A 144,179-nucleotide genomic window follows, 5' to 3' on the forward strand; every position below is an offset into this window, starting at 1 on the left:
GGGTAGGATATATTGATTCACAAATGCAAAAGCTCAGGATATTCAGGCTTCAGGCAGGGCTGGGTCCAGGAGTTCTGCGGATGCCACAGGTGCTCAGCATCAGCGTGTCTGCTCTCTTTGGTGTAGCTTCAGCCTCAGGAAGCCTCCAGCCTTAAGAGCATCTCACTTTTGCATCACACCATTTAGAGCCGAAAGTGTAGCTGCATCCCAAGTACCTCCAGTGAAAATCCTGGAATTAATTTTCATGGGCTCCAATGGACTCATAAGCCTCCCTCTGAATCATCACCTAACCAGTAATACTCAGTTCACTTTTTAGCCAGGCCTGGGTCACATGGAGTCAGGAACCAGGAAGCAGGTCACATCCACTGAACCTCATAGACCAAGAATTTGGGAGAGGAAGTTCCCCAAAGGAAAATGAAGGGGAGGGGCAGCTACCAAAAGCAAGAAGACAGGGTCTTGGGAAGGAATAAACAACACATGGCCACTGCCTCCCCTGGGTCCAGTCTTCTTATGTTAAATATCTCACATCCTTGTTTTCCCTCTTTAGCGATACAGACTTCATCTCAATGCTGCCATACTCCAGCACCTGAAACAGTGTTCATTAAAGTTTTCCTGAATGAATGAATAAATGAATGAATGGCAGAAATCGATGCCATATCTTGGTGTTACCTAATCGTTGTTTAGTCGCTAAGTCGTGTCTGACTCTTTGCAACTCCATAAACTGTAGCCCACCAGGCTCCTCTGTCCATGAGATTTCCCAGGCAAGAATACTGGAGTGGGTTGCCATTTCCATTTTCAGGGGATCTTCCTGACTCAGGGATCAAACCTGCATCTCCTGCATTGGTAGGCAGATTCTTTACAGCTGAGCCACTAGGGAAGCCTGTCACCTAATTGAGACCTGTATAAATTTCCCAATGCTTCTGTAACAAAGTAGCATAAACTGAGTGGTTTAAAACTAAAACACCGGAAATTGGGACTTCTCTGGTGGCCAGTGGCTAAGACTCTGTGCTCCAGTGCAGGGGGCAGGGATCAAACGCTGGTCAGGGAACTAGATCCCACCTGCTGCAGCTCAGACCTGGCACAGCCAAATAAATTTAAAAAAAATTTTTTTTAATCAGAAATTTATTCTATCACAATTCTAGATAATAGAATTATCTATTCTATTAGAGGCTAGAAGTTCACAATCAAGGTGTTGTCAGAATCATGCCCTCTGCAAAGGCTCTAGAGAAAAATGTTTCCTCGCCTCTCACAACTTCTAGGGGCTCCTGTCAGTCCTTGGGATTCTTGGTCTTCCAGCTGTGTTATTTTAGATTGCACCTCCATGGTCACATGTGTGTTTCTGTGTGCAAATTTCTGCTAAGAGCACCAGTCATTGGATTACGGCCCACCTTAATCCAGTATGACCCCATCTAAACTTGGTGATTTTTACAAAGACTCTCTTTCCAAGTGAAGGTACATTTTCAGGTACTGGAGGTTAGGAGTAGAACACATCTTTTGGGGGGAACACAATTTTTTAAGGGCTTATTTATGTATTTGGCTGTGCCTCTTCTTTGCACACAGGATTTTCAATCTTCATTGCAGCTTGCATTCTCTTAGTTGCAGCATGGAAGATCTAGTTCCCTAACCAGGGATCAATCCCAGGACCCTTGCACTAGGAGTGTGGAGTCTTAGTCACTGGACCACCAGGGAAGTCCCAGGGGGCACACTATTTATACATATTACGATTGGCTAAAAGATGCTGCAGTAACAACCGTATCCCCAGATCTCAGTGGTTTTTTATGTCAAAGTTTGTTTTTCCACTTACCAAGTCTGCAGTGGTAAGTGGGACTGGTTGCTTTCATTTTGTGGTTCTGCCACATCACCATGGGGCTCTCGGGGTTACCACAGCTCCCAGGGTGATCACAGCAAGTCGCCAAGGCAGAGACAGCTAAACGGATGCACAGGGGTCCTGGAATGTATGGCATGTGCTCACCAACAAGTTCATTACCACTAGATATTTCCTATGCTCCCCTAGTCCCCTGGGCCTTAACCACTGCTGGGCACGGCCACAGCTCTGCTGGTCACCATGAACACCTGCTTCTGCAGCTTTCAATGTCTCTAAATGGTGTTAGGGAAATTAAAATGGAAGAAGTCTTGTTCAGACTTAAGAAGCAGGAGAGCAGTGCTCTGACCTTGCTTCTGACTGACCCGCCTGGACACTCCCGGGATCCTGTGCCTGCCCGCAAGCACAGGAAGTCAGGCAACACTTTAGATAAGGAAGGGAGTGAGTCTTGGAATCCTTGAGCCCCTGAGGGTCTGGCCAAACCTCTGGGGTCTAACGAAATCCTATGACTCACAAGGTGAAAGAAACAGCATTGTGAAAACGTGGAAGTCAAACCAGAGCTGCATGTGGGGGCACAAACTGATGATGATATCAGTTTGCGGTCTGATAGTATAAGTAGGAATCCCCCAAACAGCAATCTGAAGTCTCAGCCATGCAGTGGACACACTGCCCGGGAGCTTTTCCTGTTTGGGACTCCAGATTGCTGTTATTCAGGACTTCCCAGCATGCCATTCAAGTGTGAATGCTGGTTGGCCCGATTTGTTGATGTACATGCTGTTATTCTTCTCTGCTGTTTCTAGTTCTCTTTTCTTTTAATGACTACATATTGAAATTAAGTTAAAGAATCCTCTATTAAATATTGAAATTGTAATAAATGGTTTCTTTTGTTAACGAATCCTTTGAAACTGAAACAAAGAAAAACTCTTAGCAAAACATAAATTGGCGACATGCGCAGGATTCGTGAAACAAAATGCCACTCTTTAAGAAGAAAGAGGTTAAGATTAATGAAGATTTTATTCCTGGATGGGAAGATTTGCCTTACTGTTCGTTAGCTACTGAATGGGGCATATCCACTGGATTGTGTGAGAACGGAGACCCCAAGTTAAGGCAGACTGAAGCTTTAGAATTTATTGATTGTGGCTTGTGCCAACTGAGAAACGACAAGAATGTACAGTGCTGAGTCGGAGAGGCCAGATCCTCCTCTCTGCCTACCTATAAGGTACAGGAAGCCAAATTAAAATTGGTTGAAGAGGGGTGGGCGGCGGGCAAAAATAAAAAAAATAAAATAAAATAAAATAAAATTGGTTGAAGAGAAATTAAAATCGGATAAAGAGTTATGCAATTTACAAGGATAACTGTCCATGTTACAATGTCAAAGTTACATTTTAGCTGACCAAGTCTCCACTTTTCAGTCAGTAGGCAGAAAAGCTGCTGTAAAGGTTGCAGAAGTTAAATAGCAAAAGCAGTGCTTTCGATATCAGCAGATGAACAAAAAGAAAGTTCATCTGGCGACAGCTAAAGCAGGAAGAGATTGGGACCCCGATGCTTGGGATGGGAGATTAATCCCTCCAAAATTCAAGGACCTGCTTAGACTGTAAAGGTTTCAGAAATACAGTGGGCTAAAGGACATAGATTTTGTGTGAGTGTTAAGTCGCTTCAGTCGTGTTCAACTCTTTGCCACCCCATGGTCTGCAGCCCACCAGGCCCCTCTGTCCATGGGGATTCTCCAGGCAAAAATACTGGAGTGGGTTACCACGCCATTCTCCAGGGGATCTTCCCTACCCAGGGATTGAACCCACGTCTCTTACGGCTCCTGCATTGGCAGGTGGGTTCTTTACCACTAGCACCACCTGGGAAGCCCTAGAGAGGTTTTACCTAAAGCTAAACAACAGATAATGGAATTTTAAAACTCCCCAGGCAAAAAGGAGACTCAAAAATATATAAGGCTATTTGGTTTCTGGAGACAACATATTCCACATTTGAGTCAGGTATTGCGTTCACTTTACAAAGTAGCTCAATGTGATGGAAGTTTATTAAATAATTAGGCCATTTCCAAATAAAATAAGATGCTAAAACCTTAATTACTAAACACTGGCTTCCTCCTGCAGAGAAACTAACGCTATTTTGGACTATTAATTGTCAACTAAAAAAACTGCACAAAGCGAGAGTCCTGAGTTGAGTTTTATTGGGGGCAATATGAAGACTGCAGCCCGGGAGACCGAAGCCCAGGTAGCTCTGAGAAACTGTTTCAAAGAGGCGGGGGGAAGGGACAATGTATATGTGATTTTGGTAAAGGGGGGAGTGCAAACATGCAGGCACATATTTTTTGTAGAAAGTTTCTGCTGGTCTCATGAAGCTTCTGCTACTCATGAGAAACAGTCGTCAGCATGAACAATTTTAGTGCTTTTCTAGATGTGAGGAGATAGAAGAATTGAGCTCATAAAATTAGCTCCCAAGAATATCTAACTGACTAAAGACCTGTCCTACCAGTTTTCCCGGAGCACAGAGTGCCTCGTTTCTGCTCTCCACCCAACTCCTTCAGGGAGCGTTGAATGTCAGCAGCTGCAGTGGCACTTGATTTAATCCTTGTAGAGGTAGAAATCCTTGTAGAGGCAGATGGCAAACTGGCATGGCAAGTGCCAATTTGTGGCTGACATAATGAATATGTTAGGTACCATCCTGAGATCTTCTCTATAAGCAAGTAAATATTTTTTTTAGAAATTAGCACTGGTATTTATGGTCACTAACCTGACCTGCCTCTTGAGAAATCTGTATGCAGGTCAGGAAGCAACAGTTAGAACTGGACCTGGAACAACAGACTGGTTCCAAATAGGGAAAGGAGTACGTCAAGGCTGTATATTGTCACCCTGCATATTTAACTTATATGCAGAGTACATCATGAGAAACGCTGGACTGGAAGAAACACAAGCTGGAATCAAGATTGCCGGGAGAAATAGCAATAACCTCAGATACGCAGATGACACCACCCTTATGGCAGAAAGTGAAGTGGAACTCAAAAGCCTCTTGATGAAAGTGAAAGTGGAGAGTGAAAAAGTTGGCTTAAAGCTCAACATTCAGAAGATGAAGATCATGGCATCTGGTCCCATCACTTCATGGGAAATAGATGGGGAAACAGTGGAAACAGTGTCAGACTTTATTTTTCTGGGTTCCAAAATTACTGCAGATGGTGATTGCAGCCATGAAATTAAAAGACCCTTACTCCTTGGAAGGAAAGTTATGTCCAACCTAGATAGCATATTCAAAAGCAGAGACATTACTTTGCCAACAAAGGTCCATCTAGTCAAGGCTATGGTTTTTCCAGTGGTCATGCATGGATGTGAGAGTTGGACTGTGAAGAAGGCTGAGTGCTGAAGAATTGATGCTTTTGAACTGTGGTGTTGGAGAAGACTCTTGAGAGTCCCTTGGACTGCAAGGAGATCCAACCAGTCCATTCTGAAGATCAGCCCTGGGATTTCTTTGGAAGGAATGATGCTAAAGCTGAAACTCCAGTACTTTGGCCACCTCATGCGAAGAGCTGACTCATTGGAAAAGACTCTGATGCTGGGAGGGATTGGGGGCAGGAGGAGAAGGGGACAACAGAGGATGAGATGGCTGGATGGCATCACTGACTCGATGGACGTGAGTCTGAGTGACCTCTGGGAGTTGGTGATGGACAGGGAGGCCTGGCATGCTGCAATTCATGGGGTCGAAAAGAGTCGGACACGACTGAGCGACTGAACTGAACTGAACCTATAGAATGCTAATATAAAGGACAGTTCATGGTTGCTTAAGGAAAGTAGAATGTGTGTTTTTAGTAAAGAAGGTATGAAGAATGGAATTGCATTTTGTTAAGGGAAAAGGAAGTAGGTGAGACTTACCAGTGTCTGTTTTTGAATGGGAAAATACATTTAAGGATACAGACAGTGGTAAGAAAGGTTTGTGGAAAGCGGATCACGAGAAAAGAGTTCTAGGCATGGTACAAGTGTTCTTGGGATGTTGAACTGCCTTTGATAACAGATTTTAAGTTTCTTTTCCTCTTAAGTGATCTGTTCTATATTTGCCTTTGAAATCTTTTATTGCTACTTTGGCTGAATGAATAACTATTGTTTCATAGTGACCTATGATTTTATCTAACTGAGTAATCTAAACCCTTTGGTATTTTTGACACAACTTACTAAAATCTAATTCTAAAGAAACTCTTTTGTCTGTTTGCCTGCTTAGTCACTCAATCATGTTCAACTCTTGGCGACCCCATGGACTGCAGCCTGCCAGGCTCCTCTATTCATGGATTCTCCAGGCAAGAATACTGGAGTGGGTTGCCATTTCCTTCTCCAGGGAATCTTCCCAACTCAGGGATCGAATTAGCATCTCTTGCATTGCAGGCAGATTCTTTACTGTCTCAGCCACCAGGGAAGCCCTGAAGCCCTTTTGACCTCTAACTAATTTTGAGGGTGCTTCAGAGGGCCCTGAGGCATCCCAAAGAAAGATATTAAACTAATTAGGTTCATCTGGTATGTTAAAAGTACATGGAAAAGAAGTCAAAGTGTTAGTCTCTCAGTCCTGTCTGACTTTTTGCAACCCCATGGATTCTAGTTCCCCAGGTTCCTCTGTCCATGGAATTCTCCAGTCAAGAATATTGGTGTGAGTAGCCATTCCCTTCTCCAGGGGTTCTTCCTGACTCATGGGTTGAACCTGGATTTCCTGCTTCGCAGCAGATTCTTTGCCATCTGAACCAGCAGGGAAGTCAAAGGTACAAAGGAAATACTGTCAAATAAGTAATAAATCTTCGCAGGTTATATTGTATGGCAAATGTTACGAATACAGCTATTTTAGAAATTAAATAGAATTCATAAGGCTCTGACATGTCCTGATAAAATGTTATCAGTCATAATTCTAGTTACATGTATTGACTTAAAAAATACTCACAGCCTAAAAGATGAGATTTATGTTTTATTGGGTGGGAACTTTTAGGACTTCAAGCCCAAGAGACAGGATCTCAAGTACCCCTGAGAGAACTGCTCCCAGGAAGCAAGGGGAGGAGCCAGGTTATACAGAAGTTTTCAAACAAAGGGCATGTAGTCTGAACATCAAAAGGTTATTGTTAATTAAAGAAAACCAGATATCCCAACTTGAGGAATTTAGCTCTTTCCTATGTATGGGAAGATGCAAGAGTCTGGGCTCACTGAATTTATTCCTTTCATATGCATTTCCGCTATCGGAGCCAGTATCCTGTGTTTTCCCACCCTGAGCTTCTTTTCCTCGGGGCTCACCATAGGGAATGGCTGTAGTCTGATGGTTGCTGAAAACTGAAACTGTTAGTCACTCAGTCGTGTCCAACTCTTTGTGACCCCATGAACTGGGGCCTGTCAGGCCCCTCTGTCCATGAGATTTCCCAGGCAAGAATACTGGAGTGGGTTGCCATTTTCTTCTCCAGGGGATCTTCCCAACCCAGGGATCGAACCTAGGTCTCCTGCACTGCAGGCAGATTATTTCCCAGCTGAGCTACTAGGGAAGCCCCTGATGGTTGTTAGATAGCAGGTATTCTCCTTCCTGCGCTCCCTTAGGGCTCACAGACTCACATTCAGTTCAGTCGCTCAGTCGTGTCCGACTCTTTGCGACCCCATGGACTACAGCACTCCAGGCCTCCCTGTCCATCACCAACTCCCGGAGTTTACTCAAACTCATGTCCATTGAACTGGTGATGCCATGCAACTATCTCATCCTCTGTCATCCCCTTCTCCTCCTACCTTCAATCTTTCCCATTAGAGGGCTGCAATTGCTGATGACTGTGACATTCTAATTTACTGATATGGCAAGAAATACTCCATTTCTCAACACAATATTCCATTCACAACAAACTGTGGAACATTCTTAGACAGATGGGAATACCAGACCACCTTACCTGTCTCCTGAGAAACCTGTATGCAGGTCAAGGAACAACAGTTATAACCAGACATGGAACAATGGACTGGTTCAAAATTGGGAAAGGAGAATGACATGGCTGTACATTGCCACCCTGCTTATTTAATTTCTATGCAAAGTACATCATGGGAAATGCAGGGCTAGATGAATCAAGATTGCCAGGAGAAATATCAACAAACTCATATATGCAGGTGATACCACTGTAATGGCAAAAAGTGGGAGGGAACTAAAGGGCGTCTTGATGAAGGTGAAAGGAGAGTGAAAAAGCCGGCTTAAAACTCAACATTGAAAAAACTAAGATCATGGCATCCGGTCCCATCACTCATGACAAATACAAGGGGGAAAAGTGGAAGCAGCGACAGATTTTCTTTTGGGGGGCTCCAAAATCACTGCGGACAGTGACTGCAGCCATGAAATTAAAAGATGTGTGCTCCTTGGAAGAAAAGCTATGACAAATTACACTCCCTTTGAAAAACTGTTGTTGGCTTCTGACTGGGCTTTGATTGATACGAAACAATTGACTATAGATCATACTGTAATATTAAGACCTCAAGTGACAATCATTCAATGAGTACAAAGTTCACCCAAAACCCACAGGACTGGGCAAGCCCAGGAGTCCAGCATAATAAAATGGAAATGATACATTCAGGACCAAGCCAAACCTGGGCCACATGAGTTCACGGCATTACACAAAAGAATTTCTGAAAATCTTACAAAAGGGCTCAAGCAACAGGCTCTAATTAAGCCTAAGATAACTAAGTTACTTGTAAAATGGTGAATGCCCTTTGACTGTGCAAGAAAAACAGCATGCATGGTTTAGCGATGGATCAGCTAAATATATAGGATCCACTCGCTACTGGAAAGTGGTGACATATAATCTGGTCACTACTAAATCACTGACAACTATCAGGGAAGGTAAAAGTAGCCAATTTGCCAAGTTAGAGACATTACTTTGCCAACAAAAGTCCATCTAGTCAAGGCTATGGTTTTTCCAGTAGTCATGTATGGATGTGAGAGTTGGACTATAAAGAAAGCTGAGCACCGAAGAATTGATGCTTTTGAACTGTGGTGTTGGAGAAGACTCTTGAGAGTCCCTTGGACCGCAAGGAGATCCAACCAGTCCATCTTTAAGGAGATCAGTCCTGGGTGTTTATTGGAAGGACTGATGTTGAAGCTGAAACTCCAATACTTTGGCCACCTGATGTGAAGAGCCGACTCATTTGAAAAGACCCTGATTCTGGGAAAGATTGAGGGCAGGAGGAGAAGGGGACAACAGAGGATGAGATGGTTGAATGGCATCACTGACTCCATGGACATGGGTTTAGGTGGACTCCGGGAGTTGGTGATGGACAGGAAGGCCTGGTGTGCTGTGGTTCATGGGTTCACAAAGAGTGGGACATGCCTGACTGACTGAACTGAACTGATGCTGTTTATCAGGTATTAAAGCAAGAAAATCTAACTGAATGCCATATATACACAGATTCTTGGTCGGTAGCCAATGGATGGGCCACCCGGCTTCCACTGTAAGTAAAGAGTAACTGACTCCAAACAGCTATGGGGAAAATTACGGTCTAACATTTGGGAAATTGTTAAAATGACTAACGTTTCAGTCTTTCATGTAGATGGTCACAGGGTTCCAAATTCTATGGGACGATGGTATAACTCTATTATTCAAGCCTGAATCCAAGCAGTAGAAGTCTATCCAGATTCCAGCGACTTAAAAGGTTTGACTCTGTGGGCACACCAAAAATGTGGCCATCTGGGAGAAAAAGCAACATACAGACTATTCTTCAACTAAGCCTGTAATGAGGATTGTCATTCACACCCCAACCTTCAAGGATAGGCTACAATTAAAAGAAAAATATGAAGGAAGCTATTGGGGAATCTTCAGGCTGGAGAAACATGAGCCAGACCCAAACTCAGGATGACTTCTCCTGCCCTGCCAACAAGGTCTGTCCTTTCTTAACTTTGACTGTCTATGGACAAAATTTACCTGTTTTCTAGATTACACAGCACTGCTAAAGATACAGCTCAAGCGTTGAATACAAGTATTATGTGCCAATTTCCTGTGTTACTTTAATAACTGTGCCCACTTACTGATAGACTGTGACAAAGCTACCTAAGGACTGCTACATGGACCAACTTCTCACATTTGAGGAACCATGCTTACTGGAGTACTCCACCAACTATTGTGAATGGACTATCTTTCCTAAATCCTTTAATATGTTTTTTGAAATAGCCCCTCAGTTTATATGTATTGTAACCAATGATGTAGAAACTGCTTCTGTGTATCAGTTAGGAACCCCTTTTTCCAGAAGCCTAACACATGTTGATCATTTATATTGAAAAGGGACCACCTATTATTTTCCTCCTATGAGAACTTGTTATTAAGGACTCAGATGTTATTTCCTATTTTGTCTATTCCTAATATTAGATTTTCCTTAGAACCTTTATGTAAAATTTTGCAAGGAACCAAAGAGTTAGAAAATTTCACAGATAACTGCAATTGTGCCTTGATAGAACATTGTATCATTACCACTACTGCTGCCAATAAAATAATGGAAGTAAGAGTTGATGTATGAAAGCATACTTCTATGTTGAAACTTTTTCTTTACTAAATCCTCTACTGCTCAAAAATTGTTCTCTGCAATGTTTAACCCATTACTTGTGTCTTTGGTCACTTTATTTCTGTTGACTATCTGCAATTGTTACTTGACTTATAGAATTAAGAAGACTGCTTGTATTATTTTGCCTTATTCCTATGCTCTCCAACCTAAATAATCCCAAGGTTGACTTTTAGGGAAATTAAAATGGAAGAAGTCTTGTTCAGGCTTCAGAAGCAGGAGAACAAGCCTCTGACCTTGTTTCTGACCTGCCTGGACACTGCCCAGATTCTGTACCTTCCTTCAAGCACAGGAAGTCACGCAGCACTTCAGATAAGAAAGAGAGTAGATCTCGGAATCCTTGAGCCCCTGAGAGTATGGCCAAACCTCTGGGGTCTAAAGAAATCCTATGACTCACAAGGTGAGACAAACAGCATTGTGAAAAGGTAAAAGTCAAACCAGAGCTGCATTTGGGGACACAAAGTGATGATGACATCAGTTTGCGGCCTGGGATTATAAGCAGGAACCCCCAAAAGAACAATTTGAAGTCTCACCTGTGGCATGGACACGCTGCCTGAGACCTTTTCCCATTCGGGACCCCAGACTGCAGTTGCTCAGGACTTCCCAGCACACTGTTTAAGTCTGTTGATGTATGTGTATTGTTCTTATTTGTCTTTTCTTTTAATGATTGCATATTGGAATTAAGTTAAAGAATCCTCTAATAAATATTGAAATGGTTGTGTGTGACAAGTGGTTTCTTTTGTTAATGAATCCTTCAAGCCTGAAACAAAAGGAAAACTTTCCATAAAACAAATGGGTGCCAAGCACCTACATTGGGCACCAACGCCCTCGAAATGCCAAAACTGCACAGGTTGTGAAGAGGTATAGTCAAAGATGCCCTGTTCCAGAAGTACCCAATGTCTTACAAAGGTTTGGGGGGAAAACACTAAACCTCAAAAGGGGCAAGTGATGTAAATGAGCAAGACTGAGCTGAGTCACATGTGAGGCAATAGAGAATAGTGGGGACTGTGGCAAACCAAAGCCCACACCTCATCTAACGAAGGCAGCCGCTGTTTGGCTTCAGCTATCATCCCCTGTGGAAACTGGCACCCAGTATTGCCAGGTTTGGGGGAATTTCTAAAGAAAACCAGAAAGTCAGATTTTTACAAGTTTCAAAATGCTGTTCAGGCGGGATTCAGCCCACAGGCCACGAGTTTGTAAGCCCTGCTTTAGTGAGACAACTTTTTCCATTTTCACTCCCAGCTCTCTGCTCTCCAACTTGGCTCTCTGGTAATCCAGAGGATGTGGACCTGAGCCAAACGGGGCTAAGCCAGGAGGCAATCCCCCTCCCCCACTGACCTCAGACTCACCCTCCCCAAAACAGGCAAGGCTTCTCTCTGGGTCAGGACGAAGGGCCAGGCTCCCTCCTGTGGGGTGAAGTCCCTCCCAAGGGGTTTCTTACAGACTGACTTCTGACCAGCCAGCAGGGCATGCCTGTCAGACAAGCCTGTACTTGTCTGAAACCCACTGAGACCCGAGCTGCAGAGGCTTTTCTGGATCTTACAATAAAGACCAGATTCATCACCCTGACTTCCGACACCCTCACAGGCAGATTCTCACTGACCGTTTCAGCCCATGATGTTGCTCCTCACATTGGTCCCTGCTGCCCCTCAGTCCCATCTCTTCCCCTCCCCCACTTCACCCCCAATTTTCAGACAGAGGGAACTTGCTGTCCTTCCTCTCTGGACCTTTGTAAATGATGCTCCCTAGACCATGAAGATCTCCTGGAGGAGGGCATGGCAACCCACTCCAGTTTTCTTACCTGGAGACTTCCCATGGACAGATGAGCCTAGCAGGTTACAGTCCATGGGGTGGAAAAGGGTGGGACACGACTGAGCGACTAAGCACCGCACAGACCATCCCGAACCATCCTTCCCACCCCCAACCCCCACCTAACACTTCCGTGTCATCAGATCCCAGCCCAGAAGTTACTTCTTCCAGGAAGCCTCCCCTGACCACCCATACTAGTTTAGGGACTGAGATCAGGTATTCCCACACCTGCTGGAGAGTCCTATCACAGCAGTGAATTCTTTTTCCTGAGAAAGGAAGGGGACGTTCCTCAGGGACAGGGACCAGGACTGCTGGGTTTCCGAGTGGATATCTAGCACCTAGCATTAAGCCTGAGGCCAAGTAAATGCTTAAACATTCACAGAAGGAAAGGAGGGGAAGAGAGAAGGAAGCGGGGCGGGGGAGGCGAGAAGGAAGGAAAGGAGGGAAGGAGGGGAGGACGGAAGGACCCTTCCTTTTGTTTCCATCTCTGTACCTCTTTCCATCTCTCTCATCTCTCTCCTTCCATCTCTCTCATCTCTCTCCTTACATCTCTAATGATCTAAATGCTCTCTCTCTGATGATCTGTAGGTGCGGCTGATCATCTCTTTTTGACCATTCCTCCCCATCTCTGACCCACGACCCTGGAGTGCAGGCCGTGCTGAGTCTAGAGTGGTCGCGCCGGATGTTTCTCCGCGGGGGTCCTTAGGTTTTGCGCCCCCGTGGGGAGTATAGAGGTTGGGAGGTCGCGCACTCATGGTGCTCACAGAGGCCCAAAGCAGCTAGCTGAGGGGAGAGGAGGCGGAGAAAGGAAAAGAAAGGAGAGAAGAGGCGGAGGGCAAGAGGGGGAATGGGGCGGAGAGGGGCGGGCCCGAGCGCCCCTCCAACCCCACCCGCCGCAGCCCTGCCAGCGTCCTCCCAGCCCAGCCGGCCACATCTGGCGGCGGCCCTCCCTTGTTTCCGCTGCATCCAGACTTCCTCCGGCGGTGGCTGGAGGCTACGCATCTGGAGCTTTAAACATAAAAAGGCTCTGCCAGGACTGGGCGAGAGCAGGCGGCGGCGGAGCGGGCTGGGGGCCGGGCCATGCTCTGCTGAGCCGGGCAAAGCCGAGGAGACCGAATAGAATAGCCCCTCGGAGCGCAGCGCCGCGCGGGGGAGCAGGCGCCAGCCAGGCGGCGACGCGGCCACACGCACCGAGCCTGCCACCCCCGGGCGACGCGCGGGGCCCGGGAGCGCAATGACCGAGGCGCGAGTGTCCCGGGGCGCGCTGGCCGCCCTTCTGCGGGCGCTCTGCGTCCTGGGCTGCCTGTTGGGCCGTGCCGCCGCCGCGCCGTCGCCCATCATCAAATTTCCCGGCGATATCGCCCCCAAAACGGACAAAGAGTTGGCTGTGGTGAGTTGCGACGCTAGCCTCATCCAACCAAGTTTAGAGAAACTTTGGAGCGGGGGGAAGGGCCACCCCTCCCCCCACCCCATGGTGGGCTTACAGTGTGGGGGAGGGGCTTCAGTAAACCGCGCGGGGTGGTCTTTGGACCGCCGAAGGTGGGATGGTGGAGCTGCTGTAAGAGGAGAAGGCCTTTGATAAACAGCTTGGCAACTTTCAGGACCCAGAGGGGGGGCGCACCACCAGCAGGGTCGGGAACCGAGGTGCTATGGCAAACCTCTGGAATGGGCCCCTTTTGCAAATAACAAGGACATTGTCCAGGATCTGGGATTTGGCAACAGGGGGGCGGCTTTGTAAACAACTCTTGGACACATCTGGGGGGCTGGCTGACAAAGCCAGTTGGCCAGCGTCCTTGGAGGACTTTGGCAAAAAGCCTGAAGGGGTCTCTTTTGCGAACAGTGGAGGATCCTTGAAACCCCTGTTTAGGGGTTCCATTTTAAGGAAGAGGGAGCCTTTGACACACAATTTGGATAAAGCTTTGCACACGTGAGGGTGGGAGCTCTGGGCAAAGCAGAACTTTGGCCAACGTCTAGGAACCTTCTGCACACATCTGGAGAGGGGCCCTTGGACCAACCTCTCAGGAGTCCTTTTGGCAAGTATTTGGGGCCGATGGGAAACGACCAGCGCATCTTTTCTCAGTGGCTGAATGAACAAGTTGGTCAACGAAGGTCAAGGGTTGGACCTCAGAAAGTTTCCTCGAACTTCTCCAAAGGAGTCGGACGACGGAGGGAGAGAACTGGCCAGCAGGGCGGAGGGAGGGGCAGCACGAGGGCCCCGGCGCGTGGGGCGGGGGCGGACTGAGCCCGGCTCCGACGGGAGAGCAGCCAGGGAGCCCTCCCTCCTGGCGGGGTTCCGAGCTGCGGCTCAGACGTTTTGAGAGCGCGCGAGTGCGCGCGCCTGGCGCCAGGGGCATCCCCGCCAAGAGGTTGCACAAGCAGGGATGGGGGCAGCGGAAGGGCACTCCCCCTTCCCCCGTAAGCACCTCGGGCTGGGTCTGGACCCCTCAACACGTTCCTTCCAGCGCACATCTGCCAATTAGTTGCTTCAACCACCCTTTGTTGTTGTTTAGTCGCTGAGTCAACCGCCTTAGAAAGCCCTTATCCTCCCCACACTGTCCAGGACAGGATCGTCAAGCCCTTGGTCACCTGGTCACCCGGGGAACTCCTTCTCAAGCTATGACACCAGCCCTGCCCCTTTTCCAGCATCCAGGTCTCTGCCTTTTTTGGACAAATGGAGCTGGTCTGCATAATGATGGGGCTGTGGTTGAGGGCGAAGGTGGAGCTTTGGAGTATCAGTCACGAAGCTACCTGGGCCCCCACACTTTATACAATCTATGGAGGTCCATGTTGCCCAGAGACATACAGTGGGGGGCTTGAGAAACCAAACTTTGAACTTAGACCACCTGACTTCAAATCAGGGGGGTGCACTAACCAACTGGCCTAGTAAATCTTGGGCAAGTGACTTCTCTCTGAGCTTCTCCTGCAAACTGAGGGTAATAAGGGTTCCTGTCTTGGGGTTAAAGGAGCGATAATCTTAGGAAATTCCCTAGTGGTCCAGTGATTAGGACTTTATGCTTACACTACAGAGGGCACCGTTGGATCCCAGGTGGAGGAACTAAGATCCTGTGTGCCTCGTGGCATGACAACAAAAAATAAATAAAGGAAAATAAAGGAGAGGTAATCTTAGACACTTTGAAGGGTACTTGGGACATGGAAAGCACTCAATAAGTGTTAGTCATCATATGTTATTATCGTTTATTATTAATATTATTATTATACCCTTTCTTTCCTCTTTCCAAACTACCCTCCTAAACAAGGTTGCTACTGCTAACTGCTAAGTCACTTCAGTCATGTCCGACTCTGTGCGACCCCATAGACGGCAGCCCACTAGGCTCCTCTGTCCCCGGGATTCTCCAGGCAAGAATACTGGAGTGGGTTGCCATTTCCTTCTCCAATGCATGAAAGTGAAGTCGCTCAGGCGTGCCCGACTCTTAGCGACCCCATGGACTGCAGCCTACCAGGCTCCTCCATCCATGGGATTTTCCAGGCAAAAGTACTGGAGTGGGTTGCCATTGCCTTCTCTGCCTAAACAAGGTTAGGGCCCCATTAATAAGGCTCTCCCCACCATTCCTATCACATATTTTATTTTTCACTTATTTGTGATCCGTCAGCCTCCCTATACTGGGCTTTGAACCCTAGAGACTGAGACTAGAAACATCTGTCATGCTCACCACTTGACCCTCAGCCCTAAGACTGGGCTTGGCACCTGATAGGTGTCAGAAAGTATTTGTTAAATAAATAGATGAACTGATTGGTCTCTGACCCCCTGCAAGGGACTGTTTGGTTTTGGCCTGCATTTGGGCTGAGCCAGCTGCACAGTCACAGAGGGACGGGATTGTTTTCTTTGGGAAAATGGCAGATTCAGATTTGGAACCCAGGTCTGTCTCTTGCTGGAGCCCAGGGCACACAACCCTTATAAGAAAAGTGAGGGAAATAATCCCTATGTCATCAGCATTTTGGTGGATTAAAAGAGACAATGGAGGTAAAGAGAGGTGGTAGAGAGATAACAGTTCTAAGCCTGGGCTCTGGAGCCAGTTACTTGGGTCCCAGTTCAGTTCTGCCATTTAAGAGCTGGTGATCTTAGGTAAGTTTCTTAACCTCTCTGTGCTTTAGTATCTTCTTCTGTATGATGGAGATAGTTATACTGTCTACATGATAGAAGCTATGAGAAGTTTTGTTTTGTTTTGCCACACTGCGCAGCGTTGGGGGGATCTTAGTTCCTGGACCAGGGATCAAACCCGTGCCCCCTGCAGTGGAAGCAGAGTCTTATCCATTGGGCCACCAGGGAAGTCCCTGCAGTGAGCATCAAATGAGTTAACACATGCTGACATCAGTACCTGGGCATATAGTGGGCACCCAACATGTACTCCCAAACCACAGTATCTACAGTTTGTATGTCACTCGGCTAATGGGAGTGTGAGGCCATCTGGGAGTGTGTATGTCACTTAACCAGTGGTTTGGGAACCTGGGACTCTACCCAGTGCCCTGGGGTTGCTGATTCCTTTGGCCAATACTATACCATCCTAACATGGCTGTTTGTGCCTGGGTCCTTATTTCTTCCAGCAATACCTAAACACCTTCTACGGCTGCCCCAAGGAGAGCTGTAACTTGTTTGTGCTGAAGGACACCCTGAAGAAGATGCAGAAGTTCTTCGGGTTACCCCAGACAGGTGAACTGGACCAGAGCACCATTGAGACCATGCGGAAGCCGCGCTGTGGCAACCCCGACGTGGCCAACTACAACTTCTTCCCCCGAAAGCCCAAGTGGGACAAGAACCAGATCACATACAGGTGCCAAGGCAGGGCGGGCCCTGGTCCAAGGGATACTGTGTCTCATTGGGCGTTGTCTTCTCCCCTCTCCGGGGACCCAGGAGGGATCTTGGGAGGACTTGGCATCCTAAGGAGTTTGCGTACAAAGTTCTTAGGAATGGAGTCAAACGGACCAGGACTTGAATCTCACCCTTCCTGGGTGTGGGGCATTGAACTACTTCCTTTTCAGTGCTCTGACCCTTGACTTTCCACTCTACAAAACAGAATTAAAACAAAACCTTATTTATGGGTAGGTTGGGAAGTCGACCGCGTACATAAAAGGGTTTCACAGTGTCCAGCACATAGTGAGAGGGGGTAGCCATTCCCTTCTTTAGAGGATCTTCCCACACTAGGGATCAAACTTGGGTCTTTTGCATTGCAGGCAGATTCTTTACCATCTGAGCCACCACAGAAGCCCATAATCAATGCTAGTCATTGTCATTATTAGATGAGGTTATTGAGTGGGTAATGAGAACTTGATGATTGGTTGCTATTGATAATTGGGTTTTATGGTATAGAGTTGTTGTAATTGGTTGTTAATTGGGCTGAGAGAGCTCTGTTCTGTAGGGCTCATGCTGCACTCCAAGGATGACATCTCTGCGGGGTCCCGGAATGCACTGTTTACATTCCTATCCGTATGGGTTGATCTAAGGCTCCGCAGGACTTCAAGGCGCTCTAGTGGGCTCTTCTCCCAGGAAGCTCTACTTAACATGTACACACATGCCTGCGTGTGCATCCACACTCATGCACACACTCATGCAGACACATACCTGTCACATGTATGCACACATTCACACACCTGTGCACACGCACCCACCATTGCACTCACACACAATCACATATACACACCCTTGCACACATACATACACATTTGTAGGCCTAGGCATACGCACATGCCTTTGCACACCTGCACACACTCACATGCACTTTTGTTACCTCCAGGATCATTGGCTACACACCTGATCTGGACCCCCAGACAGTGGATGATGCCTTCGCTCGTGCCTTCCAAGTCTGGAGCGATGTGACTCCGCTACGGTTTTCTCGGATCCATGATGGAGAGGCTGACATCATGATCAACTTTGGCCGCTGGGGTAGGCGGAGGAGGGGCGCAGGGGGTCAGTGTAGAGATAAAGGGGCAATCTGGATATTAGAGAGGCATGGGGGGAGTCTCCTTTCCAGCTTAGCTAGGAGGGTAGAAGATGCAGACACTAGAGTGGTGTAGACTGGAGCAGACATGGGAAAGCCACATTGACGCGAAGTGGATGATCTGACTCCCTGGAGGTGGTGTGACACTGAAAGCAAATGGTCTCCCCACACTGTCCAGTATAGTAGCCCCTGGATCCTCAAGGCTACTTACTCTTAAATTAGTTACAATTAATAAAATTTTAAATTCAGTTTCTTAGTCACACTAGTCAAATTTCAAGGGCCCTGTAGTCACATGAGGCTAATAAGTTGGACAAAGAACATTCCCATCACGGCAAGAAGTTCTGTTGGATGACACTCGTAGACGCTGAGGAACTCTAGATATGAAAGTGGGTCGGATACAATGGACCAGTGTAGACTTGAGAGTAAGCAGAATGGATGCCGGGGTCTAGGGCACCATGTGGGTTGGGGTGGGAACACAGTAGTGTAGACATGAAGGTAAGCAGTGTAGACATTGTGAGTGGAAAGTAATGAGGGTAAGTAGCACAGGAGACACTGCAGGTATGTGGGTAGATGGTATGGCCCTGGGTGGCAAAGTGGTTATGAGGGTTAGCGTTGTGGCCATTGGGAATAATATGACTTGAAGGGAGGTGATATGGCTAAGAGAGGATGTGAAGGTAGTTGCTATAGACACTGGGGACAGCGAGGGTGGTGGCGAGGAGACTGGTGTGGCAGTGTAGCTATGTGGGTAAGTGTAGCGTCATCAGCAGTAGTGTAGACAATGAAGGCTGGTGGTAGAGATTCTGAGGGCTGTGTAGACCATAGGATGCTGACAGTCAAGTCAGCAACACTCTACTGGCCTGCTGTGTCCTCAGTCCTGGATAATCCAACAGGGCGAGGGAAGGGGTCAGAGGGTAGATGGGCTGAAGGGCCCCAACCATGGATGAGATGTGGCTGGGGTTCAGCCCCCAATGGGGTAACTAGAAGCTGAGATCCAGTGTGTTTCAGAGCATGGAGATGGGTACCCTTTTGATGGCAAAGACGGGCTCCTGGCTCATGCCTTCGCCCCGGGCCCTGGAGTTGGGGGAGATTCCCACTTTGATGACGATGAGCTGTGGACCCTGGGAGAAGGACAAGGTAAGAGTATGACCATCTACATGCCTGAGCCTCCTCGCCGATTTTCTGCATGCCTCCCTGTCACCTAGCAACGAAGACTGTGGCTTCCCTGGCAACTGTAGACCCCTCCATCTGCTCAGGTGGGAGGGGGAGGGAGGTCACACACCCCGATGAGTCACAATCCTGGTCTCCAAAGAAAGGCCTAGAGAGATTCACCCTCCACCCTGTGTGGCTCCTCAGTGGTCCGTGTGAAGTACGGGAATGCTGACGGGGAATATTGCAAGTTCCCCTTCCGGTTCAACGGCAAGGAGTACACCAGCTGCACAGACACAGGCCGCAGCGATGGCTTCCTCTGGTGTTCCACCACATACAACTTTGACAAGGACGGCAAGTATGGCTTCTGCCCCCATGAAGGTGAGTGTCCTCCTGGCTTCAGGCCTTGACCTTCCCAGCCTCTATACTCCTCAGGCTTGGCACGGCCAATTAGCCAGTGTCCCCTCCACTTCCTTCAGCCCCCACATCCCAATTTGAGCCATCACTGTGCCCTTCTCATCTGTTCCATTATTCACTTAATACTTTCATTTATTCACTTCCTTTTTTAAGCTTCACCATTAGCAATATTTTTGAACTCATTAGTTTGATGTGCTAATTATTTTTTCCAACATACATTAAACTGAACTTAGAATGATTAAAATGCCCAATGGGTCTCTTAAGAACTACTTTCTACCCTCTAGCAGAATTGGAGGTTCAAGGGTTGAGGAGAGCCTTGGGATGAATCAGAAGCCTAACAATGGGATTGGTACTGAGGCCAGTATCCAACCTGGCTTGGGGACACCGACCTGGGGGATTTCAGCCATTGCTTCTGGTTCTGATGCTGACTCTGTGTGTCTGGGGGCTGTTCCATCTGCCTTTCTTGGTCTCCATCTATCGTGGCTTGTGGCTGCATCTCTGGGTCTTGGCAAAGGCATCAGGTTTAACCTAGTATTTATATGTGTGCTTTTGTCAGTGCTTGAGACATAAGCTCTAGATATTTTGAAACAATGTAGAGGGAATTTTTTTTAAAGGGTGAGGGTATTGACATATACACTCAGTTCTTTTTAATTTATCCTTGACGTACTTCATAATCAGAAATCATGAAAGGACAGCATATATAACCTTATACTCTTATCAAGTCATCATGTTTAATGATTCAGGAGGTGGAAAGCTGAGAAGATGTGGAGAAAATGTGAAAAAGTCCAAAACCTTTTAAAATACCTTTTTTCTTTGCTAGTCCATAAAGACTCCTTGATCTATATATACCTCTGTCTTCTTAGCTGTAATTTTACACGTTTGTGAATCTTTCTGACGTTATTGCAACTGAACCCTAAGTACCAGCCCTGTTGACAGAAGGAAAGAAACAAAGAGCTAGTTAAATGTGTCCCTGTTTACGCTTTTAGTACCCAAAACTCATGCAATACTTTTTTATTAAGTAAAGTTCAAGCCATTGGCCATTAATAAGTCAGAAATACTTAAAACCAAAAATATTTAATGTATCTTGCATTTCCCAGTAGGGATTTGGATGGCGTTAACCTTCCATGTGTCAACCCCTGTGTTTAGAACAGAATGTCTTGATAATAGAAGGGAAACAGCTGTAATTCATAAGTTGAGGAAGGGTTTTTCCCTGTTTGGGACATTAACCATTGGCTTGGTCCTTAGCCAGATGTAAGTACGCACGGCATGCACGTGTTTGGGTCTTGGGGCAGAAGTTCTGGTTACTCAGCCCCTCCTGACTGCTGAGTCAGTGTCTGCTTGTCTCCATCCCTTTGGGGGCAGGATTTGGGAAGAGATGGGGGCTTCCTGGGTGGTAGAAATGCTGCTGATGGGAGGCCAAAGGTGGAGACTGGTCTCCATTGAAGTTAACACTTCGCCTTTCCCATTTCAAGGCCACCAAGGCAGCTTGTCTTCTTCATCAGCCGCCTTGTTTCTGGCGTTCCAGGAGAAGGTCTCTGGGTTGGGGAGAAGGGAGCAGTGAGGGTAAGGGGCCCTGAGACTTGTGGGGGTGGCCAGGGACTGGGCTTGATTCTGGCCATGGTGGAGTTAATGGGGGCTGGTGAGGTCACCTCTGGCGCCGTTGTTCACAGATGGTCCTTGTTACGCACTTGTGGTTTTGCTAGTTGGCAAATCCAAAGACACACCATTCTGTAGCTTCGGGTGGATGAGGGTGCGGGGCAGCAGGGGGAGAACCCAAGATAGACAAGCCCAGACTCTTAATCCCACTGTCTCCCCTGAACCCTCCAGTCATGGCCCATGTCTTGGGGTGGTCAGAGTGGGAGCCTGGGGTGTGTATTAAAAGGTTCGCAAAGATACCACCTCCCCCTCCCGCCCTCCCTCTCCTCTCCCTCCTGCAGGGACCACAGCATCTGGGAAAACGCCTGGGGTTGAAGGGAGGTGAAGTTTTCTCTGTGTGCGCAAGCGTGAATGACAGAGTGAGGAAGGCAGAGATGGAGATCAGTGTGTTTTGTAGTTCTCAGTTACAACCCTCATCCATCTAGGTGATCATGAGTAGTTCTGGAGCCAGCTTTCTTCAAACCTCAGTTTCCCTCTCTGTCAAATGGAGAGATATTGCCATCCTGCCCACCTTGGATGATATATTTAGCAATCTGCAGGGATGCAAGCATCAATCAGGCAGAGTGGACTGTGACCCTGGGGCTGGAGTAGGGCTCTGGAGGCGCCTACCATGTGCCAGGGGTTAACTATTTTATTGCTGAGACAGAGGGGGGCGATCCATAAGGTCCAAGGAAAAGGCTGGGGCTGGCAAGGGAGGAAGGAGTATTTACCCCCAGGAGTTCAGAGAAGCAACAGTTTACCAACCAGTATAGATTTTTTAAAAATATTTTATCAATGCTATGACTTCCCTGGTGTGAGTGGGCAGGTGGGCAGCCAGCTCTGCATTCACACAGGTGCCCAGCGGATGCTCACATTCGCACCCTCCCCCTCTCTCCTGCACCCCAGCCCTGTTCACCATGGGCGGCAATGCCGACGGACAGCCCTGCAAGTTCCCGTTCCGCTTCCAGGGCACGTCTTACGACAGCTGCACCACGGAGGGCCGCACGGACGGCTACCGCTGGTGTGGCACCACCGAGGACTACGACCGCGACAAGAAGTACGGCTTCTGCCCGGAGACCGGTGGGTGTCGCGCCTCTCCCCACCCTCTGATAGCAGACCCACGAGAGCCCTCCCCACCCCGCTTCCCCAGGACAGGGGTGCTAATCAGGACGCTCAGCGGCTGGCCCAGCATGGACACCAAAGTCAGAACAGATGTTGGGCACCCACAGCCAGTTCAGCTGAATTGGCTGGTGATGCTTAGGCATCACCAGCCTAAGCTGGTTCAGGCCCGCCCAGGACTCCCTCAGAATGACCTGCACTCCCAGCCTCCCTGGTCTTTGTCTCTTCCTCCCCCTCATCCCAGAGTCTCTCTTCCCTGCCTCTCTTTGTCTTAGTCTGTATCTCTTTTGATCTTTGTTTTTCAATAAGAACTCCTTCCCTCCCTTCCTTCCTCCCTTCCTTCAACAGATATTTGCCGAGTCCCTGCTCTCTGCAGAGGACACAGGTAAGTCTCCCACTGGCCCATGTGTGATGGAGCTCCCAGTCTTGGAAGGGGTGTTGGCATCCTCAGCTCTGCCCAGCTTCCTCTGGCCCCACCATGGCCCCACCCATGGAAAGCTAATTTTAAAAGCTCTGGAGTCTGGCTGCCTAGGTCTGCATCCCAGCCCTGCCACTTCTCAGCAGCACTGCCTAGGCAAGTTACTTAATCTCTCTGAGCTCCAGTCTTCCCATCTGTGCAATAGGAGATAATCTAGGGTCCCTACCACACAGGGTTGTTTAAGAGGGGCCAAGATGTGAGATGTGTATAAAGCCCCTGACCCAGTGGCCCGGACAGAGCAAGCACTCAGTAAGTCTGGTTTGTTAATATCCACGTCCTGTCGTTGCTCCTGGTGGAGGCCTCAGACCCCCTGCCTTCCGCTGACCCATGTGCCTTATCCCACAGCCATGTCCACTGTGGGCGGGAACTCGGAAGGTGCCCCATGTGTCCTCCCCTTCACCTTCCTGGGCAACAAGCACGAGAGCTGCACCAGCGCTGGCCGCAGTGATGGGAAGTTGTGGTGTGCGACCACCTCCAACTACGATGATGACCGCAAGTGGGGCTTCTGCCCCGACCAAGGTATGAGGAGCCCTGGCTTTAGGTCAGAGAAGCCGCACATCCGGCCCCGCCCATATGTGGGCGGGGAAACCGTCCAGAGTCCCCACCCACCTCAGCCATAGGCACCGCCCCCTAGACACCCACCTACGGGCATCTCTACTGCGGACCCTCCCACTCACCAGAGACGCTGCCGTTCCTAGTGGGGACCGCTTGCCTGCTTAGCCCCGCTTCTCTGGGCAAAGAGGTGGCCTCCAAAATAAGACCTGATCCATCCCAGTTCCCAGTTCCTGAGTGGGAGTCAGTTTTCCCCAGCAGATGCTGCTTTCCTTTCCCACCTCTTTACCGCTCCAGGTGGTTCTGTCACACTCCCAAACATTTCAGTGCTCGATACAGGGAACCCTGCTCCAGAGAGATGATTCTCCTGCGAGACATTCCCACTCCAGCAGAGAGCTGCCTTCAGGGAGCTGGGTGGGCAGAAGAGAGGAATACAGTAGGCACCTCATCCTTGCTCTCCCCACCCTCCACGCAGAATGGGGAAGCCCTCACGGCCCTCCCTGCCCCATGGGCACCATCCTTTGCCAGGTTGTGAATGGAGGAGTCCTTGTCAGTAATGGGTGCTGAAAACACAGCTGCCAGGGACAGCTCTCTGCCTTCCAGGGCTCACAGGCTTGAGGGAGAGAGTAACCAGGAGACAGGCTGTGACCTTACTGTGTGGTCACTGCAATGAACAGGATCCTTGAGGGCACCGGGGAGTCACTCTAGGCTGCAGGGCCCCGTGTCACTGGGTTCAAGGACCCAGATGACCAGGTGAGAATGCTGGGCTGGGGCCAGCCAGTATTAGGGCAGCCTCTTTTTAATGACAGAGGCTGGCCAAGGGAATTTTTTTTATCCTCCCCCAAGTGCCACGCTAAGACTTACCCTGATTTTACCTGCTCTGCTCCAGCCTCTATTTAAAGGTGGGGTTCTCCACCTGCCGGAGTGGTTTAAGACTCCAGAGCAGGTATAGTGTACTTGGTTGGGGGAGGGGGCAGTGTATTAGTGTCCTCTTGCTGTTGTGTAGTCGCTAAGTCATGTCTGACTCTTTTGTTATCCCATGAACTGTAGCCTGCCAGGCTCCTCTGTCCATGGGATTTCCCAGGCAAGGATACTGGGGTGGGTTGCCATTTCCTTCTCCAGGGGATCTTCCCTACCCAGGATCAAACCTGCATCTCCTGATTGACAGGTGGATTCTTTACCACTGAGCCACCAGGGAAGCCCGTTTTAGTGTCCTAGGGCCGCCATAACCAGATGGCTTAAAACAACAGAAATTTATTCCCTTCTGAGTCATCCAGAAGTCTAAAATCAAGGTGTGGGTAAGGCCACGTTTTCACTAGAGACTGTATCACTCCAATCTCTGCCTCTGTTCTTTGGCCATGTACCTTCTAAGGACGTGGGTCACACTGCATTAAGGGGCCACCCTCCTGCAGTATGGCTTCATTTTAACTTGTAGCTTAATTTATTTGCAAAGACAATATTTCCAAATAAAGTCACAGCCACAGGTATATGAGGTTAGGACCTGAACATGTCTTTGCAGGGACACAGTTCAACACACAATCGAGTGCAATGATAGGATTTGCCCACTGTCTGGCTTGAGCCTGGGCAACCACTCCAAGTGAGCATCATTTTACTGCTTCCCCTGGGTTTCCTTTTTGGAGACTCTGCAGAGCAGGTTTTGCTCTTGTTCTTTATAGAGAAAACGAAGAGCCAGGTAATGGGATTTTTAAACAAACGGGCCTTTAAGTACAGGATTTGCCAATGCTGCGTGCTCCCCTCTATAGCACATGTGCAGTCCACATGGAAAGGGATGAGGGGACCTGGGTTGACTCTAATTGAAAGTAAAAGGTGTGGTCTGTTAACCCCAGAATTGTCCGAAGAAGAAAACATCAATATGTGCCACCTCCATGCTCTGAACCCTACCATGGAGATGTCCTCATATGTCCCCATTGTCAGAGCCAGGCCTGACTACTACTACTTTTTTTTTGGCTGCACCGAGTCACATGTAGTATTTTAGTTCCCCAATCAGGGATCAAACTCGTGCCCCCTATTTGGAAGCCCAGAGTCTTAACTATTGGACCACCAGGGAAATCCCCTGATCTGACTTTGTCCCTTATCTCTCTCCCTGTCCTTCTGCCTGCCTCCCCTCCCTATGGCCCTCAGGGTACAGCCTGTTCCTGGTGGCAGCCCATGAGTTTGGCCATGCAATGGGGCTGGAGCACTCACAGGACCCTGGAGCCCTGATGGCGCCCATTTATACCTATACTAAGAACTTCCGCCTGTCCCATGATGACATCCAGGGCATCCAAGAACTCTATGGTAAGCCTCAGCTTGGGGTCCCTGGGGCAGGGATTTGGGGAGGTCGTGTCACTGGGGGTAGGGTGCCAGTGGGGGGAACCAGCCAGATCTGGGACTGCAGGAGACAAGGGCAGCAGTATTAACCTGGTCTGGGGATATTGGAGCATTACTCTAAGGCCTTTGGACAGCCCTTTCCTTTCCAAATAACACCAGTGTCTGAGCCTCACTTGGCTCCCCAGAGCCACGCCGCAAGGCAGGTGGGGCAGAAATGGGCTCTCCATTTTCTAGGTGAGTCAGCTGAGAAAGGTAACTTTCTGGCCTCAAGGTCAATGAGGTTTACGCATCCAAGTGAGGTTTAGAATCCAGGAGAAGTATTAATAGCTAAATACAGGGTAGAAATTCCCAGCACCTGGAATGACCTTAATGATACAGGAGTGCAAAACTTCTAGTTCTCCAAACAATTCTTTTATTTTAACGTGTAGTAGGATCAGTACAGCTAGTACCTGGAACCACTGATTTATGTATATTAATGCTTGCAATGAGGCTAGAGTTTACAAAGTGACTCCATTTTTTAAAATAAATCAACGTGTAATAGTACTGGCAGCACTTAGACAAGGCTGAAATCATGAAAATGGTTCTGGAGCGAAGAGGTGTGGGGAGCACAGGACTTGGGAAAGAACTGCAGTAGAGTGAGTGAGTGGCTCTGGGTTCGAGCGTCGCCTCTGCCACTCACCAGCTTCAAGGGATGGAGCCGGCCTTTACCTCTCTGGACTCAGTTTCCTCACCTCTAAACGGTGGCTGGTTACCCTCAGGAGTGAAGGAGGTGTCTGCCACACCCCCAGTGCTGGCCACACGGTCTCGCCTCTGACACTGACTCTCTTGTGGGCTCAGAAACCTGGGCTTTGAGTTTAAATCCTTGGGCAGGTCATATACAAAACTTGTCTGGGTCTCAGTTTCCTCATCTGTAAAATGGGAGTAAAGATGATGCCTACCTCTTAGGCATATAGAGAGGAATAATTAAGGGGATGTCGGGGAAGAACGTTCATACAAGGTGAAGGACCACAGGATTCTGGTTTCTGTTCAGTCTCCTTTCCAAGTCCAGGCCTCTTCCCTTGTCTTCCCTGGGCTGACACCGAGGCCAGAATGCTATTCTGATGGTCTTTAGCAGATTGGGTAGGCCGGTCTTGGGGCTCAGCCTGTGGGGGAGAACCCCTGGGGCTGGGGAGAGTCTGAGGTCGGGTGTCTTCCCCCAGGGGCCTCCCCTGACATTGATACTGGCACCGGCCCCACCCCAACCCTGGGCCCCGTCACTCCTGAGCTCTGCAAACAGGACATCGTCTTCGACGGCATCTCTCAGATCCGTGGGGAGATCTTCTTCTTCAAGGACCGGTGAGTGTAGGAGCTGGCTTCCTTGCCCTCTGCCCTGTCTCCATTATTCTCATGCCCCCATCTCTTGCTCAAGGACCCCACTGGGGGCTTCACAGAATGACCAGTATGAGACCCATTTTTGCTGCATGTCCGACAGATTTTGGTGCTACCACAACAGGCACTTCCTGTGCTGTTTGCTAACCTGTGGGTCTCCTCGGTGTCTCAGCTTCGGGCTGCAGTATGCATTCAGGGATGGTCTGCATGTCACTCCCTCTCCTGGGGTTAGCGGTTACTCGTGACAGATGGCAGGAGCACAGGAGGCCAGATCAGACCACACAAATACATTTAAGGCCTCCAGTCTGAGCATATTTGAGAATACTTCACTGGCTGAAGCTCACATGGCCAAGCCCACTACCTACTCTAGGGGGTGGTACTGCACAGTCATGTGAAATCAAACATGGATGTAGATTTCTAAAACAGGGATGGAGGGAAGACTTAGGAACAATGCATCTACCATAGACCTTCTCCTGGAATGGCCTTGACCTCAAATGTTCTATGTTTGGGGAACAAGTCACCACAGGGCAGAGAGGTGGTGTCCTTCAGGCTATAAATAAAGGCCCCCACTCAATCCACCAGGGCTGTGATTCACCCAGCTGTCCTAGAGGCAGGCAACAAATCTACAACTACATTAAAGCATCCATCCATCCATCCTTCCATTCTCCTACCTATCCATCACGCATCTATCATCCAGTATCCACCCATCCATCCATTATCTGTCCATCCATCATCGTTATGTATTCATGCGCATCATCAAGTCATTCATCATCTGTCCATCCATAGCGCATAATAGTTGGGAAAATGGTTCTGGAGCCAGATTGCTTAGGTTAGAATCCTGGACCTGCTACTAACCTGTTGCATGATTACAGGCAAGTTAATTGTGTATCTTCTTTTTACCTCAAATTACTCTTTTGGCTCAGACGGTAAAGTGTCTGACTGCAATGAGGGAGACCCGGGTTCAATCCCTGGGTCAGGAATATCCACTGGAGGAAGAAATGGCAACCCACTTTAGTATTCTTGCCTGGAGAATTCTATGGAGAGAGGAGCCTGGTGGGCTACAGTCCATGGGGTTGCAAAGACTCAGACACAACTGAGCGACTTCACTTCACTTCACTTCACTTCACTCCACTGCACTTCACTTCACTCATCTCTAAAATGGGATTAATAGTCCAACCTATCTCATAGGGCTGTTTTGAAGATTAGATGAGCTTAGTGCTTAGAACAATGCCTGACACAGACTAAGTGTGTTCAATCATACTAGCTGTCCTTATTGACAAATAATTACTTGGCTTTTACTGTGCCAAATCCTTTGCTAAGTTTTGGGATCTGGGAGTGAGGTGTTTTGTGCTGTGGGCAGAGGGGCTGCTTAATGCCTGGATTGTTGTTTTAGTCACTAAGTCGTGTCTGACTCTTGCTACCCCATGGACCATAATTCACCATGTTCCTCTGTCCATGCATGTCCAAGGCAAGAATACTAAAGTGGGTTGCCATTTCCTTCTCCAGGAGATCTGCCCCACCCAGGGACTGAACCCACGTCTCCTGCATTGGCAGGAGGGTTTTTACCGCTGAGCCACCAGGAAAGCCCAATGCCTAGATTAGTGTTCTCAAAAAAAGGTCAATGAATCTCCCCAACAAAAATCACTTAGAGTGTGAGGGTTAAAAGTTTCTGCCCCCACCCTCGGGCCCTCTGACTGGAATCTCTGGGAATGGGTCCCAGGCATGTACGTTTAAAAAAATTTCCCCATGAGAATTCCCTGGTGGTCCAATGGTTAGAACTCTGTGCTTTCACTGCCAAGGGTGAAGTTCACCCCCTTGCCAGGGAACTAAGATCCCACAAGCTGCAAGGCACAGCCAAAAAGAGAAAAAAAAATTTCCCCAATGATTCTGATCCACATTAAAGTTTGAGCGCCACTCGTCTGGTTTAGGGAACAGAGGCAGAGAGGACCGTCATGGCAGAATGAAAGAGATGTGACGGCAGAGATAGTAGCACAACACTTTGTGGACACGTCTGAGTCCAGGCAGGCTCCGCAGGTGAAGTGATACCCACGCGGGAACATTAGAGGAGAAGCAGGTGCAGGTGGACGTGATGGGGCTGGCAGGGTGGGAGTGAGGTTGAGACAAGGGAATTGCAAGAGCGAAGCTGGAGAGATGCAAAGTTACTGGCTTATCCCAGGAGAGCCTGGTGAGGCTGAAGATGTTCCAAAAACTCTTGTGAAGGGGGTCCTCTGCTCCAGGCATTAGGCTAGGTGCTGGGTGGGGGGTGGGAGGAGTGGGGCAGATGCCAGAGAGAGATGAGACCCATAATGCACTGAGAAGTCAGGTCCATCGGTCCACGAATGCCCAAACCAGGACATGTAACAACAGATCTCAGTGTGTACTGCAGCCCTCATTTAAGGGATGGGAAAGAGGTGAGCCCAGGGAACCCATGCTCTAGCACCACCCTTGATCTGCTGCACTTCTCCTTAAGGAGACCTTGACCACTCTGGTGGGTCTGAGTACAGAGCTGGGAAAGGGTGTGGTGCCTAGGCCCAGGTCAGAGCCATCTCTGGTCTGACACATCCCACTTTCTTTCAAAAGGAAGTTGATGGGTGTTTAATGGGCTCCTTGAATTGATCAGTAAGGATTTAAACACTGACTACATGCAGAAACTGGTGCTGGACATTGTGGGGGACTAGAAAGGCAGTACTGAAGGATAATTCAACTCCAACTTTGGAGTCAGATCTGGATTTGAATCCTGGCAATTCCACCACCTCTCTGAGCGTCATTTGCCAAGTAAGGATCGTGGTACTTTCCCGTATCAGGATGTTTTGGTCGTAAGTAACAAAGAATCCCAACTCAAACCAGCTTAAACAATGGAAAGAAATTATTCCCACGTGGTACAAAGTCCAGGGGTAGGGCTGCCTCCAGGGGCGGAAAGAGGGTCACGGATTCAGTGATTTTTTTTTGTCTACTACCGTCCTTGGCATTGACTTCTTCCTAAGGCTGAGTCCCTTGGGGTCACACGATGACTACCAATGGCAATTGGGGCTGTAAACTTCCTTGCCCACATGCAGCAGAAGAGAGATTGAGAGAGAGAGATCTCCAGATGTGAAATACAAGTGTATGTCTTCAATATTATTGTGCCAACATAGGACATACGGCCACTGCTGAATCTATAACAGTTGCTGGGGAATGCTAAGCTCTGATAGGATTAGATCACTGGTCCTCAAACTTTGGCACGCATTAGAATCGGCTGGAAGGATTCTTAAGTCACAGATTACTGGGCCCCAAGCCCAGAGGGTATGATTCATGGGTCCTAAGTGGAGCCCAATAATTTGCATTTCAAATAAGTTCCACGTGTTGGTCTGGAGATCTCACTTTGAGAGCGGGTAGCTTAAACTTATCAAAATGGGGACTGGATCCATCTATAGGAAAGGAGGGACCGTAAGTATGGGTATGTTGTGAGGAAGGATTATAGGGAAATAAATAATAGGTGCTGGGTAGACCACCAAGACTGCATATTATTTTATAATATTGTAAGGCTGACATTTTACAAGCCACATGAAGTGCTTGGGACTTAGTAGGCCCTCAATAAATGAAGGCTCTTTAGTACTCCTGGAGGAGGAAATGGCAACCTGCTCCAGTATTCTTGCCTGGAAAATTCCATGGACAGAGGCGCCTGGCAGGCTACAGTCCATGGGATTGCAAAGAGTCAGATATGACTGAGCAACTGAGCATGCACACACACTTTATTACTCCTGCCAAAGTGCATGAATCCATTTCAATTCGGGAAATGCTTTTGCGTGCCATAAGCTCCTGCCTCAATTGACTTCTAATCTGGCAGGAAAGATAAAACACTTAAAAAAAAAAACCAAACAATCAAACTACTGTTACAGGCACTTGGTGTTGCCAGTTTTGAGAGACTCAGAGTGGGGAGAGCACAGTATGGAGAGAGAGGTAGTTAGGGAAGGCTTCCTGGAGGAGGGAGCAGGAGGGGGAGCAAAGTGGTTGCTTCTCTGCTCTGGCTTCTTGCTGAGGGGACTCTGCTCATTCTCCATTCCTTCTCCACCCTTCCTTTGATCTTGCCTCCCCTCTACCCAGCCAGGGAATTATCCTGGGATGTTTCTGAGTGGGCTTGGGGAGGCATGTGTGGTTACAGCTACAGAGGGACTGAAGGTGTGGTTTCCTGTGTCCCCTTCCCCCACCCAGATTCATCTGGCGAACAGTGACACCACGTGACAAGCCCACAGGGCCCCTGCTGGTAGCCACATTCTGGCCTGAGCTGCCGGAAAAGATCGATGCTGTGTACGAAGACCCACAGGAGGAGAAGGCTGTGTTCTTTGCAGGTCTGTGGGAGGGGACCTTCTTGGCCCTCAGCTCCAGGGGGCGCTGTACCGAGATTCCTGTACGCTGGTGGGTGCTCCCCTTAGTTACAGATCCACTCTTTCAACCATCATCTGGGAGATTGGTTAGACATCCAGCATCAACCAGCACTGGCTCACAGAATGAACATTTCAGTAACCTTTTACTCACTTTGCAATCTTTTTGATTCCTTTTCCAAAGGAAAATGACACTTCAGTGCTACTGCCTTTAATACCTTCCTAATGCTAGTGCCTTCGGCAGATGACAGTTTTAGTTAGAATTTTTTAAACACTGATTTGTTTTTATTTTTAATGTTTACACTTATTTCTATAGACTTCAAAGTGAATTCCTTGAAAGCAGAATGTTGAGTTAAGTAATAGTACAAGGAGACTCTTGTTGTTTAGTTGGTAAGTTCTATCTGACTCTTTCCAACCCCATGGACTGTAGCCTACCAGGCTTCTCTGTCTGTGGGATTTCCCAAGCAAGAGTGGAGTGCCGTTTCCTTCTCTGGGGGATCTTCCCAACCCAGGGATCAAATCTGCGTCTCCTGCATTGCATTGGCAGGCATATTCTTTACTACTGAGCTACCAGGAAGGCCCATGAGGAGTCTCTATAAGTGGTAAAAATCATTGAGGTAGGGTCATATGGGCTTCCCAGGTGGCTCAGTGGTAAAGAATCCACCTGCCAGTTCAGGAGACACAGGTTTAATCCCTGGGTCGAGAAGATCCCCTGGAGAAAAATGGCAACCCACTCCAGTATTTTTGCTGGGAAATCCCATGGACAGATCAGCTTGGCGGGCTGCAGTCCATGAGGTCACAAAAGAGTTGAATGTGACTTAGCAACTGAACAACAGCAGCAGGGCCACCTGGGTAACATCTGGGAAACCTTGCTCCTTTCCTCTTTATTCGAGCGCCTCCCATGTCCCCAGGGCTGCAACCCTTGCTCTCAGGGAGCTCATGAGCCAGGAGGGGAGACAGAAAAACAGGCTGTTAGGAGGGGATTCAGGAAGAGCTGTGGCGGTTAGGGGGGTGAAGGCTGAGATGGGGACACAGGGACAGCTTCCTTGACGCTGAAGGCTCAGACAGCGCTGTGGGTGCATGCTCACCGGTGGACCCCCCAGCTCCTCCATCCCAGAGTGACCAGGGCAGCTGCTGGCTCACAGGGGACCTGGGTGCAAATTAGAAAAAGGTGCCTCTTCACGGCAGTTGTGGCACTTAGAATCTCTGACTTGGTGAATGAAGCCAGGGTGGGAATCATTCCTGCTCACCTTCTTGGCCAGGGACCTTCCATAACCAATTTACGAAGCCTTACATGGAGGCCCCGATTCTGGGCACTGAATCCAGAAGTGAGCAGAACTCATGTACCCGTTGAGAAAGGCCACAGTGGGGTCGCTGGCAGATTGGTGGTGGGAGGAACAGCCTTGAGCACTTGCCACCAACGCACCCTCTGCTTCTACCCAAGGGAACGAATACTGGGTCTATTCAGCCAGTACCCTGGAGCGAGGGTACCCCAAGCCACTGACCAGCCTGGGGCTCCCCCCTGGTGTCCAGAAGGTGGATGCTGCCTTTAACTGGAGCAAGAACAAGAAGACGTACATCTTCGCCGGAGACAAATTCTGGAGGTAAGGGAGGGTGGTGTGAAGGAGAGCCGCACCGCCAGCCATGTCAACAGAGAGAAGACACTGGCCTTGAGCCTCTTGGGTTGAGTTCAGAGGCTGGTGGGCTGTGGATGCCCCCTCTCTGGTCTCTAATCCGCCAGGGCTACAGGCCCTCTGAGCAGTCACCAAAGGGCGAACTATTCTTGGGCACGTTACTGGTACAGTTCTGGTTAGGGCCTCCTTTCCCTGCTCAGAAGTCTTTGGATTGGGCTCATGACTGTCTGGTCTGGAGCCTTGTATTTTAGGGTGACTCACTGAAGAAGGGGGTAATAAAAATAATAGCTGCTACTTTGATCCTATGTATGAGGTGGGTGTTATTATTCTTCCCATTTTATAGGTGAGGATATAGGTTCAGAGAGTTTAAGTATCTGGCTTAACGTCACACAGCCAAGTAGTGGCAGGCTGAGATTTGAACCCCAGAATTCTGGCTCCCAGAGAACATGCTATTCTCCACTTTTCTACACTATACCTGAGGTAGTGGGGTCCCAAGAGATGGGAGTGGTGGAGGCAGGGATGGCAGAGGGCAAACACAGGATGAAAACTGAGACGGGTACCCACAGGAGCTAGCATCCAAATCTGGCCTCATTGGAAACAGCGGCACCCTCTGGCCCAGCTTCCACAGGTCCCCTGGCTATGGGGGCAAGCTGGCAGGAAGGCCAGTTTGGAAGCATGTAGCTCTCTGCCCCAGCTCATCTAAGGGAAGGGTCTAGGGACTTCCTTGGTGGGTCCAGTGGCTAAGACTCTGTGCTTCCAATGCAGGGGCCCCAGGTTCAATCCCTGGTCAGGGAACTAGATCCCACAGCCATGACTAAGAGTTTGCATGTTACAACTAAAGATCTAGCCTGCTGAGACTGAAAAAGATCCTGCAAGCTGCGACTAAGACCCAGTGCAGCCAAATAAATAAATATTTTTAAAAATAATTTTAAAAATAAAGGGAAGGATCTGATTCTAAGAGACCATGGTCAGGGCTGAGGGCCAGGGAGTCCAATACCCAGGAAAGGTTACTGAGAGGCAGCCTGGATCTCAGGAATTTTCATTACAAATCTTCCCATTTCCTAGATGAAGAAACTGAGGTCCAAAGAGATGAACTAACTTGTCTAAGTTATTTATAGGCAAGTGTTGTCTGCTGATTACGCAGATTGTAGAATTTTAACTGCTTCTTTTGCCGTCTAACCCCAGGCCCCTGGCACTGTACCCTCAGGGTTATTGGGTCGGTGGAGGAGTGGTCTTCCTCTTTGCCTCCTAAGCATTCTCGTTCCTCCTGTGCCTGCATCTGAACCTTTGCCACTCCTGGAACAATCCTGCTTCCCTCCAGAGTCCGCTGTCCTCCCCCCTCCTCCCCACCACCCGCCCCCAGTTGCCCTGCATTCAGAAGCTGTTTATGTCCCCAGCTGCCGTGTCAGGGTGGAATTCCAGACATATTGCTAAGATACTTAGCAACTTAAGCTGAATGATATCTCAAGCCTCAGGAAAGGAAACAGCCAGAAAACCACAGTGCTCTGCCCACAGGCTCCAGAACACTCCCAGGCACATGCCTGTGCTGTGTGGAAAGGCATCTCGGCACAGTAGTCACTCTGCATCTCCAAATCTTAGAATCAGAGAGCCCTAGTGTCTTTGAATCACAGTGTTGAAAGGACATTTATAATCATCCTGCAGCACACACTGTGAATGTAAACATATGGGAACAGACGTGTCCGTGTGTAATCATGAGTATTGCTTGCCTGCGTGCACGCACACACACACACACACACACACACACACTGATGCTCAGGCTATGCTGGCATCTTGCTGGGTTTTGGGCAGAGTTATCTACTTTCTAGTCCTTTTCAATAGCAAGCCTACCTGCCAAAGCCTAGATCTGGGATGGACAGCCTGTTCCACAGGGAAAGCTCTGTAAATCTTCCTTAAAAGCAGCAGAACTGAAACATCTATTGGAGGTTCTGGGTGGGGTTTCTAAAGGAGACAGATCTTTTTCCCAGGAGAGGTAGTTAATGAGCCTGAGACACTGGTCCTGGTAGAGTCTACAGAGGCCCAGGCTTCCTTGCTGGAAAAGGAGAAATCGCTCCAGAATGATACAGGACAAGGAGCTGCTTCCAGCTTGGGCAACCCCAGGGAGTGGTTAGCCCTTGCTTCTATAAGCTTTCACTAAGCCCAGAAAAATGCATTCAGTATCTCCTATGTGCCAGGCATTTACCTTGGTGCTGGAAGATAGTGGTCAAGCAATAGGCGCTCTCTGGGACTTCCCTGGTGGTCCACTGGTTAAGACTCTGTGCTTCTAATGCAGGGGGCATGGGTTCGATCCCTGGTTGGGGAACTAAGATCCCATATGGCAGAGAAATCAATATAGCACAGAACTTTTTTTAAAAAAGGAGAAAAAAGAAATAGTTGCTCTCTGCCTGGTGGAACTTACAATATCATGAAGGGAAGAGATATAAACACGTACAAATAAAATGGTGATGGTTCTCACGATGGCCCTGTACCACATCCCGGGCTATGCATTTCACCTGTATTTCTCACTTAGGGCAGCCACGATTATTAGGTGCGTTTTCCAGGTGGCCTCAAGGATATACCTTTGAAAAATCTCTGACACAAATGTCTGTATTCGTAACACCTACTCTACACTACAGTTCTACAGCCAGAGAGGAGAAGGTCAGAGGGTCACAGAGAAAGCTTTCAGAAAGTGTCCCAGTGAGCAGGAAACACCATAGGAGGAAGCTCTGGGGACAGAGAGTGAAGACACATGGTCCTGTTCAGAGCCGGCATCTTCCGATGGCTCCATGCTGTATTCTTCCTGGAGGAAAAGAACTTAGAAGCACATTCCTTCACTTCTCTGAGCCTCAGTTGATTCTTGCCCTCCCTGCGTTCTGTGGGTAGAGTGAGAAAGAAATGAGGGCAAGTTCAAGGGCACATAGCTCCGAGCCATTGTCACTCCAGAGAATGTAGTTACAGGGGATGTGGATAGGATCCTGGAATTTTCCCAAGCTGGGAAACTTGGTTTTGGTACCTCAGGTCACAAGGAAGCATGTTAGGTTTTGCAAGAAGTCTCATGACAGAGATGGGATTAAGAAAGGCATTTCTGGCAGTTCTGAGGGTGATGGGCAGAGGGGGAAGACTCCTGTAGAAGGGGGCTCATAGGGGAAGCTGTTTTTGGCGTCTGGGATTGGAGGCTGGCAAGCTGGCTGTGGAGAAGAAAAGAGTCAGCTATGAGGCTGGTACTGGGCTGTCACCAGAATGAGATTCAAACACAGATCTATCTAGAAAATTAGCACCATGAGGGTAAGATTTTATCTTGTTTATTACAATATCCACAGCGACATAGTGGGAGGTCATTAAATAGTTGCAGAATAATAAATAGATGGAGTGTAGGTAGAGAAGCAGTGGAATCAAAATGACCTCAGCCTTTTAAAAGTTCTCTCAAGATTAAAATGAAAAAGACAGATGTTGCTAGCCAGGAAAAGAATATGCCAACTAATACTCCAGGTATTTACACAAATTAAAGGCAGAGCCCTGGATAATGACTTGCCCTGGGAGCTGCCGGTGGGCCTGAGATGACAGGAAGTTGCTCTGTGACTCACAGGGCTTGGGCTCATGCACCACCTTGTACTGTAACCTCATGTCTCAGCCGAGATCATTGCCCCAGATGTGGACTGTCAGCTCACTTGACAGATGAAGCAGCAGCATTTTTTCAAGCCGAGCAGTGATGGGCAGGACCTTGTCTCTGGGCTTCCGGTCCAGTGCTCTTTGTACTGCAGCAGAGTTTCTAAGGGAACTAACATTTCTCAGATACTGTTAGGCATTTTGCATGTGTTATTATTCCATTCATATATATGATAATTAAATATCAATACATTAAATATAGCCCATCTAACAGATGGTAAAACTGAGGCTCAGAGAGGAGTTTGCCACCCTGGAGCCAGTCAGGCCTGAGTTGGACTCCCACTTAGAAACTGGGTCCCCTTTTTAAGCCTCTGGTATATTAAATGAGTATTATGTAGTAACTGTCATAGGATTGCCATAAGGATTGACTGAGAAAGTATATGGAAAGTTGGTAACACACTGTTTAAACGTCAGTAATAATTATAAGATTGTTTTTACGGGACTGTCCCAAGTCACCTAATGAGTGAGTCGTGTAATTAGGATTTACCCAGGTCTGACTCCCTGCCCCTCAGCTCCAGTCAGGGGCCTCCCTGAAGGGTTAGAGCTGGCCTCCCAGGCTCACCCAGGAGCCATCAGCCGGATCCTCTGGTCACGCTGGGGCAGGGCTGGCCTTGAGGGAGCCCCACTCGTTCACCATGGCCATTCTCCTTGCAGATACAATGAGGTGAAGAAGAAAATGGATCCTGGCTTCCCCAAGCTCATCGCCGATGCCTGGAACGCCATCCCTGATAACCTGGATGCTGTGGTGGACCTGCAGGGCGGGGGTGAGCTGCCCAGGCCTCTGGCCGCTTTCTAGGACTCCCTGCCCCCAGCCAGGGCCCTGTTCCTCACAAGCACACACTCCCTCATTGTGTGGGGAGGCAGGCGGCGCCCGGGGAAAACAAACCAGCCCCTTCAGCCCAGCGCTGGGAAGGCATCCAGACCCCTGACCTCTGTTCACTCAGCTGGCTCCAGGCAGTAAGACCCAGAAAGGCCCCTCACAGCTGCAGAGCTTGGAGCCAGAGAGCGGGGAGGAGGGGAGGCCTGCCGGGGGCGAGAAACCTGGGCTTGGTGCCCTGGATTCATTCTGGGGTTTGATCCAGGCCCTTTTGGGTTCCACAGGAGGCCTTGTGACCGCCTCCCATTAGCAGAAGGATGGCTCCATTTGAGACAGGACCAACTTTGTCAGGCCCTGATGCTGAGGTGGCAAAGATGGCCCATTTGTCTCTGTTCCTTTGCTGCATAAAACAACCAAACCAGCAAGGGCTAGAATTTGGAGTTTGGAAACCAGATTCCTGAGGAGTCTTCTGGGAGGTCTCTAGGGCCCTGGAAATGAGTCCAGTTTGGCTTTTTAGAGGAGATTTCAATGAAATTTCACAAAGATGCTTTTTGAGCTCCTATCACATGCTAAGCACATGGCCCTGACTAAACCTCTCACATGTCCAAGAAAAAGCAGGGTACAGCCAGGTGTCAGGTTAAGGATTTTCTTCAGAAAGAAACATCTGTTGAGTACCTCCTGTATGCCAGGGGTTTGAAAAGAAGTAAATGAGGTCATATGTGTCAGGAGTAAGAAATTCCAAAACCCTAAGGGGCCAAGCTGGTGCATTAATGAGTGAAGCAGGCAAGGCAGACAGCGGGGAGTGATGTGGTCTGTGGAGCATCAGAGAGTACATGGCTTGTTTTCTGGGGACACCTGCTTCTCTGCTTCTGATGATCTCTGCCCTGCAAGAAAAGGGGAGCAGGAACAGCAATCCAGTAGTTAAGAATCCATGCTTCCACTGCAAGGGGGTGTGCAGGTTCAATCCCTGGATGGGGAACTAAGATCCCACATGCCACCTGGTGCGGCCTCCCAAAAAAAGAGAGAAAAGGGGAATAGTGTTATTAGATAGTCTAGCTCTTTTAAAAAGAAGTGATAAATCTGTATTTTCATATGAAATTTCCAGATTATTCAAAACAAAACAGAAAACTTGTGTGGACTAAATAAAACCCATATGTGGGCCATCTGAGAGGGATAGCAGTCTCTTGGTTTGCCACTTCTAGGAAAGCAAAGTGGTGCTTGTGCTCAGCACAGTGCTATTATTTATATTAATCATAGCATATATCATCTCATTTTATCATCACCATAATCCCTAAGAGGTGGTATCTTTAGCCACATCTCAAAGATAAAGAAACAGGGACTCAGAGAGTTTAATTCCTTCCTCCAGCCTCCAGAGGGGTCTTCTGTGATTTAAAAGTTTCTTCCTGGGGACCTCCCTGGCAGTCCAGTGGTTAAAACTTTGCCTTTCAATGCAGGGGGTACAAGTTTAATCCCTGGTCGGGGAGCTAAGATCCTACATGCCTCCTGGCCAAAAAACCAAAACATAAACAGAAGCAGTTTTGTAACAAGTTCAAGAAAGACTTTTAGCAATGATCCACATAAAAAAAAAATCTTAAAAATTAGAAACATCTTCCCTATGACAGGCAGACTTGTAAAGTTCTCAGGAACCTTCTCTGTGCTATAACATCTGAGGATGGGTTGGTCACAGGCTCTTCTTTTTCTCATTCCAGGTCACAGCTACTTCTTCAAGGGCGCCTATTACCTGAAGTTGGAGAACCAAAGTCTGAAGAGCGTGAAGTTCGGAAGCATCAAATCCGATTGGCTGGGCTGCTGAGCTGGCTCCGCCTCCCCCAGGGCCTGCCCCTCCATCACCTGCTGCACACCAGGGCCTGAGCACCAGGGAAGGACCCGGGTGGGCGTGGCAGCCCTCAGTTCTGTAATTAATCAGCATTCTCACCCCCACCTGGTAATTTAAGAAACCCTAGAGTGGCTCTGCCCTGTGCTCAAGTAAAGGTGCTGACTGTACTCCTCCTGGGTGTCCCTCCCCCTCCATATCTCACCGGCCCTCCAGAGCCACCCCCAAAGAGATGCCTTGAGATTCTCAATGCAGCCATGCCTTGGGGCTGCCTTGGTGCTGCCACACTTCAGGCTCTCCTCCTTCCACAACTTTCTGTGGCTTTACAGCACCTTGGGAGCCAACAGAGACTACGTCGAGAGGGCACCGGTGGCCCGACAGCCTGGTCTGGCATGGGGCAGTGGGAGTGGGGCACCGTCAGGTGACCACCCCAGACATTTGGCCTTCTCCCTGCTGGCTGCCTTAGAACTGTCCCTACATTAGCAGTTTGCTTTGTATGCACTTTGTTCTTTTCTTTGGATCTTTTTGTTTTTTTACTTTTCCACTATGACATTGCATTTCCGGACGGAAGGACTCAGGTTGTCTGAAGTCACTGCACGATGCATCTCAGTCCACGTAGTGATGGTCCCCTTGGTCACTCTCTTTAGTTATGTCCCTCCTCTGTCACTTCCTTCACTGGATGGAGGAAAACCAAGCCATGGCTCCCCCTGCCCAGCCCTGCCCTCCTGTCCCTTCAACAGTTTCCCCGTGGGAAAAATCAGTGAGTACGAATAAAGACACTAATTGAGTGGATGTGTTTGCCGGCTGTTTTAGTGGAGCCTAGAGAGGACCCCTAGCCCCAGCCCCAGCCCCAGCTCAAAGAGGAAACAGAAAGTCTAAATCTCTGCTCCCTGCAGGGCATAGGTGACATCTGCTGGAAAGGTCACAGCTGCCAAAGTAATCACCAAGAGACTCTCTGGGTGGGTGAGCTGGAGTCCCTTGGTCCCATGGAAAGAGCCAAAGCAGAGTTTCTGTTATTTAATTGCAGGGTCTTGTTCAAGGTTTCCTTTCTTCTTGAGTCTCAGTTTCTGCCTTGACAATAACATAAATTCTAATACTAATAATAGTGAATTTAACAGTAACACCCCTTCCATTAATACGATGCTTACTATGTGCCAGACCCTTCGCATGCATCATTTCATTTAGATTACAGCAACCTAAAAAAGGGAGGCTATTATCAGTCAACTTTGATTGATAAGGAAACTAAAGCTTGGAGAAAAGTGATTTTCCAAGGGTACCATAGATACTGGATAACATCCTGAGTAAGGCCAAAGATGACCTAGAGAAGAAGCTTTAGTCGGAAACCGAGTATCTCCATCAGCAGCATTACCCTCCATCTCCCCTCCCCCAAACTCTCTAATAAACACAGCTAGGGGAGAACTGTGTGTGCATTCTAAACACAGCTTCTATTGATGGGTAAGCTCCTTACCCTTCCTTCCCAGCAGACTGCCCATCCTTAATCCCCTCCTATATGGAAATTCTAGAGCTGCTGAGCTGTGCTGTGCTTAGTTACTCGGTCATGTCCAACTCTTCACCATCCTATGGACTGTAGCCTGCCAGGCTCCTCTGTTCATGGGATTCTCCAGGCAAGAATACTGGAGTAGATTGCCATTCCCTCCTCCAGGGGATCTTCCCAACCCAGGGATCGAACCCAGGTCTCCTGCTTTGCAGGTAGATTCTTTACCAGCTGAGCCACCTGGGAAGCCCAAGAATACTGGAGTGGGTAACCCATCCCTTCTCCAGGAGAATTTCCCCACCCAGCAATAGAACCGGGGTCTCTTGCACTGCAGGCAAATTCTTTACCAGTTGAGCTACCAGAGCTGCTAACAGAACTTAAGGCCTGGGGTTATTTCAGAGACCTTCCCTGGTTCCAACAGTCTATTACTTCCTCTCATGGTAGGGCTGGTGGGGAGGGGATGAGGAATGGACAGGTCTCTGGAGGTGACCTCAGTGGAGTCCTCTTTTCTCCTGTGGCCTGTTCAATCACTCAGGTTCTTAAGGACTCGAGAGACTTCCTTCTGTGCTGAAGGGCCACACAGGTCTGCCAGCCATTCTCTTCTCCAGGGGATCTTCCTGACCCAGGGATCAAACCTAGATCTCTTGCATTGCAAGCAGATTCTTTACCACAGAGCTACCAGGGAAGCCCTAGGGACAGTTTATATCATGGCTGTAATACATTGTTTTAAGGTTCTTTTTTATACTGAGAAAATCCAGCTGCTCCACGTGTAATACCTGAAAGGTGCCATTTCTTGCATGTACGTCTATGAACGCTACCGCTGCTAAGTCGCTTCAGTCGTGTCCGACTCTGTGTGACCCCATAGACGGCAGCCCACCAGGCTCCGCTGTCCCTGGGATTCTCCAGGCAAGAACACTGGAGTGGGTTGCCATTTCCTTCTCCAATGCAGGAAAGTGAAAAGCAAAAGTGAAGTCGCTCAGTCATGTCTGACTCTTCGTGATCCCATGGACTGCAGCCTACCAGGCTCCTCCGTCCATGGGATTTTCCAGGCAAGAGTACTGGAGTGGGGTGCCATTGCCTTCTCTGCTATGAATGCTACACAGGCATTATTTTACTTATTATCACAATCTATTTGGGGTAGGAATGAATCTTCCCATTTTGAGATGAGTATGCAGGCTCAGAGAGGTCACATGAGTAGCTAAAGGCTACATCTATCTGGTAGGGTAGGAAGATTCTGAGATTTCTACAGTGAATACCTTGGAAGGAGCAGCCGTCCCAGGGCCCAGAGTCCGAGTTTCATCATGCCTTCAGGCTACTCTGAGCAGTTGATTGATAAGCATGTCATTCACCAACTCCATCTACCTCTCAGCCACTCAGGGCTTGACGAACTGGTCTCAGGTACTGGGAATATCCTTTCCCTAACCCCTACCAGCGAAAGGTCCAGCTAGGCCCTTGAACTTCTTCCGGGTAGTGAAAAAATGAAAGTTGCTCAGTTGTATCTGACTCTTTGCGACCCCATGGACTATACAGTCCATGGAATTCTCCAGGCCAGAATACTGGAGTGGGTAGCCTTTCCCTTTTCCAGGGGATCTTGCCAACCCAGGGATCGAACCCAGGTCACCCGTATTGCAGGCGGATTCTTTACCAGCTGAGCCACAAAGGCAGCCCAGGGTTCAAGGAGGCCTCCCTCACTTTCCTTCTTTCTTTCTTTTTAAAATAATTTTAATTTATTTTATTTTTGGCTGTCCTGTGTCTTGGTTGCTGCATGGGCTTTTCTCTAGTTGTGAGGGGGGGCCTACTCTCTAGTGGCAGTGCTCGGGCTCTAGGGCATGCGGGCTTCGGTTGTTGTAGTACATAGGCTCAGTAATTATGATTTGCAGGCTCAGTAGTTGTGCTTCCCAAGCTCTAGGTCACAGGCTCATTAGTTGTGGCTCATTAGTTGTAGCACATGGGCTCTGTTGCTCCATAGCATGTTCAATCCTCTGGGACCAGGGATTGAAGCTGTGTCTCCTGCATCAGCAGGTGGATTCTTTGAGCCACTGGGAAAGCTCCTCTGAGCCACTGGGGAAGCTCCTCTCTCTCTTGGTGTTGCCTGCTCACTGGGCCTCTCCCTCGCTATGAGCTCTTTGTCATTCAGCAGGTTGGCCTGAGCCTCCCTAAGTAGTGGCAAGAGTTTGAGAACAGAAATTATAAGGCCCCTTGTGGCCCAGGCTCTAAAACTCACATGGTACTACTGCCACATTTTATTGGTCAGAACAAGTTGTGAGGTCAGCCCAGATTCTAGGGATGGGGAAAGACTCTGCCTCTTGATGGGAAAACTGTGAAATTGTTTTGCTGTGTTTTTCAATTCTTCATAATATATTAAAGAAATTCAGCTACAGATACCAAGATAATGCATGTCCTTGCCCCATGGTAGTTCTTTCTTTTCCTGTTTTATTCATCACTTGTTTTTTTCTGTTTGTTTTGTTTGTATTCTGTTGGCTGTGCTGCGTGGCCTGTGGGACCCTAGTTCCCCGACCAGGGGCTGAACCTGGGCCTTCGACATTGAGAGCTTGGAGTCCCAGCCACTGGACCACCAGAGAATAATTCCCTGTTTTAATCATCACTTGGTTTATTATCCTAAAATAATTTTGTGAGATCTAAAAAGATTCATACGCAGACTTACAGGTATTGAACACAAACTTACAGTTACCAAAGGGGAAATGTGGGGAGAGAGAAATCAGGAGCTTGGGATTAACATATACATAGTTCTATATATAAGATAGATAACCAACAAGGATCTACTATATAGCACAGGGAAGTCTGCTCAATATTCTGTAATAACCTGTATGAGAAAAGAACCTGAAAAAGAATAAATATATGTATAACTGAATCATTTTGCTGTATACCTGAAACAAACACAACATTGTAAATCAGTTCAATTCAGTCGCTCAATCTGACTCTGTGGGATGCCATGGACTGCAGCATGCAAGGCTTCCCTGTCCATCACCAACTCCTGGAACTTGCTCAAACTCATGTCCATCGAGTTGGTGATACGACTGAACCATCTCATCCTCTGTCGTCCCCTTCTCCTCCTGCCTTCAATTTTTCCCAGCATCAGGGTCTTTTCCAAGAAGTCAGTTCTTTGCATCAGGTGGTCAAAGTATTGGAACTTCAGATTCAGCATCAGTCCTTCCAATGAATATTCAGGGTTGATTTCCTTTAGGATTGACTGGTTGGATCTCCTTGCAGTCCAAGTGACTCTCAAGAGTCTTTTCCAGCACCACAGTTCAAAAGCATCAATTCTTTGGCACTCATCTTAATCAACTATAGTCCAATAAAATTTAAAAATAAAAGCTCCTATGGAGACAATTCTAATACAGGGGAGCTAATTTGGAGCAGATTTTTGGCAATAGGTATGCTTTTTTTTCCCTTCATTTCACTTTTAATTTCAGTTTAGTTCAGTCGCTCAGTCATGTCTGACTCTTTTCAACCCCATGGACTGCAGCACTCCGAGCTTCCCTGTCCATCACCAACTCCTGGAGCCTACTCAAACTTGTGTCCATTAAGTCGGCAGTCCAAGGGACTCTCAAGAGTCTTCTCCAACACCACAGTTCAAAAGCATCAATTCTTCAGCACTCAGCTTTCTTTATAGTCCAACTCTCACATCGATACATGACTACTGGAAAAACCGAATAGCTTTGACTAGACAGACCTTTGTTGGTAATGTCTCTGCTTTTTAATTTGCTGTCTAGGTTGGTCATAGCTTTTCTTCCAAGGAGCAAGTGTCTTTTAATTTCAGGGCTGCAGTCACCATTTGCAGTGATTTTTGGAGCCCAAGAAATAGTCTGTCACCATCTGCAGTGATTTTTGGAGCCCAAGAAATAGTCTGTCACTGTTTCCATTGTTTCCCCCTCTATTTGCCATGAAATGATGGGACCAGATGCCATGATCTTAGTTTTCTGAATGTTGAATTTTAAGCCAACTTTTTCACTCTCATCAAGAGGCTTTTTAGTTCTTTGCTTTCTGCCATAAGGGTGATATCATCTGCATATCTGAGGTTATTGATATTTCTCCCGGCAATCCTGATTCCAGCTTGTGCTTCATCCAGCCCAGCATTTCTCATGATGTACTCTGTATATAAGTTAAATAAGCAGGGTGACAATATACAGCCTTGACGTACTCCTTTCCTGGTTTGGAACCAGTCTGTTGTTCCTTGTCCAGCTCTAACTGTTGCTTCTTGACCTGTATACAGAATTCTCAGGAGGCAGAATTTAGGGACTCCTGAACCCTGTTCTCTCCATTATATAAGTGAAAACAAAGGCTCAATAAGGGGAGTGATTTTTGTCATGGGTCTGTGGTAAGTTAACCCTGGACTTCAACCTTGCTTTGGGTTTTGGGATTTCCAAGGCTGTGCTCTTTTTTCACCAGACCACATGATCTCTCTGGTTCTGACAGTGAAGTGCTACAGGCAGAATGTTTGTTTCTAAGGTGCTACATATTTCAATTGATTCCTTGAAACCTGCCATAAGCCACTTCCAATTCTCAAGAGTCACTTTTCATACCTTGATCATGTCACCTGATTTCATTTTTGCCTGATGAGTGTTTGCTGAGGGACATCAAAACGCTTCCCTTCTTCCATGGATTTGCTGTCCCTATGTCCTGCCTTCTCCTGAAGCCAGCCTGGCAGCAGCTCCATTGGTGGATCTTCTGATCATGCTTTTTATTTCTTTTCAGACTCTGATGCGAGTAAAGTGGAGACAAACAGTCTCCAAGTTTCCAAGTCACTTCTCTTTTTTTTGAGACCAGGTTCCTCATCTAGTTCAGAGGGCCATGGTGGTTTTGTATTTTTCTAGTTATTGCAGCTCAATTTTCCTTGGGAAAACTATCTTCACGTTGTCAGTCCATATTTTGACTGGAAGACAGCCCACTCCTGGCTCCAGTTTCTATATTAGTCAGGACTCTTTCAGCTGTAACTGATAAACATGACACTCAAACTGGTTTAAGCAAAAGCAAAATATGCACCAGAAATCAGATCCACCCTGGATAATGAGCCCTCTTAATGGAACAGCCCACGAGTTGCTCCTACAATCGCTAGATTCAGGTTCGGTTTATCTTGGTATTACGAATGGGGCCACGGAGGTTCATGGAGACAATGATTTGGCCAAAGAGCCAGTAAAAGCGAAAGTTAAGCCAGGTTGGCCTGATGCTGGGGCAGAGAACAGTCTAAACTGTCTCTCTTGCGGGTGCGTCGCTTTGAAGGAAAAAACATTCACCTCCAAGGGGGCAGAGCTATGAATCCCAAAAGGAAGGGCCAGACACCTAAAAGGGTGGGACTGTGCTTGAGGTGGGGGTTGGGGGTGGGGCCAGAACCTGGGCGTGTTCGGAGCCAGAGGGGCGGGGCGGGGCGAGAGCAGAGGGCGGCTAGGTAACTTTGGCGCCTGCGCAGAAGCCCCGGACTCCTAAGCGGCTCCCACTGAGTCTTGGCGGCGGTGCCCACTGGCGCGCTCCGCGTGAGTCGCTTCGCTCTAGTCAGACGCCAGGGTCGGCCATGAACCGGTGCGCTGACGCGCGGGCCGTGGCGGCCACTGTGCCGGGAGCTGACGTCGGGAATGCGGGGCTGCGGCCGCCCATGGTGCCCCGCCAGGCGTCCTTCTTCCCACCACCTGTGCTCAATCCCTTCGTGCAGCAGACGCGGCTGGGCGTGGCGAGGCGCATCCAGGTGCGGGGCGAGGGTCTGACAGGAGAGGTGGATTCCAGTGAGTGTCATGGGTTAGAGGGAGGAGGGCAGATTCGGGTGAGGGACGTCTGACAGGGGAGGCAGACCCAGGTGAGGGATGTGAGTCTGACTAAAATTCAGGGGAGTGACTAGAGACTGACAGGCAAAGCAGATTCCGGTGAGCGACCGGAGTTTGAGAGCGGAGGCAGGTCCAAGTGAGGGGAGTGGGTCTGAGGGAGGAAGCAGTCCAGGTGAGGGACGCCTGACAGGGGAGACAGATGCAGGGCAGGGGTGTGGATCTGAGGGAGGAGGCAGTTTGAGGGGGGCCATGGGTCCGTCAGGGGAGGCTGTTTTAGACGGCAATGTGGGTGTAAAGGGGAAGTGACTGAGAGGAGTGAGTCTGGGAAGCCAGGCTCGAGGAAGAAAGGGATGTAGATCTGAGAGGGGAGGGCTTCTGAATGGGCCAGGAGTCTGCAGGGGGCAGAGATGCTGCGCTGAGAATTTAGGACCCTTGGAGGATGCTTGGAGGTCTGGGTGTGTGTGTGAGAAGAGAAGATACAAAGAGCATGTGGGTCTTGGGAGAAGGTGCTAAACAGGAGGAGGCTGAGCAGGCCCATGGCAGAGGAAACATTCCGTACTGAGAGGAGGGAAGGGCTCTGGGAGAAGAACTTCAACCTGAGTGTGTGGAGGTGTAGTAGGAGCTCATTGTACTGCAGGAGAGTGAGTTTGGGGAGCTTTTTGTTGTTGTTTTGCCTGAGGGAAGGAGAGGAGTCCTTTTGGGATGAGAAGAGTGAGGGAGAAGGCAGAGAACCCAGGTCTGAAATTAGAACCAAAAGAAAGGTGGGATGTTTTGGTGGAGCAGTTGCGTCAAGGGTGGGAAATCACAACCTAAGAAAAGGAATAATATGGGTCCGTTTAAGGTATTCAAGAGTTTTTGGTCCTGAATCAATTTTCACCCAAACACTTCTCATAGATTTAAGGACGTAGATTCAAGGACGAGAGACTTTCTCTGGTTGTTAAAAACAGCTCTATACAAAAAGGAAGTTCCTGTCCTTTCCTTTTTCTTGTAAAGCACTGCTTTTACCATTAGCAGTTACACTCACTCTTTGGACTTCCTCTTTGGTGAAGTTAGTGATCAGAGAACAAGATAGACTATGCAAGCTACATTTGTTCTATGTGTTCTGCATGGGAAAAAAAATAGTTTTAATGTTTCCTGTCCATCTTACATATTTATTTACTTTGGATTTGAAATAGTGTAATTTTTGCACAGCATGCTTATCTGCACTGAGACCATTGTCCTCTGTGGCAGAGATAGGTTAAGTGCTGGGCTAAGCAGTGTGGGTGGTGGTTACAGTAATGGTTGATGGGTGCGAAGGTATGAGAAAGGAAGAGGAAGATAATGAATGTAGCAATACCTCTTTGTAAAGAAACTAAATGTTTAAAAATGTGATCTTAAAATGTGTCTTAAAATGGATTGATATATCCGGCTCTTTGTGACCCCATGGACGGTAACCTACCAGGCTCCGTGGTCCATGGGATTTTCCAGGCAAGAATGCTGGAGTGGGCTGCCATTTCCTTCTCCAGGGCATCTTCCCAACCCAGGGATCGAACCCGGGTCTTCTGCATTGCAGACAGACGCTGTACCGTCTGAGCCACTAGGGAAGCCCACATTGATATTCCCATGATATCTTAAAATTTCTGAAGATGAAAGTCACTCAGAAACACTTAGCAAATTCATTGACTCTCATTCAGAATTCCTTTTGACCTGAGTTCATCAAATCAGTTATACTTAAATGAAAGTATGTCCATCTCTTCTGGTTCATGTATTGGAGAGAGGCTCAAAGTGGCATGTTTGTAAGTATGTACATTGTGCCTGGATTACTGAGTTTTTGGTTTTTAAATAGTATGCCTGCAACCATTTAGAGAGCACTTCCAAGTAACTCTATAAGAATTGTAATATAATGGAATGATCACTAGTCTTAGAAAACCTGCTCAGGCCCTGTCATTTATAAGTTGTATGACTGGCCAAGTCAGTTGACCTCTCTGAACTTCACTTTCCTTTCCTTATCTATTAAATTGGAATAATAATACATCAAAGGAGGGTTAAACTTAAGTGAAATAATACGTGAAAGAACCTGGTATTGCTTGCTGATCTTGATAGTTATCAATGTCATTTGTTATCTACAAATTGTATGCTGCTGCTGCTAAGTGGCTTCAGTCGTGTCTGACTCTGTGCAACCCCAGAGACGGCAGCCCACCAGGCTTCCCCGTCCCTGGGATTCTCCAGGCAAGAACACTGGAGTGGGTTGCCATTTCCTTCTCCATTGCAGGAAAGTGAAAAGTGAAATTGAAGTCACTCAGTCGTGTCCGACTCTTAGCGACCCCATGGACTGTAGCCCACCAGGCTCCTCCATCCATGAGATTTTCCAGGCAAGAGTACTGGAGTGGGGTGCCATTGCATTCTCCGACAAATTGTATACTGTACTTAAAACTTACCACTTGGATTGGATAGAAATGAATATAGTCGCAATATTTTTTAAAACGTTAAAATGCATGTAGACAGAGATTCCAAAGTAGTTTCAATGGCTTAAACAGTCTGGGTAAAGGAAAATTTCAATAGACATGATTGAAAAACAATGTTGTCTGTATTATCCAGTTTAAAAGATTGATATACTTGTGTTTAAGGATGACTCAATATGATGAATATAGGCTAAATTTAATCTTAAATGATGATCAACATCTTGTTTAAGGATTGTTGTCACTTCTGCATCTCATAGGGCTTACTTAGCTTTACTGCTCCTCCTCTCTTTTTGACTGTTTAAGGGTCTGTTCCATAGTGGCATGGAGAAAATTAGCCTAGCTTTTCTTTCCTCAATAGAATATGGAATTATAACTATGGGTCATTTACCATATCAAAAATATTTGTTGGATGCCTTCCATATGCCAGGCACAATGTTACTCTCTGGAGACAGAGATATAATAAACAAGAGAAAAAAGGACTCTGCCTATCTTAAGCCTGTATTTCACTGAAAAAGTTAAATAAGCAAGTATAGAAATATATATAATTCCATGTCTTAGTAAGTACTATGAAGAAAGAGAGGAAAATAATCACAATAGTGTCAAAAGAAGGCCTTCCTACAGAGATAACTTATTACCAAAAGAAAATATGATGCATAATCCTCTTAATCCAACAGAGTTACTCAAAATTGGTTTTGTCATCTTAATAATGTTTAAATATTAAAATTTTAAATCAACTTTGTATACCAGCAGCAACTGCAAAATGAAATTAAATAATCTCATGATAGCAATAAGTGAAAGTCGTTCAGTCGTGTCCGACTCTTTGCGACCCCATGGACTAGTCCATGGAATTCTCCAGGCCATAATACTGGAGTGGGTAGCTGTTCCCTTCTCCAGGGGATCTTCCCAACCCAGGGATCAAACCCAGGTCTCCCGCATTGCAGGCAGATTCTTTACCAGCTGAGCCATCAGGGAAGCCCAAGAATACTGAAGTGTGTAGCCTGTCTCCTCTCTAGCAGATCTTCCCAACCCAGGAATTGAACCAGGGTCTCCTGCTTTGCAGGCAGATTCAAGACCACTACAATGAAAACAACAGAACACTATTGTAAGAAATTAATGAAGATTTACATAAAATAAAGAGCTATACCATGTTTGTAAGTTGGAAGAATCAACATTATTAAGATGGTAATTCCTCCCAAATTGATCTATAAGTTCATAGAAAGCTCAACAAAAATTCCAACAGGCTTTTTGTGTGGAAACTGACAGATTAATTCTGAAATTTACGTGGAAATACTAAGGATCTAGATTATCCCAAAAGAAGTTTGAAAAATAGAAAGTTGGAGGACATACGCTACCAGATTTCAAGACTTACTACAAGACTACAGCAATTAAGAGAGTAGGGAATTGACAGACAGACAAACGGATCAACAAAACAGAATAGAGAGCCTACATGTATGTTCAATTGATTTTTTGACAAAGTGGCCAACAAAATTTATTGGGGAATGTGGAGTCTTTTCAAATTTGGTTCTGGGGATGGCACTTCACTGGTGGTCCAATGGTTAAGACTCTGCACTTCCCTGGAAGGGGCACGCTTTGATCCCTGGTCCAGGAACTCAGATCCCACAGGCCTCACAGGGGAGGCAGGTCGGCGGGTGGGGGGGACAGGGCAGGGGGCAGTGGGGGGGTTGGGGGTCGGGGGGGCGGGGGTGCGGAGCTGGTTTTGGAACAACTAGATAAATCTGTAGATAAAAATGAAACTTGATCTCTACTGTACACCACACAGAAAGTAATTTACGATGGATCATAGACTTGAACATAAAAGCAAAATCCATATATCATCTAGAAGAAGAAGATATAAAATATCTTCATGATCTTGAGATAGGTAAAGATTTCTTAGAAAGGATGCAGAAGAGAACTAAATTGATAAATTAGTCTTCATCAGAATTAAAACGCTTCTCATTGAAAGATAACCAATAAGAAAATGAAAAAGCAAACCATGGAATAGGTGAAAATATTTTCAATATATATATTGAAAAAGGGCTTGTAAACAATATATGAAGACCTCCTAAAAATTGATCGGAAAAGGACTAACAACCCAATGAAAATGGACTAAAGACTTGAACAGATAGGTTAAAGGCATGACCAATAAGCACGTGAAAAAATTTGCTCAGCATCATTGTTCATTAAGGAAACCACAATGAGATATCATTTTACACGCACCAGGATGGCTACAAAGACTGACAACACTGAAAATTGATGATGTGAAGCAACAGGAACTTTCACACTTCATTGGTGGAGGTATAAAACGACACAACCACTTTGGAAAACAATTCAGCATGTTCTTTAAGCACATTTCACCTGGCCTGACAATTTTACCACCATCTACCATGAATGAAAATGTATGTCTCAAATGAGTCTCAAAAATTGATGTTTACTCATATAGATAAGAACTTATAATAGGCTAAAGGTCCCTGAACAGATTAATAGGTAAATTAATTGCAGTATATTCATACAATGGAATATCACTCTGCAATGAAAAAGACTGTATTACTGATACATATGACAACATGGTTGAATCTCAAAAATATGAAGTGAAAGAAGCCAGACATAAAAGAGTACATACCATGTGGTTTCATTTATATGAAAATATGGAACAGGCAAAAACTATAGTGAAAGATTGTCAGTGGTTGCCATACACTGAGGATACATTGACTACAAAGAGACACAAGGGAGCTTTTTTGAGTGATGGAAATGATCTATATCTTGATTATGGTGGTGTCTGCATAGGGCTATGCATTTGAAAAGCTCATATTTAAAATAGGTGCATTGTATTTTATGTAAATTATGCCTTCATAAAATTGATTTTTTTGAAGTGATTTTAAACACCAAATGTCAGCAAGGATATACAGTGACTGAAATTCTCATACACTACCAGTGACATTTTAAAATGATACAACTGGACTTCCAGTGGTTAAGACCCTTGCAATGCCAGTGACAGGGCATTCAATTCCTGGTCTGGGAAGATTCCACGTGCCGCAGGGCGACTAAGCCTCTGTGTCACAACTACTAATCCCGCACTACCACTAAGCCCAACACACCTTTTCTTTGTTTCCCCAGCAACCCCTATTCACATTCACTGGTTTTCTCCCCTATTTCTTTTGCTGCCTAGCAGACTTTGTGAGGTCAGATATAATGTCTTATTTCCTTTGTGCTTAGATCGTTGCCTGGTGCAGGGTAATGCTCAATTCATCTTTGAGTGAAAGTTTGAATAGCCTAAGATTTTTCTTTTAAGTATGTCTGTTTGATAACTACAGCATTAAAATAATGTCATCTATTTTTTTTTTAATCAACTTTGACTTTCAGATTTTCTTCCTTGGAATTATCCTGCTTCCAATTCGTGCCCTATTGGTTGCAATAATTTTATTACTGTCGTGGTCACTGGCTGCAATTTCAACAGCATGCTGTCCTGAAAAGCTGACCCACCCAATAACTGGTTGGAAGAGGTAAGAAGTAACTATGTCTAAATATTAGGTGAATCAAGATTAGAAGAATTTATTGAAGTTTAGGCAGTGATCAACAATTGTGGCTCTGAATATAGGATATTTTTGGAATGCAGTCGTTAGAGACTGTGCTGTGTTGTGCTTAGTCGCTCAGTCGTGTCCGACTTTTTGCAACCCCATGGACTGTAGCCCTCCAAGCTCCTCTGTCCACGGGGATTCTCCAGGCAAGAATACTGGAGTGGGTTGCCATGCCCTCCTCCAGGGGATCTTTCCAACCCAGGGATTGGACCTTGTTAGAGGCTACATCACTATAAATCAAAAACAGGTCTGAAAGTTCTGTGACGGGGTGAGTTCTTTATCTCTAAATAAATAAAGATCTCAGCTCTTAAACTACAGAGCAAGGAGAGAGCAATCATTTCCCTGTGCCCTCCTGAAAAGTACTTGGGCTTTCTGTGTCTCACTTCTCACCATGAAATAAAAGTTAGAGAAACTTCCTTGGGAGTTAGTTGCTTAATAGCTCCTCACAATATTATTATGTGAATGTTGAGAGAATTCAATAGGAAGCTCATTTTTTAAAACTCCTGTTAGATGTCTTATGGGAGACACATATTTTTCATGAAAAGCTGTATGCTTATTCATATACTGAGATGTCCATCGTGTGTTTGCACTTCTAGGACTGTGTTTTTGTTTTTCTATGCAATTGAGTTTATCAAAGACAGAGACTGGATCTTACTTGTCTTATGTGTCCAACAGAATTCCTGGCACAATTTGATTTAATTAATTTTTAATGACAGATTCTTTTAAAATAGTAAACAAATCAATAACCAGAATTAAGTGCATCTTTGTTCCAGGAAGTGAGATAATAAATTTACTTCTTAAGATTCTTCATGATTTTTAAGGGCTATAATGATATAAGTAATAAAGCTTACTTTTAAAATTTTATTTTTAAAATAACTCTGAGGACTGTTTCAACATGCTAGTTCTAAGAGTGTTTTTGGGGGTAGCAGCATCTGTGTTACACAAATATAGATATCTAAGGTGATTCATATGAAGGACAAGACTGATTTGAATTTCTCAGTGGGGGATGCATGTTGAAAATTCATTCTTATTACTTTATAGTCACAGAATAATGGAGCCACTTAGCCACGTGGCCTTGGAAAAATTATTTCTCTGGGCCTTAGTTTTATCATCTGTAAAGTGGGAATAATGATAAATGCTCTATATTTCATAAAATTGGGCTAGGGATTAAAGAAATTAATATGCATAAAGTACTTAGAACAGTGCCTGGCAGAAAGAGCTCCGCTGAAGTGTTAGCCATTCTTCCTAGCTGATATTTTAAAATGAAGTGCTGACGTGTTTTGGTTTTTGCTTTGTGCTTTAGAGTAAAACCCTGCTGGTAGCTGCAATTGGTAAAGCTAATTATGTCCATTTTTATATTTATTTCCAAAGGAAAATTACTCATCCAGTCTTGAAGTTTCTAGGCCATGCCATGTTCTTCTCAATGGGGTTTGTAGTTACTGTGAAAGGAAAGATTGCAACTCCGTTGGAAGCACCAATTTTTGTCGTTGCCCCTCACTCAACATTCTTTGATGGAATTGCCTGTGTTGCAGCTGGATTACCTTCTATAGTGTCTCGAAATGAAAATGTGCAGGTGCCTCTGGTTGGCAGTAAGTACTCTGTAAGACAACAGTGATAAAATATTTTCATGTTCATGCTTTAAATTTAGAAAGTTCTGTATAGTTTACTGATAAATTTTTTGAAGACTTAAAAATAATAAAACACTTCAAACATATTTCATTGCTTTTAATGAGGTATAATATCAAAAGAATGAATTTATGAAAAAAGATTAAAGACCTCCCTACCTATATACCTCATCATTCTTTTTATTTTCTTTTTAATTTTTAAACCTTTCAGATATAACTCTTTTAAATATTTATTTATTTATTTCATTTATCTTTTTGGCCGTGCCGTGCAGCATGTGGGATCTTAGTTTCCCTACCAGGGATCAAACCGGCACCCCCTGCAGGGAATGCACAGAGTCTTAACCACCAGATCACCAGGGAAATCCCCTATCATTCTTTTTAAACCTTACCTCTGTTGCTGCACCATCACTTCTTCCTGCTCCTAAGCCCAAAAGAACAGTTTTTCAATACAAAATATGGTAAATTTTTTTAAGAGAGAATTTAATTGAAGAATTTGTGAAAGCACCAGTTACCTAGTATTTCAGTGAATTTCTCTTCAGGGTATTAGGCTGATAAATGCAATAAGTCTTTTCTCCTAACTCTGTTTTCTTCATTATTGCCCCCAAATCTCCATGAGGGAAAAATGTGTAACTTGTTGAAAATTATGACGTAGAACAATAAATGCTTCCTGACATAAAAATAATGAAACAAGTGGAATGTTTTTTCCCACCAGATGCTTTGCTCTCTCCCCTGGGGATTAGTCTCTAAGTAACTGCTTCCAGTTGTCCCAAGGCTATTGCCAAGCATCAGGTGGTGAGAGGGTAGGTTTGAAAATTGCCTGATGCTGTCTTGGTACTCTAGAGAAAATGATAGCAGTTCTTACAGCTTTGTCATTCAGCTAAGAAAGACACACACACTCTCTTCCTTTTTTTTTTTTAAAGATAACCACCTTGCTTTGTGTAACATGACATTTCCCCCCAAAGTTGTTTAGCAATAGATTTTTGGTGAAATGAGGTTTATTGTGCTGGGAAGCTACCTACTTAAAAGACTATTGCACTGAAAATTTTATTAAGATAAATAGCAATTGCCCCCTACCCACATGTACTATGGCTTCACATAATCAGTTTGCAATATTATTGCAGGAATATTCCCCAAATAAAACAAGACAATCTTATAGCGTATTGCGAATGTTTAATGTAAATTGAGAAGTCTTTTAGGGAGAAAATTGCATTTTTTTTTTCATATTCCTGTTGCTAACTTCTGTGAAATCAATGAAATATTTTTAGGTATAAATAGCCACCTGTCCTTTTGAAGCCAGAATCTATTAATAAGTTCTAACAAACTTTGAGTTAGAGGGTTTTTTAAGTTGTTCTCTTTGATTTGCTATCTTTTTAATTTTCCATGCAATTTGTTTTATGATTTGGTATCATTTCTATAGTAGCTGTAGCCCAAAAAATGACTTCTGACCTTTCATTTGTTTTAAAGGAATATTGCGGGCCTTGCAGCCAGTGTTGGTGTCCCGTGTAGATCCAGATTCTCGAAAAAACACAATAAATGAAATAATAAGGCGGGCCACATCAGGAGGGGAATGGCCCCAGGTAAAACACAATAGATGTTTATTTAAATATATTGAGAATTTATTTTTTGTACACTTGTATATATTCGTTTGGATCCACAGATAACAATATCAGGGTACACCGTATGCTAGTTGTCTTTAGCATAATAAAAGCAGGATAAATGAGTAGGGATTAAGAGGTCCTCTTCTGCATGAGATACTCCTAGAATTAAATGTATCGTTCTTTTTTATTCTCCAAACTCTTTGAACTGGTTTTCACTTTGTGTCATAAAACATAATTCTCTACCTCTGAATTTATCATTTTAAAGATGAGATACTAAAGCTCAGTTATACTCAAAAATATGGTGGGTGGGTATTTTTTGAAAGTGATTAATATCTTAAGATTATCTGAAGTATATTTAGATAGTGCTTTTCAGTTCAGGGGGCATTTCAGAATCACCTGTAGAACTTTTCTACATTTTACCATCCCATCTCCTCCTTCCCCTGGAATGCTTTTTTTTTTTTTTTTTTAGTTTATTTATTTTTGGCTGTGTCTGGTCTTAGTTACCCCACAGCATGTGGGATCTTAGTTCCCTGCCCAGGGATTGAACCCACCTCCCCCACACATTGGAAGACAGATTATTAACTACCGGGCCATAAGGAAGTCCCTGGAATGCTTTTGAAGGTGTGGAAGGAGCAACATTTATTGCATAAATAGAGCCTCATGGGTGATTCTGATAAGTACCCCCCTGCCTTTGCCCAGGTGAAAACAAGTGATTGCTAGCAGAACTCATGGTCCTGAGGTGATCTGGATACTTGTGGTAATGTTTAGATATTAAAGTACTAAGAGGCGTATGATCAGCCAGGAGGTTTTAGAAACCAAGGCATGTGAGGAATGATTTAAAGAGTGACTGGGAAGAAATGACATTTGGAATAAGGATTTGATTTTGCTCTTTGGCTCCAAGGAATTTATCTAGGACTGGTGGGTGAAAGTAAACAAGATTTCAGTTCACTTTGCTCATTTCAAGGAACTTCCTGTCCAAAATTAGAATGGTCTGATTTGGAACCTCTTTCTGGAATGTTCAGGCATTGGCTAGGCAACCACTTGAGGGGATATTATAAAAAGAATTCAAGTATTAGAGATGCTATATGATGTTTAATGCCCCTTCTAGTTCTTGCTGCTGCTAAGTCCCTTCAGTCGTGTCCGACTCTGTGCGACCCTGTAAACGGCAGCCCACCAGGCTCCCCCGTCCCTGGGATTCTTGAGAGTTTATGATTTACTCTATATTAATTTATTCTTCATGGTATAGCTATAGAATATCCACTACATGAATTATATTTGTTATTGTATCTAATTGGAATAGGAAACCTGTTTGTTTTTTAAGTTGGAGAATGGAATCACACCTATTCACAATTTTTATTTTACAAATAACTTGTTTTATGGCAGTTTAGCTTACTAATTACTTTAATTATTACAAAATACCCATTACTAAATGCTGTAAGTGCAGGGATTTTGTTTCTGTGCTTAGCAATTTATTCATTGCTAAATTCCAGAAGTTTCAGAAAAATCAACCTGCTGTTTTATTCAGTTAATGGGGAACTGTAGTGCATAGTTTTTGTGTGGAAATCATAATATATTAAAAACTAAAAACACCTCCTCAGAAAAGAGTATTAAATTGTATTCCGTATGTCAACAAATTCAAGTAAGCATAAAGCATATTGTTGGTATTTCCTCCTTTTTTCTCAGTACAACCTGAAACTGTATGTTGTAAGAGGGAATATCATTTAATGGGAAAATTGAAGCAGAAGTAGCAAATGATTTAGTTAAAGATGTATACCAGTAGAAGAAAGAATTTAATATTGCATAAAATGAATGCAACTTTGACCATGATTCAGGGTCTACAGCTTCTTTGAACCCTTTTCAGATCATTAGCATCATCATTAAGAAACATTTACTGGGTATATTCTCTCTTCAAAACTTTAATTCATTTTCAGGTTAATGGTCAGACTATACCTCTTTTAGAGCAAAACTGAACGATCTGATTCTAGGTTTCACTGAAATCAAGTGCTAGCCTTTTATTTTTGCTTTATAAAAGTTGGCAACTGTGAAGTCATAAGAAAGCAAGTATAGAGGTAATCTGTTAATTAGACTGAAATATTAAATCTATTCCTTTTCTCCCAAGATACTAGTTTTCCCAGAAGGTACTTGTACTAATCGGTCCTGTTTGATTACTTTTAAACCAGGTGAGATCAATTAAATTATGTATTGTGACAAAATAATGATTTCTCAAATGAGCTAATAATAAATATACAAACTAACTCATCAGTTTGCTTGGAGCATTTCTTATTTTCTGATAAAATGTTTTTAATACTGTGAATCCACAACTCACTCTTTTACTTTCTCTTTTGGTATCATAACACCTTCTTCTTTGGAATGTTGTGTGTGTGTGTGTGTGTGTGTGTGTGTGTGTGTTTGAGCAGAAACCACTAGCAATTTTTCTTTTCCTCCGAGAACAACCCCCACAGACACTTGGGGTCCGTGTTATCAAGTTAGAAAACCTATTTCAAAAAAAGAAAACCTATTTAAATTATCATTATAATGCTTTCAATTCCTTCTGAGGGTCATGCCTTTTTAAAATATTATGAAGTTGTGAATTTTATAGCAATTTATAATTTCATATGTCATTTAACAGTCATTACTAATATTTTAAAATGTTTTTGTACTGGCTGCTAGAATGCTCAGAACCAAAGTCAGAACTCACTCTAGCAAGTGTGGTAGTTAGTGGTTCAGCTTTTAGTTTCATCGACATTTTCTTCTCTTTATTTTATCTTTTCCTCTTAAAAAAAAAATTGTTGAATAAAAGGTATTTGGAAAATGAAAACAAATGGAGATAAAAATAATATTTTAAGTGACTTAGGCATAACATTTAATATTTTGCTTACATATTTCTAAATTTAAAAATCTCTCATTTTGGCTAACGTTAGGAATTTACCAACATTCAGCCAATAGTTTATGTGTACTCTTAAAACATTTAGTATATTTACATCATTTATTATTAATTTTTAATTCACTGTAAAACTTGTATTCATATAAAGAGCATGTTATAAAATTTCACTATGTGGTTATAGGAGCCTTCATTCCAGGAGTTCCAGTGCAGCCAATTCTCCTCAGATACCCAAACAAGCTGGTAAGCATCAAATTTTACTATGAGAAGAATCTCACCATTCCAAACAGCACAAATATCCTAGGACCCCTTTTGCTTGAATAAATTGATGAATGGGTAAATGGTGGGAACAGGTGGGCAGTCTCATTCTCCTTGCCACATTTAGTTTTTAAAAATTTGCAAGATTGGGGAGTTCCCTGGTGGTCCGGGGTTAGGACTTCACCTTCTGGTGTTGGGGGTGAAGGTTGGATCCCTGGTTGAGGAGCTAAGATCCTATGTGCCTCATGGCCAAAAAACCAGAACATAAATATCAGAAGTAATATTGTAACAAATTCAATAAAGTTTTCTTTTTAAAAGTCTGAAGCCTGGTTTATAACCTTAAAAAAAAGATACTTTCTTAAGAAAAACTTGCCAGGTAGGCACAAATTGGTTGATACCAATTTTTGATACTGCTTTTGCTATTACTAAGCTACAGGAAGATATCTCCTTAGCTTCTGCCCTGTTGTCCCTGTGATGGTATGAGTACGTCTCAGCTCCAGGGTCTCTTAGATTAGATTTGAAAAAGCTCTCACAAAGTTCTGATTTTTCATTAAGCTTGAAAGGAAAAACATCTCCTGATTCAATGGTTATTACTGGTGGAGAAGGATTGAAGTAGCAGGATAAATTTGGAAGAGGCTTGGTGTTCAATGACACTCAGTACTTAGTAGCTGAGACACTTGGCAAGTAGCTTAAATAAGAAAACAGCTGCAAAGAACTTCACATTCTACAGAAAGTCCATGTGGGCTCAGGAAATAGCCTTTGCTCCAGCAAGATGTATTGTCGTCTTCTGGATATTGGTTGTGTCACCATTTTCCTAAAGAAAGTTATTTTTTGGCAGGGAGATGGATATTTTGTTTCTGAGAGGAACTTTCTTTACTACAGAATTTACATAAAAAGGCAGGATGTAATTATTCATGCTCTATGTTATTTAAGATTGAGTTCTTGATCAACTTCCTATCAGTGGTTGATTTCTCAGCTTTGCACACTTTTAGTTAAAATTTATCAAATTTTTACTTAATATACTTCTGCCTATGGATTTGTATTTGTCATTTATCCAAATTTTTTCACTCTGTACTATTTCATTTCTATAGTCTCTTCTCCAATATAAACTTCTTTTTGAGAACTGACGTATTCTGGTTTTTGTAAGCCAATTAATTATCCAGATATGTTTTTATTAGGAAAATAGTTAAGCATACACAATCATTTAAAAAAAAAAATTCAGATCAACTTAATTCCAGAAAAAGATACGTGGTTACATATGGATGACAAGACAGCTCTTTGCCATGTAGATATATAATCCAAGAACTGATAGATCACTTCACTATTGTTTAGTGCTTGTTTTGCTTTTCAACATATTGCTTTTAATTCAAAAAGGAAGTATATGAATACCAATATCAAAATAAAATTTTTGGTTTTGTTTGATATTTTTTCTGTAATAGTTTAAATACTATTGTTATTCTAGGATACTGTGACTTGGACGTGGCAAGGATATACATTGTAAGTTGCTTATTATTCATTTATATAAATTTTATTTAAGTGAAGAAAGAAAGAATTTGTTTTTTTTTTTAAGCCTTGTTTTTATAGAAGTAAAGATTTCTCATCAGAGCCTTAAATAACTGATAAGTTTCTGTAGAGAACATAACTATCTTGCCCATTAAACCCTAACGTGCAGGATTTAATGTGCAGAATTCTCCCATGTGCAGAATTCTAGTTGTTTGTCAGTTCTAATGCATCTCAAGTATTTACCAATTCTTAAGAAACATTCCAGTGATCTCATTTGCATCCTCCTTAGCTTAAATTTTGTAGTTTCATTCTCAGTGCAAATTTAACGTTATCTGGTGTCTCCATCTGTTTTTTTACCTCATTGGTTTAAATAGTCCAGAGCAGTTTAGTCATATGGCCTGAAATAGTTGTGATGTGTCTGATTTGAGTTGAGGAAATAGCTAAGCAAGTTTTCACTTCCACTCTTTGGTTTTGAGAGGCTGGGAAATCAGCAGTTTCTGTAAACAGTTAAGAGAAGAGAGGAATACTGTTTCACTGTTAAGCAAGCTGAAGTGAAATAGACCTTTTAAAAAGAGCAGAACACATAGAATCTTACTTTCTCTCAAGAAGTTCTTTTGTTTAGTTCCCCTCCCTATTCAGGTGCCTCCTTTGGTACCTGCTCAGACAACATTGACATCCCTCAGTGTTCACCTCAAGGAACCTGGCTGGCCTTGGGCTGCAGAAGAGAAAAATAAAATGACAAACCTTCCCCCAAATTTAAAAAAAAAAAAAAAAAAAAAAGACAACATTTTGGATTTGAGGGCTTTCCCAGAGCTTATGCAGTAATGCCTTTTGATACTGTTACACACAGAGCTCAAATTATTGATGGATAGGTGACCATCACTAGGAAATATTTAAAAGAAATCATACTTTGCCTTCAAATACATTGTAGACAATCCAAACAACTTATGAAAATTAGATTTTTTTCACTACAAACTTATTTTCTCCATTTTTTGTGTATGTAAATTGCTTTGAAATAACACATTTAAATCAGAATAGATGGGCTGATTACATGTGTTAATAAACACTGATACTTGTGAGACGTTTATATTCCTGTTATGCTTTAGTCCTTGGTCGTCAGAGTTAAGTAAATAACACTAAAAATAGGGCACATAAACTGTAAAGGATATCTATTTATTCCCTTGGCTAGAATATCTTTCCTGTCATTACTAATTTCGAATTCCTGGTTTTCAGAAACAAATAGTATGAGAACATTTTAGGAAAAAAATACCTGAAAATTGAGGGATAACATATTTCTATTTCCTGAGGTATGTCATCCTCAGGGCCTTTACAAGTCTGCTTAGAGATAGTGACTTTGGGTTCATTGTGACTTTTTTTGGTTTTGCAGCTGGACCAGTGGAAATGAAGGTCAAATAGGAGATTGGGGGTAAATAGCGTGGTTAAGTATTTAATCTAGGCTTCTAACCTGAGAAGTATGTAACAGGAGGAAAAATGGGAGAGAGAATACAGCTAAGAAAGGAAAAAAATATTTTCAGAGTTAAAGATATCTTAGGATTTGTAAACAAACACAAGATCTTCTAAAGAAACAACTTTCATCTTAAGTCACGTCGCACTTGTGTGGTAACCTCCCGTTTTTACCTTATCTTCTCATCTCCATCATCTTATATTTAGCACTGTGTCTGTTATGTCCAAATCAGTTTCCCCAGTTGTCCTTGAGAATTCCATAAGAAATGCTGTTTGGTTTGTCTGTAGTGTGGACAAGTTGAGTTTCAAGAGATGTTGTGTGTGGTTTCATTTTCTTTTAATAGTGTTCAGAATTTTCAAATCAATATTTACATCATTGAATTCCAAAGCTCTCTGTTAATCATTAAAGAAAAACTTACTTAATGAGAGATAATGTGGATTGGCTTTTATTTTTATGGGCCCACATTTTTTTTTCACTATTAAAAATAATTTAGTAACATAATATTCTACTCAGGAGTTTTTCTGTAGACAAATTACTATATCTTAAAATGTGACTGTGAGTAGTTTTCTCTAGGTCTAGGAGTCTTAGTTGTCAAAGAGACTTCAAATTTGGGGTTCCTTCTGCTGACCTGTGGCTCTGACCCACAAATACATATTTGGTATTGTGTTTGGCAATTTAACTTTTGAATATCAAGAATAGTTCTCTATCCTCCAATTAAAAAAAAAAAATCCTATGATAAACCATGGGGGCTTCCCAGGTGGCACAGTGATAAAGAATTTGCCTGCCAATGTAGAAGATGCAAGACACAGGTTCAATCCCTGGGTCAGGAATATCCCCTGGAGAAGGAAATGACAATCCACTCCAGTATTTTTAGGAAATCCCAAGACAGAGGAGTCTGTTGGGCTACAATCCGTGGGATTGCAAAGAGTCAGACATGACAGAGCAACTGAGCACATGATAAACCATAAAGGAAAAGAATATTAAAAAGAATGTATAATAAAAAATTTTAAATATTTTAAAAAGAATAGGTCTCTAAGCCCAAAAAGTGGTAAAGCAGCAGAGTGGCATTTATAAATGCAGAATACGTACAAAGAGTGACAAACGTTGCTTGTTTGTCAGGAAAGGATGGTTGAGCAACTTTAGGTAGTACCACATAAAAATGGCCTTCTCTCTTTTCTCCTCAGCATTCAACTTTGTGTGCTTACTTGGTGCCAGCCCTTCACAAGGGTGGAAGTTGAGGTAAGTGGTTCAAAATGTAGCCTTGAAACTTGTGGTTTGGCCTTTCTTATCATAGTGAATTTTCAGTCTGGAGAGACCAGATGTAGAAAGATTGGAAGTTAAGTTTGCCACCTTGAAAATAAGCCCTGTTCTTTTGCAAATTGTGTATCTAAACCCAAGCTGTCAGAACTAGCCCTTAAACTTGTGTTAGGAAGCACAACTTCCTAGCTTCTGGGAATTTCCAACATGTCACCACCCTGATTGGCCATATTTTCATTACTCACTCCTATCTTTTTATTCCTTTTAATGCTGACAAATAGATTTAAGGGACTAGATCTGATAAACAGAGTGCCTGATGAACTGTGGACAGAGGTTCGTGACATTGTACAGGAGACAGGGATCAAGACCATCCACAAGAAAAAGAAATGCAAAAAAGCAAAATGGCTGTCTGAGGAGGCCTTACAAATAGCTGTGAAAAAAAGAGAAGCGAAAAGCAAAGGAGAAAAGGAAAGATTTACCCATTTGAATGCAGAGTTCCAAAGAATAGAAAGGAGAGATAAGAAAGCCTTCCTCAGTGATCAGTGCAAAGAAATAGAGGAAATAACAGAATGGAAAGACTAGAGATTTCTTCAAGAAAATTAGAGATACCAAGGGAACATTTCATGCAAAGATGGGATCAATAAAGCACAGAAATGGTATGGACCTAACAGAAGCAGAAGATATTAAGAAGAGGTGGCAAGAATACACAGAAGAACTTTACATAAAAGATCTTCATGACCCAGATAATCACGATGGTGTGATCACTCATCTAGAGCCAGATATCCTGGAATGTGAAGTCAAGTGGGCCTTAGAAAGCATCACTACAAAGAAAGTTTGTGGAGGTGATGGAATTCCAGTTGAGCTCTTTCAAATCCTGAAAGATGATGCTGTGAAAGTGCTGCACTCAATATGCCAGCAAATTTGGAAAACTCAGCAGTGGCCACAGGACTGGAAAAGGTTAGTTTTCATTCCAATCCCAAAGAAAGGCAATGCCAAAGAATGCTCAAACTACCACACAATTCCACTCATCGTACATGCTAGCAAAGTAATGCTCAAAATTCTCCAAGCCAGGCTTCAGCAATACGTGAACCATGAACTTCCAGATGTTCAAGCTGGTTTTAGAAAAGGCAGAGGAACCAGAGATCAAATTGCTAACATCCACTGGATCATCGAAAAAGCAAGAGAATTCCAGAAAAACATCTACTTCTGCTTTATTGACTATGCCAAAGCCTTTGACTGTGTGGATCACAATAAACTGTGGAAAATTCTGAAAGAGATGGGAATACCAGACCATCTGACCAGCCTTTTGAGAAACCTATATGCAGGTCAGGAAACAACAGTTAGAACTGGACATGGAACAACAGAATGGTTCCAAATAGGAAAAGGAGTATATCAAGGCTGCATATTGTCACCTTGCTTATTTAACTTATATGCAGAGTACGTCATAAGAAACGCTGGGCTGGAAGAAGCACAAGCTGGAATCAAGATTGCCGGGAGAAATATCAATAACCTCAGATATGCAGATGACACCACCCTTATGGCAGAAAGTGAAGAAGAACTAAAGAACCTCTTGATGAAGGTGAAAGAGGAGAGTGAAAAAGTTGGCTTAAAGCTCAACATTCAGAAAACGAAGATCATGGCATCTGGTCCCGTCACTTCATGGGAAATAGATGGGGAAATAGTGGAAACAGCGTCACACTTATTTTTTTGGGCTCCAAAATCACTGCAGATGGTGATTGCAGCCATGAAATTAAAAGACACTTACTCCTTGGAAGGAAAGTTATGACCAACCTAGATAGCATATTGAAAAGCAGAGACATCACTCTGCCAACAAAGGTCCGTCTAGTCAAGGCTATGGTTTTTCCAGTGGTCATGTATGGATGTGAGATTTGGACTATAAAGAAAGCTGAGCACTGAAGAATTGATGCTTTTGAACTGTGGTGTTGTAGAAGACTCTTGAAAGTCCCTTGGACTGCAAGGAGATCTAACCAGTCCATCTTAAAGGAGATCATTCCTGAGTGTTCATTGGAAGGACTGATGCTAAAGCTGAAATTCCAATACTCTGGCCACCTGATGCAAAGAGCTGACTCATTGGAAAATACCCTGATGCTGGGAAAGATTGAGGGCTGGAGGAGAAGGGGACGACAGAGGATGAGATGGTTGGATGGCACCGACTCAATGGACATGAGTTTGGGTAAACTCCAGGAGTTGGTGATGGACAGGGAGGCCTGGCATGCTGTGGTCCATGGGGTCACAAAGAGTCAGACACAACTGAGCAACTGAACTGAACTGAATGCTGACCTCTGCCAAGTTTCATGATAAGCCTTCACATCCTGACCAAAGGAGCTACAGTAGCTGGTGGAACCCCTCAGCTTCTTGAAGATTTATGTTCCGTGAAATCTGAGAGATTGTGAGAGAGGTACAGAGTCAGAAACTCTCATTTTTAGAATAGTCTGTACATGGAAAACCTGAAGAAATCGTGTTATGTGAGCCATTAAGGCAGAAGAGCCATAAAGGTAGCTCATATCATCATTCACAGGACACTTTTTCACGTTCAGTGACAGTGGCAGGTGGGGAGTGGAGGAGTAATTAGAATGTTCTGAAAATTCTGACCAGATTTTTAAGACTTTGAAGATTGATTCCAAGAACTCTGCTTAGTTTCTAGGGATGACATGGAATAATGGGCCTTTGAGTTCAGAATCTTGTTGGCTTTGGTGATACCCTTAAGTAGCTTCTGAATAGAGGATCACAATAGTGGTTCTCCAGATTTTTGCTTGGATTTTCCAATTGCATCCACAGCTTTTGTAATGAAAACCCTAAGTTTGTATATGTAATTCAGAGTCCTGAGTAGGGGCCAGTGCTCTAAGTGACAAGACTGTGGAATTTAAGTTATAAGAATCTTATTTTACCTTGTTGGATAGCTTGGTTATTCAGCCATTTAGATGTCAATAATGCCAAATGTTGTAGGAGCTCAAATTATGTCAGAGTGAGTTTGACTACAATGAAATTTTCTTGAGACTTGCAAGTTGCTTGCCTGCCATGAAAATACTTGTTTATTAATTACATGTCACACTTCCCCACTTTTAAACCAGCTCAATATCTTTCCATGTGACCAGAAAACACTAGATCTTAGATGTTTCTAGAGAAACAGGTTCAATTTCCTGAGTCTATGAAATAAACTGACAACAAGCAGATTAACAGCGGAAAAGATATATACAAATTTATTCATCTGTATCCTAATAAGTTTAGAAAGTATGAGGAGAAGCAAATTAATCAGATTTCTTTTTCTGAGACTTCTCAGTGCCTTTGAAATGTTTGACCACTGAACCCCTTTTCTCTCTGGAAAGCTCCTAGAACCAGTGTTCCATAGAATAGCATTTTGGGAAACCTTGTTGGGAAGAAATATCTTATTACTTCTAAGTACTCTGAGCACTGCTCTTCCTTCTTGAATAGCTTCTCAGATAGCTAGCCCTGTTTTCTTAATCAAAAAAGGAAAAGAAAACCCAAACATAAAACAGCCATACTATCTTCCCTGCAAATTCAGAGATACTGTTTTTATATATGTGTGTGAGAAGTCACTCATTCATGTCTGGCTCTTTGTGATCCCATGGATTGTAGCCTGCCAGACTCCTCTGTCCATGAGATTTTCCAGGCAAGAATACTGGAGTGGGTTGCCTTTTCCTTTTCCAGGGGATCTTCCTGACCCAGGGATCAAACCCAGGTCTCCTGCATTGCAGGCAGATTCTTTACCACTGAGCCACCTGGGAAGCTCATATATATATATAGCTATAACTATATATATAACTATATAACTATATATCGGAGAAGGCAATGGCACCCCACTCCAGTATTCTTGCCTGGAAAATCCCATGGACAGAGGAGCCTATAACTATATAACTATATATAGAGTTCCTTCCTCTTAAGTTACCCCTCTTTAGCTAAGATCTGGCAGTAGATGTGGAAATGCACACAGAACTGTTCATTTTTTTCGTCTAGCACACATATCAGTGGTCAAATTCTGTTACAACAGAGGTATGCAAATTCCTCGTGCTTTTGCCCTGACCATTGTTACCACATTTCCTTTCTGGGTCGGGGCTCGCTTTCTTTCTTTTCAATTACAGCATTTGCATCCTCCTACCAGTTCTTAGACCATTCAGATAATATTTTCTGCAAAGCAAAGAATATATCCTTTGTTCGATGACTTCACACTCAAAACAGCTTTCAACCAGTTGAAAACAGCTGAATAGGTAGGGATTTGAGGTGTAAGAATTGAAGATGGAAATTTGTGGAGTTCAAATTGGTTATTCTTGTTTTTGTTGTTGTTGTTTAGTTGCTCAGTCGTGTGCAACTCTTCTGTGACCCCATGGACTGTAGCCCACCAGGCTCCACTGTCTGTGGGATCCCAGGCAAGAATACTGGAGTGAGTTGCCATTTCCTTCTCCAGGGAGTCTTCCAACTCAGGGATCAAACCTGCATCTCATTCACTGGCAGATGGATTCTTTACCACTGCGCACCCGGAAGCCCAAATTCTTATTTTAATTGTAATTTGAAGTTTATGAGTCTGCCTTTCACCCAGGGGACTCCTAACTACTTTATGACTTTTGAATATGTTAATTCCTCACTGCTGCTGCTGCTGCTAAGTCACGTCAGTCGTGTCCAACTCTGTGCGACCCCATAGACGGCAGCCCACCAGGCTCCCCCGTCCCTGGGATTCTCCAGGCAAGAACACTGGAGTGGGTTGCCATTTCCTTCTCCAGTGCATGAATGTGAAAAGTGAAAGTGAAGTCGCTCAGTTGTGTCAGACTCTTCTTGACCCCATGGACTGCAGCCCACCAGGCTCCTCCGTCCGTGGGATTCTCCAGGCAAGAGCACTGGAGTGGGGTGCCGTCGCCTTCTCCGAATCCCTCACTGGTGGGCTGTAATTGCAAAATGTATCCCAGAGGCCCACCAGGCACTAAGCATATGCGCACCATGGCTCAAGACTCTCGCAAGGGGCTTCCCTGGTGGTCCAATGCTTATGACTATTTTTGCTTTGCAAACTTTGCAAATAAGTTCATCTGTACCATTTTTCTAGATCCCAAATACAAGTGATATTATATGGTGTTTGTTTTTCTCTTTCTGACTTACTTCACTCTGTATGACAAGCTCTAGGTCTATCTACATCTCTGCAAATGGCACTATTTCAAAGAACTGCACATTTCTTAAGATTCATCTGTTAAAATCCTTTTCTGTTACTTAGAGGAGGAAAAGATTGATTGTAGTATCATTACTAATCAATCTTCCTCTTGTCATCATTTATTTAATAGAAAGGAATGTGCTCATGTGGTCATTAAATAACGAATAAACCAGCTTTACTCGTTCAGAATATTCACGCAAAAGACTGGCTCTGGGTAACAGAGAGCCTTAAACAATGCTTGGGAGAATTGGGGCTTAATCTTGTGCGGAGTCTAAGGCCCTTGAGGAGGTACTTTTGGGACCAAAAGTACAAAGGATGCTAGTGTGGGAAGCAGTCCAGTTAGACTCTGACCTCCTCCTCGTCTGGGTCGAAATGGTACAGAGTAAATAGAGTAAGGGAGGAGAGAAGATTGCAGTGAGGAGGGGAATGGACCTGGGGAGCCTATCTCAGGTGCAATGGGAAAGTGAACTGAAGTTCACATGGGATGCTCTAGGGGAGGAGAGATTTCCCTCTACCTATCCAGGTTCGATTCTTGGGTCTATGAAATAGACTGACAACAGGCTGATTAACAGCAGAAAAGATATATACAGATTTATTAACTTTCCATATGGTATGCACAAGGGCATCACAGGGGATAAAAAGTGAATACCCAAAAAAAGTGAGATTTGAGTACCTTATTATTTCCCATGGGCAGAGGAGCCTGGTAGGCTGCAGTCCATGGGGTCACGAAGAGTTGGACACAACTGATTGACTTCCCTTTCACTTTTCACTTTCATGCATTGGAGAAGGAAATGGCAACCCACTCCAATGTTCTTGCCTGGAGAATCCCAGGGATGGGGGAGCCTGGTGGGCTGCCGTCTATGGGGTCGCACAGAGTCAGACGTGACTGAAGCAACTTAGCAGCAGCAGCAGCAGCATACCTTATTATTAATAATGAAAGCAAGGGAGGGAAGGGCATAGGCCACTTAGGGGAGAATAAATGATTTTTAAGAAAGAACAGTAGGCTCTTAGAAGAGATGGGAGATGTGATGGTGTGTGATAAAGTTTGTCTGGGTGTGATGTTGCCTTCTGGTCTCCTCCCCTCTGATGAGAGTCAGTCTTGCCTGTATGATGAAACTCCCTAGGAGGAGATTTAGGACAATTAAGTTCTTTTTGTAAGATCTGTCATAGGCAGATAAGGGGAATTTAGAGAAAGCCTCTCCCTCCATTGCTGTTTTTAAGTGTCTTCAGCTTAAAATAATCAATATATCTAAGAGGCATATTTGGTGTGGCATTTCCTGAACTCCTTCACTGTCTTCTTTCTAAAGTTGAAAATGAAGTGTCATTGAAATGAAAGTGGAATTGCAACTTGAGACACAAGACCATGTTTGAAACAGGAAAATAGGATGGCAGCAGGTCAAAGAGGGATATAAGAGGACTTCCAAGTACCAGTGAGGTTCGATTTAAATAACTTGGTCCTCACCCATCACATCGACAATAAAAAAAAAAAAATATAGACTTGGTGTTAAGATCACATGTTTTGGCCCACCTGCACAAACTAGAAGGATAAAAGATCTTCAATATAATAAACCAAAAAAATTTTTGTCTCATTGCAGCATGTGGGATCTTAGTTCCCTGACCAGGGATTGAACCCATGTCCCCTGCAGTGGAAGTGTGGCATCCTAACCACTGGACTGCCAGGGAATTCCCAAAAAAGTACTTTTATATTTGGAGCCAGCATGGTCACCTTGAGAAATTACATAATTTTTCAAGCAGCTCCAAGGACTTGAACATGAGTTTGTAGTAGCCTCAGCCAATGAGGTTTTGTACCTTTGCTGAGCATCTCTCAGTTAGCATCACTCTCTAACAGGAGTAGGAAGGCAGGATCAGGAGAGGTGACTGAGCATGTGATTAGCACCCTGCATATGGCGGGAGTGGCAGATTTAGGTGACAGAAAGGTCATATAGAAGTGTCTGACTCCCAAAGTCCAGTGTAGACAGGCAGACAGATGTTGCCAGGAGGGGGTGGATAGAGAGGGATGAATAGGTGCTGAGAGAGACCATCAGGTTCTTGGAGTTTCTGCATGACTAGGTTAAGGGAGGAGTAAACACTGATAGATAATGAGAAAGTCTCATGGAAAACCTTGTCAGAATGGCCAAGGCGGGGTTGAGAAGGGTATCTATGGCCAGGTGAAGGGGCTGTGAAATCAAGATAGGCCATCAGTGTGGATACTGAGGATAGCAAGAGAAGATAAAGGTAGAAACTTTGTGGTAGAAAATTTGTGGTTGGGGTCACTGGGGTATTTAGGTGTGTATTAGGGTTCAGTGATAGATAATAGCAATCATGTTACCCTCTCTCTGGCTGATCTTCCTTCCAAATAAAAGATATGTTAATGCAGTGAACCTTGAATGACTTTGTACAAATTGGAAATGTGATATAGAGGACAAAGTCTTCTCCAAGGAAAAGTGACTTATTAGAATTTCCACTGAATGGCTTCTCAGAAGGGTTGGGGGCCTCCAAGACCTATGAGTGTCAAATCCAGACTGTTAATTATTTTGGACTCTCAGTGGAATTTGTTTTTGTGGAAAATACTTCCAGCACTAAAAGCAACCAAACTCATAGTTCATTGTATTGTGTTCGGTTAGCAGTGTAACAGCAATTTATTTTTTTAGGGTTTTCAATATGTGCTTTTATGACCCACCAATCAAGTGTATTATAAATGATCCTTTGGCTTTTTAAAAATGAATAGTTATTCGACAATTTAAAATTTTAATTGATCATATTATTTTGTTAGTTTTTCTGTGAACATCTCTTTTAACATAGTTTTCTCCCTTGGATTTTATCCTAAGCAACTGTAAGAGATTTTAACCTGAACATAATGGAGGGAACTTTTGGAAATATTTATTTGCATTGTTTGTTGCTCTGGATATATAAGTGATGTGGGGACCTCTGGTGGCTTAGTTTATTTTTCCAGCTTAAAGAATGACTGGGTACTAAGTGAAAAGCTAGACTTAGAAGTCCAGTTGAAAAGGACGGAATCTAGTCAATTTTTTTCCTTTGACACTAGAGGTAATTGAGGCCTATAAAGGCTAAATGACTTTTCCAGGATCTCGCATAGCAGAGCCAAGGCGTCAACCCAGGCCCATGCTGTCTCCGCACTGTGACATTGTCCTCTTGGAGAGGATGTTAAAAAAAAAAATGTGAGAAGTAAAGTGACATTATCCTATGATTTCTGTCCATTTTATCCTAAAAATGTCCCTTGGGTCCATTCTGGCCTCTATATCCTCCCTCCCTCTGCTCATGTTATTACCATCACTCACGTTGATTGCAGTTGTCTCCAGGGCTCCTCCCTGCTCTGAGCCCCTTCCCCTTTGGTTATCCACTCCCTGCCACCGAAGTTACTGCTCAAAAACTCTGAGCCTCTTCCCCTTTGGTTATCCACTCCAAGAGTCGGGCCGACTGAGTGACTTCACTTTCAGTTTTCACTTTCATGCATTGGAGAAGGAAATGGCAACCCATTCCAGTGTTCTTGCCTGGAGAATCCCAGGGACGGGGGAGCCTGGTGGGCTGCCGTCTATGGGGTTGCACAGAGTCGGACACGACTGAAGCGACTTAGCAACGGCAGCTATTGACAAGATCATGCTTATCCTCAAAAACTCAAGATCAAGTGTTCGCTTTTCTGTAAAACCTCTTTGATTGCTTTTTCCAGCCCCTTGACCAAATTAATCATTTCCTGTCACTCATGCTCAGACTCCAGGAGAGTTGTAAAATATGACAGGCCTTGGGCTGAATCCTGGTCATGTGACCTATATAACTTTAAGTAAGTTAATTAAGCCCTATCATTAAGGGTAATGATAGTTCGTGTGTGTTGTGTCAGTCTACCCTATTAAGATATGTATCTTCTTTAGAGCAGGAGTTAGGGTCCTGTTCTTACCTGATACATAGTAGGTGCTCAAAAAATCTAAAATGACTTAAATACAGTACCAGAACCTTGTTAATGTTAGAAGACTATAATCAAAAACAAGGGTAGTATCAATGAGGTATCACAGAATATCACGTGGAGAAAAAAAGTAAAATTTAAAATGATAAAGGAAAACATGATGTTAGACAAAAGATAGAAAGCCCACATAGGGTTAAAAAACAAGCAGAAGAAATGATAAAACAAAATTTGATCAAGTGATAAAGTATGACTGATATAGGAATGGATAGAGAAGATAAACTGCAAAAAACAAAGTGCTATTCCTAATAACATTTTCAAACACAAAGGCTGGGTGGGAGAAAAGGCAGGTTTGAGAATAAGATCTGAGCAGTTTCAGCTTTACGACTTCCAGAATTCCAGACATTGACTCATTTCATCCTCACCACAACCAGGGATGTGGGTGATCATAGCCCTCTTTTTAGAGTTGAGGAGACAGTTCAGAAAACTTAAAGGTCATAATAGTTAACATACAGAAAGACCCAGAGCTTGAATTCACATCTCCTGAGTCCAAGGACAGTGTGTTCTTTACATTTTATCTTGTAACCTGTGTGCTAGAAAGGCAGGGGATTTCATATAATGACAGCTTATAAACTAATTTATTTAGCAATTAAAGTATTAGGCCTCACAATTGTAATGGAAAGGTTTATTTGCCTTTCAGTTTATGCCTGTTCAAGTACCAAGTGATGAAGAAAGATGTGATCCTGTCCTTTTTGCCAGTACAATCCGGAATGTAATGGCAGAGTAAGTATCTATATGTGATTGTAATCAGTAAATAGTTTTTAAATTATTGATAAATGACATTTACTATTGTTTGAAGTTTTTGTTTTTTCTTTCTGAGGGCCTCATTCCCCAACTCATTTTGGTAAGGAAAAAGAATGTGCCCAGGAATGTAGTCAGTAAGACAGTCTATAAATATTTTCCCAGATGTAACCCCAAACTATTGGTAACGTGCCTCTGCCAGAATGGGAGCAGGAAGGGTACATGACCCAGAAGAAACCAGCCAGTGACTTCCAAAGGATGGATTCCCCCAACCTGGCCTGTCACCATCAGCCAAAGATGGTCTGAGCCGTTCGTGCCATGACCCACCTTCTATCCTCTCAGCCTCCATGTAGCTGCTGAGGTTGGGTGTTTCAAAGGCATAAATGATTACAGCACTGAAAAGGAAAAAGTCTGCAAGGAATGCACTAGCTGCCTAAAAAAGGGGAAAAGTCACCCTCACTAAGGGGATGGATATAATTTAGGATTTAGAAACTGCAAAACATAAGCCAAGTGTTTTCCTGCACATCAAGGAGTTTTAACTGATTGCTCTTCTGATTATATAAATTACCTCTCCTCCTATAATGAAAGAGTGTTATATTGAGTTCATTTTTTCTCAAAAACCCTGATGAACTCTTTTGCTAACCCAATACTGTCCTCACCACCCAGGCAGTCTCAGAGCCCTCCAGGTGTGTACACGCTTTCCCAGCACCACCTCCCTCAGTCATGTCCAGCAGTGGGTTTGGAGCTAATAAACCAGCTGTATTTATTCTCTTAGTGAAAATGCAATGAGAACTCTGAATTTAGCTTCATAGCTGAATTTGGCATTATAAACAAGATTATATACATTATATCAGTATGTTTATGTATATTATATATATTAATACTTCACAGGAAACTAACTTTATTTTCAAAAAAATAAATGTCTAAGTCTTTGGCTGAAAAAGTTTTGTTACTGTATGTCCCAGCATGTAGTTGATTTACCTAGTTTCTTGAGCAGCTACAAAATTTGCTTTGATATTGTTTTCTTCCCTCTTCCCTTGTGTTTTCATAGTAGCTTATGTCCAAAAGTTAGGAAGGAAGATAAGTATAAGGAAATGACATAATTTATATGAGATATTTTGGCTTCCTGAAATGTCTAAAAACATTTTTTTGTGTGTGCCTAAAAACAGAGGAAGGATTTGTTTAAGCATCCTTTTCCTGGATTTGGAGGCATGGAGGTAGAAGGGCCTTGGATAAAGAATAAGGAAGCAGATTTCCCTGGTGGTCCAGTAGTTAGGACACCATGCTTCCAGCACAGGTGGTGCGGGTTCAATTCCTGTTTGGGGAACTAAGATCCCATATGCTGCATAGGGTGACCAAAAAAATAAAAAGAGCAAGAAAGACCTCAATTAGTTGCACAAGGTTGGACAAGTTCCTTCCAAGGCTCCTTTCCTCATGTGTAAAAGTGGGAGTTCTAATCCTTGCTTGGCCTTTCTCATGGTTTTGGTTATTATGAGAGTCAAGTAGGAAAGTATTTGTTGAATGCATTTGAAATGGTAAAGAGCCAAGTCAAAGTAAGTCATGGTGGTCGACCACCAATAAATATTTACCAAGCGCTATGCTAGACCATTTACTTGTGTTATGTAACATAATCTTCACAGCAGCTCTGAGACAGGTGAGGAACAGAGGCTCTGAGGGCAAAGTGTTTTGTTCAAGACCATGGTGGATAGTGAGAGTCTCTGGCATGCATGCTCCATCACTAAGTCAGGTTCAACTCTTCTGCGACCCCATGGACTGTAGCCCGCCAGGCTCCTCTGTCCATGGGATTTTCCAGGCAAGAATACTGGAGTGGGTTGCCATTTCCTTCTCCAGGGGAACTTCCCCACCCAGGGCTTGAACCTGGGTCTCCTGCATTGGCAGGCAGGTTCTTTACCACTGAGCCACCAGGGAAGTGAGAGTCTCTTGACTGGGATTCAGAGCCATACTTCATGTTACCAAAGCCCAAGTTCTTGACTGTTTTGTTCTGTTCACTGTTATAATTCCTGAAATGTTTTTTAATTCTTCATATTTTTTACACCAAATAGTTATTAATCAAAACAGCTTAGTTGCAGGTAAGAAAAAAATGTTTCTTTATATTGCATTCATTGAAAATTTAATGTTCTTAGCCATGATTCAGCAAAATCAAATAACAGCTGATGACATAATGTTATGATTGTCACTGAATAGGTGTGAATAAAACTTTAGCCAAGAGGGATCTGCAGGAAATTTATGTACTGCACAGGTGTTCTTCTTGTCACTCAAGTGTCTTTTTTTTTTTTTTTTTGGACTTGCCAGCCTTGGTTTTATTTATTTTTTTTTTAATTTTATTTTATTTTTAAACTTTACATAATTGTATTAGTTTTGCCAAACATCAATCAAGTGTCTTTTCAAGTTCTTGTTAATATGTATTTTTGCCAAGTCTGGTTCCCTATTAGTAGATCTCTGAGCAGGAGGGAGGTGGTTGGAGTTGTGCACCTGTTTGAGGATGGAGGGTGTTTAGGTTTGTAAGAAATATGATCTTATTATCAGTTCTGTTCAGTATTTTTTGAAGATTGCTGGGTAACAAGAAGACAATCTTCAAACTTAAAAGATGAAAAAATGCAGATGACTAGTGATCTGTATAAACTATTCACTTATAATATCTAGGTGTCATTTATCTGTTTAAATATCATGTCCATAGGGATTCTTAGTTGGTCTTTAAAATAACCAGGGTTATTTAAGGAAATGGCGGGTTGCCATTTCCTTCTCCAGGGGATCTTCTTGACCCAGTGATCAAACCCGTGGCTCCAGCCATCTCCTGCATTGTAGGCGGATTCTTTACCACTGAGCCACTAAGGAAGCCCACAGTAACCCAGTGGAGGAAGTGACTATTCTACGCACAGATGAGAACAATGAGGCTTAGGTTAAGTGCCAAAAGTGCCACAGCTGGTAAAAGACTCCATAGAGTCTTGAACTTAAGTTTTCTCATTACTTTCCATGGACTGAAGTCAACTACTATTATCATTGTAGTCAAAGCACAAAACTGGTGAACTGGCAGAGCACACAGACATGAGGAGATTGACTTGGGCCACAGGAAATCTGTGAAGTAAAGAAATATGTGTCTTTGGCAATAACAAGCCAAAGCCACTGGTTCAAAAGGTAGTAAATACTTTTCCATTTACTGTTTGTTGACCAATTCAAGCTTACTGAAAAATCATCACCTTTTTAAAAAAGTTGAATTTGTTTGCTTTTTAATACTTTATAGAGCTCTGAAAATTCCAGTAACAGATCACACCTACGAAGACTGCAGATTGATGATTTCAGCTGGCCAGTTGACACTGCCTATGGAAGCTGGGTTGGTGGAATTTACCAAAATCAGCCGGAAATTGAAGTAAGCATATTTTTAAATCACCACACTTTCCTAAAGGTGTCTGAAAGAGATCTGAAATCCTGTATGTTTATTTTCTTTGGTTTCATTAATGCCTAGCTCTAGAACCTACATGGTGTTTATTAGGAAAGCCATTTAGTTTATACAATTTTGTTTTTTAAAGAAATGCTACTTCAGAAATGTTTGTTAGTAGTGGGAGAACAAGAGATAGTAAACATGGGTCAGCACAAATCTGCCTCTCTACTCAGAAACGGCTCAGAGCAGTCAGTCAGTCCTGCCACCTTCTTATGAGAAGTATGGCATAGGGACTTCCCTGGCTGTCCAGTGGTGAAGACTTTGCCTTCCAATGCAGGGGTTGGAGTGCACCCCTGGTTGGGGTGTGAAGATCCCATATGCGTCACAGCCAAAAAATCAAAACATAAAACAGAAGCAATATTCTAAAAATTCAATGAAAACTTTAAAAATGGTCTATATAAAAAAAGAGAAGGATGGCACAGTTATATGGTACTGGCATGAGGTGGTCAGAACTTCTCATGTGAAATAGGAATTGACTTGCAGAGTAGCAACTCTGATCATCATTACATTTTAAATACTTCCCTAGATCAACCTTCTCCTTCTGGGCACATAATTTTTTTTTTTTTAAGGCAAAATACTCCTTTGTGATTTTATGATCTAGTTTAAGACTGTTTAGAACATTCCCTTTGTAGTTCATGGTATGAAGGTGTAGCTTCCTCATCCCTCTCTGATTACAGTTCATTGTTTTCAGCTGCATCAGGGATCTGCAGAATTTATTACTTCAGTAGACCTTGGCATCCTCTCTTGGAGGGAGCTGCAGAACCAGTTACTGTATTAAAGTTCAAAAATAACAAAAAATATTTTGGGAGCTTCTGTGGTGGTCTAGATTAAGAATCTGCCTGCCAGTGCAGGGGGCATGGGTTTGATCCCTGGTCTGGGAAGATCCCACATGCCAAGGAGCAACTTAGCCCGCGGGCAATTAACTACTGAGCCTGAGCTCTGGAGGCCATGTGCCTTAGAGCTCATGCTCTGCAACAAGAGAAGCCACCACAATGAGCAGCCCAGGCACCGCAATGAAGAATAGCATCCGCCCTCACCACAACTAGAGAAAGCCTGAGTCCAGCAACAAAGACCCAGCGTAGCCACATATAAATAAATAAGATTTAAAAAGAATATTTTTTGATAATTGATGTAGGAAATACTATTTATATCTTCTACATAACAATGTTGTGATATTATATTTTTACAATATTCCTATAGATATGAAAACTTTAGTTAGTCAATGAACTTAGATGTAGAAGTATGTGTTAAGTCACCTGTTTAATTCTATAGGATGTGATATAAGCCACAGTATATTTTCCAGGGTTTTAAAGTTTTTTATAACTAACATTGGAGGAAGTGTGCATAGTCTAATGAATCCCCCATCACAACATTTTGTGAAATGTGAGCCCATTATCAGCTGGAAAACACCTTGAAAGCAAGAATTATATCTTTTTTTAAAACAACTCAGTAAGTATTGTTGACTTACTAAGTACTATTTAGATTAAAATGTGAGTCCTTGTTTTCTTCTCAGGAATCATTTATTATCCTACCACATTGCTCATCCTCCCAGTTACTTTTCTTTCTCTCAGATACTTGGGATAATTACAGTTATGCTAATACTCTTAAAAAAAATCAGAAGTCTGTAATCATATCCAATATGTGCTTTAAAATAATTCATTTTATTCTCCTTTTCAGATATTAACACTTCAAACACAGACACATGAATAAAATAGCACTCACAAAATGTCCATGTGGGTTGTGAAGGGCTAATAACGTGTCTTCATAACTCTTTGTTTAGATTGGATTGGGATGGAATTCGAAAGCATTTGGATGAGTATGCCGCTATTGCAAGTTCCTCAAAAGGAGGAAGAATTGGAATTGAAGAATTTGCAGAGTATTTGAAGTTGCCTGTTTCAGATGTCTTGAGACAACTTTTTGCACTCTTTGACAGGGTAGGTTAAAGTTTAATCTTTAACATTTTTATTTCACAAGTCCCCGCAGAATATAAATCAGCATGGCAGGCATTAGAAAAACTTGCTAGGTCACCGTTAAAGAACAAGACTGAGCCCATAGTTGAATTGCATGATTTTGATTTTTTCCCCTTAACAGTAGTAGTAGTAGCACTAGTAGTAATAATAATAGTAATAGAATAATAATTGTGAATATGTGTATGGCAACAATTATGAGTGTCTAATTTTTATTTTTATTTTATTATTGAAATATAGTTGCTTTACAAATGTTGTGTTAGTTTGTGGTGAATCAGCTATATGTATTCATATATCCCCTCCTTCTTGAGCCTCCTTCCCATCCCACCCCCCAAACAACTGTGGTTTCTGTTTCTTTTAAACTCCAAGTCAGAAATAAATATTGTCACCATATAACCATATTTGTGTATAGAATTGGAAAGGTTTATATAATTAGCAAGAATTTTAAAATTTATGTCAAAATCATGCATTGATGACATTGGAGGCACTGTTCTATTCTGAAGGTTTCTGGACTTTCCCCAAAACATCTGAAGACCAAATAGATTTTAGTTTATTTATAACAAAGTTTTTAATTAAAGCTTGACTGTTTGTCCTTATAGTGGGGATTCAGTTTTCTGCTTATGAATATGTATGTACACGGAGTTAGATAACTGAATTGTCAAAAGTTTCCTTAGGAAAAATGCATCAAGACTTCAAGTTCTCTTTCTTTCAATTTGTTCTTTTAATACGTAAAACTTACAGTAAAACTCACTTTATGATTATAGTTTTGTGAATTCTAACAAATGCGTAGAAGCGTGTAACTACCACCACATTCAAGATACACAATAATTGGGGGAAAAATTCCCTGTAGGTATGCTTTTGTAGTCAGGCCCTTCCCTCACTTTTAACTGCTGGCAGTCACTCCATCCCTTTAGATTTACCTTTTCCAGATGCCATACATATAGAATCATTTGTATATCCTTTTGGGTCTGGCTTCTCTCATTCAGCATAATGCATCTGAGATCCAGCCATATTGTTGCCTGTATCAGTAATTTGTCTCCTTTTATTGCTGAGTGGTATTTCTATTGTGTACCACACTTGGTGTATCCATTCCCCAATTGAGGAACATTTGGTTTCCAGCTTGGGGCTATTATGAATATAACTGTTCAAAGTGTTCACATATAGGTTTTTGGGTGAATGTAGATTTTCCTTTCACTTGGGCAAACACTTAGGATTGGTTAAATACTTGGGGTTGTGATCTTTTTATTTTGCATTCATTCCTGAAGGATATTTTGGTTGTACATATATAGAATTCTGTATAGAGTTCTTCCCTTTCAACAATTTAATAATTTCATCTTTTGCCTTCAGGCCTCCATGATTGCACTGCTTAACTAGTTGTTTTTCAACTACCTCCTGCTTGCAAGAGATAGTGCTTGCTTCCACCGCCCGCCCCCCACCCCGCCCCGCCCCCCGCCGCCCCGCCTTCTGTAGGGGAAAGGGAAGTCTTAAAAAAATTTTTTTTTTACATTATTATTATTATTTTGGCTACAAGGCATGTGGGATCTTTAGATTCCCCGACCAGGGATTGAACCCATGCCCCCTGCATTGGGGGCAGTCTTAATGCCCCTGCAGTCTTAATCACTGGACTGCCAGGGAAATCCCAGAAGTAGTGATTTTTGAATTTCAATGAGAGTCTGTGACTGTAGTGAGAAGGAGAGATAGGCTGCCCTGGGATCATTCCATCCTGGCTGGCACCAGAAGTCCCAGTTCTCTATCTACCACTGGGAAAAGATACTTTGCAAAGAAATTATAGCTTGATGACAGAAACCAGGACAGAGCTTGCTTTTTTTTCTTCTTACCCAGAGCTCATTAATGTTCCTAATAACTTACTCTGTGATCTCTTAGATGAACTATTCTTTAACATGAGGCAGATAAGCAACCGTCTTCTGTATGAATTGTGCAAACCTCCCTTCCGGGCTTACTGCAGCATACAAATAATCTTTCCTTGTCCAAGAACAGGTCATGTATCACTGCGATGGTGCTGCTAAAAAGTGTAATGAAGATTTAAGGGAAAGGAGAGATAAATTACTAGATGTAACTGTGCAAATTGGGAAAGAAAAGCTCTTTTCATTTGTACCATTACTTGTGTTTCTATGAGATTTATATAGCATCTTTTGGTATGGCTCTGGGAACAATAAAAGCAATCTTAAAGTTTTTAGAAATATGAACTTGGTGACAGGAAGGAATATGGCAGGGACGTACAAATAAGGACAGAAAGTGAGGAAATGGAAAGTGACATGAAACAGGGGCCAAGGAAGTTCAGAGCACAGCAGACGTTATGCTTGTCAAGATTTTTAATCAAGATTAAAAATAATCTCTATAGAGGTTGCCCCACCTTTCAGGTGTTGAAGTGTCATAACAGCAGTGAGAGGATTGTATTGACACCAGTTCTGTCTTTGGTGACTAATGATACCTGCCAGTGGCCTCATTGTTTCTATAGCACTGGATGTATGGGAAGATTTGGGAGTAGGGAAGGGAGTGTAAACCAAGGATTACAATAAACCCTAGTAAGCCAGCGTGACTCACTCTGATCTAGAGAATACAATTGACTCCAAGCAGTTTGGAGACTGGTGAGCCTTTGTGGCCAATGTGATCAATCACAATTTTGCATGCATTCCTTCATCACATACCAATTATTTCTGTGAGTTTTCTTCATTTCTTTGTGTAGTGTGTAGACTTGGCTTTAGATATAGACCATGAGTTGGTCTTTAAAACACTTTTGATCTCCGGCACCCTGGAAGGTAGAGAAGATAATCTGGAGAATTAACAAAGAATGCATTTGACCTTTCTTTCCTTCTTCCTTTCCTTCTTTCCTTTCTTTTCTCTCTGTCTGTTCTTTCTCTTTCCTTTTTTGTTTTTCATATACCTGCATGTCTGAGCCTGTGAAGATTTGCTTTGTTTTGAGAAGCTGAACTATCCAGTCATTGCCACACCCTGTGCATATCCCAGGCTCTCTGTGAGATTTAGCTGGGGAATGTGTGTGTGTATGTGTGTGTTCCACAGGAAAGACAAAGTTCAGTAATGTCATAGTTTGTTTCTGTCTGAGTAGCTTATCTTCCTAAACTCAGTGTTTATGAGGGGTGGGGGAGGAAGAAGGGTGGGAAAGAGAGAGGGTGGGGTGTTCCTCTTGTTCTTTCAGTAGCTATAAATTCTTGCAGGGCAGAGGGCTCCTCCCATGTGCCTTTCCCAATTTATCCTCCTTTCCCCCTTTTTTTCTTTGCTTCTCTCAGTCTCTCCCCAAGTCTTGTGCAGTTGTGGTTGGTATTTGGGGGAAGCAGAGAGACCTAAGTATCTCTCCACATTCCCTTACTCTTTTTTTCCCACATACATTCCTGGCTAGTCTACAAAAAACTTCTTAATGGTTTTCATTTCAGTCTGGTTCCTGAAAAAAAAAAATTCTGTCTATTCAGTTCCTTCTGATAGTCTCACACATTCTTTTAGACTGTCAGATATGTGATGGCAGATAATTTAAAGGTTCAACAGAAATATGGCCTTCATGATCCAAAGCATGGCATGGTTCAGTAGTTTGGGATCATTTCCTTAGGAGAAGTCTCATCTCTTTGACAAAAAAGGAAAAATACCCTTTTGCTCGTTAGGATTCATTCACCCTCTTTATTTTCCTGAATGTACACTGAACTCTCTAGATCAGAGGGTGATTTGGATTAGTCACAGAGTTCAGATGAGTTAGAGTTGAGAGCTGAGACAGTAGTTTAAAATAGTGGCTTCTCAATATTTTTTATATTCATAATTCAGTTTTCAAGACTAGATTTTTTTGCCAGCACTCTCAAAGGGATTTAAATGCACTTAATGGGACTGAGAAACAATACTGGCTAAGTCAGAAATGATTATAACACAGTCATTTTTACAGTTATAATAGTGTCCACACAGCATCACTTTATTTCATTCATTCTTCAGTGCTGTATCCTTGAGTTGAACCTGTGCTGCCCTGCCAGCAGTATTTTATATACCCATGAGACAAAGTTCTCAAATGTTTTAGAACGCATGTTGTCTCTTTGTTGCTAGTTTGACAATATACCGTGTTATCCACCTCTTACTAGGGACAAGTCACATCTCGTCTAGGCTACATCTCATGATACATTCAGTGTAATGCTCCACCTGGCACCTATCACCATGCATATGTATATGTGTGCTCAGTCATGTCCAATTCTTTGCAACCGCATGGACTGTAGCCCTCTAGGCTCCACTGTCCTTGGAATTTTTCCAGGCAAGAATTCTGGAGCAGGTTGTCATTTTCTACTCCAGGGGATCTTCCCAACCTGGGGATTGAACCCACATCTCTCGTGTTCACTGCTGGCAAACCTGTATTTCAACAGTTAGCAGACTTTTTCAGCAAAGAGCTAGATAGTAAATGGTTTTGACTCTGTGGGACATTTGGTCCTAAACTTTGAGCACAACTTGCACAACTGAATAAAATTGTTAATCCACCCCACGTAGAAGATTTTTTCTGTTTATTTCCAGTCACTTAAGCCTCTTAAGTACCCTTTCCTAACTCTCAGCATGGAAATCTGTATAATACAGCACCCTACCTTCTCTCCCCAGCACCCTACAGGGAATGGCAAGCAAGGATGCTTATTATTGTTGGCTCATGATTTAACACTTGAACTAATGTCAAGAACAGGGCATACAGGAAGAACTTGGGATAAAGAAACACATTCATTCCACACAATGAGAAACAGTCCTAAAAGATCTCCAGAAAATTTGTAATAGTCAAAAGTGCTGGATTGTCAAAGTGCTAAAGTACACACACATCTTTCCTGTCTAATATTTAAACAAAGTACATAGTAAAACCAGAAGAATTAAGTACTGGCTAGAAGGCAGAAATGGGAAAAATCATGATACTTTTCACATTTTTTTACAAAATGGAAATATCTAAATTTTCTTAGCCTGTGGTCTCTCGTGTGCATAATGGTTTTGGTAAAAAGACTGAACTTGTGGCAGACTATAGCTGAGTGATTAGTTCCTGTCATCTTTGTAGATGAATGATATACCACTAATTAGAAATGGGGAGGATGTCAATAAGAAGTAGACAGATATGGCGAGAATAAAGATTCAGAGTGACCTCTTTTAAATCAGATGTGGAACAGTGGTCACCATGAACCCTGACTGCAGTCCTTCAATCCAGTCCTTAAAATTTACCAGCATATTTTATTTTCATCTGTTTAGAAAATATAGAAAGTAACAGTAAACTACACTTGATGGATGAGATCCAGTCTGATGCTTGTTTTATAAATAAAGCTTTATTGGGGCACAACCATGCTCATTTATTTACGTACTGCCCATGGCTGCTTTCTTACACAATGCCAGACATGAATAGTTGCAACAAAGAGTGAAGTCTTCTATCCTTTAATTTTTAATTGAAGTATTAGTTGACTTATAATGTTGTGTTAGTTTCTGGTGTACAGCAAAGTGATTCAGCTATATTTACATATTCTTTTTCAGATTCTTTTCCATTATAAGTTATTATAAGATACTAAATATAGTTCTCTGTGCTATATAGTAGTACTTTGTTGTTTATCTGTTTTACATACAGTAATAGGTATCTGTTAATCCCAAACTCCTAATTTACCCCTCCCCTAGCTCCCCTTTCTTCTACCCTTTAAACTTCCAGTTCAGGTTTGATATGTACTTTAATATTTCATAACTCATGTGAAAAGAACTCATCTTGATTCTAATCTCATTTAATAGAATTTGTTATATGAAATATACTCTAAAGCTCATATGATATAATTAACAGAAGAAGGATATAACTTTCTGAGTGGACTAGATGAACATTTCTATCCAGTTGTACAAGCCATCCTGAAAGTTGGACGGTCCTATATGACCAACCATTTCCCTCTTCAGTTCTCAGGTTAACTCAGTCTCCCCGTGTAGTCCATCATAATATTGGGTGGGCCAAAACATTCATTTGAATTTTCTGTAACATTTGACTAACCCAATATTTTCCCTCCCTGAATGTTCTAAATATCCTTTTTTTTTTTTTTATGTACTAAGAATTTTTATTGGATTATTGTTACTTGGAGGGGAGGAAATGGCAACCCACTCCAGTAATCTTGCCTAGAAAATCCCATGGACAGAGGAACCTGGAAGGCTACAGTCCATGGGGTCATAAAGAGTTGAATACAACTGAACATACACACACACACACAGTTGCTTTACAATGTTGTGTTAGTTTCTGCTGCACAGCAAAGTGAATCAGTGTTCATATATCCCCTCTTTTAAGGATTTCCTTCCCACTTAAGTCACCACAGAGAACCCAGTAGAGTTCCCTGTGCTATACAGTTATCTGTTTTATTTAGAAATATTCTTTCAAGCATGAGAATTATATGCTTTCTTTTTGGCTTCGCAGTGTGAATCTACCGAGGAGACACTTAGAGGAAACAGGAAGGAGAGGGCATTGATTAAAGCTTAACTTTTTTATTGGAGCAAGTGAGCAGTTGCTGGCCTCCTCAAAGAGTGTAAGGATGTAAAGAATAGGGCTTTGTAAAGAGCAAATTGTGTCAGACCAATTTAATTTCCTCCTATGACAGAGTGACAGTCCAAGATGATAAAGAAGAAATATATATTATCTATATGGACTCTAGAAAGGCTTTTGATTTCATGCAACATGACATTCTCATCAATAAATTAGGAAGGTCTGGTTCAGATCATGTTGCAGTGAGGTGAAAGCCCCACTTGACAGAGAGGCTTCACTGAAAGTGGGAGCCATGTGTCCTTCTGTGTTTTACCCACTGCAGTCCCCCCACCTTGGAATCCTGTCTGGAGGAGCAACATACTTGATAGTTTGTCGAAATACTTTTGAAAACAAGACAGTATGTCAAAGCAAAAATAAGAGTAAGTAAGGATGTCTTTAAAAGTTATAGAATCAGACCCAAGAAAAAGATGAGATTAAATTCATATATTGCATAAAAATACTCAGGCACGAGAAGGAAACAGAATGCAAGAATGAAGCTGCTACTTCATAGCACATGAAGATCTAGACTCAGAATTCTAGAGCTGAAAGGATGATTAGTGTGAAATTGCCCATCTTCCTCATTTTGCACAAAGCTTCCAGCTCAAGAGAGGAAGTTGCATGCTCAAGACTACACAGCTAGTTAGTTACAGGACTGGGAGCAGAAGTCCTAGTTCAGTATTCTTTTTACTACAGACTGTCTCTGGACTTTTTAAAAAATAACTTTCTTGAGGCATATTTTACGGTCAGCTATTTTAAGCATACAGTTCTATGATTTTTTTTATTGTTTACCATAAATCAGTTTTAGAGTTTTTCTATTATTATTCCTTGTGTCCTTAACTGTTCATTCCTGTTACCTACTTATCTCCCGTCCCTAGGCAACCACTGTAGAGTTGTAAGTCCCCGTGTGTTATTCTAGACTTGGTCTAGAATCAAGACTAGAGATTTTCTGTCTGTATGGATTTGCCTCTTCTGGACATTTCAATGAATGGAATCCTATGATATATAGTCTCGTGTCTGGCAGTTTTTGAGGTCCATCTGTGTTGTTGCATGTATCAGTAATTTCACCCTTTTTATTGCCAAGTAGTTCTCTATTATATAAATATATCATATTTTGTTTATTCATTCACCTGTTAATGGATATTTAGGTTGTTGCTACTTTGGAACTATCATGAATAGTGTTGCTAATAGCATCTGAGTATCACTATTGACTTTTTAAGTTCAATAAGTTCAGTAACTCTTCCCTCCTCAAACTGAGGTTAAATTTTCCATTGAATGTGGCCTCTTCCCCTACTCTTTCTCTCCAGATCTGGGCAGTAGAGTTTTCCCAGACAGCAACCAAAGTTCCTATTAATGGTCTAATAAATAGCCATAGGGGATTAAATAGTCCAGAGAAGAAAAGGCTTGTTAATCTAATAACAGTCTTTTATTCCATGATGGCTTATGAGAAACTGTTAGCCAAATGCTCTCTATCTTCACAGAAAATAAATGAGAAGAATTGGATTTAAACTTCAGCAAAAAACACTTAGATGGGCATAAGGAGGCACATTTTATATGGCAATGGATGCTGTCAAGTTAATTTTGCAATATTATAAAAACAAAGCCCATGTAATTTCCTCAGAGAGAAGCTTATATGAATGGATTTAAATCTGTCTGAGGCCAGATGGCCCCTTGTAATCCCCTAAAGGGAAGAAGTCCTTTTGTGGTGTTTCCTCAATGTGGTAAAGGAAGACATTTCGCCTTTGGTATTTATAGAGACCATTTCATGGTGCCCCTGAGACCAGTTATTGGAGTCCTAGTGCCATAAAACTAGTTGGCAGAGAATTTTATACAAAACACTAGGTGTGGCAGGAGACCTTGCCCCCATGTCCTACGTAGAGCAGGGTCTCCCAGCTACTATTCTCTCCCCAGTCATACATAGAATAATCATTATTTAATTCAAGAATTATACAGTTTATGAAGTAATTTTTCATTTAATCTCCTATTTGCACTTAAAAAGTTATTAAGTTATTGAACTTAAAAAGTTAACAGTGGTGCTCGCTTCGGCAGCACATATACTAAAATTGGAATGATACAGAGAAGATTAGCATGGCCCCTGCGCAAGGATGACACACAAATTCGTGAAGCGTTCCATATTTTTTAGCATTGAAACATGTATAATATCATATATGAAACGAGTCACCAGTCCAGGTTCGATGCACGATACTGGATGCTTGGGGCTGGTGCACTGGGACGACCCAGAGGGAGGGTACGGGGAGGGAGGACGGAGGAGGGTTCAGGATGGGGAACAGGTATATACCTGTGGCAGATTCATGTTGATATATGGCAAAACCAATACAATATTTTAAAGTTAAAAAATAAAATAAAATGAAAGAAAGAAAGAAAGAAAACTATTAGGTCAAACAGCCAAAATAAATAAATAAATAAAAGGTTTTCCTGGGGAAAAAAAAAAAAGTTAACAGTGACACATGATTGCTATTAGCAACACTATGCATAGTAGTTCCAAAGTAGAAAACCTAACCGAGCGACTTCACTTTCACTTTCCACTGTCATACATTGGAGAAGGAAATGGCACCCCACTCCAGTGTTCTTGCCTGGAGAATCCCAGGGACGGGGGAGCCTGGTGGGCTGCTGTCTATGGGGTCGCACAGAGTCGGACACGACTGAAGCGACTTAGCAGCAGCAGCAGCAACTGAAAACCTAAATATCCACTAACAGGTGAATGAGTAACCAAAAATGTGATATATTCATATAATGGAGTACTATTTGACTTCATACTTGAAGCTTAGGAGTTTCCACAGTAGCCTGTGAGATAGACTCTGTCAAATGGCTATTCAAAGTCCTCTCCAATTTCATTCTATCCTATTGAGCCTTTATCTCCTATCATTTCCAGCAATAAACTCTCATCATTGTTGAACTATTCACCATCTATTGAATTCCACACATCCTTTAGTTCCTCTGTCTTTTCACAATACCACCCCTTCATGTATATCCTTTGTCTGTTTGGAGAACTCTGACTTAGCCTATAGTTAGGCCTACACATTATCTTTTCTATAGATAAATGTTCTCCTATCCTTTGCCTCAACAGAACTTATTGCTACCCTCTTTGGGGACTCATAGTGGTTTGATAATCCACTGTTTAGATAATATATTAGCTGTATGACCTTTTCAAAGTAGCTTAACATCTCTTGAGTTTTTCTTTCCTTATCTTGAATGTTTGTGTCTTTCAGAGGAATTATATGAGACCTAGATACCAAAGAATATTATATGCAAATATTATATAAAAATGTAATAGTTTAGTATTAATGGTATAGATGTGAAATAGACTTCAGATTATAATTACAACACCTAGGTTTCTATAGGTCTTCTTACCCATAAGCACAGTGACCCTGATGCATTCATTTATCTCTCTTAAATATTGAGTCTAAGTCCTGAAGCATGATAAATGAAATTGAATCATTATAAAGTAGACAGGGAGATACTATTATTATCATTTTGGAGATTGAAATTAAGGTCCAAAATGCTGAGAGATATAATGATTTAGTTACATCCTGGCTACTTTTCCCTGAGTTTACCAATAGAATTTCCAGAGACTTCTGGAGGACTTGTACTCTGACTCTACCTAGTATCAAGGCTGAGGTTTCTCAAGATATTGTCTGAGACTACCTGTCATAGACTGACTTTTCAAGATACATATTAAAAACATAAAATCAAATCTCACAAATGTAATATCGAGCAAAAAAGCCAGACACACAAAATCAGAAAAGAGAGGACAATACTACCAACCTCACAGAAACAAAGGTATTAGGAAAGAATACTATGAGCAGCTCTATGCCAACAAATTGGGTAACTTAGATACAGTGAACAAATTCCTAGAAATATACAACCTACCAAGACTGAATCACAAAGAAAAAAATCTGAACAGACCTATAACTAGTAAGAAGATTGAATGAGTAATTTTTAAGAAACCTCCCAACAAAGAAAATCCCAGGACCAGATGGCTTCACTTGTGAATTCCACCAAATGTTTAAAGAAGAATTAAGTATCAGTCCTCCTCAAACTCTTTCCAAAAATTGAGGAGGAAGGAATACTTCCTAACTCATTCTGTGAGGCCAACATTATCCTGATACCAAGGTCAGAAAAAGATACTACTGTTGACCCTTGAACAATGCAGGGGTTAGGGGAACCAACCCCTTGTGCAGTCAAAAATCTGCATATAACTTTAAAATCAGCCCTACATATCCATGGTTCTGCATCCACAGTTTCAAACAACCTCAGATGGTGTGGTATTGTAGTACATACATATTGAAAAAAATCCTAGTAGAAATGAACCCACATAGTTAAACCCGTTTTGTTCAAGAGTCAACAGTACATGAAAAGAAAGCTAAAGACCAATGTCCATATGAATAGTGATTCAAAAATCCTGAAAAAAATATTAGCAAACAGAATTCAATAGCACATTAAGAGGATTTTATATCATGACTAAGTGGGATTTATTCCTTCAATGCAAGAGTGGTTCAACATGGAAAAATCAGTCAATGTAATAAACTACATTAACAGAATGAAGGGGGAAAACATGGTTATCTCAACTGATACAGAAAAAGCATTTGACAAAATTCTGTACTCTTTCAGATAAAAACACTTGGCAAACTAGGAATAAAAGTAAAGTACCTCAACATAATAAAAATCATGTATGAAAAGCCCACAGCCAACATCAGACTCAATGGTAAGAGCCTAAAAACTTTTTCTCTGAGATTAGGAGCATGAAAAGGTGCCTGATTTTTGTTGCATCTATACAAAACAGTACTGGAAGTCATAGCCAAAACAGTTGGGCAAGAAAAGAAATGAAAGGAATGTGAGTTGGAAAGGAAGAAGTAGAATTATCTCTGCTCACAAAATACATGATCTTAGATGTAAAAAACCCTGCAGACAACACACACACATAACTGTTAGAACTAATAAACAAATTCAACAAAGTTGCAGGATACAAATCAACTCACAAAACTAAGTTGTGTTTCTGTAAACAATAAACAATCTGAAAAGGAAAGTAAGAAAGCATTAAAAGGAATAAAATAGTTAGGAATAAATATAACCAAGAAGGTGGAAGCCTTATACACTGAAAACTGCAAACTGTTGTTGAAAGAAATTAAAGAAGACATGAATAAGTGATAAGACATTGATGTTCATCTATTAGAAGACAATATTAAGATGTCAGTACTACACAAAGTGGTCTACAGAACCAGTGCAATCCCTATCAAAGTCTCAACAACATTTTTTAACGGAATTAGGGAAATCCATACTAAAATTCATATGGAATCTCAAGGGAGACTGAATTGCCAAAATAGTCTTGCAAAAGAGCAAAGTTAAAAGTCTTACACTTCCTGATTTCAGAACTTACTACAAAGCTATTGTAATCCAAATAGTGTGGTACTGGCATAAATACAGATATATAAGCCAATGGAATAATATAGAAAGCCCAGAAATAAACTCATGTGTGTGCATACAAATGATTTTCAACAAGGGTGCCAAGCCCATTCAATGGGGAAAGAATAATCTTTTCAACAAATGGTGCTGAGATAACCACAAGCAAAGGAATGAAGTGGACTCTTACCCTATGTCATATATAAAAATTAACTCAAAATGGATCAAAGACCTAAACATAAGAGCTAAAACTATTATGTTTTGCCTTAGACAAAAACATAGAGGAAAAGCTTTGTGACATTGGATTCCTTGTTGATTTTTTGGATATGACACCAAAAACATGAGCAATAAAAGAAAAATTAGATAAATTGGACTAACTACATAAAAGTTAAAAACTTCTATGCATTGAAGGACACTGTCAACAGAGTGGAAAGACAGCTCATGGAATGGAAGAAGATATTTGCAAATCATATAACTGATAAGGAGTTAATATCCAGAGTGTAGAAGGAACTGTAAAATAGCAACAAGAAAGCAAACAACCCTATCCAGAATAGGCAAAGGACTTGAATAGACATTTTCTCCAAAGAAGGCATACAAGTGACCAACAGGTATATGAAAATGAGGGAAATGAAAATTAAAGCTACAGTAAGATATCATCTCATATCCATCAGGATGGCTATGATAAAAAAAATCAAGTCTGAGGAAAAATTGGAACCCTTGTACATTGTTGGTGGGAATGTAAAATAGTGTAGCCACTGTGGAAAATAGTATGGTGGTCCTTCAAAAAATTAAAAACAGATTTACCATTTGATCCAGCAATTCTGCTTCTGGGTAGATATCCAAAAGATTTGAAAGTAAGGACTTGAAGAAATATTTGTACACCTATGTTCATAGCAGCATTATTCACAAAAGCCCAAAGGTGGAAGCAGCCCAAGCATCCATCAGTGGAAGAATGGATAAACAAAGTGTTATATCCATACAATAGAATATTATTTAGCTTTAAAAAGGAAATAAATTCTGACACGTGCTGCAACATGGATGAACCTTGAAGACATTATGCTAAGTGAAATTAGCCAGACACAAAAGGACAGATACTGTATGATTCCACTTATATGAGATGCCTAAAACAGTCAAATTCATACAAACATGAAGTAGAATGGTGCTTGCCAGGGCCTAGGGGGAGAAGGAAATATTTAATGGGGACAGAGTTTATTTTGCAAGATGAAAAAAATTTCTAGAGTTGGATGGTGATGATGGTTATGCAACAATGTGAACGTAGTTAATGCCTCTGAACTGTGTACTTAAAAATTGTTAAGATGGTAAATTTTATGTTATATGTATTTTACCACAGTTTTTTAAAATTTAAAAACAAGATACCAAAAAAAACATATGCTGTACAATTCCATTTATTTAAAGTACAAAATTGAATCTGTGGTGTTAGAGGTCAGAATAATGGTTACCCTTGGAAGAGGAGAGTACCTAGAAAGAGACATGAAGAAGCTTCAGGGGTCCTGCTTGTGTTCTACTTTTTGATCTGGGTCTTATAACATGGGCTATTGCAGTCTGTGAAATTCTTTGAGCTATACATTTGTGATTTTTACAGTTTTCTATGTGAATGTTACACTTCCAAAAGATTCCAGAAATGTAGATCATGAATGCGACACCAAACTGCATAGAATCAAAATCTCAGAGCATGGGATCTAGGGACCCTGCATTTAAAAAATCTCCCTTCCAAGTTTTTCTTAAGAACATTAGATATTGCAAATCTGCTGAAGGAAGAGAATTAGATAAATATTTTTCTAATGCCCAAAAATTCTTCAGTTGTGCCCTAGCAATAAATATTCCTTAGAGAAGAAATTCTTGATATCCTTAGGTCATTTACTTTCTTCTGCTAGGAAAATCCATGTCATCTGCTGAGAAAGAGAACTAAGAATAATTAACAGCATATAAAAATCTGTAGTTTAATATATTATACTTAAAATATGATTTCTTCTAATTTGTCAGATATACTGTAATTTAGGAATATTTTATTGAGGCCCTCTGAAAAATGGCAGGTGCTAGGACCTAGTGGAATTCAGGCAACTTCAGTAGGAGGTGAAGCATCACACCCCAGGGTGTGGTACAGTGCAGGCAAGTACAGAAAAGCCAGTTCTTCCACATGTAAGCTACTTAGACTCCATTTCATCTCTCATACCACCTCCAAGATTTCAGCAGCTTTTATCCTTGCTGGGTAAACCAAAAGCATGTTTCTTGCAAAGGCTATATTGGAAGGAGCAAATCAAGGTCTTGGACAAGCCCTTGGAGGCCTTCTTGGAGGAGGCGATCAGAGAAGAGGAGGAGGGGATATTGGAGGGATAGTTGGAGGAATTTTGAACTTTATCAGTGAAGCTGCGGCTGCTCAGTATACCCCAGAACCACCACCTACTCAGCAACATTTCACCGACGTGGAGGCCAATGAAAGTGAGGAAGTTAGGCGTTTTCGGCAACAGTTTGCTCAGCTGGCTGGACCAGACATGGAGGTGGGTGCCACTGACCTAATGAATATTCTCAACAAAGTCCTTTCTAAGCACAAGGATCTGAAGTCTGACGGCTTTAGTCTTGACACCTGCCGGAGCATCGTATCTGTCATGGACAGTGACACGACTGGGAAGCTGGGCTTTGAAGAATTTAAGTATCTCTGGAACAACATCAAGAAATGGCAGTGTGTTTACAAGCAGTATGACAGGGACCAATCTGGATTTTTGGGAAGTTCTCAGCTTCCGGGGGCTCTGCAGGCAGCAGGCTTCCAGCTAAATGAGCAACTTTATCAAATGATTGTCCGCCGATACGCCGAGGAGGATGGAAGTATGGACTTTAACAACTTCATCAGCTGCCTGGTTCGCCTGGATGCCATGTTCCGTGCCTTCAAATCCCTGGATAGAGATGCAGATGGCCTGATTCAGGTTTCTATCCAAGAGTGGCTGCAGCTGACCATGTATTCCTGAAGTGGGCATTAAGTCAGGACCCTCCCTGGAGGATAGGACTGCTAGAAGCCTAGCCATTCTCTCTGCATGGTTGCAGATACCCCATCTGGAGCTGTCATTTTCTGCCGAGTTCTTGCACAACAGGACCTATTTCTGAACTTGCGTTGCCCTTTATTGCTTAATTAAAACAGATTTTTCATGAAAAATATTCTGAGTGGTTTGTATGTTGGCTTTTTGAGATTTGGAATTTATATGGACCTATATATCGGATGGGGAGGCATGCAGGGCAGGCTCTCATGGAGTACATTTTAAGAGTACATTGCTTGTTTCGTGGATTAATTCCAAAGAGCAGGGAATTTGTTGTTGTTACTGTTAAGAATGAGATTTGGAAAAAAATCCTGGGATAAATCAAGAAAGCTCTCAAGAGACATATTTTTTTCCTTCAAAAAGGTGAGGAGGTGGGAAATTCAAAATCTGTCTTTCTCTTAATTCATGTCTGGTCTTCCCATTACATTAAAAATATGCTTTCCTGGAAACATATTTAACTGTACAGAAACAGGCTCAGAAATGTGAAATTAAGCAGTTTTATATAAGGTAGTTTTTTTTTTTTAATGGTGAAGCAGCTATCTAAAATCTAGAATTCTTTAGTCTAATTTTTTCAGTAAAATAAAATGTAAAAGTTTTGTTTTGATATATTTATGGAGGACAAGAGTGTTGAGGAATGAAAGGGTATACTCATAGTTGAAATGTCACTGATTGCCTTAATGAATCAAAATGATCCCTCTTACATGTACTTCACACACAAAATCAGGCATGCCCAGCTGATGTTAGCCAGCTCTTGTCATGTCTTTCCCTGCCTCCTAGCAAGGAATATTCTTTCATTTGTTTGAAAACCGCAGATAGGGAAAAAAGTGAACAAAGAGAAAAAAAAAGAACATGTACACAAATCATATGTGTACGTAAATGTACACTTATATAAATCATTATGTGTATATACATGTTGCTGAGTCTTTATTGCAGTGTTTCTCAGCCCTGACTGCAACATAGAATCACTGGGAGAGCTCTTCAGGAATAGTGATAGCTGAGTCCCACTCCACACGAGTTAAAGAAAAAGCTTTAGAGGTGGGGCTCAAAGATGAGTATTTTTAAAGCTCCCCAACTTTAAATGATTCTGATGAGCAAGCAAGGTTGTCTGACAGTGCTTTAAGGTTATACTATTTTACTGTATTTTTCATATCAGCCTCAGCTGAAAACTGAGGCCCTGCAGGAGTCAGTGTTGCCAATGTCCAAAAGAATGAAGATAGGAGTATGGAGAAACTGCCACCCAAAAAGCGGAGGCCTTCCTTGTGGATGCCCGTTGGTTTGGCTTTTTCTTTTTTCAAATATTTATTTGGCTATGCCGGGTCTTAGTTGTGGCACACGGGATCTTCTTTGCAGCATGCGGGATCTTAAGCTTCAGCATGTGTCTAGTTCTCTGAGCAGGGATCAAACCCGAGCACCCTGCATTGGGAGCCTGGAGCCTTAACATCTGGACCACCAGGGAAGTCCCTGGCTTTCTTCGTTTTGATTCAGGTGTTGATAGCAGGGTAAACCGGAATCTGGAATCCCCTGGCCAGTGGACTCAGCTAGAGAGGGCTCATTTGCAAGTGCTCCGTTCATCTGCCTGCTGTATAATTGATTTCTATCCCTCCTGTTTCGCTAGTTTTTAATTCATTCCCTCTCTCCTACTCTACTTTGGAAGATCATCCTAAATTCAAAGATAAATCCTTCCTTTCTGACTCATTTAGAGGAAAATTGTAACTCTCAAAATGATGTAATTGGCCTATTAACAGACTCAGCTGCCTGTTAGAAATCCCCATTGAAATTGAGAGAGGTTGGCATTTGGCCTCTGCGTACACCATCATCACCATCTTATAATATTTATTGAATACCACATATGTGTGATTCTGAGTTGAGCCAAGCACAGAGATCATGTCCACTTTCCTCAAGAGAGTTGTAATTTAAGCTTGGTCTGGGGAGCTACTTAAACCAGGTGTGGTTATATAAGAGTGAGGCTGCTGCCAGAAACCACACATTAATATCAGGATCCCTATTTTAGAATAAAGCCACTAATATGTTAAGCATGGATGTAGTAATGTAGCCAGGAAAGGGGAGAGCTGCCAAGGTGCCTTTTAAGGTCTAAGAATATTAAGTTTATAATTTAACCTTTCCATGTGATGGCTGGGGAAAAGAAAATGTAGGCCCACTTTTCTCCCCTCACTTCGTTCTAAATATTTTATGAAAGTTAAGACAATTATCTCACACTAGAGTGGTACTGAGTATTCTCTTCCTCTTCACGTTAAAGGATCACTACTTTTATGATTCTCTTCCTGCATGCCAGGGCAAAACATTCTGATATTACTTAAGTTTCTCTTTTATTCTCTTATGAATTTGTATAAAACTTGTATAGATTACCCAAGGCACTAGAGTTGACCCCAGAAAATTTAGTTCAAAGTCTGGATTTTTCTGAGTAACCCAACCTTTGGCATTGTGTCAAACCAATAGCTTAAGAAGTGATTGGATTTCTTAGTTTCCATTCAATTTTTTTTTTAAGTTGATGTTTTAAAGGCAGATTTTTCAATATAAAAGGAAGAGTTTACCTAATACTTTTTTAAAAAATTTGCCTTTCCTACATGGAAAGCTACTGATAGCCTAAGATGAAGGACTTTGATTTATATAACTCTATCATTTAAAAATTTTTAAGAGCAATGCAATCAATGTAGTAAGTAGAAAATAATAATGATTTTGTTTAAATGTGACATTATACATTTACACTTTTAAATTGCGAAGTATCCCATATGATTTTGGAATACACTTAATCTTGATACAATCCACTGAATTCGATAACCTGTAACAGCAGGAAAAAGAACTGTGTGTTCTGTACCTAAACACAGCAAATGTTCAAAAACATTCAAAATTTGTATATCATCTCAAAGTTCACTTTAAAAATATTTTTTGAGTAATAGTGCATGTGTTTTTTAAAGTTTATTTATGTATCAACTTCAGTCAGAAATTTCACCAGTAATACTACACAACTCAACTACAGTAGGACCTTAAAAAATGTTTGCTCAAGCACCTGCAGGGCACTGATATTAAATATACCTATAGCTGAAACTCCAGTACTTTGGCCACCTCATGCGAAGAGTTGACTCATTGGAAAAGACTCTGATGCTGGGAGGGATTGGGGGCAGGAGGAGAAGGGGACGACAGAGGATGAGATGCCTGGATGGCATCACTGACTCGATGGACATGAGTTTGAGTGACCTCTGGGAGTTGGTGATGGACAGGGAGGCCTGGCGTGCTGCGATTCATGGGGTAGCAAAGAGTCAGACATGACTGAGCGACTGATCTGATCTGATCTGATTGATCCTGCAGTGCTTTCAGAATTACTTTTTTTTAATGTCTATTTTTAATGCTAAGTGGATTAAAACAATTTAATTCCTAGAAATTGATAATATAATTATGCAGATGGGTAGAAATATGCTCTTAATAAGAATACTGAGGGAAACAGTGCCTCTTCCTGAACTCTCCTGTATAACTGAGAGTTTATTGAATTTGAATAATAGTGCTTTTCCTGAGAAGTTCAATTGATTTTTACAGGAAAAAACCCACAGATTTGAGGAATCATTTCTTTTTTTACTATGGGACTAATTTGAACTTGAAAATTAAAGGACTGCATTTTACTTACACTTTTTTATTATCTGTTTTTGAATATATTTTATCATTTACCTGCTTTAATTTGAATGAGAGTCAGATTACCTAAATGTTAATTGTCATTATAGCAATAATGAGTGTTGTGACCTCAAGTAAAACTTATGTCTTAATTTTTTATTAGTAAAAATAAAGAAGTTGACTGGATGATTTCTAAGATACCCCCCAGTTTGAAATTTTGTTATTATGAATTTGTATGGTATAAAAAAAATGTATTTTTTTTATTAGTCCAGTAATAAAATATCTCAGAATAATTTCCATAATATGTTTTTTCCTTCACATTATTAGGATAAAAACTCACATATAATTTCTCATGTGATTGATTATCAAGAGTCTGCTTTAATATTCTTTTTTTGGTCAAAGCCACTCATATAAAACTGTTAATTAAAATCAGGGGCCCAGAATATTACCTTTATTTGTGAATAGCAGTAATATTACTAATTAATATTAATAGCAGTAATATTAAGAGTTCTTTAGATTTCTGGTGCTCCATTCAAAAATAAGTTATACTGCTTTACCTGTATTATAACATTGGATTTAGTAGTATAAATAAAAATTGGATGCCTCACAATAAATTCAAAGGAGTATTTCAATAGGTGGTAACCGTACTACCTATGGCTGTATCTTCAGTGTCCATAGATATTCTCTTTCTTAAAATTTATTTAATCAGTGTATTAAGTTGACTTACAATGTTGTGTTAATTTCTGCTGTACAGCAAAGTGATTCAGTTATACATATATATATATATATACACATACATACATACATTCTTTTTCCTATCTTTCTCTATTATGGTTTATCACAGGATATTGAATATAGTCCTGGATCATTCTTATATCTATTCTTCAGAACTTGTATTTAACACTTCTTTGTTTCTTAGTGGAAAAAAAAACCAATTGCACAAGAAATTTACCTTATTAGACATATATCCACAGTTCAATAAGCTGTTCAACCGCTAAGGCCTAATGAACAACAGCCCTCCATAGTACATAAGAAAATTAAATAGAGTCACAGCAAGGAAAATTTATGTCCCTTAAAAGTCTCCCATCTCTGAAACTTCGGGGTGATGACAGTGTCGCTGTCAGTTGTGGTAGTGGTTGCCCTGGTGTCTACATTTTTTCAAAGAACCTTAAACTGTACCCTGAAAACTGATGCTTGTTATTGACTGTAAATGATACCTCAATGAAGTTGATTAAGGGGAAAAAAAATAACTCTTTTAGAGGCTGATAATCAGACAAAAGGGCTTCCTAGGTGTATGAGTGGTAAAAAACCCACCTGCCAATACAGGAGCCATGGGTTCAGTCTCTGGGTCGGAAAGGTCCCTGAAGAAGGAAATACTGCAGATCCCACGCCAGTATTCTTGCCTGGGAAATCCCATGGGCAGAGGAGCCTGGCAGGCTACAGTTCATGGGGTCATAAAAGAGTCAGACAGGACTTAGCAACTAAACAACAACAACAACAACAAATCAGACAAAAATGGAAGTCAGGTCTGAGTTTTTAATCTCAGGAAGAAACCCTATTACTTCAGGGAACTCTTGAAACCTCTGTTTCTACCTTATCCAGTGGGCTGATTAGTGAAGGTAAATTACTTTTTTTCGTTCCTACCCTGCAGCAAAATAAAGGTAACATGGTGACAGACTTGCTTGCTTTGAGAAGCTGACGGGGGACTTCCCTGGTGGTCCAGTGGGTAAGACACCACGCTTCCACTGCAGGGGGCATGAGTTCAATCCCTGGTCAGGGAACTGGGTCCCACATGCCACCATGACACAGCCAAAACCAAAACTCACAGAAGCTGCAAAAATGTTGCCCTAAAATAATGTACGTATAGAAAAGGCACACCCTTTCAGGGGCTTCAAAGCGTTCCCTTTCTAGCTCATCTGTGAAACCCTAGTGAAGAACACTGCCTGAATGTTTTAAGGTGAACCCAAAGTAGTAGGTAAGGGTAGATGAGGAAAAGGTAGCATGGTTTTTATCACCTACCTGTGTGTGCTAGGCAGTGAGAACACACTGTACAGAAGGAAGGCAACCCTTGCCCTAGGGGAACTCCTAATAGTTGAAATGTAGACACTTAGTCACAGTTAAAGATTATGGTCTTATCAGTACCAAAAGTCTGCTTACTTATCAAGGAGCACACTAACTTTGTTGTTACTAGTTCATAGCTTATCTGGAAACCCATCACTTGAAGATTTTGCTGCCAAAATGATCTCACACCTGGGATTATAATTATTGTGCTTGTTATTCTGCTTTTTTTTTTTTCCTCCCTTCTACTCCTCTCTCTCCTCCTCCATCTTTCTCTTCCACTCTCCATCTCACTTTTCCTTTCTCCTCTTTCCCTTTCCTTGTTGTTTGTTTTGCCTCTTTTATCTCTTCCTTCTGTCTTCCCTCCCTCTCTTCCTTGCCTCTGTCTTCTTTTCTCCCTGTCTTCCTTAAGCTCTCCTTTCTCTACATTTCATCCCCTCAGTGTTCCTGTCTAGGTGAGTAGTTCATGTGCAGGAAAAACTCTGCATTCAGTCAGCATGGGTTAGAATTATCAACCCATCCTTTTGTATTGCCATCATGAAATACCTGATGAAGTGTATAGATATTAACATCATATGAATTAGTTTTAGTTTCCAGAGGCTTAGAAGTGCAGGATCTTCCAGGGCCTGATATCACTAAGGGGCCCTTGCCATTGCTCATGTTTGCTTACTTGCTCCTGCTTTATTGCAAATTAAGCCTGGAAAGAAGAAAGAATGTAGCTATGATTATTGCCTCAATTGGCCCTTTTCCTTTCCCTTCTGTTTCCTACCTGTAGAGGGTCTCTTCGTGACCCACTGAGTGTTGGCCATCCTGGCATGCCCACCATCAATGGTGGGATGAAGGCTTTGGTCTCACCTAGGAATGAATCCTCCATCCTGCTTCCCAGAGAGACTCCCATCAAGGCTGAGCTCAAAACCCCATGCTGATATCCATAGAATCACTCTTAATGACCGTCAGTGATAAAATGTTTATATTTATCACTGAACACAAATCTATTTTTCTTCCCTCTGAATTGGGCTGCTCACTAGCTGTTCTATCTCAGTGCAAGCTTTTTTCCAAATAGACTCAGTGCATGATGATGCTGAGTTGCATGGCCTGCCTGAATTTCACCTTGTGATTAATAGTTATTCAACCAATGGCCCTGCTAATTGATTTCACCCATCCTTTCACAGAACCACGATGGCAGTATCGACTTCCGAGAGTATGTAATTGGCCTGGCTGTCTTGTGCAACCCCGCCAACACAGAGGAGATCATCCAGGTGGCATTTAAGGTACTGTCAGCCCCACTGAAAGCATCTAGATCTGTCTCATAAACAAGTGTTGACTCTAAGTGTATTATTTGAAAATCAGTTCATCCATTACAAGTGTTTATAGATTTGCTGTGACATGAACACGAGAATAATGTGATTAAGACAATCGCTACTGAGAATAAAGAAAACACAAGCATCCGTTTAAGCAAAAAAAAAGTCTTTGGAAGCAGCCCAGTTAGCAGCATCGAGATTGAAGAGCAGGTGATTTAATAAATTAGCTTAAAGATTATTTCTTTTCAGCCTCCCTATTTGGGAGCCCCAAAGTGAGGTTTATAAATAAACACGACCTGTCTCTTGTCATCCTAGTTTGCCATGCAGAAAGTTTTGATCCATCCTTATTTTCTCACTCTATGTGTCAGAGATGTTTTTGGCGATCTTTTCCTGATGAAGTTTATTTTGTTGTGGTGGTATCAAGTGATAAGAGTCCACATACATGACTCAGAAGACACATAGTAAGATCAAGTTTTGATTTTACTTGAGAACAGAGCATGTATGATTAGAATTCGGAAAGGAACATCCCATTCAAATACAAATTAGATGAAGCACCTTTCATCTGTACCATGATGTCTTGGATTTCCACCCTGTATGTTTCCTGTTGTATCATATATATTGTCATAGCAGGACAGGGGATTAGGGGGCAATGAATAAAATCCATGTCCCCCATCCCCAGCAGAACTTAATGGAGGTTTAAATGATGAGAACTCAGATTTCATTTATCACTTATATGTGCAAAAAGAGGGGAAGAATACATTCCCAAAGTATGTTTCAATTCTTTAGAGATGAAAGGTGCTTCATCTAATTTGTATTTGAATGGGATAATCATACATGCTCTGTTCTCAAGTAAAATAAAAGCTTGATTTCACTATGTGTCTTTTAAGTCGTGTATGTGGACTCTTTTATCATTCAGCCCCTTGAGTCTCTGCTTCATCCACCATATGCCTGAGGACCTTTCCCATGTCTGTTTCCTACTCTTATTTCTTCCTGATTTTCTCAGAGAAGAATATCCCACTGTGTCCTCAACAAGTGTCTTCCCTTCTATTATTCAGGAAGACTCTTCCTCCCAGAGTCCTTTCTCACGTCTTAGAGACCGTCCTGGATAGCCTCAGGAATTTCCATGTGTTTTGTCATTGACAGAGAGCCCCCAAGTTGACTTTTTATTTCAGATTGTTTTCAACAGAATTAACTGCTGGGTCTATAAAGAACCTAAGAGGCTGATGCTTAGCAGATGGTCACAAGGAAAGGGCCAGAACACTTTCCAAGTTGAAAACTTTTGGCTTTTACAGACTTATTCATTGTAAAACCTAAAATTATGCACATAGCTAACTTATTCCGATCCAGTTATTTCTGTTCCCGTTCTGGGATTGTCTGTGTGATTATAAGTTCAGCTGGGCAAGTGGTCACTTTGGGCTTACCAATGAAAGACCTGATAGAAAATTTGGCCCTTAATCATAGTAATTATTGTTTTTAAAGAAGTCCTGAGATTTTTCTCTAGCCTAGACCTTGGTTTTGGGGGTGGAGAGGTAGGGAAAGGAAAGGAGAACTTAAAACTATAATTAGCTCTTTTTTTTCAGTAAGGCAAGTGTCACGCTTTATTTTGGTTATTTTTTTAACCTTCTCAAGGGTGTTTGATGTTTTTGAAAATGATTTTGGCAGGCTTCTATGTTTTTCATTTAGCAGTATCATTTTATATATACAGGATCCCTTCTCATCCTTCTATTTGAGTAATGCTTCACAGTTAACTGCCCATCTTTGATCATATTTCATCACCATGGTGACCTTTAGAGGTAGAATATTAGTCAGCATTCTTCAGTCATTAGCAGTAGACTGGCTGAGGAATCAGTTGTGAGGACAACAAGCAGGCCCCTGGGAAGACCCTGAAGCAGGCAGCTCCAGAGGTCCCAGCTGCGGGAACTGCTCTACGTCTCCCTTGGGCACTGCTGTCAGAGAGACAAACTCCAAACTCTGTTCATCATTCAGATGCCAGGCAGGGTCCTGGTGGTCTTGAACCATGGGCTTGCTAGGGAAGACAGGATGTTTTGATTCAGAGCCAAGTTTACTCTACCCAGCAAGGATCTCATTTAAAAATTGATGGAGAGGTCAAAAGCTTTACAGGCAAGCAAAAGTTAAGAGAATTCAGCACTACCAAATAAGCTTTACAAACAAATGCTATAGGGACTTCTATAGGAAGGAAACACAAGAGAAGGAAAAGACCTACAAAAACAAAACCAAAACAATTAAGAAAATACCAATAGGAACATATATATCAATAAGTACTTTAAATGTAAATGGATTAAATGCTCCAACCAAAATACACAGACTGGCTGAATGGATACAGAATCCTGCAGCATTCTGTGCACTGAGGAGAGAGCACTCCCCCATTCTCCAAGGAAACTGGGGTGTTAAACCTTCTACCAGAGCCCAGAGGATGGGATTTACCTGAGATCTGGGAACTGTGTAGCAAAGAGACTATTGGGAACATGAGGAATTGAGAGAAATGGAGGGGTATTATGGGGTCGTTGTGGCAAAATGTCCTTTGTCACAACAACTGTGATAGGAAGTAAAAGCCCCAGGATGGATGTGTGAAGGGAACTTATACAGAAGAGAGAGCCGTCAAAGAACCAAATGTGGCAGGAATTTAGACGATTTGATGAGTTGGTGAGAATTGTTTAGGAATGGAAGATTTTTATAGAAAACTTAGAATTTATGGGAGTGGGGTGTGTGACAACCTGGCTGTTCATGTCTGAAGTCTGAGGCCCATAAAGAGCCCTGGGGCTACCATTTGTAAAAACAAATGCTAATGCACTTTGTACTTTCCAACTGTCTTATCCTCCATTCAGGGGCTCAATGTAGGAAGTGGACTAGGAGTCTGTGTCTTCTCATCAAGGGACAGGAAATCACAACTTCAAATTCTGTTTTTCTCCTCCCACCCTAGTGGATGATTAAAGCACTATTCAGTATTTGCTTGTTGTTCATTTCTCGATTATCACACCTTACCCTATGCCTGTTTTTGATTATGTGTTTAGTCAGAAGTGGATACCTTAACAGCAGGAGCTCTAGATATTATCTGCCTGCCTCTGAGTGCCAGCTTGACCACCGACAAGCTCTGTGACCTTGGGAAAGTTGCCTGGCTTCCGTGTTCCTCAGCTTTCTCATCTGTGAGATAGGACTAATAACAACCCCTCCCTACATAAGACTCATTAGGGGAGACTGTCATCAGGGTTAAATGAGTGTGTAAAGGGATTTGAACATGTTGGATCAGTGCCGGCAAAGAGTTAGTGTTGATATCATTTAAAAAATGTGAATACCCTGGAGAAGATTTTGAATATGACATATCAACTATCCCTGATTTGCAACTTGACTTTCAGTGTATCCCACCCTTTCCCCTCTGCCTATAAACATATTCAGTCTCTCCCTTCCTGTAGGCAGCCTCCTTTTGTGCATGGTTGTTACCCCATTTCTCTCCTGCCCTTTATCCATAATTTCTTTTTAAAGTAATTATTTATTTTTGGCTGTGCTGGGTCTTTGTCACTGAGCAGGCTTTTCTCTAGTTGCAGAGAACAGGAGCTACTCTCTAGTTGCAGCGTGTGGGCTTCTCATTGTGGTGGCTTCTCTTGTTGTGGAGCACAGACTCTAGTGTGAGCGGCCTTCAGTAGTTGTGGCATGTGGGATCTTCCCAGACCAGGGATCAAACAGGAAAAACAGGAGTCTGGGGTGGAGAAGCAGGAAGGGCAGGAAATGAGAATTTATAAGGAAGCAAAAACAGAACTTGCATATCAGTTTGAGGTCTGTAGTGCTGGAAAAGAAGGAGCCAGTGGTGGCTGAGGTGTTCTGGCTTGAGCAAATGGGTAAAAGTGAGTTATGTTACCCACTGGTATCCCAGGCATTGCAAGGTAGATTCTTAACTACTGGACCACCAGGGAAGCCCTCCATAATTTCTTAAAAGAAGAACCCATGCCTTTGCCTCCATCAGTTCAGTTCAGTTCAGTTCAGTCGCTCAGTCGTGTCCGACTCTTCACGACCCCATGAATTGCAGCACGCCAGGCCTCCCTGTTCATCACCAACTCCCGGAGTTCACTCAGACTCACGTCCATCAAGTTGGTGATGCCATCCAGCCATCTCATCCTCTGTCGTCCCTTTCTCCTCCTGACCCCAATCCCTCCCAGCATCAGAGACTTTCCAATGAGTCAGCTCTTTGCATGAGGTGGCCAAAGTACTGAAGTTTCAGCTTTAGCATCATTCTTTCCAAAGAAATCCCAGGGCTGATCTTCAGAATGGACTGGTTGGATCATCTATTCATTCCTTGACTCCCATTACCATCTGTCATCAGGATCTCCTAATTGCCAAATCCAGCAAACCTCTTTGCTACCTTGCTTCCAATGGCATTTTACTGTGTTGGCCATTACCACAGTCAGAGTTTCTTCCTCTTTCCTAAAAACCTCCCCTAGCTTCCAAGATGCATGTTCTTTCTTTCTGCTTCTCCATCTCTCTGACTGCTTTTGTTATTGTTGTTTTTGCTGGCTCCTCTTTCCTGCACACACCTCTACTCTTAGTTTCCAGGACTCTGCCTTACTTTGTGCATTTTCCACAGAGAAGCTCAAACACACTTAGAGTTTCAGTTCTTAACTGAATTCATATCTCACAGCTCATCATTCTCCTGTGCTGATGTGCTAGACTTTACTTCTAACTGACACTTCTGATTCAAATTTATCTCTCCAGGTCTAACCCTTGATCTCATTGGGTACCTGCTCTCCCACTCTGGGTAACATAATGTTTTCACCCCTTGCTCAAGTCGGAACACCTCGGCCATCGCTGGCTCCTTATTTTCTATCACTGCAGACCTCTAACTGAAATGCAAGTCCCACCTTTGTTTCCTTATAAATTCTCTCTTCCTGCCCTTCATGCTTCTCCACCCAAGACTCTTAATTTTTTTTCTTGTCTCATAGACTCAATGGATATTAGTTTGAGCAAACACCAGGAAATACTGAAGGACAGGCAGCCTGGAAGTCCAAGGACAGGCAGTCCATGGGGTTGCAAAGAGTTGGACCTGGCTTAGCAATTGAACAAGAACAGAAGTCTTTTCAACCTTCTGCCTCCAATCCATCCTCCACCCTCTTCCTTAGAGAGCTCCCTCAGTTCACAGTCGATCACGCCACAGGCCTTCCCATCATCATCCTGAAGGGTTAGATGATACACTATGATCTGATTCTTGGTTGTCTTTCTCTCTCCTGACTCGAGCCCCAAGCAATCACCTACCAATATCTATATATTCCTTGCATATTCCTTGTATATTTTCTTCATGTTTTAAGACCCAACTCAAATGTCATAAAGCCTTTCCTGACCTCTCCAGCTAGGATTCATCTCATTCTACAGAGGACCCCCATGTGCTTCTGTGCTTACTGTGGTTATAGCCCCTATTTTATTTTTATTTCTTTCTACCACTAAACTCTAAGTATTGTGAAGGCAGCAGAGATCATACATATGGACATATATCCCAAGCCCCTGGCACAGTGAATGTCTGAATTACTAAAGAATTTATTTTCCAAGATTATTCCATACTGTCATTGCTCTGGAGGAGCTCGTTCTTAGGCTTTGTTTTCTTTTTCCTTCAGCTCTTTGATGTTGATGAGGATGGCTTCATAACAGAGGAAGAGTTCTCCACCATCCTGCAGGCTTCCCTTGGAGTGCCTGACCTTGATGTTTCTGGTCTCTTCAAGGAAATAGCCCAGGGGGATTCTGTCTCCTATGGTGAGTAGGCAGTTTGGCTCCTGATTCAGTGTATGAGGAGGGCATGCAGACTATGACTGACCCTCATACAAGTGTTGTTTCCCTCCTCTAATATGTTAATGATAGAAATAATAGTAACAATGATGATGATAGCAATAATAGTAGTAGTGGTGTAATGGTAGAAGCTAATTATTGGGAAATTACCATATGCTAAGCACTCTTCAAACATTTTATATATATTAATTCATTTATTCTTTACAGCATGCCTATTCAATCAGTACTCTTCATTATTCTTATGTTATCAAGATGCGAAGAATCTAAGTGACTTATCTAAGATCATTCACCAGAAAATGTCAGAGTTGTAGCCACAGTAGAGGGATACAGGCTGGGGGACCCACAGTAATAATAACAGTAATTAAACCGTCTATTAATGTTTCCTGTTAGTAGCTTAGGTGAGCTTTCGCATTCATTATATCATGTCACGTTGATGGCACCCCTGTGAGGGAGGGACTATCATGGAGGAAGACCTTGAGGCCAGACGGCAGGTCTGTCCACCAGCTTTTCTCCTGATGACTCAAGTCCATGCATTAAAATAAGTGCCCTTGGGACTTCCCTGGCAATCCAGTAGTTAAGACTCTGCACTTCCAAGGCAGAGGATGCAGGTTCGATCCCTGATTGGGGAACTGAGACCCCTCATGCCTCATGATGTGGCCAAAAAATAAAAACAAATAAAATTAAATAAAAACAAAAATTTAAAAATAAGTCCTGTAAGGGATGAAGGGATGGTTCATCAGTTTCCATGTATTTCATAATGTTCTTAGGAAACACAACTTGGTGGATCTTTGATGTGGTCATAGACATGGCTTATCTTCCCCAGTCTTCTCTGGTGGGCTGGAGGAGGATTCCTCTTGAATGCCTTTTTCCTTCTGGTGCTCAAAGAGTCTCTGCCTGATAACTTTCATTGGATGGGGGCTTTAGATCACATACTACGCTTACTCTCTGTTTTTAATTACTGTCATTTGGCTATCTTTTCTTCTATTTTAGATAATTAAATGCCTAGGGCACTTACTCAAAGTTCATTAAAAAAAAAAAAAGAAAGAATAAAATGGAAAGTGTATACTGATGTAAAACTTAAAGAGTCATAAACCTCATGTGTACTAATTCTCTGGCCATTTTCATTGCATAATTAAAACTGTATTACTCCAAGCTACCATTTTTTTTTTTTTTAGTATTCTTTTTAATTTTTTTTTGATGTTGACCATTTTCAAAGTCTTTATTTAATTTGTTACAATATTACTTGTTTTATGCTTTGACTTTTTTGGCCTCAAGGCATGAGGGATCTTAGCTCCCCTGCTGCTGCTACTGCTGCTAAGTTGCTTCAGTCGTGTCCAACTCTGTGCAACCCCATGGACTGCAGCCTACCAGGCTCCTCCGTCCATGGGATTTTCCAGGCAAGAGTACTGGAGTGGGGTGCCATTAGCTCCCCTATCAGGGATCAAACCCGCATCCCCTGCATTGGAAGATGAAGTCTTAACCACTGGACCACAAAGAAGTCTCAAAGCTACCAAATTTTGAAAAACTATTTTGAATTATTATTTCAATGGAAGCTAATCCTGAGAATTACTTGTAGGTAGTCATATGTTTACCTGTTGATTTTAATATTTTTTTTATAGAAATATACTTTATTTTTTTTGGAGTTCAATACTTTTCTTTTTAGAATACAAAGAATATCTCCTCTTCCCCAATATTAGGCAAGCCCACTTTTTTTTTTTTTTTTTGCAGGAACATTTGAGGTATTTAAATATGATTTTATGAAAGAGTAGGTATAAAAATTTATCATGAATGTGGCCATTTACATTATTTAAATATGATCATTTAAGTTTTTATTCTTGGTTTTCCTTTAGCAAAATGAATGCCCAAATTCTACTTATCACCAGTTCATAGCACTTCTAGAAATGAGTTACTCTTTAATGCCACTGGCATCCCCAAAGAAGACAGAGACCTTCATCTTCTGACCAGAGCACAAGTCTTAAAATTAAAGCTCATGGTTTCTGTAGATCAACTCTCCTGCCTATGTATCTTAGAAATCACTTAATGTCTACTTTACCTCCATCACTGAAATAGACTCATGCAGATAAGTCTTTATTTTGGGTGTTAAGAAAGAATAATTAATAGCTTACCTGATTTGGAAATATAAAGTCTATTAATACAAAATAATGTTGTAATTACAGAGAATGATCTGGGCTCAATCTGGTGACTTCCTCATCACTAAGACCTGTCTATATCATCAAGAATTGCTAGGTACTCTAATGTGCCATGAAGTAGACACTTGGTTATAGGAGGATTTTTTTTAATCGATAGAAATAGGATATTGGGTTAAAAGCCTTTTATTAGAGAGTCAAATAGCAGGCTTATTCAAAGACCAGGCTTCCTTTGCTATATAAGTTCAATAAAGCTTTCTCCATCCTAACAGAAAAGGAGAGAGAAATTTCAAAGTTGAGGGAAGCATCATATTTCAGAAACTATTAGGGGCTTAAGGTTCAAATTCTGATGGTTAATTTAGTAAGTTAATTTCTATACTCTACCTATGTCGCAAATCAAAACACCTGAGATAAAAGGAGGCCCATGACTGAGGGGTCTTGTGATATGATTATTCTATATTGTACACTCTACTTGTTCTTACTGATCATAAGTCAGGCAGGGCTCACCTTTTCAACATGGTTCATTTCTTTACCAGTTTTAAAGGTTAAAATCATTTTAAAAGTCAGTAATAGAAAGTCCTGGGCTTCCCTGGTGGCTCAGCTGGTAAAGAACCTGCCTGCAATGCAAGAGACCTGGGTTCCATCCCTGGGTTGGGAAGATCCCCTGGAGGAGGGCATGGCAACCCACTCTAGTATTCTTGCCTGGAGAATTCCCATGGATAGAGAAGCCTGGTGGGCTACAGTCCATGGGGTAGCAAAGAGTTGGACACGACTGAGTGACTAAGCACAGCACAGCACAATAGAAAGTCTTGGAGAATAAATTTTTAAACATTTTTTATTACAGAGAAATAGTAAAATTATATATAACAATAAAACATAATCATGGAGCATAATGAAGGTTTATAAATGAACACTTGTGTACTACCACTCAGATCAAGAAATAGAATTTTTCAGTAACTCTAGAAGCCTCCATGCACCCCTTCCAAAAATACAACCCCTTCCTCTGTCTTAAAGGAGGGAACTGCTGACCTGACTTAAAAAGGAATCTCTGCCTGCTTTGCTTTAGCATCTCGCCACAAAAGTACAAATTTTAAATATATTTTAGTTTTGCCTAAGTTTTTGAACTTTGCATAGTAGCCTCATACCACATGTGTTCTTGTGTATTTGGCTTTTTTCATTCGACATTATGGTTTTAAGATTTATCCACATTGTTACAACACAGCTAATCATTCATCTTCATTGCTGTACAGCATTATGTTCTCTGAATATGCCAGGATTTATTTTTCCATTTCAACTGTTAACAAACATTTGAATTGTTTCCATTTTTCACCTATTATGAATAACATTGCTGTGACTATTCTCATGCATGTCTCCCAGAATACAGTATGCACAAATCCTCTAGCTTATTTATCTGAGAATCAAGTATGCATATCTTCAACTTGACTAGATAATGGAAAAAACTATCTGCCAAAGCTGTTGTATAATTTATAAGGGTTGAGTAATAGACTTTTGCAATCATTATATTATTAAGATCATGTGTTAATCTGCATCATGCCAAAAGAAGATTCATCTCAATTTATTGAATTTTTTTTCTACTCTTTTAGAGGAATTTAAAAGTTTTGCCCTAAAGCATCCAGAATACGCTAAGATATTTACAACCTACTTAGATCTCCAGACGTGCCATGTGTTTTCATTGCCAAAAGAAGTCCAAGCAACTCCCTCAGTTGTAAGTAATAAAGTCAGCCCTGAAAGTCATGAAGAAAGTACCTCAGATAAAAAGGACGACTGAAAACAAATATTCCTAATAAGGAAACCACGGTGGCTTTTATTTGAAATTTCAAAGGCATGTATTGGTAGTATTTTACTTGTGATTGAGTAAGGATGATGTTTAAAATAGATAGCTTTTTTATAAAAATGATAGATTTTTCTTTATTGAAAGGCTTCTATTCACATGTATTTATCAATATTCCTTTTCTTTTATATAATATTTTGCTATACTGATTGGCTTACTGGTGAGAAAGGTATTTTTATGGATTTTCCAGGTTAGTTTGCATATCCAAATAAATGAAATGACCTCCCTTGTTTACTGAGGAGCATTAATCAACACTGTAAAAAAAATTTTAAGTATAAACACTTTTTCATCTACCTTCCTCTAAAGAAATAAGGTTGTATTCTGTTAACTCTAGTTTCTTCCCATTCTGGAAATAAGAATGAAGAGCCTGAGGAATGTTGCATAATTTTATACCTTTAATTTCACAGATTCATCTCTTCCATTTGTATTTCAGTTTCTTGGATCACTGAATGTGGGGGGATTGGAAGGGAGAGCTCTGTTAATTGGATCAGTTCAGTTCAGTCGCTCAGTTGTGTCTGACTCTTTGCAACCCCATGAACCGCAGCACACCAGGCCTCCCTGTCCATCACCAACTCCCAGAGTCCACCCAAACCCATGTCCATTGAGTCGGTGATGCCATCCAACCATCTCATCCTCTGTTGTCCCCTTCTCCTCCTGCTCTCAGTCTTTCCCAGAATCAGGGTCTTTTCCAATGAGTCAGCTCTTCGCATCAGGTGGCCAAAGTATTAGAGTTTCAACTTCAACATCAGTCCTTCCAATGAACACCCAGGACTGATCTCCTTTAGGATGGACTGGTTGGATCTCCTTGCAGTCCAAGGGACTCTCAAGAGTCTTCTCCAACACCACAGTTCAAAAGCATCAATTCTTCTGCACTCAGCTTTCTTCATAGTCCAACTCTCACATCCATACATGACCACTGGAAAAGCCTTGACTAGATGGACCTTTGTTGGCAAAGACTCCTTAAAAACTCATATTCTCTTGAGCATGCATCCCTATTGTTGATTTCCTTAACCATCTGCTAAGGAAATCATACCTTTTTTTGAGATCTACAGATTTAGAACTTTGTTTTAAAGACAACAACTGTGGCCAAAGGCTATGTAGGAATTGCCTTATTGAAGGTAACATTAATTGTATAATGAGAAAATAAATTGTTTGCCACAGAATTTAGTTTCATTTTAGTTGGGTAGTTTAGAATGTAGTGCTTGCCCAGTAAATGAATCAGATTTACTTTATTTTAGTGTTCTTGCCTGGAGAATCCCAGGGATGGGGGAGCCTGGTGGGCTGCCGTCTATGGGGTCGCACAGAGTCGGGCACGACTGAAGCGACTTAGCAGCAGAATTAATATATTTTACCATCTAAGTGGGAATTTTATTAAGTGTCCTCTCAAATTTGAGAAAATGAAAGTGAAAAGTGTTAGTCACTCAGTTGTGTCCAACCCTTGCGACCTCATGGACTGTAGCCCACTAGGCTCCTCTGTCCGTGGAATTCTCCAGGCAAGAATGAATACTGGAGTGGGTTGTCATTGCCTTCTCCAGGCGATATTCCTGACCCAAGGATCAAACCTGGGTCTCCTGCATTGCACACAAATTATTTAACATCTGAGAGCTTGCCTGAAATATCAACAGGAAAAATAGGAAGGTTCCAAACTATCACCAAAAGCTAGGGAATCCAAAAACCTATTTTATTAATGCAAGACCACTATTTAGTCCCCAGGCAGGAATTTAGCATTTTTTTTCCTTTAGTTTAAGCAATAATTTCCCTCAAATGCCATTTTATTAGATGTCATGCATGCTTACTAAAAAGTTTCATCCTTAAGTATATATGTATGATTGTTCGCTTTTTACATATCTTAAGCTATTTAGGGAGAAGGCAATGGCACCCCACTCCAGTACTCTTGCCTGGGAAATCCCATGGATGGAGGAGCCTGGTAGGCTACAGTCCATGGGGTCACTAAGAGTCGGACACGACTGAGTGACTTCACTTTCATTTTTCACTTTCATGCATTGGAGAAGGAAATGGCAACCGACTCCAGTGTTCTTGCCTGGAGAATCCCAGGAACAGAGGAGCCTGGTGGGCTTCCGTCTATGGGGTCGCACAGAGTCAGATGCGACTTAGTAGTAGTAGCAGCAGCAAGCTATTTAGACAAAGAATGGAATGAGCTGAAAGCAATTGCTTAAGTAATTAGGAAAGTACATCTTTATAATATTGTTTATCACATGGAATTGAATATATATAATACTCAGGTACCCTGATTTTTATCATGGAAAAGTCACTTGTTAATCCCATTAATCATGAAAAAGTAGCATTTTAAATTACAAGCTTTCTATGAGGCTCTTGAAAGTGATCCCATTGTTTTACTGTTTTAGAGTAATATTTATGTTCTTTAATTCCACTTCTGCCAATGTACTATTTCTCTTTTATTATGTTACTGAACAAACTTACTACATAAAATTCTTGGCAATTAAAAATTCTGGTTTTGCCATTTTTGTCTCAAACGTAATATACTTTTTTAATATGGTTTGAATGTAAGTTTGTATATTTGTGAATGTGATCAATTTTGTTTGCATTTAAGCCTTATTAAATATCACACATAATTTTACTCTAATAAATGACTCAAATTTTAGCCAAAGCAGCAATAGTATTCCTAAAGTTGACTTTTGACTGATGGAGTGTATGTAATAACACAAGTTATTACTGTTAGTATTACTACCAACTAGGCCTCTGCTTTTATGTCATCTAAACAAAGATTTTCTTCAAAGCGGCTCTTCTCTTAGAATTTAAAGTTAAGCAATTAAATTTCATTAAATCAGTTAAATGCACTGTGCTTTTATATAATAGTTTGAAAGACCCAAGTTACTCTTTGAAATGAGAAATACTAGATCCTAAGACTTATACACCATAAAACTTTCGATCAGAACAGTTCTGTTGAAGGATAACGACACACTGAATGTTTACAGAGCAAGTTGCTTGCTTTATGTATATTTAATTATCTTCTGCCACTGTTTTTAGAGTCTTGCAAGGCTGAATAGGATCGCTAGCAGTGCTACCTCTAATGGAGACTTAAAAGAGCCCCTTTTAGAAGACGTATGGTGTGCTATCTGTATGAAGCACGGCAGTATGGATATCTGATTCTCAGACTCAGGAACTCTCCCTATCAGACTGTTACAAATGCAAGGTGGTTAGTTGGTAGCAGTTAATTGATATACCACTGACTCTATTAGAATACATGGGCTCCTCACCACAAAGGTCCTTATGGAATCCTTATAAGGGTATCACTACAGAGGATAAAAAGATACTAGTAAGAAGCCCTTTCCTAGGAATGCAGATGTATTTATAATTCTTATTTTCTTTTCTGTTCACTTGGATTGACTTTGCCATTTTTTTGCTCAGTTGTTAGACCAGAGTATTCTGTCAATGCCATGCTGTGAGTTGATAGAGGGGAAAGGCCGTCATGAAGTTCTTAACATATATCCAACATACATGTCTTGTATACATATCATTAACAATGTATATGCTATTTATATCCTACTATTCCACTTGCAATGTAACATTTTCCAGTATCCTTAAACTCTGGAAATGTAAATTTTAAAATGTATGCCTAAGTTCCCTTCAGATAACTGTAACATAATCATGTGATCATACTTCAGATTTTGAAACTATGAGTTTCATTTTCATCTTGGGACTATTAAAAATAACCAATTCTATATTCCATGATAAGTTTTGAATTATGAATAGTTTGCTAAGGGGCTTATTTATACTTTCTGAATTCTAAAGTGAAAAATTTCCTAAAGATTTTACAATTATTAACTTTATTTTAAACTAATTTCATTACAGGAAAAAATTGAATTATTATCCTAGATACCCTAGAGTAATTCTAACTTCACGTAGTAGTTTACACGTTCATATCTTTTAAAGGTAAGTAGGCTTCATCTTTTTAAGAGAATTTTTCCCTTTGTGAAAGTAACAGACTTACTAATTATTACAATAAGTAATAATAATACCAATTTGGAGTCCTTACTATGTATCAGGCATTATGCTAAGTGATTTACAGGCAAATACACACTTAAACACTCAATGAAGCAAAGGTATTGTTGTCCCTAGTTTTATTAAGCAAAATTGAGAACTACCCCTAAGTCATTCATTAAATGATAGAGCTTGCAATTAAACCCAATTTTGTCTTGATTCCAAAGGTCATGCTTCCAATAATTTACATAAAGTAGTAAAGCTGCCTGATTTATAAAATTTATAGGTTGAGCATCTGCCATTTATTTTCATCCTTGTGGGAAATTTTGACTTAGTTCTTAAAGAGAAACAGAGGTGGTTCAGAATGGTTCCTTCCAAGCAGTGGCTGAGAAAGATTGGCGAACCACAGCCTACCCAAGGAAACCCTCCCAACCCCTTCTTGTGGCCCAGGATAGGTCAGCTGAAAACCCTGAAACCTTCCTATAGGAACAGTCCAATTACTGTACCAAAGATGAGGTGAATGTCCAGATACTACAGTAAACTTTTTCCTTTGTGGGCAGTGATGGAGAGTGCATTTTCTAGTTCTCATGGGTCCCTCTGCTGTAGCGGCCTTTTCAGTCACATCTCTGCTCTCAGAACAAAGTAAATGCTGAATAAAGGAGAGTTTGAGGGACTTGAGGATAAAGCCAGAAGTGGAGCATCTAGGACCTTCATTCTAACTATTGCAAAGCATTGCCTTTGTTGGTCTCCCTGCTTATCCTTTACTCCTTTTATTCAGTTCAGTTCAGTTGCTCAGTCATGTCCGATTCTTTGCGACCTCATGAATCACAGCACGCCAGGCCTCCCTGTCCATCACCAACTCCCAGTGGTCACTCAAACTCATGTCCATCGAGTCAGTGATGCCATCCAGCCATCTCATCCTCTGTCGTCCCCTTTTCCTCCTGCCCCCAATCCCTTCCAGCATCAGGGTCTTTTCCAATAAGTCAACTCTTCGCATGAGGTGGCCAAAGTACTGGAGTTTCAGCTTCAGCATCAGTCCTTCCAATGAACACCCAGGACTGATCTCCTTTAGGATGGACTGGTTGGATCTCCTTGCAGTCCAAGGGACTCTCAAGAGTCTTCTCCAACACCACAGTTCAAAAGCATCAATTCTTTGGTGCTCAGCTTTCTTCACAGTGCAACTGTCACATCCATACATGACCACTGGAAAAACCATAGCCTTGACTAGACGGACCTTTGTTGGCAAAGTAATGTCTCTGCTTTTCAATATACTGTGTAGGTTGGTCATAACTTTCCTTCCAAGGAGTAAGCGTCTTTTAATTTCATGGCTGCAATCACCATCTGCAGTGATTTTGGAGCCCCAAAAAATAGTCTGACGCAGTTTCCACTGTTTTCCCATCTATTTCCCATGAAGTGATGGGACCAGATGCCATGATCTTCGTTTTTTGAATGTTGAGCTTTAAGCCAACTTTTTCACTCTCCACTTTCACTTTCATCAAGAGGCTTTTGAGTTCCTCTTCACTTTCTGCCATAAGGGTGGTGTCATCTGCATATCTGAAGTTATTGATATTTCTCCCGGCAATCTTGATTCCAGCTTGTGCTTCTTCCAGTCCAGCATTTCTCATGATGTACTCTGCATAAAAGTTAAATAAGCAGGGTGACAATATACAGCTTTGACATACTCCTTTTCCTATTTGGAAGCAGTCTGTTGTTTCATGTCCAGTTCTAACTGTTGCTTCCTGAACTGCATATAGGTTTCTCAAGAGGCAGGTCAGGTGGTCTGGTATTCCCATCTCTTTCAGAATTTTCCACAGTTTATTGTGATCCACACAGTCAAAGGCTTTGGCATAGTCAATAAAGCAGAAATAGATGTTTTTCTGGAACTCTCTTGCTTTTTCGATGATCCAGCGGATGTTGGCAATTTGATCTCTGGTTCCTCTGCCTTTTCTAAAACCAGCTTGAACATCTGGAAGTTCATGGTTCACGTATTGCTGAAGCCTGGCTTGGAGAATTTTGAGCATTACTTTACTAGCGTGTGAGATGAGTGCAATTGTGCAGTAGTTTGAGCATTCTTTGGTATTGCCTTTCGGGATTGGAATGAAAACTGACCTTTTCCAGTCCTGTGGCCACTGCTGAGTTTTCCAAATTTGCTGGCATATTGAGTGCAGCACTTTCACAGCATCATCTTTCAGGATTTGAAAGAGCTCAACTGGAATTCCATGACCTCCACTAGCTTTGTTCGTAGTGATGCTTTCTAAGGCCCACTTGACTTCACATTCCAGGATGTCTGGCTCTAGATGAGTGATCACACCATCATGATTATCTTGGTCGTGAAGCTCTTTTTTGTACAGTTCTTCTGTGTATTCTTGCCACCTCTTCTTTATATCTTCTGCTTCTGTTAGGTCCATACTATTTCTGTGCTTTATCGAGCCCATCTTTGCATGAAATGTTCCCTTGGTATCTCTAATTTTCTTGAAGAGATCTCTAGTCTTTCCCATTCTGTTGTTTTCCTCTTATTTCTTTGCACTGATGGCTGAGAAAGGCTTTCTTATCTCTCCTTGCTATTCTTTGGAACTCTGCATTCATATGCTTATGTCCTTCCTTTTCTCCTTTGCTTTTCACTTCTCTTCTTATTACTCTTTTTATTAGTGCACTTAAACTTCTGGGAGTTTTGTTTATATATATATATATGTATAACAAATATATATTTATATATTACAATATTTATATAATATATTATTCATGTATTTATTGTCTTATTCCTAGCACTTAGAGGATATACCTGTGAACACTCAGTATTTGAAGAATGAATAATGATAACTGTATCTTTCACTTACTGTGCCTTGTATTTAGAATAGAGATCATCTTTACAACAAACTTTGAAAACCTGGGATTATGATCCTTAAAACTCATGTAGAGAATAAGTCTCAGAGAGGTTTTGTCACTTGCTTGGAGTTATATAACTGGTGAGTACAGGAGCTGAAATTCAAACCCAAGGCTGCCTGGCTCTAAGTGAGGGAACTTTTGATTAGGCCAATGTAACCTGAACCCATAAAATAAGTAAAAAATTAAAGGTTCCAGAAGCATGGCAACTAGATAATCTGAGAACCCTCTGGCCTCAAATCCCCTAGAATGTTAAGCAAAATGTCACCAACATATTTGAAATGTGTAACTGAGCATGCACAAAACTAAAGGAAATGCTCAGAAGTCAAAAATGAAAACAGAGCTGGACTCTGGAACTGTGTGAAGGCTTGAGTTACCATTGACGTGGGGGCATTCAGCAATCTTAATAACCAGGAGGGTTGTATTTTGTGGCTATGGGAGACAAAAGGTGTTATGTGATGTGGGGATTTGGAACTGAGATCTCGGGGAAGAAAAAAAAAAAAAAGATCTTGAAGGGCTACTCTCAGTAAAAGAATGAATTAAAAAAATTAATCTTTTGGTAAATAAAGACTGAGGAAATTTTTTCTGTCTTGGCCTGGGTTCTAGATTGGGGGAAAAAAATCCTCCTCTGATAACTTTTTGTAAAACTTTCAGTTCTTTTGAGACAGAGATGGAGCCCATGCCCCCTTCACTGGGAGCCTGGAGTCTTAAGCACTGGACCACCAGGGAAGTCCTGTTTGGTTCTTTTCTTAGTTTCTATTTGGCTAGTTTGTTGTTGTTTAGTTGCTACATAGCACCTGACTCTTTTGCAACCCCATAGACTGTAGCCTGAGGAGGGCACGGCAACCCACTTCAGTGTTCTTGCCTGGAGAATCCCCATGGACAGAGGAGCCTGGTGGGCTACAGTCCACGGAGTCACAAAGAGCCAGACACAGTTGAGTGACCAAGCATAGACTGTAGCCCACCAGGCTCCTCCATCCATGAGATTTCCCAAAAGAATACTGGAGTGGGTTGCCATTTCCTTCTCCCGGAGATCTTCCCAACCCAGGGATCAAATCTGCATCTCCTGTTTGTCAGGTGGATTACCAGAGCCACCAGGGAAGCCCACTTGGCTAATGAGAAATCCTTATTTGTTCCCTCATTATGTTCACAGATTTCTTAATCGTCAGGAATATATTTATAATATTAGTAGTAGTTTTACAGTCATTGTTTCCTATTTCATCATCTGTGTCATTCCTGAGTCTATTTACATTGGCTGATTCTTCTCCAAGTAATGGGTCATATTTTCCTTCTTTACATGTCTTTATGCAAATTATTTTATGTACACAAATGTGTACAGTTTATCCTCTACATTATAGATGCCAACTTATCGAGTATCTAGACTTGGCTATTATCCTTAACAGAGTTTTGAGTTTTATTCTGATAGGTAATTAATTTACTTGCATGTTATCACATGAAATTCAATTTAAACCTCACACCCTCTACAAAGACTAATTCAAAGCGATCACAGATTTAAATGTAAAATGCAAAACTATAAAAGTTTCAGAGAAAAATGTGTGAGAAAATCTTTGTGCTCTATGGAGAAGCAAAGAGTTTTGAAATTTGACACCAGAAGCATAAAACTGTAAAACGTTTTCCCAAAGTAGCTGTACCAATTTACATTCCCCTCAGCAATGAATAAAAACCCTGATGGCTCTGCATTCTCACTAGCATTTGGTGAAGTCAATATAAGTCATGTTTTGCAGGAAATGTATATATATTATTTAAGTTGTTGAATTTGTTGCAATAAATTTGTTCTTAATATTCCTGTGTTATCCTGTTGATGTTCATATAATCTTAATGATATACTCTCATATTCTTAACATTAGTAAGTTTTTTTTTTTTTTTTAACATTAGTAAGTTTTAACCCAGACTGATTTTCCCAGTAGGTAGCTTCACAGGTCGCTGGATGCATTTTTGCTGCATTGATAGAAAGATGAAGCAAATGTGTCTGATGAAGAAAGTTAAAGTGAGTGATAATTTGGGGAGCTAGAGTTGGGGGAAGAATTAAATTCCTTCCAAAGTGGTTGTTTGAATAAGCATTGCTGAATTGGAATTCAACTTCTAAGCTCAACATTCAGAAAACGAAGATCATGGCATCCAGTCCCATCACTTCATGGGAAATAGATGGGGAAACAGTGGAAACAGTGTCAGACTTTATTTTCTGGGGCTCCAAAATCACTGCAGATGGTGACTGCAGCCATGAAATTAAAAGACGCTTACTCCTTGGAAGGAAAGTTATGACCAATCTAGACAGCATATTCAAAAACAGAGACATTACTTTGCCAACAAAGGTTCGCCTAGTCAAGGCTATGGTTTTTCCAGTGGTCATGTATGGATGTGAGAGTTGGACTGTGAAGAAGGCTGAGCACTGAAGAATTGATGCTTTTGAACTGTGGTGTTGGAGAAGACTCTTGAGAGTCCCTTGGACTGCAAGGAGATCCAACCAGTCCATTCTGAAGGAGATCAGCCCTGGGATTTCTTTGGAAGGAATGATGCTGAAGCTGAAACTCCAGTACTTTGGCCACCTCATGCGCAGAGTTGACTCATTGGAAAAGACTCTGATGCTGGGAGGGATTGGGGGCAGGAGGAAAAGGGGACAACAGAAGATGAGATGGCTGGATGGCATCACTGATTCGATGGACATGGGTTTGGGTGAACTCTGGGAGTTGGTGATGGACAGGGAGGCCTGGGGTGCTGCGATTCATGGAGTTGCAAAGAGTTGGGACACGACTGAGCGACTGAACTGAACTGAACTGAACTGATAGTAGAAAAGCTGGAAGTATCCCCTAAATTTATTTTGCACACACACACACAGTTTTCTTCAATGGAAAACATTCATAATGTACATTTTCAAATTTTTCTAAGTTTCTTAGATTCAGTTACCTGCTTGTCAATGTTTTAAACTAGAAGGTGCTCCAAATTAAGTTGAGATGCATGCATGCTAAGTCGCTTCAGTCGGACACAACTCTTTGCAACCCTATGGACTGTAACCTACCAGGCTCCTCTGTCCATGGGATTCTCCAAGCAAGAATACTGGAGTGGGTTGCCATGTCCTCCTCCAGGGGATCTTTGCAGTCCAGGGATTGAACCCGCATCTCTTGTGTCTCCTGCACTGGCAGGCAGATTCTTTACCTCTGAGCTACCAGGGGCCCCTAAGTTGAGAGAATTGAAGCCAAATCTCTGTGTGCAGCATCGTTGTTGGGGAAAAGCAATTTCCTTTGAAAGGTAAACACAGGCCTTATGAACAGCGTTGGCAGGGACTGAAATCACTTTTCACCCTATTCAGGGTTACTTTCCTGACTCACAGACTGGAGGAGAACAAATGATTTGTCAAACAAAATGAACAAGGGAAAGTTTAGGAGGCTAAAACGGATTTCTGATGCAGGAAATTTATTTGAGCACAAGTATTTCCTCACACAGTAGATTCAACCTGCAATAAAACCCAACATTTGTTCAATAATCCCCCAACCCTCTCATACTGTGTCAATGTTATCTTCACACATCATATTTCCTCTTTGTCCAAATTCTGCCACATTTAGAGGCCTTGCGTGACTTCCTCAACTCTGACATGTTATTTCTGGACGAATAAGTAACTGAATACTCTCAACTTCAGAGTTTCTGGATGAAGAAACAAAGCATAGAAATCTCCAAAGAGATGCCCTGTCACTTTCCCCAGTGACAGTTTCACTCTGTTTAAACTGTGTGTAAACAGAAACCCAACCAGCTAGTAAGCTGCCTTTAAATCTGCCAAAACTACCCCCTTCCCCATCATCACCCTGCAATGCCTGCACCACAGGCATTACTAGCTAGTTTGGCAAATGCAGGACAGTTGTGGGAACGTTCAAACGTAAACCATAAATTGCTCAGAAGTGAAGGAACCAGATCACAGGTCTTGTTCTACAGCTGTCTGGCCCCTAGAGGACATTTTGGAGAATTATTCCGTTTTCTGCCTTGAGCTCACTTATAATGGTGGTGGTTTAGTCGCTAAGTCACGTCCAACTCTTGCAACACCATGGCCTATAGCCTGCCAGGCTCTTCTGCTCATGGTATTCTCCAGGCAAGAATACTGGAGTGGGTTGCCATTTCCTTCTTCAGGGGATCTTCCCAACCCAGGACTTGAACCCGGGTCTCCCACATTGCAGGAGGATTCTTTACCAACTGAGCTATGAGGGGCTTCCCTTCTGACATATTGTCACATCTCTCAGTTTCCTTATTTGTAAAAAGGGGCTGTTACTTCACTTGCATAAAGTCACTGAGATTTTGTGAATCAGTTCAGACCAGACTCTGTGTGTGTGAGAGAGAGAGAAAGAGATGAGGGGAGACAGAAAGAGCAGGCATGAGAGGGCATGTGAGAGAGAGCAAGAGAAAACCCTGCAAAGTGTAACATCCTATGCAAATACAAAGTATTTCCTTGAAAGCTGACATTACTGTCTGAGCTTTGGGAAAGCTGGAGACTCGGGTGGATATAATCTGGTATTTTCCTCCCAAGGATCTCAGACCTTAGCAGAGATCTTGCCTATGTTGTCCTCCTGCCTTGGGACACCCACTGTGCAGATGCATGGAGAAAGGCAGAGGTAGAACCAGGGGGAATGGGAGAGATGGGTGCTCATTCTCCCTCCAGGCAGCAGCCGAAGGGAACCAAGGGACGTTCTCTGATTCATCCCAGGTGGGGCCAAACAACAGCTATTAATGTAGTTTGGATGAGGGGTAGGGGTGGGAAAGTGGAGGTCTATTGAGTGTTATTCGGAGAAGGCAATGGCAACCCACTCCAGTACTCTTGCCTGGAAAATCCCATGGACAGAGGAGCCTTATAGGCTGCAGTCCATTGGGTCGCTCGGAGTCAGACAAGACTGAGCGACTTCACTTTCACTTTTAACTTTCATGCATTCGAGAAGGAAATGACAACCCACTCCAGTATTCTTGCCTGGAGAATCCCAGGGACGGGGGAGCCTGGTGGGCTGCCGTCTATGGGGTTGCACAGAGTCAGACACGACTGAAGTGACTTAGCAGCAGCAGCAGCAGCCTTAAGTATTACTATGTCCTTCTGTTGAGTATGAATTCCTTTCCTCAGAACAAGCATGCTTTTCAGTTTTGTTAAAAGGGATACTTCAGTGACATGAACCCCAGAACTCCAAACGGGAGGGAAAAAAATCAAGCTCATTTCCTAGAGCTTTCAACAAACCAATTATTATCTCCCCCTTGAATCATAAAGGAAAGCCAAACAATGGCTTCCTGTTTATCCCCAACATCCACTAATAAATCCATTCCAATAGGAGTCAAATTTTAATTCTTTTTATAACTAGTGTACCAGAGGAAAAAAATCTAAATATCATATGATGTCATCTGAGCTGAATGGATTTGGTTCGAAGCTGTATCACATAAAGAAGACCAACCTTCAATTCAGATAGCACCAGCGGCCTAGGATCCTTAATCCTATACCAATCAGGAGAAGCCACCAGAAAGCTTTCAGGCTCCATCTGAAACAGCTCAGAATATTAAAGGGCTTCCCAGGTGGCACTAGTGGTAAAGAACCCACCTGTCACTGCAGGAGACATAAGAGATGTGAGTTTGATCCCTGGGTCAGGAAGATCTTCTGGAGGAGGACAGGGCAACCCACTCCAGTATTCTTGACTGGGGAATCCCATGGACAGAGGAGCCTTGTGGGCTACAGTCCATAGGGTTGCAAAGAGTTGCACATGACTGAAGCAACTTAGCATGTATGCATGCAGGGAGGAGGAAGTACGTGACAATCTCAGGGTCCTGAGCTTTGGAACCAAATCACAGACTGCCCAGAGAGGCTGGTGCATTACCTAGCACCACGCATGCTCAGGTGTCCTGGCCAGAACAGCAGCATGCAGATTAAATGAGATGAGGAAACCCTGCATCTGGCATCCACACCTCCCCTTAATGGACCTCTGGGTGGACCAGTGTAGGCTGTTGAGCCCTGTTAGTCTTGGGTCATTCATGGCAGCATTTCAATTGCCTTTGCCTTTGAGGACATTGTTCAGTCATCAGTTTGGAAAACAGCAATGGCTAGAAGTGGAAGAGATCTTGGTACGTGTTGTGGGTTGAATTGTATCCCCCCTGCAAAGAAGACCTGCTAAAGTCCTAACCCTAAGTACTCAGAACCTGCAATTATTTGGAATGAGGGTCTTTGTAGATGTAATTCATTTAAGATGAGTTTGTTAGGGTGGGCCCTAGTCCAACACAGACACACACAAAGAGAAGACAACCACACGATAGTGGAGGCAGAGATTGGAGCCACATGGTTCCAAGCCAAGGAACTCCAAGGATTGCCTTCAAACACGGGAAGCTGCAAGGCACAGGAGGATTCTTTCCTGGAGCTTTCGTGGGGAGGAGGCCCTGAAGACACCTCAATTTGAGACTTCCAGCCTCCGGAACTTGTTTTAAGCCACCAGCTTGTGATACGTTTTCACAGCAGCTCTAGGAAGTTCATACAGTCATTTTTGGTAAATGTTTTGTTTCCAAGGGCTTCCCTGGTGGCTCAGTGGTAAAGAATCTGCCTGCCAGTGCAGGACACGTAGTTTGATCCCTGGGTCAGATCCCCTAGAGAAGGAAATAGCAACCTGCTCTAGTATTCTTGCTTGGGAAATCCCATGGACAGAGGAGCTTAGCGGGCTACAGTCCATGGTGTCGTGAAAGAGTCAGACACAACTTAACAACTAAAGAGCAACAGCAAATTGTTTCCAAAGGTGGTGCTGAACAAGATTCAACAGCAGCCCTGCAGATTCCCAGGCCTCCACTAGGGAAGCACGTGACCACACTTTCTCAGGACAACTGGTTAATTCATGCTCAGATTACCCTGATAATCCATGGTTCCTTCCCCATCCCTACTGCCTATTCAGCAGAACATCTGCTCAGATTCACATGCCAGACCCGGAGGATGGACCAAAGGCACCTGACCTGGTCAGGAAACACCTGGCAGCACGCATATAGGTAGGGATGCAGACAGAAGGCCAGCGATGACCGGGGAGGTGGATACACATGGAAAGCTCCTTGTAGAGGCAAAGCAATAACTCTTCCCCAGGCAGCACCACATCATGGTGGCAACGCTGGTGACCAAGTGGAAATTCTTAAAATGACAGACTAGACAGAAAGGGAAGTGAGTATGGCTGTCAAGAAATGAGGGGTCAGGTCTTCCCTGGTGGTCCAGTGGTTAAGAATCCACCTTGCAGTGCAGGGGATGTGGGTTTGATCCCTGGTTGGTGAGCTAAGATCCCACGTGCTGAGGAGCAGCTAAGCCCATGTGCCACAACTACTGAAGCCTACATGCCACAACAAAAGATCCTGCATGCTGCAACTAAGACCCAATGCAGACAAATATAAAAAAGAAAGATTTTAAAAGAGAGAGAGAAAAAATAAGGGGTCTGGGGCGAACAGGAGAGCTCCTGCCCTCTCAAAACTCAGGGTGGCCAGACAGAACTCCCCATGCTTTATGGGAAACCAGAGACCTAGATTTTTTAAAAATTGAAGTATAGTTGATTTACAATATGGTGTTAGTTTCAGGTTTACAGCAAAATAATTCAGTTATAAGACTATATATATATATATATTTCTATTCTTTTCCATTATAGTTTATGACAAAATATTGAATATAGTTCTTGTGAGTGTGAAAGTCACTCAGTTCCGGTCTAACTCTTTGTGACCCTATGGACTGTACCCTGCCAGGCTCCTCTGTCCATGGAATTCTCCAGACAAGAATACTGGAGTGGGTTGCCATTCCTTCTACAGAAGATCTCCCCAACCCAGGGATTGAACCCAGGCCTCCCTCATTGCAGACAGATTCTTTACTGTCTTAGCCAGCAGAAAAGCCCCATAGTTCCTGTGCTATAAAGTAAATTCTTGTTGTTTATGTATTTTATATATGGCAGTGTGCATCTGTTAAGCCTATACGCCCAATTTATCCCTCCCCCATCACTTCCCCTTTGGTAGTGATGTTTGTTTTCTGTGCAGAGACCTAGATGTTTACAAGAAATTTCCTGGTCTGTAAGCACTGGGTGGGCCAAGTAAAACCCTGGGACGTTGAGCTGGGCCCGTAAGGTGATGCCCTGTGCCAGAGGCATCCTTCCACCCTCCATCTGTACATCTGTCTATCCAATGCCACAGGAGCCCTTAGGTACCTTCCTAAATGATCACAAAGGGTTATGGCCTTCTCCGGTGTGGAGACCAGGCAGGTATCTCAGGGGCAGAGAAACAGTACAAATGTTTGCATTTCACCAGGATGAGATCGTTACAAACCGGATCAAGGAAACCTGAGAAAGTCAAGGACTGGGAGGGGAAGAAATGTGTCCCTGTGGCCTCTTAAGCAATTATCATCTGTGTCCCTGGCAGCTACTCAATTCCAGAGGCAATTCCAGGAGCTGTGATTTGGAATCAGCCTCTTAAGACACACTTAAAGGTTTTGGGGCTGGGTGCTTCTCAAAGAACAGAAAACCCAAGGTGGTGATAGTGGTGGAGAGAGAGTGGTTATACCTGTCCTTAAATACCTGCAGGGTTGTTACAGAAGGAGGGGGAAGGAGCTTCTTTTGTGAGGACCCAAGCATTAAACCCAGGGCCAGTGGAGAGGTCTAAAGGTGGAGTCGCTTGCCTTTGGAAGAAGTGAGCACTTGGTCATGGGAGGCATCCAAGCACACGTTCAGTGGCCAACATTTGGAGATAATATGGTGGAGAGACGCACAGCTGTGGACAAACTCTGAAGTCCTTTCTGTCCTTGAAATTCTTCGACTTAACTTATTAGTCACAGTTTGTGATATTCAATTAACCTGCTTTATTTGGGATCTTGTTTTTGTTTGTTTGGGATTTTGCTTTAGAAGATATGCAGAAACTTTGGAATTCTCTTTCCACTCTGGAAATGGGACTTTGAACTCTCAGCCCAGGAACTGTGACGAGTGGAAGGTGACCCAGGACCACGATACTTTCGAGGTGAAGGCAGCAGGCAGTCACTGACGGTGCCTTAATTTGTGGCTGCTGGGAAGAGTTAAAGTACAAGCCAGGCTTCTGAAAAACAGGAAGGAAAATGGGCAGATAGGACACGGGATCCTGGAATTAATAAGAAGTCAAATGGCTGAGTCACCGAGATAATTTCAAAGTCTGAAGGTAACAGGGGGAAAAAAAGGAGAAAAGAAAATCAGACAATTGGAAAGTAATGAAGGCTTTGCAAAGACCCCTGGTGACCAAAACAACAGAACTCGGGAAAATTTAATTACACACTGATAGGTGAGTCCTTCGAGACAGCCAGACTGTCCTGCCCCTGGCCCTTCCCTCTCACTGGATCCCTTTCTGGTCAGTAGCAGCTGCAACCCCCACCTCAGGACGCAGTTAGATTGGAGCCTTACCATTTGCTCAAAGCAATCTCCTTCACCCCCAGTTATAGTGCTGATCAGTCCATTTCATCATCCCCTCTCAGTGAGGATACAGAATGTCAGAACAGAAGTAAATGTTGGGAATCATTGTGCCCATTGTACAGAAGGGAAAGCTGAGGCCCAAAGAGTGGATCCTATGTCAGGTGCAACAGGGAAGGTTAAGGTGTACAAAGGCCAATTCCTTTTCTCTCCTAAATTAATAGAAAAGAAGCTTATATTGCTTAAGTTAGAGCTTATGCTTCTACTTGAAAAAAACATCATATTTTAAAAAACATAATCTTCGCAGGACTTCCCCCACAGTCCAGTGGCAAAGACTCTATACTCTCAATGCAGGGGGCCTGGGTTTGATCCCTGGTTGGGGAATTAGAGCCCACAACTAAGAAATTCCCAACTAGATTCTGCAACCAAGAGACCCTATGTGCTGCAACTAAGACCCAGAGTAGCCAAATGGCTGAAATAGCTCAATTGGGAGAGCATTAGTCTGAAGATCTAAAGGTCCCTGGTTCAATCCCAGGTTTTGGCAACTGTTTCTGACCCTTTGGGCTTCCCTGGTAGCTCAGCTGGTAAAGAATCCGCCTGCAATGCAGGAGACCCCGGTTTGATTCCTGGGCTGGGAAGATCCTCTGGCGAAGGCTACCCGCTCCAGTATCCTTGGGCTTCCCTCGTGGCTCAGCTGGTAAAGAATCTGCCTGCAATGCAGGAGACCTGGGTTCGATCCCTAGGTGGGAAAGATCCCCTGGAGAAGGGTAACAGCTACCCACTCCAGTATTCTGGCCTGGAGAATTCCACAGACTGTATAGTCCATGGGGTCACAAAGAGTCGGACACAACTGAGTGGCTTTCACTTTCTTTTTTTAAAAAAAAAGACAAGACCATTGATTCCTGTGCCCATGCTTTTTTTTTTTTTTTAAAGGTCATCTTTGAGATTAATATGGGAACCTCTCCAACTCAATAGCTGGATTTTGAAGAAGAGATTTCTCCTGTCCCACACACTAAAAGTCACATTTTATTGACAGGGTGAGGTTTGGGGATGTACTTATGAACAACCAGGCTCTGTGTTCAGCCCTGTTCACAGACCCATCCAGAGAGCAGGCCTATCCCTGGGTGTTTCAGGGGCAAGCAGCCTGCTTGTCCCACTCTGAAGGCAGAGAGAAGCCCCCAGATGGGTTGCCAGGAGGACTGGGCAGATTAGGCGGTTTTGTAAGGAACTGGAGAGAGCAGGTCTGTTTACTCTTTCAGTATTTCTTTACATTTTTTTCAGGATCAGAAAGTGACCCCAGACTGTTCTTTGGTGTATGATTTAGACTCGTTGTTACAACCATCCTTTGCCCCTGCTGTCATCCTCCTCCTGCCTGGGAAGAAGGAAGGCCCCAATTCCCTTTCCTCACCGCACCCCACCCCATTCTCTTCCAGTAACTCTGAACCTCCTGACCAGGCCTCTGCCAGCCACTCTGCACAAAGGGCCGGACAGACCTTTTCATGAACACAGATTGTGCTGCTCACCCTAAAGAGCCCTCAGGGACTTTCTCACTGCATTGAGTAAATGCCATCCTCCTCTGGGTGGCCAAGAGGCAGCTGAAAATCAGGCCATCTCCCACCTCCTCTTCCTTCCCCTTGCCCTTGGCCACACTCCTGGGAGGCACTGCCTGCCTCGTTGCTCCAGTCCTCCAACCCACAAGGTGCTTTCTCTATCTGAGTCACCCCTCCCTGATCCCTGCCACCCTGGGTCCCTCTCACCGTTTGGTCTCTCTTGGAGAGAGTTTCCCCGAGCACCCAACTAAAGGGCTCTCCCCAGACTTTCTGAGTTAACCCAGTGCTCCAGTGTTTGCAAGGCTTTGTCAATATCTGTTGATAGCTGATTTATTTGCTTGTTTATTTGTTTCTAGCCTTCCCCTTGCTTGAGTTTAAGAGACAACTCATCTGTTTTCTTTACTATAACAGTCCTGGCTCATAGAACTTCTCCTGATATGTAATAGTTGCTCAGGAAATACTGTGGGAAGAAAGGAAAAAGGAAGGGAGGGAAGGAGAAAGGGAGAAGAAAAAGAGAAAGATAAAGGGAGGAAGCCTTTTGTATCTACATACTCTAGTTCGGTTTTAACTTAAAGGAAGTAGGAGCTAAAACAAAAGGATTAACTATGGGCTTTAATGCATTAGAAACAGCAATATTGGGGGGCAGATTGGCGGTGGGGAACCTCCAGTCCCACCTTCCAGGCAGCCAACTCTGTGTAGCCCAGGGGTAGGACAGGAGCTGGGGAGGTAAAGGGAGCTACCAGGGGGCGTGATGGATGGAGGAGGGGAGAAGTCTCCATCCTCACAGGTGGGCAGCGCCTGCCCTGCCTGGCAGGTGTGTAATAGTAGCATCTGCCATGGTGTAAACAGTTTCAGGATCAGCTTTGCCCCCAAATAACCTAGAGTCAATGAAAGAGTTGGGGGAATGCAAATATTTAGGTCAGAGCGAGGAATACAGTTTCCCTCCTTCAACCCAGGAGCTCCTGGGAGACGGGGCAGGGTCTTCTGAAGTTATGCGGATGAAGTACATTGCTCAAGATCTGAGCTCAGGTAGGCACCGCACACACAATGCGGTATGAAGGTGACTCAGGAGGGATGGGACCTTGTTCCGGGGAGGTGGCATTTCACCAGTCTTTGGTGTTCCAGAGAGCAGGACTCGTGTGGATGGACACACACTCCACAAAAGCCACTGGCTGGCCACCAGCAGAGAAATCTCTTCTAACCAGAGTGCAGACATTGGACAGCCTGCCTAGGGGGCTGGAGGGGGCATGAGCTTCCCACTCTGAGGCCAAGGAGAGCAAAAAGTGCTTGGGTTAGTCACCGAGTCATGTGCAACTCTTTGTGACCCTGTGGACTGCAGCACGCCAGGCTCCTCTGTCCATGGGAGTTCCCAGGCAAGTATACTGGCATGGATTGCCATTTCCTTCTCCCAGGGATCTTCCCCACCCAGGGATTGAATGTGCATCTCCTGCACTGGCAGGCAGATTCTTTACCGTTGAGCCACCAGGGAAGCCCCCAGGTATTAGGTAGGAGATGGTAAAGACTGTGGTCTGGAGTCCCTGCCGCACCAGAGTCTGTGATGCTCAGATGAGGTCCATCTCCTGTTGACGCCCAAGTGGACTCTCGGAGCCATCAGGAGGGTGCTCAGCTCATCAGGGAAAGTCAGTTCCCTACGGCTTTTCCTTATAACTTTGTTTGCAGATAGCGAGCCTTTTCTGTCCGTCTCCTCATCCCGATCCTTTCTGCCTGTAACAATCACATTATTTAATTTAGACGAGTGAAGTTACCTTAGATCAATTATACTTATTTTTCCTGTGTAATTTTCAAAGCTTAATATCTCCATTCAGGCCCAGCCTGGGGGACAGGTTGTCTAGCAGAGTCCTAAACGATTTCAGCCCTTAATTCAATTGTACTTTTACCACAGCCTGGCCAGTGAGCATAATTCTTTTATCCCTAAGATGTCTCATTAGCAATAATCTAATAGCACGTATTAAAATATAGGTCACCGAGGTGGGCTGCCAAGTGAAAGGCTTGTCATAACTTTGAAGCCTGGACAGCTGTCTTGTTCCCCTCCAACACCACACCACCCCAACCCCAGGCTTAATTCTCCAACAGTCAACTCACAAAATCAGTCCACTTTCTGCTGTTCAAGGTGAAGAACTATCTATTCCTGGCTAGGAAATAGTGTTGGTATCTGTTGCCCTGGGGTGGGGTGAAGGGAGAAGTTCTTGCCAGCATGACACAGTAGAAAAGATCTCTGGCCTCGGACATTTGAGGCTGTGGCCCTCATCCCAGCTGTGCTCCGAACTTGCCAAGTGACCTGGGGGGACGGTTCTTACTCTGTCAGGCCTCAGTTTTCACATCTGTAAAAGGGGAAAGCAGTGAAGTTAGAGCCATTGTTTCTCTGGCTGTCCACATTCAGACTGTCCCAGTGTGCCCTTGATGTTTTCATTTAAGTCAACTCACTCTTCTAAATCAAATAAATTTGTTTTAAAAAGGAAGCTTGAGTATCAACATGGAAAAAGCTCAAGAACATTTTCAGAAAGATTGCTGCAGAATGATGCCTTTTGTATAAACTTTAAACGTGCAAACCGATCCTTTCTGTTGTTTAGACAGGCAAGACCAATCCATGCCATTAGAGGGTAAGGTCGTGGTTCCCTTTGGGGTGGGGGGAGATGTTGACTGAGAGGGGGAACATAGGGGGAATTCTGGGGTGCCAATCATTTTTTAAACGGCCTGGGTGGTGATTATACAGGTATGCATGCATGCATGCATTCTCAGTCACCAAAGCATATCCAACTTTTTGTGACCCCATGGACTGTAACCTGCCAGACTCCATCTGTCCATGGGATTCTCCAGGCAAGCATACTGGAGTGGGTTGCCACATCCTTTTTCAGATCTTCCCCACCCAGGGATTGAACCCGTGTCTCTTACATCTCCTGCATTGGCAGGCAGGTTCTTTATCACTGGCGCCACCTGGGAAGCCCGTTATAGTTGTATATTCCTATATCTATCTTTATCCATCCATCTGTCTCCCTATCTACTTACATATCACCCACCTAGTAAAAGCATAGATACCTGCTTGGGAATAATCAACATTATATAAGGATGGTGGCATGCCAGCAGAGGTGGGAGGGAGCGGGATACAACTGGGGAGAGAGACACAGGGACTTCAACCATATATCTAATGTTTTTCTTACTTAAGTCAGCTAGCTGTTTGTTATAGGATTGTCTATAGTTTTATATAAGTCTGAGATAAGTCATTAAGTCTAAAATCATTAAGTTAAAGTTGTAAATAATGAGGAAAGCTTTATGTAACATCAGAAATAGAAAACCCCTGAGAGAAAGAAAGTGAAAGTGGCTCAGTCATGTCCGACTTTTTGTAACGCCATGGACTATACAGTCCATGGAATTTGCTAGGCCAGAACACTGGAGTGGGTAGCCTTTCCCTTCTCCAGGGGATCCTCCCAACCCAGGGATTGAATCCAGGTCTCCTGCACTGCAGGCAAATTCTTTACAAGCTGAGCTATCAGGGTAGCCCTAGAAAACCACTACCACAGGCCATATACAAATATGCAAGGAGACCAAATGCTGTTATTCAATTGTGCTACAGGGAGTCAGCCGCCAGCTCACCAGAGCACAGGAGAGGGCTTAGAGGGCTGTATCAGGGGTGGGAGAAGACACCCTCCCCAGTATGACAGCCTGGTTCCCAGAGACGTCCAGGCTGAGCCCTGGTGTGAGGACAGACCCCACGGCGGGGACTTTGGCCTGACAGTTTCCCAGGCGCTCATGAGGCTGGGGAAGGGGGACTCTGGAGTAGGGGGGCTAAAAGGGTCTGACTCCAAGCCTGATTTCCCTCTGTTGAAATGGGCATCAGCAAAGGAGAAGTGCCCCTCCAATAGTCAGGGTTAAAAAGACCCAGTGTTGTTGGAATTTGGATCAGAGAAAGGCTTATTGCAGAGCCATGCAAGGTGAAAAGGTGGCTCATTCCCCTAAAAAACATGGAACTCCTTGAAGGGTTTTGGCAAAGCATTTTTAAAGGCAAGGTGAGGGAGGAGCATGGTTGGTTGTTGCAAACTTCTTGCTGTCAGAATCCTTTGTTTTTGCCATTGTCCACATAAGTCTGGTCACGACATTCCTATAAACCTCCAATGAGGCAAATGTCATTCTCCTTGTTCTGCACTGTTTTATCTCTATATGAATAAAATAGTGTTATATCCTTCAAGGTCAGAGGCTTGAGAATGGGCTGTGATGTACATTTCAGGGTATAGGCAACATTCTTAAACAGAAGCAAAAGCAATGGAACACAAAGGTTAAAGTAGAAAAAACAGATCCAATATGGAGTCAGGGTTGTTCTTCTCTCTTGTAGTAGGAAGGGGGTCATGCTTTCTTCCTATGTGAGTCAGTGTTATTTAAAGCAGGACCTGTGTGGCCCTAAACCATCAGCATCTCATGACCCACTTCAGGAAGGAGTAGTGAAGTTCTTGCTAAGCTCTGGCCATCCTGGCTTCTAAATGGTTTGGGGAGTAGGGTGAGGTCTTGTTCGGAGTGGGCTATGGGACAGGGAGGAAAAACATGAGGGATTATTATCAGTAAAATGATGAGCAGAATTGGGAAAGCCTTGAGGAAGAGTCCCCTTCCTCCCAAGGCCCCCTTCCCCAGCCTCGTGCACGCCTGGGAACCTGTCAGGCAGACAGTCCCCACTGTGAGGTTTGTCCTTCCACTGGGGCTCAGCCTGGACGCATCTGGGAACCAGGCCATCACACCTGGGAGGGTGTCTTCTCCCACCCCTGATACAGCCCTCTAAGCCCTCTCCTGTGCTCTGGTGAGTTGGGTGCTAACCCCTCGCAGGGTATGTGTATGGGCTTCAGTCCTGCTCTTGGGTCACAGAGAATATAATTGCTGCCTCTCCTCTCTGACCGCATGTCCCCCTGTGAGGCCAGCAGCTCTGCCCCCCACTTCCTGAAGGCTGCAAGTCCCTTTACCACTGCCTCTCCTCAAACTTCCCAGCATACACACAAGCAGAAATACACATTTTATTTTGGTAGGGACAGGAGTATCTGGACTGACATCAGTTCAAGAGCCCTCATCTGTCCCCGGCCAGTGTAAAACGGCTACCTGGTCTCACTGCAAGGAAAGCAGTGCAGTGGAGGATTAGTATGTGCATTTCTGTATCCTCTGGAATAAGCAGGGAAGGCCTAATGACCTCTCTTAGACTGTCATCATCCAGAATGCTGCCTAGCCTGGACCTCCCTCCATCAGGACCAGACTCCTCATCTCAGCTTCCCTGTCCCTTGCTTCATCCCTTCAGGGTGTGCCCAGACTACCTAGTCTGATAATGCTCCGTGGAGAGGATGTGGCATGTGGAAGAGCCCTGGACCACATGTCAGGGGTCAGGGTCTGAATCCTTGTTCTGCCACTACCCAAATGACCTTGGGAGTTAGGGGGAGGTGTCTGTGGGTGGAGGTCTTCTTCAAGGTAGCTCCCTGGGAGGAAGGGAAAGGAGCATGATACCACACTGAGCGAGGATGCCATTGGATGGAGAAGACCTGGGTGGGACAGCGGGAATGAGAGAGAAGAAAAATAGAAGAGAAGCATGATGGCATTGTGGCAGGTCCCAGGGGTGGCAGGTAGGGTGGACATAAGGGATTGGGGTAGGAGGAGGTGGTGAGCCTTGAGAGGGAAGGACTCCAGCTATGAGGAGAAGGGACCAGAGAAGATGGTGGCTGCAGACAGACAATGCTGGGTTCAGAGCTGCATCAGCCACAGCCTTTAGGTTTCCAAACAAAAAGGGAGAGGAGACCTGCTTAGAATGGGGGGCTTGAGTGGGGCAGGAGAGAAAGTGAGGTGAATGAAGAAAGTGGGGACCAAAAAGGGAGACCCTGAGCCACCAGGATAGAACAGTGGTTAATAGCATGTACCCTGGAGCCAGCCTAGTTTTGGGTTTCAAATCCCACCCTTTGTCCCATCCTATCCATGTGATCCTGGGCAAAGCATTTAACCACTTTTACTATTAATTTTTTTTTTGAAAAATTAAAAAAAAATTATTGAAGTATAGTTAATACCATTAATAATGAGTATTATGTGAAATAAAACTTAGCATGGCTATTGTTTAGTTGCTGAGTTGTATCTGACTCTTTTGCAACTTTATGGACTATAGCCTACCAGGCTCCTCTGTCCAGAAGATTTCCCAAGAATACTGGAGTGGGTTGCCATTCCCTTCTTCAGGGAATCTTCCCCACCCAGGGATCAAACCTGTATCTCCTGCACTGGCAGGTGGATTCTTTACCACTGAGCCACCTGGGAAGCCCACTTTGTGTAGTGCATCTAGAACCAATAAAATTCATGTAATTCATGCATCAATGAATGGAAAGACTCCAATATATTGCAGATATCTATTGTGTATTTAGTATGTGCCCAGCATGAAGCATTTCACAGTCATGAAGCGTTTAAACCTTACAACTACCCTATGAGATAAGTACTATGATAAGCCCCATTGAATAGAGAACTGAAGCACACATCAGCCCAGGCTAACAGGGCTAAAAACGACAGAGTAGGGGGCAGGCCTCACATAGGATGTGCCGTAGGCAGGTGTTTTCTATGCGTGGTCTACAGAGTGTGGCTACTGCCTTGCTGCCCTCGCTAAGTGACTTAGATTCAGGTTCCCAGGCACGAGAGCAGAGTGGGACCAGCCCAGACTGGGGGCAGATCCCGTGGCCCTTGGTTTCATTGTGCTGAAGCCTCATGAAGATCACCTCGATGAGAGTGCAGTTCCCACCTCCATCCCCTTGCCTATCCCCCACACCTGCTCTGGGAGTTTTATGTACCTCTATCAGTATACCTTAGACAATAAGCAGGAAGCAGCTCTTCTCCTTCCATGCCCTAGAGGGCACCCGTTCATCTCTCCCAGGGAGAAAGTGGCTCAGCCAGGAAGTGGCTGAATGTTGTTTGCCAAGTGTGGCCAGAGTAAAAGGAAGCCCCAGTGCTAGGAAAAGAAGGCACCCAGATGGCGAGTGTGAATTGCTATAGCCACTCTCAACCTGGGACCATGCTTTGGAAACATATCGTTAATACTGGAATTGCATATTTTTAAATAGGAATTAAACATGCCACAGACATGCAGATTCCTGGTCCCTGCTGCAGACCCACTGTACCTAAATTTCTGGGGCCAGGCACAGGAATCTGCTCTTTGAACAATCTGCTAGGCTAATGTGAGCTGTGAAAGTGGCAAAGAGGCCGCAGAACTCTAGAAAGAAGCAGATGACCTTCAAGGACGTGACTGTAACTCACATCACGGAGCCTTGCTAAATGAGTCCCTTCCTAAAGCATTACCAAAGTCTTTCCCATTGATTGTTTTATTTAATAGCTGTGTTATTCCCATTTTGCAGGTGAGGAAATTGAGGCTCAGAAACCAAAGTTACCCAGCAGGTAAATGGCGAAACAAGGTTTTGAATCTATCCAACATTTTTTTAAAACTCCAATTCCACAAGCATAATTGTTACACTAACCCATATTTGCTACATCATCCCAGCCTAGGAATTTGAAGTCAGATGTCCTAACTTAAAATTCTAAAGAAGATCCCTGCCTCCCATGGATGTGAAGACATTAAACTTCTTGAAACAATAGCAAGGAGTAACACATGCTATCCCAGGCACTCTTCTAAGTGCTTTGCATGTATTTATTCATTTAATCCTCTCAACAGTTCTATGAGCTAAGTTCTATTTGTCATCACCATCTTACCTGTTTTACAGACGAAGATACTGAGACACAGAGAAGTAGAACTTGGCCAAGGTTTCACAGATAGGAAGAAGCCAGGATTAAAATTCATGCAGTATGGCTCCCAAGTTCATGCTTTTAGCCATTCTGTCTCTCCAGACTGCAGAAAAAGCTTAACTTGGTAAGTTTCCTAGGAATAGATATCAGAAGGCCAGAGAGACAAGTAGGAAGAGGGTGGGAAGGTAGGTGTATGCATATGTATTATGTACCACTGGTGACATCACTGGGAAATGTTTCCTGAGGAAAAAGGAAACAGCACAGAGACTAGTGGGCTGTCATGTCCGGGATCCCGAGATAGAGTCTGTGCAAGAGTTTGCAAGTCCCCTAAATCTCCATTTAAAATGCTGTGTAGAGACTTCCATGGTGGTTCAGAGGTTAAGAATCTGCCTCACAATACAAGGGATGTGGGTTCAATCTCTGGTCGGGGAACTGAGATGCCACATACCACAGGGCAAGTAAGCCCATGGATTGCAAATAAGACCTAATGCAGCCAAATAAGTAAATATTTAAGAAAAAATAAAAATAAAATGCTGTGTATATTAAAAATGAAAAATACACAGAGATAAGTACTGTTTTCTTGAATAGGAATACTGAATACTGTAAAAAAAAAAATTGTTTCCTCAAGTTGATCTATAGATTCAATGTAATCACGGTTGAAATTCTGATGGGATTTTTCAGGGAACTCAATAAGCTGATTTTGAAATTTGTGGGGAAGAGCATTGCCAAGACACTTCCAAAGAAAAAGAGCTGCTGAATCTTGCCCCGTTAGATGTTGTTGTTCAGTAGCTCAGTTGTGTCCAACTCTTTGTGACTCCATGGACTGCAGCACGCCATGCTTCCCTGTCCTTCACCATCTCCTGGACTTTGCTCAAACTCATGTCCATTGAGTCAGTGATGCCCCATCAGAGAGAAAAACTTATCATAAAGCAATGCTGTTTGCTTTTTCCCCAGTTTTATTGGGATATGAAGTGAAGTGAAAGTCGCTCAGTCATGTTCGACTCTTTGTGACCTCATGGACTATACAGTCCATTGAATTCTCCAGGCCAGAATATTGGAGTGGGTAGCTGTTCCCTTCTCCAGGGGATCTTCCCAACCCAGGGATTGAATCCAGGTCTCCCTCGTTGCAGGCAGATTCTTTACCAGCTGAGCCACAAGGGGTATAATTTACCCCTTTATTGGGGTATAATTGACCAAAAAATGTATGTATTTAAAGTGTACAATGTGGTGATTTGATATACAAATACATTGTAATATGATTACCATAATTAACTTAATTAGCAAGTGTGTCAGCTCACACCTTTTGTGTGTGTGTGTGCAGTAAAATACATAAAATCTACTCTCTGTAAATTTCAAATATACAATATAGTGTTCTTAGCTATAACAACATGCCATAATTTTGAGCCCTAGAACACAGTCATCTTACGACTGAAAGTCTGTACTTGGAAAACAATGCTAATTAAGACAATGTGGTATTACTTGGACACAGAAAACAGACAAATGGAGCAGAATTAGGAGCCCTGAGGCAAACCCAGCTGTATAAGGAGACTTGGTTGGTGAGTGACCATTCTCTGCCAAGCAGAGCAGGAAAGATATAACTACTTAATGAATGGGCCAGGACAGTTTATCAGTGATTTACCTGAGAAATAGTGAAGTGGAATCCCTATCTCATACCCTATACAAAATCAACTCCATATCAGTTCAGTTCAGTCACTCAGTTGTGTCCAACTCTTTGTGACCCCATGGACTGCAGCATGCTAGGCCTCCCTGTCTATCACCAATGCCTGGAGTTTATTCAAACTCAGGTCTATTGAGTCAGTGATGCCATCCAACCATCTCATCATCTGTTGTCCCCTTCTCCTCCTGCCTTCAATCTTTCCCAGCATCAGCGTCTTTTCAAATGAGTCAGTTCGCATCAGGTGGCCAAAGTTTTGGAGTTTCAGCTTCAGCATCAGTTTTTCATATAGTTTAAAGATATAAATACGAAGGGTTGTTGTTAATGTTGTTTACTCAGTCCAACTCTTCGCAACCCCATGGTCTGTAGGCCACCAGGCTCCTCCATGGGATTCTCCAGGCAAAAATACTGGCCTGGGCTGCTGTTTCCTCCTCCAAAATATGAAGGGGAAAACTATCATTCTGACATAAATACATAAACCAAAAGAAAAGATTGCTGTATTAAAATATAGTAAAATAGGAACTTCTCAGGTGGTCCAGTGGTTAAGGCTGCCTTCCAATGCAGGGGATGTGGGTTCAATCCTTGGTCAGTGAACTAGGTTTCCACAGGCCACAGGACAACTAAGACCATGTGCTGAAGCTAGAGAGATCCCGCTTTCAGCAATGAAGATCCCATGTGTTACAACTAAGAACCGATGCAGCCAAATAATTAATCAAAAAAATAAAATGCATTAAAATGAGTAACCTCTTGTTTACCAAAATCACCATATAGAGAAAAAAGACTTATCATACAACCAAGACAAGATATTTGCAACATAAGTGACAAAGATTTGTGCACAGGATATGAAGAACAACTGTGATAACGCTAGTGGTAAAGATCCCAACTGCCAATGCAGAAGACCTAAAAGACCCAGGTTCGATCCTTGGGTCAGGAAGATCCCCTGGAGAAGGAAATGGCAACCCACTCCAATATTCTTGCCTAGAGAATCCCATGGACAGAGGAGCCTGGCAGGCCACAGTCCATAGCGTTGCAGAGTTGGACACAACTGAAACAACTTAGCACACGCACATGTGAATCAAATTTTTTAAAAAAACACACAAAATTGCACAAATGGCATGTCATCATGTTGCAGAAGCAAACAAAATACAAATGACCCACACGTATGTGAAAACATGCTTCACGTTATTAGAAGTCGGGGAAACGCACATTAAAATCACATCTTAAAGAGTGATAAAAAATAAAAGCCAGGTAATACCCAGAGTTCCTGAGGATGTAAAGAAATTGGAAGTGAAGAAATAACAGAGTTTCAGCTGGTGCCACTTGAGAAAATAAGTTGACCTTATTTGATAAAGCTGAACACATACTCTACACATGGGCATCAGAGCTGTCTGTAAAAAAGACTCTAGGCAGCATTGTTCAAAATATTTAAAAAACTAAAAACAGTCCAACATTGAAGCCCACTTCAATAGTTGAGTGAATAAATAGATTGTTATAATTCAGACAATAGAATGAATATATGAAAAGAAAGTGAAAGTATTAGTTGTTCAGTCATGTCCTACTCTTTTCGACCCCATGCAGAGTAGCCTGCCAGGCTTCTCTGTCCACAGAATTCTCTAGGCAGGAATACTGGAATGAGTAGCTATTTCCTTCCCCAGGAGTGTTCCTGACCCAGGGATCCAACACAGGTCTCCTGCATTGCACAGATTCTTTACTATCTGAGCCACAAAGGAAGCCCAGAATGAATATATACAACAATGAAAATGAGTGATCTACAGCTAACTCCATCATCATGAACGAATCTCAAAAATATGGTGTTCTGCCAAAGAAGTCACAGAACAATATCCGTAGTGTGATTCCTTTTATGTAAAGTTCAAAGAAGGACAAAGCTAAAGAATGTACTCTTAGGAATAGATTCATAGGTGACAATACCATGAAGAATAACAAAGAAACAATGATTTACTAAATAAAGGAAACTGGTTACCTTGGAGTTGGGAGGGGGGAGTAGCAAGGGGAGGGGCACAGGCGGGCTTGTAGGGTGTGTTCTATTTCTTAAGCCAAGAGAATGGGTTCTTTTTGTAAAATTCATTTTTAAATTTTTAAATTATTTTTCTCTTTTTGGTCACATCCTCTGGTGTGTGGGATCTTAGTTCCCTGACCGGTAATCAAACTCATGACCCCTACAATGGAAGTGTGGAGTCTTAACAACTGAACTGCCAGGGAATCCCCAGGGGGTGGGTTCTTATATGTTCATATTACTGATACTTAAACTATAAACTGTTTACATATGTTTTATATGCTTTTTGTTATGTGTGAGAAATTTCACGCTAAATTTTTAAATGCTGTGTGTGTGCATATTTCTGGAAGAGTCTACATTCATCAGATTATCAAAGTGTCCAGTCTTCTAACAGAGTGTACCTGAGTGTGAAGGTTTCTATGGTCCCATCGTGCTCTAATATTCATTCCTTAGATGGATAGAACTCTTGTGTCAGCCTGATTATGGTTCATCCTGATCAGCTGACCTCAACCCCACTCTGCCTTGGAGAGGGACGTGAACCAGGTGTGAGTTTTCTGTCGTCATAATTCACGTGACCACCTTAGGGTCAAAGGGTGTCATCTGGTGGTTCATGCAAAAGGGGGATGTCCTTCTTTCCTCCCAGGAGACTGAGTCCCTTTGCCTTGAACACCTCCATCCCTTTCTCTCTCCCCAGTTCCAGTCCTGACATAACTTTTGTCTATCTTTCTTCTTCCTCCTGTCCATCCCCATCTTGCTGATGGACTTGGCCCTCTCCAAAAAGCCCTAATAGAGCAGGAGTCAGGACCCAGCCCTGTGCTTTTTCTGCTGCCCCACCTGGCACACCTGTCCTCTCCCCCCCAGCACCTCTGTCCTCCTGTGGGGGCGGTCATGTGCTTGTCCAGGCTTGCAGTGCCAAGTGCGCAAAAGGATGGTTTACTCGTTACTCCGTCTCACCCACTGAAGGACTTCAGATTTTATTCCAAATGAGATGGGAGCCACTGGAGAGAGCGAAGGATAGGATCTGCATTCATTTCTAGAAGGTCTTCCTGGTGACTGTGTAGAGCTTCAGGGGTAAAGCGAGACATGACAGAGGCCATTCAGATCCTACGGCACTAACCCAGGTGAGGGATGACATAGCTGGGAGCAGGCTGGTGACCTTGGAGATGGGGAGATGGGGACGATATATTCAAGAGAGTTTGCGGTAGGATTGGTTGTGGGAACATGAGAAAGAGGACTCTAAGATTTTGGGCCTTGGAGGATCTACAAGGAAGATGATGCCATCACTTGGAATAACGGAGACAAGGAAGAGCAGGTGTGTGCAGGTAAACAAGGGGAGGTCAAGAACAGCAGGTGTGTGTGCAGGTGAACAAGGGGAGGTCACGAGTTCTATCTCTGACACAGGGGTTCCAGGTGTCTTTTGTTGCCCATGTGGAGATGTTGCTCTGTAGTTGGATCCAGGCAGGCAATGTTAATGGATGCATCCATCATCAATGACAGATGGATGCTCTTTAGTGCCAGTGCCTGGATGTGGTCCCAGGTCGGGTAGGAGCTCCACAGAGAAGAGTGAAAGGACTGACCATCTGAGTAGGTTGGAAGCCTCGAGGACACCTGGGAGGCTTTAGAGGAAGATATCCTGAAGGAGACTGACTTCAGCTCACCGGGGTCTTTTATTGAGGGCACTTTTTTGCTGTCTGGAAATGCAGTTTAACGTATACCAATCATCCAGGGCAGTTCAGTGGTCAGGACATAGGTCTAATGCCCCTGATCAAAAGAAAAACAAAATAAAGAAACAGAAAGAAAGGAAGAAAGAAAACAGAGAGGAAAGAAGGAAAGGAGGAAATGTACAGGCAACTTCTCCTCCTCCCTGACCTCATTTTCCCCATCAGTGCAGCGGAGGTACAGGTTCTGATACTATCTTCAAGACACTTCCAGAACCGAGTCGCTTGGATTCCAAATATCCTACAGACCAGGCTTTGTGTGTCAGGGTCTTAGTGTCTGAGGGGAGATGGCCAGAGCTGGGCTAACAGCACCTTGTGCCCATGGCCTGTGTCACCAAGTGTCGTGGTAAGTGGAAGTGATGCCTCCCCAAGGATCACGTTAGCTCTGATAATGCTCCAGCCGTCTGCCCCCGCACTTGCCCTCAGGCCACCTGGAGGGGCAGGAGGCAGGGCACAGAGAGAAGCCACATGGCCCCATGGCTCTTGGATCTGAAGGCAGGGAGTCTGGGCCCCAGATGGAGAGAGACATTTTCCCCTTCAGCCCAGCCGCAGGCTAGTCTCCAGAAGTCTGTGAAACCACAAGGTGGAACCCTCAAGTTTTGCTGTCAGACCCTCCAGTGATGTGCATTGTGGGGGTGGCGGGCAGTGTCTCCCTTCATCTCTGTAGGGGACACTCCAGGGCCTGCCCACACCCCTTGTAATCCACTCTTCTTGCCAACATAGACCCAACCACCAGCTTCCTACTGCCCGAAGCTGGGACTCTAATGGGAGCCTTTTTCTGGCAACAAGAGTTTGCTTAGCCCACACACCAGGCAGGATGGAAATGCTGGTAAGTTAGCACCCTGGGAGCAGTCTTCATGGATAAATACTCCAGCTTTCTTGCCCGGGGATGGACAGATCTGAGACACCCCTGGCCCAGAGGTTTCCAGCAGGACTGACTACCAGCTGCCCACGGCAGTGACTGCTTCTTAAGGCCCCCTCTATTGGTTTCCTTCTCTTTCTTACCTCCCCTATCCTCTATCACTGTTTCCAGGATCACCTCACTCAGTCGTGTCCAACTCTTTGAGACCCCATGGACTGTAGTCTGCCAGGCTCCTCTGTCCATGGAATTCTCCAGGCCAGAATACCGGAGTGGGTAGCTGTTCCCTTCTCCAGGGGATCTTCCCAACCCAGGGATTGAACCCAGGTCTCCTGCATTGCAGGTGGACTCTTTACCATATGGGCTACCAGGGAAACCCTCTAAATAAACTACTTGAATTCAATTATTTGTTTCAGGTTCTGTATCTGGTAGAATCCAAGAGAAAAAAGCCCCAATCAAAGACACCAAATCCAACCAACAATTGAGATCTCTCCTTGTTCCGTTTTGTACATATTTCTGGAGTGTAAGCTATGTAACAGGATATATCAGGTACTATCTTTATCCCTAGTAGGGAAGTCATGCAGAGAATGTTCTAGATAAATATACAAAACAATATAAAGGAGGAGTTTATTCTCTTGTGGGAGGTAGTTATCAGGGAAGGTTTTACAGTGGAAGTGACACCTGAGGTTTTAAAGGATGAATAGGAGTTCTTCAGATAGACAAGAGGAAGATGGAAAGCCTTTTTAAAAATTCAGAAGTGTAAAAAGGCACAAAGTATCCAATGAATCACTGGTAGTTGAGTATCTCTCTTGTTCCTAGAGAATAAAGCATATTTTGGAGATGGTAAAGGAATTTTAAAAGAATACAGAGAGGTTAGAATAGCAAGAGATGTGGTTAAATAGGCAGGCAGAATCTTGTCTGTATTGCAGAAGGTGTTTTGATATTATCTTGGAAAGATGGGACGATTTGAAGAAATCATGGGTTATCTTTTTCTGATTGCATAAGTATCAAAGGCTCATTGTATAAAAGTTGGCAGATAAAGAGAAGTATAAAAAAGAAAATAAAATTACTTCAAATCCGGGGTTAATTAAATCACATTTATGTGTTGTTGTCTCTCAGAGGAGTTTTAGGCAGAAGAGTGAGGTGATCAGATGAGTTTTAGAAAATGCTCTGGCAGCTGGTGAATATCATGTGGCTGGAAAGATACTGGACACAGGGTGACCAGCAAGGAGGCTGCTGCAGTGAAAGGTGATGGATGGGGACCCTCTGTGGGGATGCTTCAGCAGTGGGAATGGGGCTTCGCAGCATGTTTTAAGGTGGGATCCTCAGGATCACTTGGATGAGGCGCAGGGTAGCAGGCAGGAGGGCAGCCTGACTCCTAGTGAGTTTCTGAGTGTCTCCATCCATAAGCTAGTGGAGGAGACAGGGGCCAGGGGCCAGGAGACCTGCATTCTCATTTCAACTCTGTCACTTCCAACCTGTGAGCTGCAGTTTCCTGACCCCCACATGGGATGATGGTTCCAATCCTGCTTTCCTCACAGGATTTTCAGAATGGTCCAGAGGTCAGAGGAGATGAACATCGCTGGTGCGTGTGGTCCCAGGCTTTCCTCCTGAAACCTCCTCCTTGCCCTGACCTTCTGCCTCCAGCCACCAGCCTCCAGAAGACCAGGGCAGATCCACCACCCCACTCTTTTCCCCTTTCTCTTCTCTCTGCATCCTTCACAGAGGACATCTGTCATGTTGGTTGCCTTAATGAAAATGCTCTAAACGCTCTCCTGTGTGCTAAGTCACTTCAGTCGTGTCCAGTTGCTTACAGTTCTATGGACTGTAGCCTGCCAGGCCTCTCTGTCCATGGGATTTCCCAGGCAAGAATACTGGAGTGGGTTTCCATTCATTTCCATCTCCAGGGGATCTTCCCAACCCAGGGAGTAA

The 144,179-nt window shown here is 43.0% G+C and overlaps 3 protein-coding genes and 4 non-coding genes across 8 annotated transcripts; 6 read left to right on the plus strand and 1 right to left on the minus strand.

Moving 5' to 3' along the window:
• Nucleotides 1–13,238: 13,238 nt before the first annotated feature.
• MMP2 (matrix metallopeptidase 2) lies at nucleotides 13,239–39,647 on the plus strand. The gene is given in 13 exon segments (NM_174745.2): nucleotides 13,239–13,567; nucleotides 16,741–16,967; nucleotides 17,928–18,076; nucleotides 19,137–19,265; nucleotides 19,485–19,658; nucleotides 22,236–22,409; nucleotides 23,272–23,445; nucleotides 25,621–25,776; nucleotides 27,009–27,144; nucleotides 31,369–31,505; nucleotides 32,983–33,142; nucleotides 37,490–37,599; nucleotides 39,362–39,647. Coding segments are annotated over 13 exon segments (1,986 nt in total). The 5' UTR covers nucleotides 13,239–13,411; the 3' UTR covers nucleotides 39,466–39,647.
• Nucleotides 33,894–33,967, plus strand: TRNAG-UCC (transfer RNA glycine (anticodon UCC)). Its single transcript has one exon. It is a non-coding gene; the product is annotated as a tRNA-Gly (tRNA).
• Nucleotides 39,648–46,405: 6,758 nt separating the features above from the next.
• LPCAT2 (lysophosphatidylcholine acyltransferase 2) lies at nucleotides 46,406–114,135 on the plus strand. 2 transcript variants are annotated; one of them, NM_001205797.1, is made up of 14 exons: nucleotides 46,426–46,682; nucleotides 52,560–52,699; nucleotides 54,146–54,363; nucleotides 55,864–55,976; nucleotides 58,117–58,177; nucleotides 59,063–59,121; nucleotides 60,599–60,633; nucleotides 63,289–63,343; nucleotides 73,154–73,236; nucleotides 76,517–76,642; nucleotides 78,495–78,648; nucleotides 100,515–100,613; nucleotides 106,262–106,397; nucleotides 110,182–110,658. In NM_001205797.1, exons 1-14 carry the CDS (start codon nucleotides 46,512–46,514, stop codon nucleotides 110,364–110,366), a joined length of 1,635 nt encoding a protein of 544 aa, NP_001192726.1. In that variant the 5' UTR covers nucleotides 46,426–46,511; the 3' UTR covers nucleotides 110,367–110,658. The 2 variants fall into 2 exon arrangements, with proteins under 2 accessions (XP_015331224.1, NP_001192726.1); XM_015475738.3 differs by lacking the exons at nucleotides 58,117–58,177; nucleotides 59,063–59,121; nucleotides 60,599–60,633; nucleotides 63,289–63,343 and having other exon boundaries at nucleotides 46,406–46,682; nucleotides 110,182–114,135.
• On the minus strand, nucleotides 75,112–75,183 carry TRNAG-GCC (transfer RNA glycine (anticodon GCC)). The gene has a single exon. It is a non-coding gene; the product is annotated as a tRNA-Gly (tRNA).
• On the plus strand, nucleotides 81,825–93,781 carry CAPNS2 (calpain small subunit 2). The gene has a single exon (XM_002694786.6). It carries the CDS (start codon nucleotides 92,854–92,856, stop codon nucleotides 93,592–93,594), a length of 741 nt encoding a protein of 246 aa, XP_002694832.1. The 5' UTR covers nucleotides 81,825–92,853; the 3' UTR covers nucleotides 93,595–93,781.
• LOC112442455 (U6 spliceosomal RNA) lies at nucleotides 87,223–87,329 on the plus strand. The gene has a single exon (XR_003030545.1). It is a non-coding gene; the product is annotated as a U6 spliceosomal RNA (small nuclear RNA).
• Nucleotides 114,136–127,150: 13,015 nt separating the features above from the next.
• On the plus strand, nucleotides 127,151–127,223 carry TRNAF-GAA (transfer RNA phenylalanine (anticodon GAA)). Its single transcript has one exon. It is a non-coding gene; the product is annotated as a tRNA-Phe (tRNA).
• Nucleotides 127,224–144,179: the final 16,956 nt, after the last annotated feature.

This window comes from Bos taurus, chromosome 18, assembly GCF_002263795.3.
Source record: "Bos taurus isolate L1 Dominette 01449 registration number 42190680 breed Hereford chromosome 18, ARS-UCD2.0, whole genome shotgun sequence".
In the NCBI taxonomy this organism is placed as follows: Eukaryota; Metazoa; Chordata; class Mammalia; order Artiodactyla; family Bovidae; genus Bos; species Bos taurus.

Coding starts and splice junctions, on each gene's coding strand:
- LPCAT2 (NM_001205797.1), top strand. CDS start 46,512: ATGAACCGGTGCGCTGACGCGCGGGCCGTGGCGGCCACTGTGCCGGGA. Junction 55,977..58,116: donor CAGGAGGGGAATGGCCCCAG/GTAAAACACAAT, acceptor TTTTCTCCCAAG/ATACTAGTTTTCCCAGAAGG. Junction 76,643..78,494: donor AAAATCAGCCGGAAATTGAA/GTAAGCATATTT, acceptor CTCTTTGTTTAG/ATTGGATTGGGATGGAATTC.
- CAPNS2 (XM_002694786.6), top strand. CDS start 92,854: ATGTTTCTTGCAAAGGCTATATTGGAAGGAGCAAATCAAGGTCTTGGA.